Source organism: Nycticebus coucang, chromosome 4 (genome assembly GCF_027406575.1).
Source record: "Nycticebus coucang isolate mNycCou1 chromosome 4, mNycCou1.pri, whole genome shotgun sequence".
NCBI classification, from domain to species: domain Eukaryota; kingdom Metazoa; phylum Chordata; class Mammalia; order Primates; family Lorisidae; genus Nycticebus; species Nycticebus coucang.
The window spans coordinates 91262963-91407141 of record NC_069783.1 but is presented as its reverse complement, the minus strand read 5'-3'; the positions used below and the strand labels follow the sequence as shown (position 1 = coordinate 91407141).

The 144179-nt window shown below is 44.0% G+C and overlaps 2 protein-coding genes and 1 non-coding gene across 5 annotated transcripts; 1 reads left to right on the top strand and 2 right to left on the bottom strand.

The window, feature by feature from the left end:
* Window positions 1–65714: 65714 nt before the first annotated feature.
* On the bottom strand, window positions 65715–116021 carry NCAPH (non-SMC condensin I complex subunit H). Of its 3 annotated transcripts, none has more exons than XM_053587377.1 (18): window positions 115925–116021; window positions 102161–102404; window positions 101908–101998; window positions 101132–101224; window positions 100687–100825; window positions 99482–99606; window positions 90092–90281; window positions 87605–87696; window positions 86615–86820; window positions 82858–83006; window positions 81507–81613; window positions 79416–79538; window positions 74360–74470; window positions 73736–73870; window positions 73146–73268; window positions 70735–70826; window positions 70322–70397; window positions 65715–66248 (listed from the first exon to the last, which is right to left on the bottom strand). In XM_053587377.1, exons 2-18 carry the CDS (start codon window positions 102397–102399, stop codon window positions 66189–66191), a joined length of 2151 nt encoding a protein of 716 aa, XP_053443352.1. In that variant the 5' UTR covers window positions 102400–102404; window positions 115925–116021; the 3' UTR covers window positions 65715–66188. The 3 variants fall into 3 exon arrangements, with proteins under 3 accessions (XP_053443352.1, XP_053443349.1, XP_053443351.1); XM_053587374.1 differs by lacking the exon at window positions 115925–116021 and adding an exon at window positions 108436–109139; XM_053587376.1 differs by lacking the exon at window positions 115925–116021 and adding an exon at window positions 106392–106530.
* Window positions 88150–88251, top strand: LOC128585293 (small nucleolar RNA U13). Its single transcript, XR_008380008.1, has one exon. It is a non-coding gene; the product is annotated as a small nucleolar RNA U13 (small nucleolar RNA).
* ITPRIPL1 (ITPRIP like 1) lies at window positions 112627–118827 on the bottom strand. Its single transcript, XM_053587382.1, has 4 exons — window positions 118611–118827; window positions 118346–118430; window positions 117689–117815; window positions 112627–117537 (listed from the first exon to the last, which is right to left on the bottom strand). The coding sequence occupies exons 3-4, from the start codon at window positions 117774–117776 to the stop codon at window positions 115883–115885; spliced, it is 1743 nt and encodes a 580-aa protein (XP_053443357.1). The 5' UTR covers window positions 117777–117815; window positions 118346–118430; window positions 118611–118827; the 3' UTR covers window positions 112627–115882.
* Between the last annotated feature and the right edge of the window lie 25352 nt (window positions 118828–144179).

The window sequence follows — 144179 nt, the reverse complement described above, 5'->3', positions numbered from 1 at the left end:
TTTGAGATAGAGTCTCAAGCTGTCACCCTGGGTAGAGTGCCATGGCATCACAGCTCACAGCAACCTCCAACTTCTGGGCTCAAGGGATTCTCCTGCCTCCGCCTCCCAAGTAGCTGGGAGCACAGGCACCCACCACAATGCCCGGCTATTTTTTGGTTGCAGCTGTCGTTGTTGTTTGGCGGGTCCAGGCTGGATTCGAACCCACCAGCTCAGGTGTATGTGGCTGGCGCCTTAGCCACTTGAGCCACAGGCGCCAAGCCAAAGATGTGTATTTTTATTTAAAAAGTCTTAAGTTTAATTACATACAAATAAAAAAGCTTCTGTATGACAAAAGGTACTATATAAATAAAACAAAAAAGCAAGATGATAGATGGAAAGTGGAGACTTTTAACATACATAACAGAGGATGGAGTTTTGGTGTTGAAAGGTGTAAAGCACTCATTCCTACCATCAGTGGGAAAAACCCAAATAGCTCCCAATGATAGTGCCTAAGATCATATACAGGGAAATCAGTCCATGTGGCCAAAAAACAAACATGCAAATAGATTATACCAGGGTCTGAAAAATGCAAATTAATACAATAATAAGATACCAATGGAATGGAAATTGATTGGATGGTGAATTTTAGTTAGAAAAAATTTCCACTATGATCCAGGACAAGGCAAGGATGCCCAGTCTTGTACTCCCTTCAACACCGTACTGCAATAGTAGTCAGATAAGAAAAAGAAACAGTTATGATGGCTTGGTGCTTGTGGTTCAAGCGGCTAAGGCACCAGCCACATACACCCTGAGCTGGTGGGTTCAAATCCAGCCCGGGCCTGCCAAACAACAATGACGGCTGCAACCAAAAAATAGCCAGGCATTGTGGCGAGTGCCTGTGGTCCCAGCTACTTGGGAGGCTGAGGCAGGAGAATTGCTTGAGCCCAGGAGTTGAAGGTTGCTGTAAGCTGTGATGCCATGGCACTCTACCCAGGGTGACAGCTTGAGGCTCTGTCTCAAAAAAAAAAAAAAAAAGAAACAGTTATGGTTATGGTGCCAGCCACATACACTGAGGGTGGTGGGCTGGAACCTGGCCCGGGCCAACTAAACAACAATGACAACAGCAACAAAAAATAGCTGGGCGTTGTGGCGGGCGCCTGTAGTCTCAGCTACTTGGGAGGCCGAGGCAAGAGAATCGTTTAAGCCCAGAGTTTGAGGTTACCGTGAGCTGTGATGCCACAATACCCTACTGAGGGCAACACACTGAGACTCTGTCTCAAAAAAAAAAAAGGAAAAAGAAAAAGAAACACAAGGCATTCAAATCAGAAAGAAATAAAATTATCTCTATTTGCTGATGATAGAATCCTATAAACAAGAAACACCATAGATTTCACACACAGAAAAAAACCTCTTAGAACTAATAAACGTGGGCGGCGCCTGTGGCTCAGTCGGTAAGGCGCCGGCCCCATATACCGAGGGTGGCGGGTTCAAACCTGGCCCCGGCCAAACTGCAACCAAAAAATAGCCGGGCGTTGTGGCGGGCGCCTGTAGTCCCAGCTACTCGGGAGGCTGAGGCAAGAGAATCGCTTAAGCCCAGGAGTTGGAGGTTGCTGTGAGCTGTGTGAGGCCACGGCACTCTACCGAGGGCCATAAAGTGAGACTCTGTCTCTACAAAAAAAAAAAAAAAAAAAAAAGAACTAATAAACGAATTCAATGAAGTTGCAGGGTACAGAATCAACATACAAAAATCTGTTAACATTTTTATGTACAAACAGCCACCTAACAGAACGGAAATCAAAAAACCAATTCATTTACAATAGAATTAAAAAAAATACCCAGGAATAAATTTATCCAAGGATAAAAAGATTTATGCACCCCAAACTATAAGTCTCTGATAAAAGAAACTGAGGAAGACACAAATAATTGGAAAGGTATCTGATGCCCACAGATAGGAAGAATTAAGAACATCCATAGTACTCAAAGCAATCTACAGATTCAATGCATTCCCTATCAAAATCACAATGACATTCTTCACATAGATATAGAAAAATAGTCCTAAAGTTTGTATGAAACTTTAAAAGACCCTGAATAGCCAAAGCAATTCTAAGAAAGAAAAACAAAATTCAAGGCACCAAACTTCCTGACTTAAAATTATATTACAAACCTATAGTAATCAAACTGTATGGTACTGGCATAAAAACAGACATAGACCAATGAAACAGAATAGAGTCCAGAAACAAATCCAAACAACTAATTTCTGATAAGGGCACTGAGGGGCCACAGTGGAGAAAGTGTATTTTCTTCAATAGATTGTGCAGGGAAATCTGGATTTCCACATGCAAAAGAACAAAATTAGACCCTAATCTCAGACCATAAAGAAAAATCAATGCAAAATGGATAAAAGACCTAACACCTTGACCAGAAACTTTAAAACTTCTAGAAGAAAACAGAGGAGCAAATTTCCTGGACATCAGTTTTGGCAATTGATTTTCTGGATATCCCATAAAAATCTTAGTCCACAAAAGCTAAAATAAATAAATAGGAAAAGTTTTTAAAAAGTTTTACTCAGAACTAAAAGTTTCTACACAGCAAAGGCAAGAGTCAACAAAAGGAGACAGGAGCCTACAGATTGGGAAAAAAATATTATATTTTAGTTCTGGAGATCTATTGTATAACATGGTGACTATAGTTAATAAAAATACTGCATACTTGAAAATTGCTAAGACAGTAGGTTTTAAATGTTCTCACTAGAAAAAAATAAGTATGTGAGGTGAAGATATGTTAATTCGCTTGATTTAACCATTGCACAATGTGTACAAATACATTAATATGTAAATAAAACACAATAAAAGAAATCAATAAGAGACATGTTAAAAAAACAAAATAAAAATAAAACCACATCCAGTCCTGTTAGATGCAATACCATATTAGGTATACATAACCCCGCCTGCCTAATTTTCCCTATTTTTCTGTAGAGAAAGGGGGTGGGGTTGTGTGTGTGTGTGTGTGTGTATAGCAGTGTCTCACTCTTGCTCAGGCTGGTGTCCAACTCCTGAGTTCAAGAGATCCTCCCACCTAGGCCTTCCAGAGTGCTAGGATTATAGGCGAGGGCCATCACCCTGGCTGGGGCTTTTTTTATTTTTCTACAATGATTATGAATTTACACATTGGTTAAAAAACTAAAAAAGAGTTGCTTTTGGAGAAAGTCTGTGGTGCCCCGGCCCGCGGGGAATTCAACGGGGACCTGGGAAACAAAGGGGTCAGTCGAATGAGGGGACAAGAGACACGAAAGAATGAGAGCAAGTCAAGAGTCTGATCAAGCTCCGTCGAGTTTATTGTTTCAGCTGGGCTTATAAGCACACAAACGAGGAAGTAACTAAGGGCTGTTCCTAGCAGGGCAGGGAGGGGGCTAGTTTCTGGAAAATTACTAGGAGAAGGACCCTAAGGCAGGGGGTGCATTTTTGAGGAGATATGCAAGGGGAAAGTACCGTTGCTGTTTATGGTTGAATTACTGAGAATAGTTTGCTCGTAAAATCAAGATAGCAAGGGGCATTCTTGTGATATGTTTTGGCTCCCGGCATCTCCTCCCTTTTAGTTTTTTAAATTGTTGGGGTCTGTCAGTTGTCGGCGTAGAAGAGAGGGCATTAACCTTTTGGGGGGAAGTATTGACCTGATTCCTCCCGCGGGCATAATGACCGCATGATAAGTTTGAGCGTCTTTTGGGGAGGAGAGGAGAAATTTTTACGACGCTAACCTCTATGCAAATCAGGTTTGCTTCCAAGGGACTCAGAGAGGCTGTTTATGCCTTCCCTCTGCAGTGTCTTTATTGCACCCCGTAAAAAGGTACCCAGGTTGTACTCACATATGATGGTGAGTCAACGTGCATAGCTCTGAGTGCTTACGCGGTTCCCGGAGGAATATCTTCGTTGGCAAGGCCCCGGTCTGCAAGGTCGAGTCTATGATAATGGACTTGAATGGGTTTTGATGCCAGGGAGTCAATCTGTGATTTGATAAAATTCATGATTTTGTTAAGAATAATGGGTCCAAGGGTGATTATTAATAGCAAGAATAAGGGGACCTGCAAGGGGCATGAGTAAGGAGTACATGGAGGATTTCCATCACTCGTTTGCCTCAGAAGAAAATTTTTGTTTTTGTAAATCTAAGCTAAGCTTATGAAGTTTGTCAATCTGTGTTTTCATCAGTCTAGTTTTCAGTTAAATAAAAGCGCCAAGCGAAGGGCTTGGTAACTGCTGGAACAGGTTGGCCCAGTGCCGGGAGGCAGAAGATCAGGAGATAAGGCAGCATCATGGATGGAAGTCCGTGGTTCTGGAAGGGAAAGGAGAAAGATAATCTCAGGGAGGTTTTTCTCCCTGGATTTTAGAATTGTTATCAATTTGTTTTACTAATCTTTCAGGCAGCCATCTGGCTGCATGTTCTTTCATATTTGGACTGCACATAATTAGTCTTACTTGGGCCAGGATGTCTCTGCCCCAGAGATTGACTGGGAGGCCAGGCACAACATAAGGTTGGACAGTACCAGTGTTGCCTTCCTCGTCTGTCCATTTGAGGATTTCAGCACTCTGTTGGGGGTTGGAGGTTTGGCCAATACCCCGGAGATGGGTTAGGGAAGTAGTGAGGGGCCAGGAAGGGGGCCAGTATTTACTGGCGATTACTGTGGCGTCTGCCCCAGTGTCAAGTAATCCTTCAAAAGTTTTGCCGTTTAATTGTAGCTTAAGGAGGGGTTTTTCTTGTGTGATTTGTCTGACCCAATAGACATCAGAGGAACCGAGGTTATGAGTACCCCGGGTTTTTAGAGAATAGGGATGGTTGGAGGGTAGGAGGGGAAGTAATATTAGCTGAGCTATTCTTTGGCCTGGGTGAATGGTTATAGGGCCGAGGGAGGCGGAAGCAAGTATTTTAATTTCTCCGGGGTAATCATTATCAATGATGCCAGGGGGAATAGTGAGGCCTTGCAGGGTGGTACTGGCACGGCCAAGAAGAAGTCCGAAAGTGTTGGGGGGCAAGGGACCATAAACCCCAGTAGGGAGGATTTGGATGCCCATTTCAGGTGTTAGTATTGCGCCGGTGGAGGAACAGAGGTCCAGTCCTGCGCTGCCGGCAGTTGCTCGGGAGAGGGAGAGGAGGGTTGGACTTGAGGGGGCGGGTTTTGGGGGACAAACCTGATAGCCCCAGGGGTTTGTGCCCGTTTGGGGGCCAGGGGCTGGCCCCGTAGGAAGTTTCCCTGCTTCTGAGGTAAGGGATTGCCTTGGGCGTCTGTTTTTGAATGGCATTCGGACGCCCAGTGTTTGCCTCGTGGACAAAGAGTGGGCGGTATGGGTCGTTCGGCCTTAGGGGCCGTGCAGTCTCTAGAAAAGTGTCCTGGTTGTTTACAACTAAAACAAGTTTTTGGGTTGTTTCCCTGAGCGAATTCTTTAAGGGCGGCTTCAATAGCGAGTCCCATGGAGTGAGCGGTGCCGATACCTGCACAAAGTTTAACATAATCAGAAATGGTCTTGCCGCTGCGGTGAGGCCGTATGGCGGCTTGACATGGAGGGTTTGCATTTTCAAATGCGAGATGTTTAATGAACTCGCTTTCATTTTCTTGTTGGCCGACGAGCCTCTCAGCCGCATCGGTAAGGCGGCTGATGAAATTACTATAAGGCTCGTCAGGGCCCTGTCGAATGTTGGCCAAGGAGGTAGTTGCCGATCCCTTGGGAGGGAGCTTTCTCCATGCTTTAAGGGCAGCATTCTGTATTTGGGCCAGGAGGCCGGGGGAAAATTTAGCTTGTATGATGTTACTATCATAGGGACTATGTCCCATGAGTTTATCCCTAGTCCATTTCTTGGAGGTCTTATTTTCGAGATTACGGGCTGCTGTTTCTTTGCAGTTATCAGCATATTCGGTTCTCCAGAGGACATAATCACCTCCAGGCAGGGTGGCACGGGTTATAAAGAACCAGTCATTTGGGGTGAGCCACCGCTCGCTCAGAGATTCAACTATAGATATAGTGAAAGGGGCTGTGGGGCCATAGAGGGACACAGCAGTTTTTAATTCTTTAACATGCTTGAAATTCAAGCGACGATATTGCTGATCGGTAGTTTCAGCTTTTTCAGCATCTGAGTCAGAGGCCTCGTGGTCATTATCTGAGGCTTCATCTGCCGAGGGGTGTTCATCCCCATCAGAGGGGGGTTTTGGTTCTGATTCGGAAGGGGGATTCCCTTTTATCTTAGTTACAGGAAAGGCGTGCAGCGCCTTTAAAGGTTTTTCTTTTGAGCTATGTTTATGGAACGTTGGGGTGGGGGGGGGAATTTTTAGCTCCAATTCTAAAGCACGTAATTCTTGAATGAGTTGTAAATGTTCCTTTTTTGTTTGGAGTAAGTCCTTAAGGGAGGAGACCTCTTGACATAGTTTGCGTTTGACATTTTCAATTGGCGTATCTACGCCTAGAATTGGAGCACAAAATGGAGGGGCAGAAGCATAAGAAGGGGGATGATTTAGGATGGAAGGGAAGGGAGGCCAGTCAGAATGGTGATACTTAGCGGCCTCCTCTTCCCGGGTGGTCGTTTCTTCGGGCGAGAGGGAGTTGGGAGGGGGCTCCTCGAGGGAGGGGTATAGGGAATTAATAGGAGGTTTGAGAGGTTCAGGATTGGGGGGAGTGTCAGACTCAGGCATAGGAACAGAAACAGAAGGGCAGACTGAGGGTGGTCTTGAGTGTTCTTTAAGCACCTTTTCTCCTTCTTTAACAACTTCTTGGATATCAGGCCATTGGTTGTAAGTTTTTAAAATATCATAGATCAAGTTCCAGTAGGAAAATGCCTGAACGGGGATTTTTTCAGGGCCAAATGTTCTATAATAATCTTTTAGACAATCACCGACTCTAGTCCATCTCAGAACATCAATAGTGCCTTCTTGGGGGAACCAAGGACAGATATCACCAATAAAAACAAAAAATTTATAGAGATCTTTTTTCTTTACCCGAATTCCTCGTGTCTTGAGGGACTCCTTGAGTCCCTGAATAAACAAGTCATGTTTACTTAACGTTTGTCCCATAAACTCGTTGCTTTCTCTTACCTTGACGGATCAGACTCGCAGGTGGGCAATTCTGCGGCGATCTCAGTGAGGATCTTCACTCACGTCCTTCTTGTGGCGCGGCGATCACAGTGCGGATTTTCACTCACAACCTTGGTGTTGCGGCAATCCAATGATAAGGGTACCCTTACTGGCAGCAACGTTCGATGACACCCCTGTACCCTTGCCCCTCGTCGGGCGCCAATTGCCCCGGCCCGCGGGGAATTCAACGGGGACCTGGGAAACAAAGGGGTCAGTCGAATGAGGGGACAAGAGACACGAAAGAATGAGAGCAAGTCAAGAGTCTGATCAAGCTCCGTCGAGTTTATTGTTTCAGCTGGGCTTATAAGCACACAAACGAGGAAGTAACTAAGGGCTGTTCCTAGCAGGGCAGGGAGGGGGCTAGTTTCTGGAAAATTACTAGGAGAAGGACCCTAAGGCAGGGGGTGCATTTTTGAGGAGATATGCAAGGGGAAAGTACCGTTGCTGTTTATGGTTGAATTACTGAGAATAGTTTGCTCGTAAAATCAAGATAGCAAGGGGCATTCTTGTGATATGTTTTGGCTCCCGGCACTGTGGTCCCTCAAAAACTTAAAAAACACTGAAGGAACATATGACCCAGCAATTCTGCTGCTGAATATATACCCAAGGTAATTGAAAACATGTCCATACAAAACTTGTACACAAATATTGATAGAAGATTATTCATAATAGCCCAAAGTGGAAATGATGACTCAAATGTGCATCAGCTGATGAATGAATAAACAAAATGTGGTATGTCTCTGCAATGGAATTTTTTTGTTTTAGGATGGGGTCTGGTTGTGTTGCTCAGGCTGGAATACCGTGGCCATTCACAGGCATTACAGTACGCTACAGCCTGGATCCTCCAGGGCTCAGCCTTCCAAGCAGCTGGGATTACAGAGGTGCCATCATGCCTGGCTCATCCTTCAATGGAATCTTATTCAGCCATTAAAAAAAGAACAAAGTGTTGATTCATGCTACATGATAAACCTTGAAAACATTATGCTAAGAGAAGGAAGCTAGTCACAAAACACCATGGACAGTTCATACGATTCCATTCGTAAGAAATGTCCAGAATAGACAAATCTAGAAACAGAAAGTAAATGAATGGGTTCCAGGAGCTGGGAAGAGGTAGAAATGGGGAGTGACAGCTAAGGGGCATGGAGTTTCTTTTACGGATGAGAAAAATATTCTAAAATTGATTATGCTGGTAATAGCACAACTTTGAGAACATAGTGCTAAAACTGTTGAACTGCACATTTAAAAATGGTGACTATTATGATAATGTGAGTTATATCTCAGTTAAAAAGTTATCCAACAAAACAAAACCACTCCACAATAGAAGAATAAAGTGGCAGTGAGAAAAACAAACAACAAAACAACCAAAGAAGGAGGAGGAGGAGGAGGAGAAGGAGAAAGAGAAAGAGAAAGGAAAGGAAAGGAGAAAAAAAGGAAGGCACTATTAGCCCTGGGAGCAGGAACAGCTTGAACAGGAGGCGCTCTTTGAACTGGTCTTACAGGGCGTTTAAATGCCTATCTGGAGAGGCCAAGGGCACCCAGAAGACGGGCGGACACAGCACTGCAGAGATGGAAAAGTGCAGGATGGCTGGGGATCTCTGAGGAGGTCAGATTGGCCCAAGCAGAAGGAGCGGGAAGGGGGGTGGGCCTGAGCCTCTGCACCCCCGTGCCCCAATTAGGATGCCTGCAGGGTGGCGGTGGGTGCCCATGGTCATCTGGCTGCAGGAGGGCTAATACAGCAGGGGGTCACTGTCACCAGATCTGTCCCGTGCCTGTCGCACACTGTGCTTGTTAGAACTCTAGGAAAGAGGCAGGCTGCTGTTAAGTTTCACTTTCCTGGAAATCTGAGATTTACAGTTTCCCTGTTCTGAGGAGAGATCAGTGGATTAAAGCAATTGAAGAGAGCATGTAGTGAATCATTGTCACGAGGATTCTTAAACACAGTGAAAGGAAAACACAACTGTAATCAATGATTGTGTTACTATAAACAGAAAGCCAGGACTGGGTCCAGGAACCCGCTAAGGGGCTTTCCTTGAAGTGAGGGGAAATTCCCCTGTCCACACGACTTTCAGGTCAGGCTTTCAGTTAGATCAGCTGGGGTGAGAGACCTCAGTCTAGAGATAATGAGCCCTCTCCCCAGGGACCAGGTCACTGTGTCACCTGCCCTGTCCCTCCCATTATACGCAGGGCTTCAGTGTGTGGTCCTCTGTGGGGCCCCCATTAAGACATGCACCTTGGTCTCCTAATTGACACCTTCTCTACCCTCTCCCAAACCCCAGCTGCGTGCACAGGCTTGGCACCCGCTGATAAGATGTTTAGGAAATTCCACTTGGCAGAAGTTCACAGGCAAAGCCTTGGGGTTGGAGGAGATGATTCCAGAGCCCAGGACCAAGGGAAAGAGAGCCAAGCACTGTTCCATCCTCCTTGCCAGATCAGTGTCTACTGCCACTGCCCTGTCCCCCAATCAAAGAAAGGGTCAGTAGGGTTCCCGCAGAAGCCTGAAGGTGGTGCCTCTGTGACTTTCTGGGGAAGCCAACCTGTCCCTCTCAGATTTGCATGAAGTGGGGGTGAGGCATAGCAGGTGGGAATGTTCTCATTTTATATCCAGGAACACTGAGGCCCAGAGACTGTCTGACTTGCCCAAAGCCACACAACAGTCCATGGCATTGTCAGGGCTATGTCTTGCTGAATCCCAGCCAAAAGACCCTTCTGCCTCAGGCTAAGCCATCTGGGGCTTGACACGGATGCAGATCACCTGCATGGTCCTCATCTCTCACCAATTGCCCCCCCCCCCCAAAGCTCAACTTGGACACAAAAGTTTGGGATGGAAAGACTGACCACAAGAGGGGAGCCCTTCCTACTCCCCCACTCCCCGCCCTAATCATCTCTCTGGATTTCTCTTCAGGAGCCTTCCTGACTCCCTCTGATTCACTTAGATTCTGCTGACTGTGGAGAGACTCAAGTAAACTTTGGTTCCTCCCCTGTTCACTTAGAGCAGTGTTTTTAAGCTCCCCACCCCCACTCATGGTAACAAAGAGATTTTATTTAGGAAGAAGAAAGGGAAAGTTTAGAGCACTTCCAAAGCAGGTCCCTCTCATGAAGGAAAAAAAGGTGAGAGAGACCGTTTTTTAACCTTTTTTTTATCTCATGGCACACTTGAACCTAAACTTCCTCATGTGGCATACTTAAATTATGTTGATCAAATAAAAGAGTAAAAAAAAGGATATACCTCTTTTGATTTATTTATTAACACAAAATGCACTATCATGGCCAAAAAATAAAACTAAACAATTTATTATAATTTGTAATACAAAGATAACAATTATAATTCTTTTAAAAACGTATTTTATTTACTTTTCTGCTTGTTATTGTTTAACATTTAATGAGATATTTGAGCTTCACACTTTTTAGAACATCTTCTTTGCAAGGTCAAATTTTGGACAGGTATACTCTTTTTTTTTTTTTTTTTTATTGCAGTTTGGCCAGGGAAGGGTTTGAACTTGCCACCTTCGGTATATGGGGCCGGCGCCCTACTCACTGAGCCACAGGCACTGCCCGGGACAGGGATACTCTTCAATCTTCTTCCAAGAATTCTAACTATAATCAATTTTTGTTTTTAATATTATTCATTGCAGAAAAGCTCACTTCACACAAATATGATATTGAGAATAGAAGAAGTATTTCTATCGCTTTTTTGGTAATATTTGGAAATTCACCCTTGAGAGATAACTAAAAAGTTGTAATATCTGTTGTTGAATATTTTAGTTGCAATCCTCTGTCATTTATTTCTGTTAAGTCTTCCTCTTCTGTAATATTTAATTTTAAATTTGGTGATGTGCACATACTTAAAACAAAGGGATTTCTCATCTAATTCAGGAACATTATATCAAGTGTAGGCACAGGAAAATATTTTTCAAAATTTGTGTACAATAAATCTGAAGTTTGTAAAATTTGTTCAATAAGATTTTTATCCAGTTTACACCTTTTCACTAGTTCAAAAATTTCTACCGCATTTTCTCTTTTAATCTTTTCCTTCCAGGGAAGTAATTTTTATCTGAAAGCATTAATTTTATCTGTAGGTATAAGAATATTTTTATGATGTCCCTGCATACTCTTATTAAGAGTATTCAAACACTGAAATGAACCTGCAAGAAATATGACTTTATTACACCAAACCTTGTCACAAACTAAATTGTCTAATTTAGAATTTTGCATTTCTTTTTATTTCATATCTTTATTAAATTAAGTTTTATGTTCCCCCTTTTTTTTTTCATTTTTAAAGTGGATGAGTGCCACACTATATTTTTCCTATTAAAAAGCAAAACTCAACGGAGTGGCTTTGATGGCCCCCTGGTGGTTCTGTCCATTGGTCAGTGGTTCTTTTTTTTTTTTTTCCGCTGAAGGATGAGCTTTTTTTTTTTTTATTGTTGGGGATACATTGAGGGTACAATAAGCCAGGTTACACTGATTGCAATTGGTAGGTAAAGTCCCTCTTGCAATCATAGAATTTTGCATTTTTTAAAAGGTTGATACTTTTTCTTTTAATTCACAAAATCTTGATAGAACTCTTCCTCGAGATAACCATCTCACTTCCATAATGCAACAAGAGCTGTATATGAGAAGCAGCCATTGAAGAACATAATTCTTCAAATAATCTTGATTGCAATGGCCTGCTTTTTATGTATATATAAATAATAATTATAATAGTGTCATCTAGGATCTCTTGTAATTCAGGCGCTAATGATTTTGACATAAGCATTTCTCTGTATAGAAAACAGTGCATAAACATAATTTTTGGATCTTTTTTTGTGTGAGTGTAATAAATTATTTTACACCTCTGGACACAGACAGGGCTCCATCTGTACAAATACTTATGCAGGAATCCCAAGACAAGTTATTAATTATTGATCAAATGGAAAATATCTTGGCTTTTTGTTGTTGTTTGGAGTGGTTGACAAAATAAAGACTGTTCTATGATTTCTTCTTTACAGACAATCTACTGAATGCGAAAAGTTGAAGTTTACCACTGATATCAATAGATTCATCCACATGAATTGCAAACTTGTTTACTTCTTTGAGGTGAGATGTTATTTGAAATTCTATATTTTTAGGCTCGGCGCCTATAGCTCAGTAGCTAGGGCGCCGGCCACATACACCAGAGCTGGCGGGTTCGAATCCAGCCTGGGCCCCCCAAACAACAATGACAACTACACCCAAAAAATAGCTGGGCATTGTGGCGGGTGCCTGTAGTCCCAGCTACTTGGGAGGCTGAGAAAAGAGAATTGTTTAAGCCCAAGAGTTTGAGGTTGCTGTGAGCTGTGACGCCATAGCACTCTACCGAGGGTGACATAATGAGACTCTGTCTCAAAAAAAAAAAAAAAGAAATTCTATATTTTTAGATAAATCTTAAGATGCTAAGAAACTGTATTATCTGAAGGCAGAATTTTTAAAATTTCCTTTTCACATTCTTCTCCATACATTGTTTTTACAATTGCACAGCAGGCTGATAAAATAATGGACCCTGAAATTGTATGAGATTTCATTTTCCTAGCTATGATTTCTGCACCTTCTTGTGATTTATCTGATATCATTGCATATTTGGTCTGTATTTTTGCTTGTTTAGTATTACTGAGTGCAAGTTGTTTGAAATATTCCACAGGCTTTTTGGACAAGTGGGAATATCTGGATTATAAATGCTGCTTTAATGCGCTAGGAGCCATAGCTTCACTTGCTAATGTTTCACTACAAATTATGCATGTGGGCCGGGATGGATTTACTTTACTACATATGAAACTGGTTTTAATTTAGTTGCTGATGATGCACAGGATGAAGCAGTACTCTACGCACTAGTATTGTCTTGCCATTTTTGTTTCTTTACTAAAAACTTGTTCGTTATAATTGAATGCTATGTAATAAATATAAAAAAGTCAAATTGAAAATAATAAAAATAAGTAAATAAGCTCATACTTAAAAAAAAAACAGGTATTAATTAAACACATATGGAAATTTTTCAAAACTAGGAGTTGGAGGTAATTGTGTCCAACTATTTCACTATTTCACATCTAGACAGAACCATAGGACATGTTCAGTACCAGCTACACCGCCTCACTACGTCAGGCACACTGAGGGATTGCTGAGTCACACGGCTTCATTCATTTTGGGTGATTTTGACATATGTCAGTGTTAATCTGCAAATCTCTGCCAAATTGTGCTATCTGTGAATGTGTCTCAAAACCTTAGTTTTCAAGGTTACACTCCATCCACTTAAGAAATAAGCCAGTGTTTATTTATTATAACAATAAAACATTTATTATAACAATGATGTACTTGTATAATTAATTTAAAGAGATTTTAGTTTGTATGTACCTTTACTGTGCTTTGAACGTCTTTGAAAATAATTTAATTAATGATCTTTAAAAATTTTTGTGTACGGTCTCAGGTTTGACAGGGACTTGACTACACATAAGAACCATGAGCTCCCTAAAAGGAGAAACCCAGGTGTCTCAGTATGCTTTCTGCTCTATATAAGAATATCACAAGACCGGTCATTTATAAAGAAAAATAGTTTATTTGGCTCATAGTCCTGGAGGCTGGGAAGTCCAGGAGCATGGTGCTGGCATCTGGCAAAGGTCTTCTTGCTGCACTGTTCCATTCACAAGACAGAAAATAAGAGCCAAACTTATCCTTTTATCGGGAGTCCACTCTCAATGTAAGTAACCCATTCCTGTCACATGGTATTAATCTGCTTATAAGGGCACTCGTGACCTAATCACCTCCTAAAGGTCTCACCTCTTAATATTTTCACAATGGCAATAAATTTCAACATGAGTTTTGGAGGAAGCATCAAAACCCCAGCACCAAATGTTATACTGGAGAAGATACCCTGCCCTGTCCTTCCACAAATGGAGACTGAAAAGGATGTGATTCTTGGTTAAAAGGGGCCAAGCAGCCCCTTGGGTTATCCTCAGCAGAATCCTTTCTTTCTTTCTTTTTTTTTGAGACAGAGTCTCATTTTGTTGCCCTTGGTAGAGAGCCATGGCATCATGGCTCACAGCCTCAAACATTTGGGCTCAAAGTAATTCTCTTGCCTCAGCCTCCCTGGTAGCTGGGACTACAGGTGCCCATCGCAACGTTCGGCTAGTTTTAGAGATGGGGTCTCACTCTTGCTCAGACTAGTGCCCTCATGGTCCAGAGTCCCATAATTGTGTAGCAAATGGATGTTTTCCCTGCCACAAGGAAATGTCAGGACAGTGTCCTCTTAGTGGGATGGACTGGGGCTTCCCCCTGACAGGATAGAGGCTGCCTTTTACACCTCCAGATACCTGATTCTGTCAACATGCAGTGGGTGCAGCTGCCTCACCAGTGCGGGTACATAGTTACCACTACTCTTTGCAGTAAAGCCAGTAGAGATTCACATGAAACAACCAAATGCCTGTGGCTGCCATAGAAAGGCCTGATTCAAACTTCTGCTATGGGAAGAGCTGACAGACAACTCCAGTGTCCCCCTATGGACTTGTGTCCTCAATCTTGCTGAGGCTGTGCTTTCCAGCCTCTGACATGGGGGTCCCAGGTGGCGGTGCCAGGAACATGGTGGGGGTACCAGGGTAGGCCCTTTCCGGTGGGACTCCTATATTGGTGACATGGGCTGGAAGATTCCTCTTGAGCCTGGTCAAACCACTGGCAGTCCAAGAGCATGGTGCTGGCATCTGGCAAGGGTCTTTTTGCTGCACTGTTCCATTCACAAGATAGAACATAAGAGCCAAACTTATCCTTTTATTGGGAGCCCAAAACTGCCAACAGTTTTGTTGGCAAAACTGTCCCACAATCCTAGGCTCTTTTCATCCATCTCTCCTTTCTTGCCCTGTCCTTTCTCAGGGACTACAGGTGCCCACTACAACTCCCGGCTATTTTTAGAGATAGGGTCTCATTCTTGCTCAGGCTAGAAAATAAGAGCCAAACTTATCCTTTTATTGGGAGCCCAAAACTGCCACAGAAGGACTATGTTCCGCGGGGAAAGCCCCAAAGCCAGATGGCCTGGTTTCTAAGCACCAGGCAGGAATCTAAACTTCATTTGGAGGCTTACACCTGTAATTGCAGCACTTTGGAAGGCCAAGAAAGGAGGATTACTTGAGACCAGGAACTCCAGACCAGCCTGGATAACACAGCAAGACCCAAACTCTACAAAAAATAAGGAACACTAGCTGGGCATAATGGCACATTCCCGTAATCACAGCTACTCAGGAGGCTGAGGCAGGAGGATCACTTGAGGCCAGGAGTTTTTGACTTCAGTGAGCGAAGATACCTCACTGCCCTCCAGTCTGAGGGATGGAGCAAGACCCTGTCTCTTAAAAAAAAAGCAAAAATATCCACTTCATTTGGAGCCAGATGGACCTGAGTTCTCCTGTGGCTTCTCAGATCTTCCTGTGACCTCAGTTCTCCTCCAGAAAAGGGATGGTTGTGAGGATGAGATGAGGGCTCACATGGAAAGGACCCAGTGCACACTAGTGCTGTGCTTCCACTCCTTTGCCCAGTGGGCCCCCAGCCTCAGGGGTTGGCTCCCATCCTCAAAGATGAGCCCAGCTGGTCCCCAGCCCACCTCCTGACCCTGGGCACCTCCTGCCTTCCTAACCCAGAAAACACACAAACAAGCTCTCTCTGCTGTGAGGACCTGGTGCCCCTGACACCATTTCAGCTGCAGAATCGTGATCAGGTCATGCCCCCTCCCAGACACTTAGTGTCTTCCATTACCCTTTGCCAGCTTTTGTTGGCATGACGGGCCTTAGAGCTGGAGAAAACCACGAGAGAGATATAGAACCACAGTGATAGCAATTAACATCATCTAAGGGAGGGGTGGCCCTCCAGATGGGAAAACAGAATCAACCAGTAAATACAATAGAACCTCCATAGCTGACCACCTTCCTACACTGACCACCTTCTTAAGTTGACCTAATTTTCATAGACCAGACATGCACCATGTGTACATGTCAGTACGGTAGGCCTAATTCCTTATGTTGACCACCTAGGTATGTTGACCGGTTTGTTACAGCCCCTGGGTGGTCAACTGACAGAGGTTCTACTACAAAAAGTGGTGATGAAAGAAGCCAACTCTGTGGCAGGCCCAATACTCAATGTTTTACACTCATTTACTGCCCAAAGTATCCAATGAAGGAAACTTCATTATCATCCTCATACTACAGGTGAGGAAATTGAGGCAAGATGAGGTGATTTTCTCATCTGCAAAATGGGGATCATGGTGCATGTCGGTGTGAACACAAAATGCAGAATCACACCTAAAGGGCTTGGGATAGCTGGTGAGCTGAGCAGGTCTCAAGCTGAAGCATGCTTCTGCAATATGCCTTTGGTATTAACATGTTTTTGTTTTTGAGGTGGAATCTCACTCTGTTGCCCCAGGCTAGAGTGCTGTGGCATCAGCCTAACTCATAGCAACCTCAAACTCTGGGGTTCAAGTGGTCTTCCTGCCTCAGCCTCCCAAGTAACTGGAACTACAGGTGTCTGCCACAATGCCCAGCTAATTTTTCTATTTTTAGTAGAGATAGGGTCTTGCTCTTGCTCAGTCTAGTCTCGAACTCCTGAGCGCAAGCAATCCTCCCTCCTCAGCCTCCCAAAGTGCTGGGATTACAGGTGTGAGCCACTGTGCTCAGCCTAACATGGTATTTTTGGGCTTTGCCTATATGGCACTCATAGCTCTGGCTTGTTCCCTGTGTGACCTCACTGCAATTCATCCATGCTCCTCTGGATGGATGCTGTAGATTTGAGTTCTGGGAAGCAGATGCCAAGACACAATTAAACACACAAGACATTTGCTGGGGGAGAACACCCATGAAAGATAAAAAGATATGAGCTAAAGAAGGTAGGGAGAGTCTTCAGATGGACCATGTAGTAAGTTGGGGTTTTACCTGCTGCTCCAGTTGGGGCTTTCCCTGCGGAAACTTACTACATGGTCCTTCTTGATCCAATCCACTGTACTGACTGGAAGGACGAACCAGAAGGCAGGAAAAACAGCTGGTCAGGAGCCATTTCCATAAGATTTCCTGGGTCTGCTTGGACACTATGGATTGGCAGAAATTTAGGATGGCTATTTGAGAATAAAAACACCGTTTGCTTCATGTCCTCATCGCTAGGACTCTCCAGATCCAATCTTGACTAAGTTATGATAAAATATAAACAAAGGTGGAAGTTCAGTGGGGAAGCAGGCAAGATACTTTATCTTAAATAACAAAATGCACATCTGTATTGTGTGCAATTTCTGTTTGATTCCCCTCAGGTGACCTAGGTTTTACCCCACACTTACTTTGAAGCAGAATTTGTCACTTTTTGAGATTATTCCAGGAGAAAATCTGCAGCCAAAGAATTGGTGAGAGATATGAACTTGATTGACAATGCCAGAGCCTGTCAAGAAAAGTTCTGCACACCCTTTGCCCCAGCCTCACACCTCTGCCACATCCCCTTCTGCTTGGCTGTGTCGCCATCTAGGGGATCAATTCCCTCTGGCTCCAGGCTTCAACACCTAACCTTCATCTAACCTCCACTTTCCTCCTTCTTTCTTAGGCAGAGTTTTGTTAGCCAAACTTGTGTTACCACCTCCATTTTCCTACCAAACAAACAAGAGCAATACTTTTAAAAGTGATAATGGTCATTTCCATAAATGCAGAAAAATGTTTGACAAATTTCAATATGCAAGAAAAATAAACAAATGGGGCCTGATCAAGTGAAAAATTTCTGCACAGCTAAGGACACAATCAACAAAGCAAAGACACAACCTTCAGAATGGGAGAAGATATTTGCATGCTACAAATCTGACAAAGGGCTAATAACCAGAATCTACAAAGAACTCAAGCAAATCCACAACAACAACAATGAGAGCAGACCATCCCGTTAAAATCTGGCCAAAAGATATGAACAGAATCTTTTCTCATGAGGACAGACGAATGGCCAAAAACTCATGAAAGAATGCTCCTCATCTCTAATTATTAGATAAATGCCACCCAAAACCACGTTGAGATATCACTTAACCCCAGTGAGAAATGCCTATGTCACAAGGTCCAAGGCAACAGATGCTGGTATGGTTGTGGAGAGAAGGGAACATTCCTGCAGTGTTGGTGGGACTGCAAACTAGTACAGCTTTGATGGAAAGAAGTTATGGAGAATCCTCAGAGAACGACAAGTAGGCCTTCCATTTGATCCTGCAATCCCATTTCTAGGTATCTACCCCAAAGGAAAAAAAATCATTTTACCGTTCCGAGGGTGGCGGGTTCAAACCCGGCCCTGGCCAAACTGCAACAAAAAAATAGCCGGGCGTTGTGGCAGGTGCCTGTAGTCCCAGCTGCTTGGGAGGCTGAGGCAGGAGAATCGCCTGGGCCCTGCAGTTGGAGGTTGTTGTGAGCTGTGTGACGCCATGGCACTCTAAGGTGAGACTCTGTCTCTACAAAAAAAAAAAAAAGAAAGTATTTGAAACAGGACATATGCACTCTAATGTTTATAGCAGCCTAATTTACAATTGCAAAGATGTGGAAACAACCCAAGTACCCTTCAGCACATGAATTGTGTATGTTCACCAGGGAATGCTGTTCAGCCCTAAAAAGATGGAGGTTTTGTATCCTTTGTTACAATGTGGATAGACTTGGAGAACACAGCTCCTAAGTGAAGTACCACAAGAATGGAAAAACAAGCATCTCAAGTACTCAATGCTAATTTGAAACTTGTAGATTAACAACATGCTCACATAGGAGAAAAACTCAGTGAAAGCCGGGGGTGTCTGCAGTGTCCTTCCTCAGATAAATTGGGAACAACGTGCTGGTGTATGGCACACTTCCTGGGTGAAGGACACGTATACAACTTAGACTTTACCTTACAAACACAAACAAGGTAAACCTAATTCCACATACCCTCATATCAATCAAAAATTTTACAAAAGAGAAAAGGATGTCAGTTGGTACCATTATAATTTAACATTGTTCTGAGTGCTCTAGCCAAGGTAATGTCATAAGAAAAACAAAATTACATAGCTTTTGGGAAAAAAATTTCAATATGCATTCATAATTTCTTTTTCTTTTCTTTTCTTTTTTTTTTTTAGACAGAGTCTCACTATGTCTTGCCCTCGGTAGAGTGCTGTGGTATCACAGCTCACAGCAACCTCAAACTCTTGGCTTAAGTGATTCTCTTGCCTCAGCCTCCCAAGTAGCTGGGACTACAGGCGCCCGCCACAATGCCCGACTATTTTTGTTGTTGTCCTTGTTGTTTAGTAGGCCCGGGCCAGTTTAAATCCACCAGCCCCAGTGCATGAGGCCGGCGCCCCAATCACTGAGCTATGGGTACCAAGCCAAACATTCATTCATAATTTTAAAAAATCTCAGAAAACTGGGAATAGAAAGAAACTTTAATTTTATAAAGGATATCTTTGAAAAAAAATCTATAGTTCACATAACAGTTAATGGTATGATAACTTCTATTCAACATTGTGCTGGGGACAGGGGTGGGGTAGCTTCCTAACTTTACTCATGGAAGAAGACCACAAAAAAAAAAAAAAAGAAAGAAAGAAGAAAAAGAAAAAGGAAGGAGAGGCATAGATATTGGAAAGAATAGTGAAGCTGTTTTTTTCCTAAAAAAAGTGATTATGTACAAAATTCTCAGGACTCTACAAATATGTAAATTCAGCAAAGTCACAGGATACAAGATCAATACAGAAAATTAATTGCAATAAAATCAATTGTATTTATATATACTAGCAATGAACTACCTGAAATGATTTTAAGAAAACAATTCCAGCCGAGTTTGGTGGCTCATGACTATAATCCTAGCACTCTGGGAAGCCAAGGCAGGAGGATTCCTTGCTTAGATGAGCCTAAGCAAGAGTAAGACCCTATCTTTACTAAAGTAGAAAAATAAGCCAGGCATCATGGCAGGTACCTGCAGTCCCAGCTACTTGAGAAGCTGAGGCAAGAGGATCAGTTGAACCTAGGAGTTTGAGGTTGCTGTGAGCTAAGCTGACACCACTGTACTCTAGCTTGGGAAACAGTGAAACTCTGTTGAGAAAGAGGAAGGAAGGAAGGAAGGAAGGGAAGGAAGGGAAGGAAGGGAAGGAAGGAAGGAAGGAAGGAAGGAAGGAAGGAAGGAAGGAAGGAAGGAAGGAAGGAAGGAAGGAAGGAAGGAAGGAAGGAAGGAAGAAAGAAAGAAAGAAAGAAAGAAAGGAGGAAGGGAGGGAGGGAGGGAGGAAGGAGAGAGAAAACAATTCCATTTACAATAGCAAAAGAATAAAATACTCTGGAATAAATTTAACAAAAACAGTTTAAGATTTGTACACTGAAATCTATAAAACATCATCAAAAGAAATTAAAGACCTAAAAAAGAGGAGAGATGTTCCTAAATTGGAAGACTTAATTTGCTGTGATAGCTATCCTTGCCAAACTGATCTACAGATTCAATAAATTTCTATTCAACAAATTCCTCACTGGTTCTTCTGTAGAAACTGAAAGGTTGATTCTAAAATTTATAGATAAATTTAAGGGTCATAGAATAGCCAAAACCATCTTGAGTAAGAAGAACAAAAAGAACTCACATTTCCTGACAAGGGTGCCTAAACAGTTCAATGGAAGAAAGAACACTCTCTTCAACCAGTGTTGCAGGGGTAGCTGGATAGCCATATACAAAAGAATGAAGTAGGATACCTACATATGCAAAAACATATACAAAATTAGAGCTAAAATTATAAAATTCTTAGAAGAAAGTATAGGGGTAGATAGATTTTCATGACCTTGGAATATGGACTGGTTCTTTTTTTTTTGTTTTGTTTTGTTTTGTTTTTGTAGAGACAGAGTTTCACTTTATGGCCCTAGGTAGAATGCCATGGCATCACACAGCTCACAGCAACCTCCAACTCCTGGGCTTAAGCAATTCTCTTGCCTCAGCCTCCCAAGTAGCTGGGACTACAGGCGCCCACCACAACACCCGGCTATTTGGAATGGTTCTTAAACATCACACCAAAAACACAAGCAACAACAACAGCAGCAAAATTAGAAACATTGTTCTTCTTGAAAATTAAACGTTTTTGTGTATCAAAGGACACTATCAATAAAGTGATGAGAAAATCCAGAAAATGGGAGAAAATATTCATGGGGTAATATATCTGATTAGGGTCTAGCATCAAAAATACATTAAGAGGCCAGGTGTGGTAGCGCATGCCTGTAATCCTAGCACTAGGGAGGCCGAGGTGGGTGGATTGTCTGAGCTCAAGGGTTCGAGACAAGCCTCAGCAAGTACGATACCCTGTCTCTAAAAATAGCCAGGCATTGTGGCAGGCACCTGGAGTCCCAGCTACTTGGGAGGTTGAGACAAGATAATCGCTTGAGCCCAAGTGTTTGAGATAGCTGTGAACTATGACACCATGGCACTCTACTGAGGGCAACAAAGTGAGACACTGTCTCAAAAAAAAAAAAAAAAAGAATATATTAAGACTACCACAACTCAAAAAACAAAAAATAAACAACACAGGCAAAGGATTTGAATAGATATTTTCCCAAAGAAGGTACACAAATGGCCAAAAAGCACATGAAAAGATGCTCAGCATCATTAGTCATTAGGGAAAAGGAAATCAAAACCACAACGAGATGCTATTTTAGGTACGCTAGGTTGGCCATAAAGAAAACAAAACAAAAATGAAACAGCAAATGTTGGCAAGGATGTGGAAAAATTGGAACCTCACGTACTGGTGGTAGAAAAGCAAAATGGTGCAGCTACTGTGGAAAACAGTATGATCATTCCTCAAAAAATTAAAAATTACCTTTTTAAATTACCATCTTAAAAGAAGATCCCAGGCGGTGCCTGTGGCTCAGTCCATAGGGCGCCAGCCCCATATACGGAGGGTGGCGGGTTCAAACCCAGCCCCGGCCAAACTGCAACCAAAAAAAAAAATAGCCGGGCGTTGTGGCAGGCGCCTGTAGTCCCAGCTACTCGGGAGGCTGAGGCAAGAGAATCGCTTAAGCCCAGGAGTTGGAAGTTGCTGTGAGCTGTGTGAGGCCACGGCACTCTACCGAGGGCCATAAAGTGAGACTCTGTCTCTACAAAAAAAAAAAAAAAAAAAGTAGATCCCTTGGGTGGCGCCTGTGGCTCAGTGAGTAGGGTGCCGGCCCCATATACCGAGGGTGGCGGGTTCAAACCCAGTCCCGGCCAAACTGCAACAAAAAAATAGCTGGGTGTTGTGGCGGGCGCCTGTAGTCCCAGCTGCTTGGGAGGCTGAGACAAGAGAATCTCGGAAGCCCAAGAGCTGTGAGTCCTGTGATGTCATGGCACTCTACTCTGTCTCTACAAAAAAAAAAAGAAAAGTAGATCCCAAAATATACTCTTAAGATACATCAAATGGCTTGGCACCTATGGCTCAAGTGGCTAAGGCGCCAGCCACATACACCTGAGCTGGCGGGTTCGAATCCAGCCTGGGCCTGCCAAACAACAATGACGGCTGCAACAACAACAAAAAAATAGCCGGGTGTTGTGGCAGCGCCTGTAGTCCCAGCTACTTGGGAGGTGGAGGCAGGAGAATTGCTTGAGCCTAGGAGTTAGAGGCTGCTGTGAGCTGTGATGCCACAGCACTCTACCCAGGGCGACAGCTTGAGGCTCTGTCTCAAAAAAAAAAAAAATACATCAAGCAACAAGTGGCAGAACCATAGGAAGGAAATAAAATCATTATCTATCATTAGAAATTTCAATACATCCCAAATAACAAATAACAGTATGTTTCTAAATAACCTTTAGGGAAAATTATAAAAGTGAAAAGTATTAGAACTGAATGACAAAGAAAATAATACTTTTCGAAATTTGTGGGACATGGCTAAAGCTGTGCACAGAAGGAAATTGTAACTTTAAAGACCATTGGTTAGGAAACAAGAAAGGTTAAAAACAAATGAGCCAAATGTTCCATTCAAAGAGCTGGAAAAGAACAAAAAAGCACACCAAAAAGAAAAATAATTGAAAATAATAAAAATATGGGCTGAAAGCCATAAGACAGAGAAGGCTAAAAAAAAAACCTTAAAACTGATTCTTTGGGGAAGACTAATGTTGTCTTTGGCAAGACTTATCAAGAAAAACAGAAAATTCAAATAAAATATAGGAAAAAAACAGGGAAATAAGTTATAGAATAGAGATGTGAAAAATAAAAATATAAAAAATAATACATTAATAAACTAGATGAAAATGGATGTATTTTTAGAAAAATATGAAATGGCAAAATGACCAAGAAGAAATGCAGAACTTGAATAGAACAATAAGTCTTTTAAAAATAGAAATAGTAGACAAAAATTTTCCTCTTTAAAAAGAGCCAGTTGATTTTACTGTTTAATGCTTTCAAAATTTCAAGCAACATTAAAATCTTATAAAGTAGCTCCAGAAAATAGAAAAATAGCCAAACCTTCTCAAGTTAATTTTCTGAGGCTAATGTTATCTTGTTTCCAAACTGCGTAAGGACACCGCAATACACGATGTGATAAGGACACCGCAATACACGATGTGATAAGGACACCGCAATACACGATGTGATTATTTCACTTAAAAATGTAAACGCAAAAATACAAAATAACTATTACCTAACTGAATTCACTAGTGCATTTTAACAAGATACATGATTCATGCAGTAGAATTTACACTAGAAATGCAAAGATGATTCAACATCAGAAAATATACCAGTGTAATTCACCATATTAATAAACTAAAGTAGAAAAGTAATATTACCTCAATGTAGAAAAATCATCTAATAAAGTTCAGCATAATTTATGATTAAAATCTCTGAGCAAAACAGGAATAGAAAGGAACTTTCTAAATTTAAAAAAAGTTATAATATTATAACCTACAGTATATAATAGTAAACTTAATGGAGAAATTTTACCTGGGCTTCCTTGAAGATCAGAAACAATTTTGACCTAAAGCATTAAAGAAAAAGGAAAAAGAGGCTGGGCATGGTGGCTCACACCTGTAATCCTAACACTCTGGGAGGCTGAAGGTGGGCAGATTGCCTGAGCTCATGGGTTGAAGACCAGCCTGAGCAAGAGTGAGACTCCGTCTGTAAAAATAGCCAGGCGTCATGATGGGATCCTGTAGTCCCAGCTACTCAGGAGGCTGAGGCAAGAGAATCGCTTGAGCCCAAGAGTTAGAGGTTGCTGTGAGCTGTGACACCATGACACTCTACTAAGAGTGACAAAGTGAGATTCTGCCTCAAAAAAAAAAAAAAAAACTTTAATAAAGAACAGATACAGATGCTTGTCAATTTACAATAGGATTACTTCTCAATAAACCCATTATTGACGGAAAATACTGTAAATTGAAAATGTATTTAATATGCCTAACCTACTGAACATCATAGCTTAGCTTACCCTACCTCAGACATGCTAAGAACACTTACATTAGCCTACATTTGGGCAAAATCATCTGGCAACACAATCCACTGTAGAGTATGAATTATTTACCCTCATGATACTGGGCTGCCAGCTGTGACTCATTACAGCTGCCCAGCACTGACAGAGAGTATTATATCACTAATGGGAAAAGATCAAAATTCAAACTTCGAAGTATAGTTTCTCCTTAATACATATCACCATTATGAAGTTGAAATTGAAAAAAAAATAAAGTTGAAATTGTAAGTCAAACCATTATAAGCTGGGGATTGTCTGTAATGAGGATGATCTGAATAAATGAAGACACATACATACTCTTGAATGGGATGGTCTAAGCTTATAAAATACACGTTCTCACAAATCAATCTGTAAACTCAATACCATTCCAATACAAATTCCAGTTGAATTTTTTAAAAACTTGATACGCTAGGTAAGTAATGTCCCCCTGAAATTTGCATCCTTCTAAAACCTCAGAATGTGAACTTTTTAAGAAGTAGAGTCTTGGCCAGACATGATGGCTCACACCTGTAATCCTAGTACTTTGGGAGGCTAAGGCTGGAGGATCATTTGAGACCAAGAGTTTGAGGCTACAGTGAGCTATGATGACTCCACTGCATTCCAGCCAGGGTAACAGAGCAAGACCCTGTGTCAAAAAAAAAAAAAAAAAAAAAAAAGGTAGGATCTTTGTAGTTGTAACTAGTTGAATTCATAGTGGGTTAGCATAGGCCCCAAATCCAAAAGCTGCTGTCATCCTTCTAAGAAGGCCATGAAGACTGAGGGAGAAATGGGAGCAACAGTTATAGGCTAAGCCAAGATGCTGAGGCTGCAGACAGCCACCAGAAGCTAGGAAGAAGCAAGGAAGGTTTCTTTCTTAGAGCCTTTGGAGGGAGCATGGCTGCTAACACCTGATTTCAGAATTTTGGCCTTTGGAACTCTGAGAGAATAAATGTTTGTTGCTTTAAGCTATTTGTTACAATAACCCCAGGAAACCAATACACTAACTTACTCTGAAGTTAATCTGGGAGACCATAAGTAGTGAAAACATCCCAGAAGATAGACAAGGAAGAACAGTTTAGTGTGAGAACCATCAAATAGAACACAAAACAAAACAGAGATAAAGGAGACAGACCTTCCTAACAGGCCACTGATTGGTACCAGTCTGAGGCCCAGAGCTTGGGGGCCACAGCTATAAGCCACATAATCAAACTGAAACTTTACAGAAGTAAATAGTTTCCCCAACAGACCAGCTTTTCCTGAAAACAAGAGATTCTAGTCTACCCGAATAAGTGTAATAAGGAAATCCCCTCTGCTTTAACCTTTATAAAAAAGTAACCTGGAGCCATCTGATGTTAACCAATTGACTTTTTTCTATTGCTCTGTTTCCTTGTTCCCACCTTATAAAACCCAGTGCTCTGCTATTGGGGGGTCTCATTCTATTTTGTAGAATGAAGGCAGCCCCATTCATGAATCGTGAATAAAAAACAATTAGATCTATAACTAAGCTTGTTGTGATTTTGCTTTTGGACACACTCAACCCAGGATAGTAATTTCAATGTATTTACAATGTTAAGTTTATCATAGAAATGGCAATGGTTAATAGGTTACATGAAATTGCATTTGTATTTTAGAGCTAAACTGTGATTGTTATAGTTCATAATATTTAACCCACTAACTGTGACATCACTGACTTTGGAATAATTAACTCAATCAACATAAACTATGTAGGCTCTCCAGAAGGAGGTTAATTATCTCTTCCTTGCAGAAATTTATGTAAATTTTAAAAGTAATTTGACTCACAATGCAAAAATCTCTTTTATGACACTATGACATGGAAAAGGCAATACAAATGGCTTTTTAAATTGTTAATACTTTTTGATTTAAATGGTCTTTTTATTGTGGCTATATATGTATATATATATATGCCAAAATTTGGCATTTTAACCATTTCTGCGTGTACAGTTCAGTGGCATTACATACTTATATACTGTTGCACAACCATCACCACTATACATTTCCAAAACTTTTTTGTCATCCCAAATTGAAACTCTGTACTCATTTTTAACAGTAATTCCCTACCCTCAACCTGTATCAAAAATGATTTTACATTCTGTCTTAGCGGATTTGTCTACACATGACTAGATATTTCGTATATGTGGAATCATGTAATACTTGTCCTTTTCTGTCTGGCTTATTTTTTTTTATTTTTAATTTCAGTTTGCTTGTTCATTCTTCTTTGTTTGAAGCACTCCTTTTTTGTTGATTTTCTTCTTTCTCCTGAGGTGCTGGCTGTTTTTGATGTTGTTAGTAGAGACGGGGTCTTACTCTGGCTCACTGCTGCTCATACTGGTCTTGAACCTCTGAGCTCAGACAATCCACCGGCCTCAGCCTCCCACAGTGCTGGGACTACAGGCGTGAGCCACCAGGCCCAGCCTGTCTGGCTTATTTTATCTAACATAATGTCTTCAGGGTTCATCCATGTTTATAGCACATGTTAGGATTACTTTCCTTTTTAAGGCTGCATAATACTCCATTGTAGGGCTATACAGAAGTCTCCCCTTATTCTTGGTAATGCTTTCCATAGGTTCAGTTACCCACAGTCAACCACAGCTCAAAAACGTTACATGGAAAATTCCAGAGATTAAACAACACACAAATTTTAAACTCCATGTTCCACTGAGTAAAAATGAAATTTTGCACAGGCTTGTGGTGAATTATCCCTTTGTCAGCAGATCCACACTACTGCCTGTGAGTCACTCAGTGCCTGGCTCTGTTATCAGACTGGCTGTCACAGCTGCTTGTGTTCAAGTAACCCGTATTTTACCTAATTTTTCTATTTTATGACTAGGTGTTGTTAATCTCTTATTGTGCCTAATTTGTAAATTAAACTTTATCATAGGTATGTGTGTACAAGAAAAAACATAATAGTATAGGGTCCAGAACTAGCCATGGTTTCAGGCACCCACCTCCTATAAGGGGGTGACCATACCACATTTTGTTTACCCGTTCATCTGTAGATGGACGCGCGATGGACATGAGGGTACAAACATCAGCCCAAGGCTCAGCGCCTGTGGCTCAAGCGGCTAAGGCGCCAGCCACATACACCTGAGCTGGCGGGTTCGAATCCAGCCCAGGGCCCACCAAACAACAATGACGGCTGCAACCAAAAAATAGCTGGGCATTGTGGCAGGCGCCTGTAGTCCCAGCAACTTGGGAGGCAGAGGCAGGAGACTCGCTTAAGCCCAGGAGTTGGAGGTTGCTGTGAGCTGTGATGCCACAGCACTCTACCCAGGGGGACAGCTTGAGCCACTGTCTTAAAAAAAAAACAAAAAACATCAGCCCAAATACCTGCTTTCAATTGTGGACCACACCGATGCTCCGGAGTGGCCTTGCTGGGTCATAGGTTATTACCAATGGCTGTAACATGTGAAACAGCGCTAGAGCTCTCTCTTGAGAGAAGAGGAATATTATAACTCTAGAAGTAGCTTTCACGTGTAAGACTGACAAAGGTTAGAGAGGTCGTTACTTCTGCGCTGATTGGAGGTGTGCTGGGAAGGGGGCGTGGGCACGCTCACTGTGCACCTTTTTGGGCTTTTGAATCCTGTTGTGTGCGCGCGATTTTGCCTGTCCACGCCCTCCCGGGGGTCTGACTTTCGCTGCCGGCGGGAATAAGCCGCAAGGGCCATTCGTGGAGGCAGTCCTGGGCACCCCACTTCTGCGGGTTCCTGGCCCGCTTCCGCTCACCCGGCCGTGCCCCCCGCGTGCAGGGGGCTGGAGAGAAGGGCGTTCACCGGGCGCCTCCTGGCCGCCAGGCGGGGTCGGCCTCCGGGCCCCAGTACTCGCTGCCTGCGCGCTGCGCCAGCGTGGGAACCGCGGCCCGGGGCTGTGCTGGGGGCTGCGTGGCAGCCTGGCTCCCAGCCCCTGGTCTCCAGGGCCCCAAGGGCATCCTCTGCCTGTCCTCAAAGCCGGTGACCAGGGCTGCCCAGGACTGGGAAGCTGGCACCGGCCCTCCTCGGCACCGCCCCCTGCCGGCGGCACGCGGACCGGCCGACTCTAGCGAAAGCCGGTCTGCCCAGGATCCTGTGTCCCCGGCTCGGTCCCATTCACCGTCCCCCGGTTTCCTCTGCCCCTTCCCCTCCCACCTGCAGGCTCCTGGTTTTGCAGAGATGAGCGGAGGTCCTGGTACTGTAGACACTGCAGCTTTGGGTTCCGTCTGCCTATTTGTGTTCAACAAACATTTGTTGGATTGATTTAAGGAGAGAAGTGGTACACAAGGACGTCTGTTTGAAAGGTGGTACCCTAGGAAGAAAATTATAAAACCAGTCCTACGACGTGAAGGAACGTCTGAGCAGACAGAAGGCATATCACATTCTCTCACAGGAATATATTCTTGCGAGTGAATAAGTGACCAAGATCTGTAAAATAAGCATGAAACGAGAGCAGCCAGGTGGAACCTGCCTTGTGGAATAATTTTCCTTTAAGAGCATTTTGCAACCAACCAACATAATGTCTGTGTAGGAAGAGACAACTAGACTTGTGGGACAGAGGAGATAATTCAGAAATAGATGCCAGCGTATGTGAAGTTAATAAACTAAAAAGGAAGTGTTCCAAGTCAGAGGGAAAGGCTAATGTGTCCCTTTAAATGGCCCTGGCCAATGTGCTTCTCCATCAAAAGGAAATAAACAGGGCCTTCTCATGCCCGACAACCCTAAACTGAATTCTGGATGAAGTTATAAATCTTAAAACCCCAAAACAAAACTGAAGAAAACCTGGGAGACTGGTTCCTAGCCAAAGGAGGAAATTCAGAAACTGTAAGAGAGAAAGCAGAAGTGTTTGATTATTTAATAATTTAAAACTTTTCTATGGTAAAAAATACAATAAGCAAAGTGAATAAAGAGACAGATTAGGAAAATGCTACTATCTCTAGAAGACTGTTCTATAGAAAGAACTCTTAAAATTTTGCAAGAAAAGAAAACCCAAGTTTTTTAAATGAATGAAAACTCACAGAAAACCAATCCAAATGGTCACTTAAGTATATGAAAACATGCTCCAACATTTTGGTGGTTGGATAAATGCAAATTGGTCACCACACTGTATTTACCTAGATCTTAGGGGGCAGCAGGGACAGCTGTCCCTGGAGGGGTTCTCATCCCATTACACAGCACTGCTTCAGGTTTTTGTAAACAACCACTTGGCAACCTGCACTACAATAAAAAATACACTTACTCTTCAATGCTGCAATTCCAGAAATAAAAACCCAGCACGTTAGTGTACATGAAAAAGCCATTTGCTACAGCACAACGAGTAGAGGCTGGAACAGAGGGAATGGTTGTGATGGATGGAGAGCTGACTGTGGATGGGGCGGGGCGCAACAGTGAGAGGAAGGGATGGGTGCTCCGTACTTGACTTGTATGCTTTCCACGAGACGTGTGCAAAGATGTCTGTTTAGGCCAAGTGCAGTGGCTCACGCCTATAATCCTAGCACTCTGGGAAGCCGAGGCAAGTGGATCACATGAACTCAGGAGTTTGAGACCAGCCTGAGCAAAGTAAGACCTTGTCTCTACAAAAATAGAAAAACTACCTGGGCATCATGGCAGGTGCCAGTAGTCCCACCTACTGGGGAGGCTGAGGCAACAGGATCTCCTGAGCCTAAGACACTGAGGTTACTGTGAGCTATGATGCTACAGCACTCTACCCAGGGCAATGGAATTAGATTCTATTTCAAAAAATAAAAATAAAAATAACATAATTCCATTTTTGTAAAACAAATAACAGCCAGAATTTTTATATACATACATATGTTCACACATACACAAACACATGTAGACTTGGATATAAGGATCTGATATGCTTATTTCAGCAGTGAGAAAGCTCTAGAAGAAACATACAAGGTTGTGTGTGCGAGGGGGGCGCCTGTGGCTCAGTGAGTAGGGCGCTGGCCCATATACCGAGGGTAGCGGGTTCAAATCTGACCCTGGCCAAACTGCAACAACAACAACAAAAAAGCAAGGTTGTGCATGTGTATTTGTGTGGGCAGGGTGGGGTGGTGAAGGGGAGAAGAGAGAGGAAGGACACAGAAGAGAAGGTGGGAGAAGGCAGGGAAATGGCGGGGCGAGGGGACGGTAAAGGAAAAACAACTTCACAGCAAAACAAACAAAGCATATATTATATGTTTTCTTTCTTTACTTTTCTTTTTTTTCTTTGTAGAGACAGAGTCTCACTTTGTCACCCTCAGTCGAGTGCCCTGGCGTCACACAGCTCACAGCAACCTCCAACTCCTGGGCTTAGGCCAGGTGCCCTCAAACTGCGGCCCGCGGGCCACATGAAGCGGTGCAAATTGTATTTGTTCCTGTTTTGTTTTTTACTTCAAAATAAGATATGTGCAGTGTGCATAGGAATTTGTTTATAGTTTTTTTTTTTTTAAACTATAGTCTGGCCCTCCAACAGTCTGAGGGACAGTGAATTGGCCCCCTGTTTAAAAAGTTTGAGGACGCCTGGCTTAGGTGATTCTCTTGCTCAGCCTCCCGAGTAGCTGAGACTGCAGGTGCCTGCCACAACACCGGCTATTTTTGTTGCAGTTTGGCCGGGGCCAAGGTTGAACCGGCCACCCTCGGTATATGGGGCCGGCGCCCTACCCACTGAGTCACAGGTGCCGCCCCACACTTTTTCTTAAAGACAATCTTAACTCTATTGCCCAGGCTAGAATGCCATGGGTTCAGCCCAGCTCACAGCAACCTCAAAATCCTGGGTTCAAATGGTCCTCCTGCCTCAGCCTCCCAAGTAGCTGGGATGACAGGTGCTCACCACAATGTCCAGCTAATTTTTCATTTGTATAAAATTGTTTATGGAATAAATACATGCTGAAAGAAATTTTAAATAAAGTATAGTTCTATCTGTATCTTCTAATGGTAGAGAGGCCCATGGTATCATCAAGATGCAGGGAAAACATTCTATACACACACTCACATGCATACACACAATCTTGGTTAAACAGCCATTCCCTCAGCCCACAAACATCTAGCATCCTCTGCATGTAGGTGCAGGTGAGGAGAAAAGCCTTGGTTGCTAATGTCGTCTGCCTCCAGGTACAGGGGAGGGGGAAGGGAGGTAAGCTGGCTCTATACATTTTGAGATAGCATCCCTGGTTACTAAGATGTTTTCTTTTTTGGAATTTAAAAAGCACCAATAAAGAACATTTAAAAAAAATAATAAGAGAAGTGCTTAGAAATGCCACTAGAGGATAGCTCCCTCTCACTAGGTGGCTGGGGACAGGACAAGGAGCAGCTCAACTGAGAAATGGCCAAAGCCCTGGCCCTACACTCTTAAGGATGGCCCAGAGATGCCCAAGGCCAAGTGGAGGGCACAGAGAGGCTCTGCCACAGCCCTTGGCCACAGACCCTTTACAGAGCAGAGCTGTGGCTTGACCCCAAACCTACTTCTCTATCCAAAAGGGGGTTCTACTCCACATCATAAGAAAAACTCCCCCGGGTGGCGCCTGTGGCTCAGTGAGTAGGGTGCCGGCTCCATATGCCGAGGGTGGCGGGTTCAAACCCAGCCCCGGCCAAACTGCAACAACAACAAAAAAATAGCTGGGTGCTGTGGCGGGTGCCTGTAGTCCCCGCTGCTCGGGAGGCTGAGGCAGGAGAATCGCGTAAGCCCAAGAGTTAGAGGTTGCTGTGAGCCGTGTGACGCCACGGCACTCTACCCGAGGGCGGTACAGTGAGACTCTGTCTCTACAAAAAAAAAAAAAAAGAAAAAGAAAAACTCCCATTTAACACTTCTCTCGTTGAATGGAGTACTTTGACATAAATATTAGGAAAGTTCTGACTCAAATCTCAATGGACATTTTCAGTACTTTTTTTCAATAAAAACACTTTATTATGTTTAAGCTATAAAAGTGATACATAATCACTATGAAAAAATAATCAAACAGAATAGTGTAGTACCCAGCAAAAGGACCCCTAATGGCCCCTAACTGTCTCAGCCTGAGTCCCCGCACATCTCAAACCCTCCTTGGGTTAATTCCTCAAACAGGTTTCAGAATAGAACAAGGAAGTTCCCTGAGTTCCCAAAGACTCCTAGCCATAGGTAAAACAATAGTAGAACTCACGCCAACCCCCTAGCAATGGCTAAACAATGGTGGAAAGCTTACTCAAGCAAAATTTCCCAAGCCAAGTTTGTCCCCATGCCAGCTGCCACGATGTAACCCCCTGAGCCAACCAGCCCCCCAACTGTAACCCCGCCCCAAGCTACCCCCGAGCTAACCAACCACGTTCTGCTTCTGTGCTTACCAGCTTGCTTGCTTGCATAGCAACAAAAATGGTATAAAAGTCAACCTGCTCCTCACTTCGGGGCAGTGACCCGCCTGCACAGGTGTATAAATCACCATCTGATTTATATCTGAATTGGAGTCCGAGTCTTTCTTACAGGTGGCACATGAGTACAACAATAGAAGGACATATAGTGAAAAGTTACATTGCCCCGCCTGACCTCTTCTTTCACCTATGAAGATGTGAAAGTGACCAAGCTTGGGCCCCCTCTTCATTGTTGCATCTCCAGGAGGACCCAGATGTGTGGGGCCACATGTGACCCAGATGTGTCAACTGTACCCTCTGTTACTCTGTGATTCCTAGGTACTGGGAGATCTGTAGGAAGGATGCTGGGACACCCCAGATGCTGGGAAATGAGGGAGCATTTAGGAACTTCAGTATGTAAACATGACAAGGCATACAGAAGAACTTGGGCCATGGATACTGAGGGTCTGTTGACATTCAAGGACTTATCTACAGAATTCTCTGTGGATGAGTTGGCCTGCCTGGACCCTGCTCAGCAGAATTTGTATCAGGCTGTCCTGTTGGAGAACTACAGAAACTTGGTCTTCCTAGGTCTTGCTGTCTCTAAGCCAGACCTCATCACCTGTCTGGAGCAAAGCAAAGAACCCTGGAAGGTGAAGACACACAGGACAGTAGTCAAACACACAGGTTATTGCGAGGGTAGAAACAACCAGTTCACAATTTTTGAATTTGTTAGGTAGAGTCCCACCTGTAGTTGTGTTCCACTCCCAGAAACTATATCTTCTTATTCCACCCAAGACCATTTGCAAGAGCAGGGCATAAATGTTTTCTTCCTAGACATAATACTGAGAAGACATGGGAGTGGTGGCTTTGAGAATTTAAACTTGACAAAAGACAGGGAAAGTGGGCGGCGCCTGTGGCTCAGTCGGTAAGGCACCGGCCCCATATACCGAGGGTGGCGGGTTCAAACCCGGCCCCGGCCAAACTGCAACCAAAAAATAGCCGGGCGTTGTGGCGGGCGCCTGTGGTCCCAGCTACTCGGGAGGCTGAGGCAAGAGAATCGCTTAAGCCCAGGAGTTGGAAGTTGCTGTGAGCTGTGTGAGGCCACCGCACTCTACTGAGGGCCATAAAGTGAGACTCTGTCTCTACAAAAAAAAAAAAAAAAAAGACAGGGAAAGTGTGTTCAAGTGTAAGCAGCAGAAATAATGTTATGATGGGCTGGATCAGCATTCAAACAGCTACCATAGCAAAATCTTCCAATGTAATAAATGTTTCAAAGTCTTCAGAAAATCGTCCAATCTAAATAAACATAAGATGATACATACAGTAGAGAAAACGTTTCAATGTAAAGAATGTGGGAAAGTCCTTAATTTCTTATTACTAAACATATGATAATCTGTAATGGAGAGAAATCTTACAAATGTAAACAATGTAGCAAAGTCTTTAAGCCCTGTTCAAACCTTTCTAATCATAAGAAAATTCATACTGGGGCAGTGCCTGTGGTTCAAAGGAGTAGGGTGCCGGCCCCATATGCCAGAGGTGGCGGGTTCAAACCCAGCCCTGGCCAAAAACTGCAAAAAAAAAAAAAAAAAAAAAAAGAAAAAGAAAATTCATACTGGAGAAAAAATCTACAAGTGTGAAAATTACGACAAATGTTTTAACCATAGCTCAAAAGTTTTTAAACATTGAAAATGTATAATGGAGGGAAACTCTACAAATGTGAAGAGTATGGCAAAGCACTTAATTGATACTCATGACTTTCTGTACATCAAAGAATTCATACTAAAGAGAAACCTTACAAATGTGAAGAATGTGGTAAAGCCTTTAAATCACACTCATGGCTGACTCGGTGCCTGTAGAACAGTGGTTATGGTGTCAGCCACATACACCAAAGTTGGCGGGTTCGAACCCAACCAGGGCCAGCTAAACATCAATGACAACTGCAACAACAACAACAAAAAGCTGGGCATCATGGTGGGCGCCTGTAGTCCCAGCTACTTGAGAGGCTGAGGCAAGAGAATCACTTAAGTCCAAGAGTTTGAGGGTACTATGAGCTGTGACGCCACAGCACTCTACAGAGGGCGACATAGTGGGACTCTGTCTCAAAAAAAAAACAAAAAAACCCACACTAATGGCTGAGTGTCCATAAAGGAATTTATATAGGGGAAAAGCCCTACAGATGTAAAGAATGTGACAAAGGTATTCACCCTTTCTGTACATAAAAGAATTCATACTAGAGAGAAACCCTTCAAATGTGAAGCATGTTGCAAAGCCTTTCATTCACACTCATACCTAAGTGTATAAAAGAATTCATACTGGAGAGAAACCCCACTAATGGGAAACATGTGGTAAAGCCTTTACCAAGAACTCACACCTATTTCTACATCAAAGAATTCATACAGGACAGAAACCCTACAAATGTGAAGAATGTGGCAAAGCCTTTACCAAGAACTCTTCTTACCTTTCCATACATAAAAGAATTTATACTGGAGAGAAACTCTACAAGTGAAGAATGTGGCCGAGCTTTTAACTGGACCTCAAACCTTGCTAAACATAAGAGAAATCATACCAGAGAAAAATCCTAGGAATGTAAAGAATGTGTCACAATTTTCTGTGTAAAAAAGAATTCATCCTAAAGGAAAACTCTATAAATGTGAAGAATGTGACAAAGCTTTTAACTTGTGCTCACACCTTTCTAAACATAAAAAATTTATTTTATTTTATTTTATTTTTTGAGACAGAGACTCAAGCTGTCGGCCTGGGTAGAGTACCATGGTGTCACAGCTCACAGCAACCTCCAACTCCTGGGCTTAAGCGATTCTCTTGCCTCAGCCCCCCAAGTAGCTGGGACTACGGGTGCCCGCCACAATGCCTGGCTATTTTTTGGTTGTAGTTGTCATTGTTGTTTGGCAGGCCTGGGCTGGATTCGAACCCGCCAGCTCTGATGTATGTGGCTGGCGCCTTAGCCACTTGCGCTACAGGCACTGAGCCTAAATATAACAATTTTAAAACAGAGAAAACCCCTACAAATGTGAAGTGTCAAATCCTTTAATCAGTACTCACACCATTCAGTACATTAAAGAATTCATAGTGAAATTCTATAAATGTGAATAGTGTAACAAATTCTTTAAATATTTCTCAAGCTTTTCTTTTCTTTTTTTCTTTCTTTTTCTTCTTTTTTTGAGAGACAGAGTCTCAGTTTATCGCCCTCGGTAGAGTGCTGTGGCGTCACAACTCACAGCAACCTCTAACTCCTGGGCTTAAGCAATTTTCTTGCCTCAGCCTTCTGAGTAGCTGAGACTATAGGCACCCTCCACAACATCCGGTTATTTTTTTGTTGCAGTTTGGCCAGGACGGGGTTTGAACCTGCCACCCTCAGTATATGGGGCTGGCGCCCTACCCACTGAACCACAGGTGCTGCCCCTGCCCAGCTATTTTTAATAGCCACTCTGGCTCAGGATGGTCTTGAACTCGTGAGCTCAGGCAATCCACCTGCCTTGGCCTCCCAGAATTCTCAAGCTTTTCTAATCAAAATTCATACAGAAGAAATACTCTAGGAACATGAATTATGTCACAAAGCCTTTAACTTGTGTTCTTGCTGTTAGGTAGTGATAAGAGAAAGGATCCAACTGCATTGGGAGTTCTTTGTCCATAATAACAGGAACAAATAGACCAGAGGGGCTTCCAAGAAGGAAAACATAACATGTCAAGAAGGCTTCCAAAGACTGGGCAGATGTTAGTTCTTAAAAAAAAAAAATGGGTCTTGGGCGGGGCCTGTGGCTCAGTCGGTAGGGCACCGGCCCCATATGAGGAGGGTGGCGGGTTCAAACCTGGCCCCGGCCAAACTGCAACCAAAAAAAAAAAAAAAATGGGTCTTGATTTGATGCCTGTAGCTCAGTGGCTAGGATGTCAGCCATATACACCAGACCTGGCAGGTTCTAACCCAGCCCAGGCCTGCCAAACAACAATGACAACTGCAACCAAAAAAATAGTTGGGCATTGTGGCGGGCGCCTGTAGTCTCAGCTACTTTGGGGGCTGAGGCAAGAGAATTGCCTAAGCCCAGGATTTGGAGGTTGCTGTGAGCTGTGATGTCACAGCACTCTACCCAGGGTGACAGCTTGAGATTCTGTCTCAAAAAAAAAAAAAATAAGTCTTCTGGCAGAGAGGCTACAAAGTAGACATATGGCCAAGGCCACAAAATGGGGTCTTTGGAGCATGAATACAAGTAAGGGGACAGAATTTGCAAGTGACTTGTCATTAACATAGTAGAAATTACACACACCTGTTCCATAACGGTTTACAAATACCATGGCTACCCCCAGAAATTGCCTTACAAAGAGAAAAAGGGAGGACTCACCTCCTTTCCAAGAAAAATTATGAATATTTTATCCTCCCACTTCACATAGAACTAGAAAATCAGGACCACTCCCCAACCTCAGGCTATGCTAAGTCAACTGCTCTGGCTGCAGAGGAAGTGTCCAAGAAGGGGCTTTGGAGGTAGGGGGTTTGGAGTGCATGGGGGTTGAACAGACAGGGGCGGGAGGGGGACTTGACTTATCAGTGCATATATACCAACTGACTATTCAATAAAGCTGCTGTTAAGGCCACCACTGCATGCCAGGGGCAAAGATGCCCAAGACCAGAGCTCTGTCGTGTGGGAGGCTAGGGAGGGTGGAGATGCAGGGAAGTAGAGACCCTGGAAAGAAGCTATTCTGGAAGGTGAGGCCAAGAATATCAGGCCCAGGAGCAATGGATTGAGATGAGGGGGAGCAGTGTGGGGTGAGTTCAGGGCTCAGGAGCAAGCAGACTGTAAGGGAGTAGAGAGGTGCAAACAGAAGTTGATTCTTATGTGCCAGTGCAAGGTCTCCAGGAGAATAGTGACCTACCCAGGCTGCAGGGCTCCCTGAGAGAACCCAACAGCCCCTGTTCCAACAGTCCAGCTAATGGGCTTAATCCTGCAGCCACATGCACTAAAGTACCTACTATGAGTCAGATACTGAATTAGCCTTGTCCTCACAGCTGTATGACATACATACTATTATTATTTGTTTGTTTGTTTGTGTGTTTGTTTGTTTGTTTGTAGAGACAGAGTCTCACTGTACCGCCCTCGGGTAGAGTGCCGTGGCGTCACACGGCTCACAGCAACCTCTAACTCTTGGGCTTACGCGATTCTCTTGCCTCAGCCTCCCAAGTAGCTGGGACTACAGGCGCCCGCCACAACGCCCGGCTATTTTTTTTGTTGCAGTTTGGCCGGGGTGGGGCCGGCACCCTACTCACTGAGCCACAGGCGCCGCCCCATACTATTATTATTATCCTCCTGTTGCAACAGAGGGCACTGAGGTCAGTGAGGAATGTGTCTAAGGTTGTACAGCTAGGAAGGAGCAGATCCAGCATAGCTAGCCATGTATCCCATCATGTTACTTAGCCTCCCTGAGGGTCAGTGTTCTCGACTGAAAATAGAGGTAATAGCAGTATTTACATCCTGGGGATACTGGGAGGGTAAATGAGTTAATATATGTGAAAATTATGGAATTAATCCAAATTAGTGGTAGCTTTTTTTAGCTACTCTATAGGTTCATTCCTGAATCTGGAGCATCAAGATCGCTGAGACCTTGAAATTGAACTCCAAGGAGGCAGTGACTGGCGATAGAGCAGAAGGAAAGTCTCTTGGAAACACTGATTTCCATCTAGCACAGGGGTCCTCCAAGACTGGCAGGACTAGTCATTTGCACTTGGAATTATTTCCTAGCGAATCTAGTTGGCTTGGTTAAAATCAACCAATGGAGACTTATGCTTCCCAGATGAGTAATAAAGACTAGATTACCCTCCCTCCTGGAACAACTGAAAAAGGAGACAAAATATATAAAACAATGGTATTCAAAATGTTGGACAGCAGACAACAAAAGACAATAATCCCCAAGAGATGAAAAAGTTGTGAGCCCTGTGACTGACCAGCTTACTTCCTCGAGCTTCCAGGGCGGTGTGCAGGAAGGAGGGGCCCAGACAGAATCCAGAAGCTTCCTGGAATTAAGAAGACTGAAGTAGTAGTTTGGGCAGGCTAGAATTCCTAGAGCAAAGCAGGAAAGGAGAATGCTATACTTAGAGCTCTAGAGATCTGAGCACTGATCAGTGAATGCATGTAAGAAAATTTCATGTTTGGGGTGGCACCTGTGGCTCAAAGGGGTAGGACGCTGGCCCCACATGCTGGAGGTGGCCAGTTCAAACCCAGCCCCGGCCAAAAACTGCAAAAAAAAAAAAAAAAGAAAAGAAAAGAAGAAAATTTCGTGTTTAATTGTAATTCTATGTGTAGCTTTCTACCTTCCCAAGGTCAGAGGAAACAATTCTGGAGATAACACAGAGCTGTAAAGAGCTCCAGGTTCCACCAGCAAGAGTGGAAAACTTCACAATTCATGGAACGTTGGGTAAATTACTCAATAGGTGTTTTGATTCAGTAGAGGGCAAAATTAGACCTTGACTGAAAGATGCTCGAGCTCCACCTAACAAAGCTTAAAGGAAAAAAATCAAAAAGATCAACTATTTCCATGTGACTTATGTGCATCCCAGAATACAGTGGAAGAATATTTAAAGGAATATGAGTATATCTAGCCTCACGCACCACAAAATTTAAAATCTCTATCATCCAATCAACCCAGGTATTGAAGCAGTAAAAATATGACTCCTCACAAGGAAAGAAATTAATCAGTCACAAATGACCTAGAAATAACACAGATAATAGATCTACTAGACAACAACATTAAAACATGTTATTATGGGTGGTGCCTGTAGCTCGGTGGGTAGGGCACCGGCCACATATACCGAGGCTGGCAGGTTCAAACCCGACCCGGACCAGCTAAACAACAATGACAGCTGCAATAACAACAACAACAAAATAGCCGGGCATTGTGGCAGGTGCTTGTAGTCCCAGCTACTCGGGAGGCTGAGGCAAGAGAATAGCTTAAGCCCAAGAGTTTGAGGTTGCTGTGAGCTGTGACACCATGGCACTCTACCCAGGGCCACACAGAGACTCTGTCTCAAAAAAACCCCTAACAAACAAAAAAACCCATGTTATTATAACTGTATTCTATAGGTTCAAAAAGGTAGAGCTTTTTAGGTATAAGGCAGAAAAGGAAGGTCAAGAGAGCCCAAGTACAGCCATTTTGAACAAGGAAGCCACCAACAGGTCACCAGCCCATAATCCCCTGAAGATAGATCAATGACTAAATTGGATGCCTTACAAATTATATGTGCTGACATTTCTGCGACAGCAGTTTATGATTAACTTTTATGGCCTGACCACAAGACAATACTGATCATATACAGCTGTTTCCCTATGGTGTTTCTGAAAATATAAAAATATTACCATTGCCCTGTAAGAAGTCCCCCTCCTGCTCAGGAGTGGACCCCTGTTCTATCTGTGCAGTGGGATCTGTTGTCTATCTCTGTTTCAATAAATTTGCCATTGCTTGTTGGCTCATACTTGAATTTTTTCCTGCATAAAGCCATAAACCCACTTGGCAAGTTCAGGGGGCTTTCTTCCCTTCATTGGAACATGCTTTGCATTAAAGGGAAGACTGCTTATGTTAAGTAGACATATGGAAAACAAGCTAGGCACAATGGCACATGCCTATAATCCCAGCTATTCAGGAGGCTGAGGTGGAAGAATCCTTTGAGCCCAGGAATTCAAAACTAGCCTGGGGAACATAGTGAAGCCCTGTTTAAAAAAAAAACTATTTTGGCCTGGTGCAGTGGCTCACTCTGGGAGGCCGAGGCGGGTGGAGTGCCTGAGCTCACAGGTTCGAGACCAACCTGAACCAAAGTGAGACCTCATCTCTAAAATAGCTGGGCCTTGTGGTGGGTGCCTATAGTCCCAGCTACTTGGGAGGCTGAGGCAAGAGAATTGCTTGAGCCCAAGAGTTGGAGGTTGCTGCACTTAACCAAGGATGACAAAGTGAGACTCTGTTTTTAAAAAACCAACAAAACTATTTAAAGAAGGAAAAAAAATAAATATAGAAAACATACAAAAAAAGATCCAAATTATACTGTGAAAAATATACTGTGTAGGATTAAAAGCAGCATAGATACTGCAAGTGAAAAGTTTAATGAACTTGGAGACATAGCAACAGAAACTATCCAAAATGAAAACATACAGTGAAAAAAAGTCTGGAAAAAAAAGTGAGCAGAGCAGCAGGGAGGTGTTAAACAATGTCCAATGGCCTAATGTACATGTAATTGGAGTTCTGAAAGGGGAGGACCAAAAAAACTTGAATAAATAATAGCGACAATTTTTCCAGACCTGATGAAAACTGCAGGTCCAAAAAACAAAAGAGATATCAAGCACAAGAAGAAAACTGCACGAAGGTACATCATAAATAAATTGCTTAAAACTGGTGATAAATAGGGTGGTGCCCATAGCTCAGTGGGTAGGGCACCAGCCACATACAATGAGGCTGGTGGGTTCAAACCCAGCCCAAGCCAGCTAAAACAACAATGACAACTGCAACAACCGCCACAACAAAAAATAGCCAGATGTTGTGGTGGGCACCTGTAGTCCCAGCTACTTGGGAGGCTGAGGCAGGAGAATCACTTAAGCCCAGGTACAACTAATCGCCTACCTCTATCTGCTAAGTTAGGGTCTTACCCTCTCACAGAGGCTTTGTCTCCCTCCATGTTTACATTTCAAAAAGATGGCCCTGGCTCCTTGAGAAAAACTCCTGCCTTGTGAGACTGGCCAGAGACTTATTTAGTCATTGTAAAAATTTACATAAATTTAAAAAGGACAAATTAAGGCATTTGGAAATGAAAGGGAGAGAGGTCTGTTCCCTTATTTTCAACTGGGAAAATTAAACCTTTAATTCTTATTTGTATTTGTCTTTATAGGAGCCTGACTGAGCAACCCAAATTCCTTGGGCTCGTTCTGAATTGACCAAGATTATTTCTGCTACATAAAAGAAATGAGAACTTAAGCCAGGGACTCAATCCAATTATAAATTTTTTCTTAAATTAGACACTTTACACAGTTGAGTTGCTATTGTTGCACACCATTTAAAGTGTTCGAAGTGAGAAATAAAAATAAAATTCAAAGTTCCCCAGTTGGCTGAATGGACCCCTCTTGGTCAAGGAGACCCCAGAGAAACTTTAAAACTGAGTTCCCGTCATGACTGAAGAGGAGGTCAGATGATATACCTTTTTATTCCTCCTCTTTTGCTAATCACCATTGTGAAACCATCTATATTAAAATAATGTAGAGCCATAAGGTATAACTAGCAATCAAAGTCTGATTTTTATAAAAGTATAGATATAGCCAGAAGTGATAGGATGGCCTTGATAATAAACTAACAGGGGAAAACTAATTATCTAACCCACAGTCTTTAAGTAATGTCATGAACCTTTGAGGGGAGAAACTAAGAAGAACCTTTGGGACAGAATTCCTGTCTTTAAGATTAATCACATGAGGTCTCTTGCTAATTGATCACTTGTGGAGATGTTTTTACAAAAATTAAAAGGAGCTGAGCAGACAAAAAGAAAAGTGTAATTCTCCTTTACATTTTAGAGACATTGATAAGCAAGTCTCTGGGAAAAGAAAAAGAAATGGAGTGGGCATGACGGCTCATGCCTGTAATCCTAGCACTCTGAGAGGCTGAGGTGGGTGGATTGCCTGAGCTCAGGAATTTGAGACCAGCCTGAGCAAGAGCAAGACCCCATCTCTACAGAAAAAAAAAAAAAAAGAAAGAAAGAAAGAAAGAAAAAACTAGCTGGATTTCATGGTTGGTGCTTGTAGTCTCAACTACTGGGGAGGCTGAGGCAAGAGGATTGTTTGTGCTCAAGAGTCTGAGATTTCTATGAGCTATGGTGATGCTATGGCACTCTACCCAGGACAATCACTCTGTCTCAAAAAAAGAAAAATAAATAGAGAAATAGCTGACCTCCTGTTATCAGTCTGTAGCAAAGGAGGAAAAATCCATTTTTTAGTATTTAAAGCCAGAGTCACTTTTCCTCAGCTGCTGGCATTTCCATTTTCTTTCAGTGCCATTTTCCTTCTTCTTTCTTTCTCTCCCTCCATCCCTTCCTTCCTTGGGAAAGCAAATACACTTTTTACTTCCTTCTCTCCTAATCTTTGTGTTGAGTATTCTTTATACAGGCTGTGAGCACCTAGTGAGTTTCCTACCCTAACCAGCCACTTTCCTTAGCCTGCTTACTGCTATAACTGGTTACTGCTTAATGGCACTCTCCTTCCTGATAGGTACAAGATATGTGACTTCTCCCACTGCTTCTATAGGTAACAATGCCACTGTAAAACCCATTGTGCCATTGTGCTTCTATAGATAAGTCATTCTCACAAAGCCCAAGACTTGTTACGTTACCGTTACAAAGTCTAAGACTGGTCTTTAAAGATTCTGCATTCCAGGGACCCACTGATGACAACTGGGAGGTCAGTTGTACCTTTATTGTGGAAGGTGGATAGGTGTGGATAGGTGTGGAAATAGATCCAACTGCCTTGAGACCACCCCCTACCCAGGAAACTGCCAACTGAGAGAAAATAATCTCTGCTTCCTAACACCAAGTTCATTCTCCACCAATCAGCAGACCCAATTTCCTAGACCTTTGCCTATAAAACTATCCTTAAAAACCCTTTCTCCCAAATTCCTGGGGAGATGGATTTGAGAACTTTCTCCCATCTCCTTGCATGGCGCCTGTGATACTAAACTCTTTCCCTGCTGTCTTAGTATATTGGCTTCCTTCTGAGTAGCAGGCAATAAACTAGGTTGAGCTGTAACAATTAGGCTCTCTTTCCTGAGGGCTAAACAGAAACCAGCCCCTTGGCTTCATAACAGATTTCTACCAACCTTGCAACTGTTTCTCCCTTTTTGTGGTACAGAGAAAATAAGCAACAGATTTCCTTCCTTGTAAGAGACCACCAACAGCAGAGCGGTTCCAAACAGTCTAAGAGGCATACAGAGAGGGCCTTCGTGTCCTCTGCTTCACCTTTTGATGTATGGGGCCTAACTGTAACATAGGTAAATGTTAAATCTCTACCCCAACGTGACTGTGGGACACATGTTGCATACATCCTGGGGAGGATGGTTCCCCCTCTTCTGTCAGCATCTGATCCCCAGGGTGGGCCTCCAGGGCTTCTTCTGGGGACACACCTGTGTTCCTTCAGGCATTGGTCCCTTGGCCTACCATCCCTGCATGCAGCCCCTTACTTGTCCTCCCCCAACCTGCCAGAGGTTGTTGCCCAGCACTGGTGACAGCATGTCAGGACTGGATATGCCAATCCTGAGGGCTCAGAGGTACTGGTCTGGCCCAACAGACTGAAAATCCTGGGCTCTGACTTTTAAGTCCTGTGGGGAGGGTGAGAGCTGGCTGCTGTGCTTTCTGTCTCCTGGAGCACTTTCTCACAGGTGCTTCTCCTGTAACACTGTGAGGGCCATGCTGGGGGTAGGGAGGACCTTCTGGCAGTGAGAGTAGTAGGTGTGCCTTCTTACCATGGGGCAGCAGCAGCCCCCTCCAAGGGGCCACGTGTCTACTTTTGTGGGAACAAGTGCAAGTGGGTAAGGTGGGGACTCCTTGGGTCAGGTGAGGGGCATCTGACTTAAAATCTCCTGCTATGTCACCCCAGAGGACAAGTGGCTGAGGAACAAGGATAACCTGCCCAGCAAGTCTGGCCAGTCCTGGGGCAGGAACCAGGAAGCTCTGCTTCTGACCCTCCTCCCCTTCGTGGTTGATGGACATTGACCCCCGAACTGGGTGGGAAAACGGGTCCCCCATAGAAAGGCTCATGCCTCCTCCAAATGTCAGAGGACCCCTTTAAGTGCATCCTCATGGCCCTCAAAAGGCCCAGAACATAGGGCACACAAAGCTTCATCTATACTAGGAAGTCAGAGGCCGGGCAGCCCATGGCAGAGGGCCTCTGGACCAGCCTCCTAAGTGATAACCACCTAGCTTGGGGCTCTGGGGGTCAGGTGAGGGGATGCCAGGGCTGCCCTCCATGCTGCCTCAAAAGATCAATCAAGGCTTGGCGCCTGTAGCTCAAGAGGCTAAGGCGCCAGCCACATACATCAGAGCTGGCGGGTTCGAATCCAGCCCGGGCCTGCCAAACAACAATGACAATAACCAAAAAATAGCCAGGCATTGTGGCAGGCACCTGTAATCCCAGCTACTTGGGAAACTGAGGCAAGAGAATTGCTTAAGCCCAAGAATTGGAGGTTGCTGTGAGCTGTGATGCCATAGCACTCTACCCAGGGTGACAGCTTGAGACTATCTCAAAAAAAAAATAGGTCCATCAACTCACTCTTTTCTGGGCTCTCCTTCCCACCTAAGAGATGGGCCAGGCATCCAGTTGCCTCCATCAGGTGATTAAAGGCCCTCTGCTGGTGTCTTCTCCAGAGAGTGTCCTGACATTCAAGGCGTTCTGTTCCTGCTGCAGGTCTATTTGTGGTGGACAGGGATACTCCAGTTTCCTTGCCTGGCTGGAAGGCAAAAGGAAAGTCAGGAGCTGCTTCTCTTATCGAGGAGGTGTTGGTACCTGGTGGGGTTCATTCAGACTTTCCCTCTATTATCCTTCGTTATTCCTTCCCATATCCTCCCCAGCGACATACACATGGGGAGGAAGTTTGTTCCAATTTTAAGCTGGGGGCATTAAATTCAAATGCAGAGAACAGCTAATGCATCAGTGGATGGCACAGCCTGACGTAATAAACCTGGGCCTCTCCTTTTGATAGACACAGAATGTGTTGGTCTGTTGGCCCTGGGCTCTCCTTCATGCTGTGCAAGGAGAATGAGCAGGCCTCCTGCCCACTGGCTAGCTCCTGGTAAGATAATTCATAGAAACCCAGCCCCAGCCAAAAACCAAAAAAAAAGATAATTCATAGTAGGCTCAGTGCCTGTAGCTCAGTGAGTAGGGCGCCAGCCACATACACTGAGGCTGGTGGGTTCGAGCCCGGCCCAGGCCTGCTAAAACAACAATGACAACTGCAACCAAAAAATAGCCGGGTGACATAGTGAGACTTCATTTAAAAAAAAAAAAAAAAAAGATGACTCAAAGTGTCTGCACAGAGGTTGCAAACTGGCGATCCCAGGCTAGTTCTGCCCCATGGACATGTTTTAATAGGCCTGCACTAGCCTAAGCAGTAAATAAGTTTGCCACTAAAAAACTGGACAATTTCGGCAGCGCCTGTGGCTCAGTGAGTAGGGCGCCGGCCCCATATGCCGAGGGTGGCGGGTTCGGACCCAGCCCCAGCCAAACTGCAACAGAAAAATAGCCGGGCGTTGTGGCGGGCGCCTGTAGTCCCAGCTGCTCGGGAGGCTGAGGCAAGAGAATCGTGTAAGCCCAAGAGTTAGAGTTGCTGTGAGCCGTGTGACGCCACGGCACTCTACCCGAGGGCGGTACAGTGAGACTCTGTCTCTACAAAAAAAAAAAAAAAAGTAAAAAACTGGACAATTTCTCATGTAAACCTAGATTTCCAAATCTTTCTAAAAAACAAAGACTTGACACCATTGGGCCCTAATTCTGGCAACAGGTGTGTGGAACTGAGCAGTGGCTGCTGTGTCCCCCAACACTCCCCACCTTGCCCCCAGCTACCTATTGACATCCTGCTGTCCTCACTCAGACACATAACTCACCTTGCCCTGGTGGCAACTGAGATTGTTGCCACTGTGGGGACCAGGTTAGCCTCTAAGCATCTCTTAGAAGACTCACCCTTGAGCAGAGGTTTCAGAGCCCCTCAGCTGCCCTTCCAGACTTCCCTACCTGCTGGACACTAAGAAGTCTTGCCCTGGCCAGAGGGCGGCACTGTGATGTAGGGAATGGGGTTCTGGGCTGGGGCATGAAAGGCTGAATTCTTCTCTGTCTCCTGCTCTGGCTGGGCATGGCCCTGGGCAGGCTCATTCCTGCCCAGACTGCCCCTTTCCCTCAGGTAAGGAATATACAATGACTAATTTTTAAAAACAGCTTTGAGGTATAACTGCACATATTTAAATTGTACAGTTTGACAAATTTTGATATGTATATGTACCTGTAAAATTATCACCGCAATTAAATCATGAGCATAGCAATTACGCCCCAAAGTTTCCTCCTGCCCTGTTCGACTTCCACCTCCTATTCCCATACAGTTACTGGTCTGCTCTTTATGACTATAGATTTGCTCACATTTTCTAGAATTGTTCATCTTTCACTCACTTTTTTTCTTTTTTAATTCATCCATGGTGGTGTGCTTTTCTTTTCTTTCTTTTTTTTTTTTTTAAGGGGAAATCTGTCAACATTTGCCATGTCAAGGGCCATTCCTACAGACACTATGAGGGTCAGCACAAACAGGTAGTGTTTTTCAACCATTCATTCCTTTGTATTGCCTAGTACTACTCCAATGGATGCAATTTGTTTAACTGTTCACCTGTTGATGAATATTTGAGTTGTTTCTAGTTTGGGCACTTTGCTCCAATTTGCAATGCAAAATTCATTTTCCTTCTGGATAAAGCCAACACCAGCATCTCCCCAATTATCATGGCAAAGTTAGGACAAACTATGTATGACAAAGTTGCTTTTAAGTCTCTTACTTGTAACTTAAAAATAAAATCCTAAATTTCCCTGCTGACTAGACTGCTTCTCTTGGCCAAGGGGACCCCAGAAAAAGCTTAAAACTGAGTTCCTGGCCAGGAAGAAAAGGTCTGACAGGCCTCAATATACCACCTTGGAAGTGAAATAATGGACCATAGCACACAGTCTGACTCAAAACTTTTTTTTTTTTTTTTTTTGAGACAGAGTCTTACTTTGTTGCCCCCTGTAGAGTGTAGTGTCACAGCTCATGGCAAACTCTAGGCTTAAGTGATTCTCTTATCTCAGCTTCCCAAGTAGGTGGGACTACCGTGGCCCGCCACAATGCCCAGCTGTTTTTAGAGATGGGGGTCTGGCTCCAGCTCAGGCTGGTCTCAAACTCGTAAACTCAGGCGATCGGCCTGCCTTGGCCTCCCATAGTGCTAGGATTACAGGCGTGAGCCACTGCACCTGGCCCCATCTCAAAACTTTTGTAGTGACCTGTGTAACAAAATTATGACTGATAGTATTATGCTGGACATATCATGGACAGCAAGAACACTAGCAAAATTCTATAAACTTCATATAATTTCTGGAAGACTTATATTAGTAACATTTACCCTAACATATACCCATAAATATAACATAGTAAAAGTTAAGTATCCTTGGGCGGCGCCTGTGGCTCAAGGAGTAGGGCGCCGGCCCCATATACTGGGGGTGGAGGGTTCAAGCCTGGCCCCGGCCCAAACTGCAAAAAATAAATAAATAAAAAATGAAAATAAAATAAACATTATCTCTAAAAAAAAAAAGTTAAGCATCCTTTATATGAAAATATATTTTCACGTAATTAACATATCAAGTAAACCCATTTATGTCTATCTTTTCTCTTTTAATAAAGTGGAAGAACCAATCCCTTGATATTTTTCATAAGCCCTCTGGGAAATCTCAAGGTCAGTTTGAGAACAGAAGATTTCATTTAGGATTTGCTTTCGGAAAGGCAAAATTATCAAAAATACCAACAAAACAAAACAATAACAAAAAACCTTAGTTTTTTTAAAAGAAGTCTTGTTTTCTTTTTTAAATAATCAAGGATATGACAAAAGTTAACAAAAAAACACAGGAAATTCTGATGAGACATAAAATCTACGTTTCCTAGACAGATTATTTATATGTAAAGAAAAACTTTATAAGTAAACCTCATTAAAGCAGATCATTACAGGTGCTGTGACTCAGGCCTGTAATCCTAGCATTATGGGAGGCCAAGGTGGGAGAATTGCTTAAGGCCAGAAGTTTGAGACAGCCTGGGCAACATAGCAGGACCTCATCTCTACCAAAAAATTAACCATGGTGGCACATGCCTCTAGTGCCAGCTACTATGGAGGTTCAGGAAGAAGGATTGCTGGAGAATGCGAGTTTGAAGTGCAGTAAGCTATGATGATGCCACTGCTCTCTAGCCTGGGCATAGAGGGAGACCTTGTCTCAAAAAAAAAAAAAAAAAAAAAAGCAGACAAATAACCCCCCAAAACATAGTTGTTCTTTTTTTTTTTCTTTGAGACAGCGCCTCAAGCTGTCACCCTGGTGCTGTGGCATCACAGCTCACAGCAACCTCCAACTCCTGGGCTCACGCGATTCTCCTTTCTCCACCTCCCAAGTAGCTGGGACTACAAGCGCCTGCCACAACACCCGGCTATTTTTTGGTTGCAGCTGTCATTGTTTGGCGGGCCCAGGCTGGATTCGAACCTGCCAGCTCAGGTGTATGTGGCTGGCACCTTAGTCGCTTGAGCCACAGGCGCAGAGCCAGAAAACTTGGTTGTTTTAACAGAGAAACTAAATTCTAGTTTTAATATTAATTCTAATATTAGGGATCATTTAAAAAAAACTTATAAATCATTTAATTCTTCCTCAGCTTGACTATACATAATCCTTTTCCACAAATCTCCTGTAATTTTTTTTATATCCATTCAGGTTTTTTTTTTTTCCTCCCTAGATTTACCTCTTTCTCATTCTGGAATAACTAGGCATTCTACTTTAGAATAAAATTACTTTTTTTCTTTCTTTCTTTTTTTTTCCCAGGGACTGGGATTCCTTCTGTCACCTGTGCTAGAATGCAGTTGCATAAGCATAACTTACTGCAACTTCAAATGTGTGGGACCAAGCAATCCTCCCCTCCTCAGCCTCCTGAGTAGCTAGGACCACACCCATGTGCCACCACACCTTCCTAATTTTTAGATTTTTGTGGAGACAGGGTCCAGGCTGGGCTTCGGCTGTTGGCCTCAAACAATCCTCCCACCTTGGCCTCCCAAAGTGCTGGAATTACAGGCATGAACCACAACACCTGGTCTTTCTTTTCATTTAAAAAAACCACATCCTTTAAACCTCATACTTTCCTAGTAAAAAACATAAACTGCTTTCCTTGCATACTTTTTACACACAGTTGTTTCCCTTCACCCTTACTGTTTTTCTTTTTTTTTTCTTTTCTGCAGTTTTGCCAGGGCTGGGCTTGAACCCGCCATCCCTGGTTTATGGGGCCTGCCCCCTACTTCTTAAGCCACAGGTGCTGCCACGCCCTTACTATTTCTTTCTTTTTAATTGTTTTTATTTTTAGAGACAGAGTCTCACTTTGTCACCCTTGGTAGAATGCTGTTGCGTCACAGCTCACAGCAACCTCCAGCCCTTGGGCTTAAGCAATTCTCTTGCCTCAGCCTCCCGAGTAGCTGGGACTACAGGCACTCACCACAACCGTCTATTTTCTTGTTGCAGTTTGGCTGGGGCCGGGTTTGAACCCACCACCCTCAGTATATGGGGCTGGCGCCCTGCTCACTGAACCACAGGCGCCACCCACCCTTACTATTAATAATAGGTTTTTTTTTTTTTTTTTTTTGTAGAGACAGAGTCTCACTTTATGGCCCTCGGTAGAGTGCCGTGGCATCACACAGCTCACAGCAACCTCCAGCTCCTGGGCTTAAGCGATTCTCTTGCCTCAGCCTCCAGAGTAGCTTGGACTACAGGCGCCCGCCAGGTTTTTGTTTTTTTTGAGACAGGGTTGCACTTTGTCACCCTGGGTAGAGTGCTGTGCTGTCACAGCTCATAGCAACCTCAAACTCTTGGGCTTAAGCGATTCTCTTGCCTCAGCCTCCCGAGTAGCTGGGACTACAGCGCACAGCTATTTTTAGAGTGGGGGGACTAGCTCTGGCTCAGGCTGTCTCAAACATGTGAGCTCAGGTGATCCGCCTGCCTTGGCCTCCCCTAGTGTAAGGATTACAGGCATGAGCCACCTCGTCTGGCCTATTTCTAATGGTTTTAATTGCATACATTGATTATAAATTTTAACTATTAGTAATCTTTCTATAGTATTACTAATAATTCTATAGAAATTTGCAAGGTACTATAAAAACTAGATGGTATTTTATGACTATAGCATCTCACAATTTCTAGAGACATGCTATTTCTTTATAGTATGATTTTTCTTTTTTTTTTTTTTGTAGAGACGGAGTCTCACTTTACTGCCCTCGGTAGAGTGCCGTGGCATCACACAGCTCACAGCAACCTCCAGCTCTTGGGCTTATGTGATTCTCTTGCCTCAGCCTCCGAGTAGCTGGGACTACAGGCGCCTCCCACAACGCCCGGCTATATTTTTGTTGTTGCAGTTTGGCCGGGGCTGGGTTTGAACCCACCACCCTTGGCATATGGGGCCGGTGCCCTACTCACTGAGCCACAGGCACCGCCCTATAGTATGATTTTTCAATGTGAGGAAAAGACTATGTTTATTAGTGGACTCAGATATACTTTATTCTTCTATACCATTTAAAATGCATGTTTTAGCTGTTAATCTTAACTACTACTATAACATAATTTAACATATCTCTAAGGTTACAGATTACCAAAAAGATTTCTTTATAGTATGATTTTTCTTTTTTTTTTGGTAGAGACAGAGTCTCACTTTATGGCCCTTGGTAGAGTGCCGTGGCCTCACACAGCACACAGCAACCTCCAACTCCTGGGCTTAAGCGATTCTCTTGCCTCAGCCTCCCCAGTAGCTGGGACTACAGGCGCCCGCCACAACGCCCGGCTATTTTTTTTTTTTGGTTGCAGTTCAGCCGGGGTCGGGTTTGAACCCGCCACCCTCGGTATATGGGGCCGGCGCCCTACCGACTGAGCCACAGGCGCCACCCTATAGTATGATTTTTCTTTTTCTTTTTTTTTTTTTTTTGGCCGGGGCTGGGTTTGAACCCGCCACCTCTGGCATATGGGACCGGCGCCCTACCCGCTGAGCCACAGGCGCCGCCCTATAGTATGATTTTTCAATGTGAGGAAAAGACTATGTTTATTAGTGGACTCAAATATACTTTATTCTGGGCGGCGCCTGTGGCTCAGTCCATAGGGCACCGGCCCCATATACCGAGGGTGACAGGTTCAAGCCTAGCCCCGGCCAGACTGCAACCAAAAAATGGCCGGGCGTTGTGGCGGGCACCTGTAGTCCCAGCTACTCAGGAGGCTGAGGCAAGAGAATCGCTTAAGCCCAGGAGTTGGAGGTTGCTGTGAGCTGTGTGAGGCCACAGCACTCTACCGAGGGCCATAGGATGAAACTCTGTCTCTACAAAAAAAAAAAAAATATATATATATATATACTTTATTCTTCTATACTGATTTCAAGTAGACATAGGATAGCATTAGGCAAAGTTAGCCATCATCTCGAGTTATTTTCCTCTTAATTTTTTTCTTTTTTGTTTTTTTGAGACAGAGTCTCACTATATTGCCCTCGTTAGAGTGCTATGGTGTCACAGCTCACAGCAACCTACAACTCCTGGGCCCAAGTGATTCTCTTGCCTCTGCCTCCCAAGTAGCTGGGACTAAGGGCACCCACCACAATGCCCAGCTATTTTTTTTGTTGCAGTTGTCATTGTTTTAGCTGGCCTGGGCTGGGTTCGAACCTGCCAGCCTTGGTGTATGTGGCTGGCGCTGTAACCACTGTGCTATGGCTCTGAGACTCTATTTTAAAATTGTAATAGATTCTGGTCTTTGGTATTTTTATGCAGATTTTCTGTTGTTGGCTTTTTTTTGGCAAATGGAACAAGCTGAGGTTATCTTCTCAATGTGAGGGCTAAAGCTTTCACCAATGTTTGTAGAAAAGATTTTTTTTTTTTTTTTTTTTTGGTTGCAGTTTGGCCGGGGCTGGGTCTGAACCCGCCACCCTCAGTATATGGGGCCGGCGCCTTACCGACTGAGCCACAGGCGCCGCCGGTAGAAAAGATTTTTGTAAACTAAAAATAAAATCCTAAACTTCCCCAGCAACTGATGAATCCCTCTTCGCCAAGGAGACCACAGAAAAAACTTTAAAATTGAGTTCCCGGCCATGAAGGAAAGGGAGGTCATACATGCCTCATTGTACTTCCTCCCTTTTGGACACAAAAATTGACCAGCAGGAATGTTAAAGCAGAAATCATAAGCCTGAAAAAACAGACTCTTCATGACAATAAGGCCATTCAAGACAAAAGTAAAATCACACCTGAAAGCCATCAATTTGCTTAACAGATCACTTGAGTATAACGTGGTTTAGCTCTGATTAATAGAATTCTTTTTTTTTTTTTTGTAGAGACAGAGTCTCACTTTACCACCCTCGGTAGAGTGCTGTGGCGTCACACGGCTCACAGCAACCTCCAGCTCTTGGGCTTATGTGATTCTCTTGCCTCAGCCTCCCGAGCAGCTGGGACTACAGGCGCCCGCCACAACGCCCGGCTATTTTTTTGTTGCAGTTTGGCCGGGGCCGGGTTTGAACCCACCACCCTTGGCATATGGGGCTGGCGCCCTACTCACTGAGCCACAGGCGCCGCCCAAAAGAGTTCTTTATCTTAAAACATTCGAAGCCTTCAAACAAAGCTTTATTTCTTTAACCAATTACAAATCAAAGAATTTCTGAACCTGCAATCTGTAATGCCCCACTTTGAGATGTTCCACATTTTCAAGTCTAACCAATGTATGTTTTCTTTCTTTCTTTTTTTTTTGAGAGAGTTTCAAGCTGTCGCCCTGGGTAGAGTGCCGTGGTGTCATAGGTCATAGCAACCTCCAACACGGGCTCAAGTGATCCTCTTGCCTCAGTTTTTCTATTTTTAGTAGAGATGGGGTTTCACTTTTGCTCAGACTGGTCTTGAAGAGTGAGCTCAAGCAATCCACCCGCCTCAACCTCCCAGAGTGCTAGGATTACAGGTGTGAGCCACTGCACCCGGCCCATTTTCTGTGTATTGATTTGTGATTTCCCTATAGTTTCTGTCTCTCTATAAGGTATAAATCTAAATTGTAACCCAACTGCCTTGGGACCATTTACTCAAAGTGTTATGGGGCGAGAAAAGACCATAATTTTCAAAATGCCAATAAGGAGCCTTTATTTAGACCAGCCGGCCGGCTGTCTCTGAGAGATCAGGGGAGAGCAGCCCCGATCAGGGTTAATGCACAGCTTTTATAGGTTGGAAGAGGCAGCAAGCAAGCCGCAGGACTCCACGGTTGGCACGTACGGCACTTGAGGTTACTTGGTTAAGCAAAATAATAGCTAGATACAAAAACATTTTTAATATCAATGGGGTCAGCATGACCTTATTCTGCCTGTGTGTGTACCATGAAATCAGCAAGGCCTCATCCCATGTTCAAGGTTTCAAGGCCTGCCCTGCTCAGCCTCCCCTCCCATCCTTGTTTCCTGGGAAAGGGGAATGGGGGTGCTGGGCCCCTAGCCCACCAGGCCACCATCTCAATGGCTTCTAGGGTGTAGTTCTCCAGGCCACAGTCCGACATATATGGGTCAGAATAAACCGCTTTATTTTACAGAGTTTGGGTTTGTTTGGTTTTTTTCCCCAATTAGCACTTTTCAGATTTCCTTCAGCCCTGATACACAATTTCAGATTCTGTGGACCACATTTTCGGCAAGTGACTGAAGAGACACTAGGGACTGTCTAGATGTCTTTCAAGCCCGTGTGAGTGAAAAAAATATTCAATTTCTTTCCAATTAGCTTTTTCCTTTTCAGCCTCTAGAATTTGCTTTTGGGGGACCTTGAGGTCCTTCAGTGGGGGCAGTAGTACTAAAGTGACTGTAAAGAGCCGAGGGGCTAAATAGGAAGGAAAGGGTCCAGCCAGGGTGGACCGAGGGCTGGAGGAGGTGTAGTTTCCTCTTTTATTTATTTTTTCCGGCTATTTTTTTGTTGCAGTTTGGCTGGGGCTGGGTTTAGAACCCGCCACTCTCGGTATATGGGGCCGGCGCCCTACTCACTGAGCCACAGGTGCCGCCCGAGGAGGAGGTGTAGTTTGAAAGAGCCTAAGAAAGGATTCAGGGAGTGAAGGAAGATCAAAGGTGGTAAGAGAAGAAAAGAGGGGCAGACAAAATGGGAAGGGAGGGGTCTTGGAGGAGCCAGTTAAGGAAGGTTTTAAGTTTCCTACTTAAGCCACTGAAGTTCTAAATCACCTCAGCCAAATCATGCCAATCAGAAGCAAGTGGACAGAGCTGGTGGACTATCTAGTCAGCAGGGGTTCAAGAAGGGAGTTTCAGGCCAATTGAGGTGGCTCACACCTATAATCCTAGCACTCTGGGAGGCTGAGGCAGGAGAATTACTTGAGCTCAGGAGTTGAAGACCAACCTGAGTGAGACCCCATCTCTACTAAAAGTAGAGAAACTAGCCAGGCCTTGTGGTAGGCGCCTGAAGTCCCGGCTACTGGGGAGGCTGAGACAAGAGGATCGCTTGAGCCTAAGAGTTTGAGGTTGCTAACAGAGTGAGACTGTTAAAAAAAAAAAGAAAAAAAAAAAACTGGGAGTTTCAGCTCACTGAGAGATCCCACGGGAGGAGCAGGATCAGCTAAAACAAAGAGGCTTAAGAGTTGGGAAATAATCTTCCAGGATTTGGGGAGCAGATCCACGCTTAAAATGCAGAGCTAGGAACAATCTTCCAGCCCAGAACCGGGCTCACTAGTCAGAGAATGACTCATCCCTACTCCAAACAAAAAGCTCAGAAAAAAAACTTATAGTCATGGGCGGCACCTGTGGCTCAGTGAGTAGGGCACCAGACCCATATACCAAGGGTGGTGGGTTTGAACCTGGCCCTGGCCAAACTGCAACAAAAAAATAGCTGAGCGTTGGGGCAGACGCCTATAGTCCCAGCTACTCGGGAGGCTGAGGCAAGAGAGTTGCCTAAGCCCAAGAGCTGGAGGTTGCTGTGAGCACTCTATCAAGGGCAACAAAGTGAGACCCTGTCTCTGACAAAAAAATAAAAACACCCCACTTTTTTCTTTCCTTCTTTCTTCCTTCCTTTCTTCCTTCCTTCCTTCCTTCCTTCCTTCCTTCCTTCCTTCCTTCCTTCCTTCCTTCCTTCCTTCCTTCCTTCCTTCCTTCCTTCCTTCCTTCCTTCCTTCCTTCCTTCCCTCTCTCTTTCTCTCTCCTTCCTTCCTTTCCTTTCTTCTTTCATTTTTAGACAAGAGTCTCACTTGGCTACCCTCGGCAGGTGCCATGGCATCTTAACTCATAGCAACCTCAAATTCCTGGGCTCACTCTTGCTCAGGCTGGTCTCAAACTTGTGAGCTCAGGCAATCCACCTGCCTCAGCCTATGAAGTTCTGGGATTACAGGCATTAGCCACCACACCCAGCCTCCCAGCTTCTTTCTTACAGAGAAACCTGAGACTCTAACCCAGGCTCCAGAATACTTAAAATCTGTCCTATCTATCATGATCAGGTATTTGTCAGGAGTAGTTGTTCAAGAGTCTGACTCACCCATGTATCCCAAATCAATCAGTCAGGAGTGAAGACCAAAGGCTTCAAAGCATGTACCTAAGGTCTTGGGTGAGAGGCCCAGGGGTCCAATGATGAAGCTGATCCTGAGTCATGGTACCATAACTTTTTTCATTTTGAGACAGTCTTACTTTGGCACCCTCAGTAGAGTACCGTAGCATCACAGCTCACAGCAACCTCAAACTCTTGGGCTCAAGCAGTCGTCTTGCCTCAGCCTCTCAAGTAGCTGGGACTACAGGCACCTGCCACAACACCGCTATTTTTAGAGACAGGGTCTTGCTCTTACTCAGACTGACCTTGAACTCCTAGGAGATCTACCTGCCTTGGCCTCCCAGAATGCTAGGATTATAGACCTAGCCTGGCAGCACCATGATTGTTAAGGTGTGTGAATTCATATGTGGTAAAGAAAGAACTGTCACACAAAAATTAGGATAGAAAGAAATGAAATACTTAATTTCTTTCCTAAGAAAAGAAAGAAAGAAAGAAGAAAGAGAGACAGAGAGAGAGAGAAAGAGAAAGAAAGAGAAAGGAAGGGAAATGGCACGGAAAGTAGGGGGAAGTGCCAGCAGCTGAGGAAAAGTGGCTTGGACTTTTAAGGGGAAAAATGGCTTTTCTTTTTCTTTGCTGCAGACAGAACAGGAGGAGGATATCTGCTTTTTCTCCTTTTTTTCCTCTGTCCTGGAGACTTGCTTATCTTTGGAATGTGGTTGGGCAGGTCTGGGCAGCATCAAGGAGAGAGATTTACAAGCCCCTTCTGTCTGCTCTGCTCCTTTCAACTGCTGTAAAAACATCTCCCCAGGTGATCAATTAGCAAGAGAGCTACAGGAGTTACTTGAGACTAACAGGTTAGATAATTTATTTTTCTCTGTTAGTTCATCAGCAAAGCCATCCTTTCACTTGTTATAGGTGGCAAGGCAAACTTTATTCAGGAGATAGGTGTAGGGACTACTACAATGGACCTCTGCAGTAGGAGAGAGAGAATGGGCTCAATTGCAAATACAAAAAGGAAAAGAGGAGTGTACCACCAAGGAACAGGGTGGAGATCAGTGAATAGAAGACTACTAAAAGGAGATAGGGGCAGTGAGGCGGGATTAGGGGGATTCTAGCTAAATCTGCTTGACAGGATTTTTGCTAAAGATAAGCCAGTGTGATCAGACATCACCTGGGGGGTGGGTGGAGGATGAGGAACCCGATCCAATATCGAGGGTGATATGGGGGGAATATGAGGAATAAGGGGAATCAATTTAGGATTCTTGGTGAAACTGCACAATGCAGAGATGAACACAGAAATCCAAAGTCAAGGCCTAGTTGAGAAGATGGTTCTGGAGAAAATGAATTTCTATTATTCAAGCCACTCAATCGGTGGTTTTCATTATAGCAGCCCAAGAAGATTAATATATTCCCCTAGTCTTAGGTACTAGCTTGTTTCTAATTTTTCCCTTCGTTCCTTCCTTCTTTCCTTAGAGACTGTCTCAAGCTATTGCCCTGGGTAGAGTGGCATCATAGCCAACTCCGGCTCAAGTGATCCTCTTGTCTTGTTTTTTCTATTTTTTAGTAGAGATGGGGTCTCGTTTTTGCTCAGGCTGGTCTCAAACTTGTGAGCTCAAGCAATCCACCCTCCTCGGCCTCCCAGAGTGCTAGGATTACAGGCATGAGCCACTGCGCCTGGCCCTAATTTTTCTTTCCTTTTTTTTTTTTTTTTTGTAGAGACAGAGTCTCACTTTATGGCCCTTGGTAGAGTGCCGTGGCCTCACACAGCTCACAGCAACCTCCAACTCCTGGGCTTAGGCGATTCTCCTGCCTCAGCCTCCCGAGTAGCTGGGACTACAGGCGCCCGCCACAATGCCCGGCTATTTTTTCGTTGCAGTTTGGCCGGGGCTGGGCATATGGGGCCGGCGCCCTGCTCACTGAGCCACAGGCGCCGCCCGGCCCTAATTTTTCTTTATGAAGAGTATCTTTATAAAAGAATTCTTTCTCCTCTTGAATTTAAATAAGGTGCTGACATTTTCTGTGCCTCTAGAATTGTAACTATCAGAAGAGAACTTTCTACCCTCGAAGGTTTGATATTTGAGTCTATGAAATGAACTGACAGTAGAAAGATTAACCCAAGAAAGGGCACACAAATTTATTACATGCCTATGGCTCTGCACTGTAGCTCAAGAGGCTAAGGCACCAGCCACATACACCAGAGCTGGCGGCTTCAAATCCAGCCTGGGCCCACGAAAGAACAATACTACAACCAAAAAATAGCTGGGCGTTGTGGCGGGTGCCTGTAGTCCCAGCTACTTGGGAGGCTGAGGCAAGAGAATCACTTAAACCCAAGAGTTGAGGTTGCTGTGAGCTGTGACACCATGGCACTCTACCCAGGGCAACAGCTTCAGGCTCTGTCTCAAAAAAAAATTACATGCCTATGGATGGGAGATTCACAAAATATAAGACTGAAAGAAAGGCCAGATGATTGACATTTAATAGCACTGAGGCTTGAGACTTTGGGGGGAGGTAGCCACAAGCTGTGTGAGGGTGAGGGTGAGGGGAGAAGCACACAGTGTATAAAATGTGTTCTTATGCAGATAGAGCTCCAGGTAATATCAGAAAAGGTGAGGCCTATGGCAGTCTCTGGATGGGGCATCAACCCCTAGTCTTCCTGTGGTATGACCTTTCCTAGATCTGTCACTAGGCAGGTAAGGGGATCTCAGAGAAAGTCCTCCTTGCATCTGCTATTTACCGATGTAAATTTGTTTTATGAAAGGACAGCTTTTCAGAGTTCTTCTTGTGTCTGTAATTTCTCTAAATATGCAAAGAAGTATACTTGGGATGGCATACTTTAGTCATGTGTTATAACAGCTACAGCAGTCCTTCTGGGAAGAGAATGTCAAGGTTGGTCTGCCATGTCAAATCCAGGGTTAAGAGTTAACAGAACAATTTGAATAGTGGAAGTACTTGCTATCCCCAAGCACCCAATGATACAGGGTTTCCCCCATTCAGGGCTAACAGGGACCCCAATTTCCCAGGCCTGAGCAATTTCATGTAAGTTTCCTAGGCCTGGGCAATTTCATTTAAGCCAGGCCTGTTCTGAAGTAGATGCCTTGCCCTGAGTTGGAGGGACTGCAGTCATTACATTCAACATTGAAAAGGTGTCTTCCATTTACCAATTCTTGGCCAAGTGTAATTCTCAAGACCTTATATCCTTAGACAAAAGACCCACGTGGAGACTTCCCACTTGAGTCTTTCTGCCAGAAGCTCTGGTGATTTTTATTCCTTCTGTATTCCTTTCTGTCTAATAAATCCTATCTTACCAGCGATCTATGGTGCGTGGGGTTCATTCTTTGAATCTCTGAAACCAAGGACCTTCTGAGTGGCATTGTTAAAGCAGAAATGCAAAGGTAAACAAAAGCAGCTTATTTTTGCCCCATGAGCTAAGAAGCCCCCTTGACCATAAAGGAGAAACACTTTCTCTGATCTGGGAGAGAAAAGGAGGGACATAGAAAGGTTAGAATTTGGGGGGCTGGGTGGCTCCTGTGGCTCAGTGGGTAGGGCGCCGGCCCCATATACCGAGGGTGGCGGGTTCAAACCCAGCCCTGGCCAAACTGCAACAAAAAAATAGCCGGGCATTGTAGCAGGCGCCTGTAGTCCCAGCTACTCCAGAGGCTGAGGCAAGAGAATCGCCTAAGCCCAGGAGTTGGAGGTTCCTGTGAGCTGTGTGATGCCATGGCACTCTACTGAGGGCGATAAAGTGAGACTCTGTCTCTACCAAAAAAAAAAAAAAAAAATTGGGGGGTCCTGAAGGAGGGACCCATCATTGTCATCCTAGGCTAAAACCCCCAGAAGGGGTCACGGGGACCCTGGTAGTTTGGGGATTAGAGAGCAGTTCTGGAGGCTGTAAATGCGGGTTCTGTGACAACTCACCTCCTGGCCTGCAGATGGCCTTTTCTCAGCACATGTTTGTGATGAGAGTGTGAGAGCAAGAGAGCTCTCTGATATCTCTTCTGTAAGGACACCAGGGGGTCAACAGGGGGCCAGTTCACTGTCCCTCAGACCATTGGAGGGCCAGACTATAGTTTTAAAACAAAACAAAACTATGAACCAATTCCTATGCACACTGCACATATCTTATTTTGAAGTAAAAAAACAAAACGGGAACAAATACAATCGCACCGCCTCATGTGGCCTGTGGACCGTAGTTTGAGGACCCCTGGACCGTGACCTCTCTAACTTTAATGACTTCTTCACACACTTAATCCATAACAAGGACAGTCCTCGTAAACATTGTACATTAACAATTAGGAGCAGGGGCTGGCTGGGCACAGTGTCTCACACCTGTAATACCAGCACTCTGGGAGACTGAAGGGGGTGGATTGCTTGAGCTCAGGATTTGAGACCAGCCTAAGTAAGAGTGAGACTCCATCTCTATTAAAAATAGAAAAACTAAAATAGCTGGGCGTTGTGGCAGGTGCCTGTAGTTTCAGCTACTCGGGAGGCTGAGGCAAGAGAATCGCTTAAGCCCAGGAGTTGGAGGTTGCTGTGAGCTGTGGGAGGCCACAGCACTCTACCGAGGGCCATAAAGTGAGACTCTGTCTCTACAAAAAAAAAAAAAAAATAATAATAATAGAAAAACTAGTTGGGCATAGTGGCTTGGTGCCGGCAATCTCAGCTGTTTGAGAGGCTGATCCCTATGAGCTATGATGCCGTGGCACACAACCCCAGGGTGACAGAGTAAGACTCTGTTTCAAAATAAATAAATAAATCAAGAGCAGGTCAGGCAGCCAAAAGCAAGCCAGGGTGGAGCAGTAGATGGGGGAATCTGGGCTCAGGTCGGGCTAGGTCATCCTTGAGAGTAGGAGGGGGATTGTTCTAGGAGGCTGAGTCCCAGACCAGTGCTAGCCTGGCTGGAAGCCCCACGGACTCTCTCCAGGACAGAGTCTCTAAGTAGATGCTGTGCAAGCAATTAGAGAAAGGACTCTCACTCGAGCCTCATGTGTCCTTTCAGATGGCCATTTAGTGTTACAGCTTGAGAGAGATTGGAAGGCCTGGGTTCTTTCAGCCAGCATGTGGATGTTGATGTCATAGGGCTATCAGTGTCCCCAGGTCACACTGGGGGAGGCAGAATGAGTCTGAATGAGTGTGGGGTGCAAACAGCTTGCTCTTGCCTGGGGTGTGAAAAGCTTGCTCTTGCCTGGCCAGCACAGTGGGGCCGTTGTTTTCAGTGGGACGGATAAAACCACACCAGCTGGAAGAGGCCTGTGTTTATTCGTGAGGAGCTGAGGGCCAGTGGGACAGAAGTGACTTGCCAGGGATTGCCAGGGGCTCAGCATTTCCACCATGGCTGCTTCATTCCTGTCGTTGACTTACAGTCTGGAACTATGCAATGACGTCCCTCATTGTGAGAAGGGCAAAATCCAAATGTATGCCCTCTGCCCTCCTCTCAGTGGAAGCATTCGTGTTTAGTAAGAACTGGGATAAGAGGTGCCAAGACTCTTTTCAGCCAAGATTTCCAGTAATTGGCTGAGAAAGCTCAACAAACGCCCCTGCAAGAGCAAAGTGTGGCCAAGGGAACATGGCAATGCACTATATTTATTTATTTATTAGCAATCTCTTTCTGATCAATACACTGATAATTGAGAAGAAAATTAAGAGATTTTCTGATTTGAATTTAGTAGCTGGGGATGGACTCCTCTTATGTCTGTTAGGGTATTCTCAGCCACGAGCAACAGGGAACTATCCAAATAGTCTGAAGAGGGAGGTTGTATCATCCCACATCATGGCAGTCCTGGGGCAGGGCAACTCCAGGACTGGCTACTTCAGCAGCTCAATTTGGTGCCATCAAGTATCATAAATTGGCTGGGTGCAGTGGCTCACCCCTGTAATCCCTGTACTTTGGAAGGCTGAAGTGAAACACAGAGCGATCCTGTCTCTATAAAAAATTAGCCAGATGTGGTACCTCCTCCCTATAATCCCAGCACTTCAGGAAGCCAAGACAGAAGGATTGTTTGAGGCCAGGAGTTTGAAACCACCCTGAGCAATATAGCAAGACCCTATCTCTATAAAAAATAGAAAACTTAGTTGGGCGTGGTGGTGTATACCCATAGTCTCAGCTACTTGGGAGGTTGAGGAGGAAGGACTGCTTGAGCCCAGGAGTTTGAGGTTGCAGTGAGCTATGACGATTCCACTGTACTTTAGCCTGGACAACAAAGTAGGACCTTATGTTAAAAAAAAAAAAGTGGACATACCCCATGGCAGGATCCAGGATCTAATCAAAGCCTTGGCATCACCATGGCAGCATTCAGTCTGCCAGAGCATGCCTCCTGGCATCACCGCATTGCACCTCTATTGATGGATTTTCTGTTGCTTATCCCAAACTAGACAATCTATATGGAAATGGAATTTATTTCTTACAATTATGGAGGCTGAGTAGTCTCAAGTTGAGGAGCTGCATCTGGGAAGGCCCTTCTCTGCTGGTGGAGACTCTGCAGTGTCCTAAGGCAGCACAAGGCATCACAAGGGGAGAGGGCTAAGTGAGCTAGCATGCTTGCTCAGGTCTCTGCCTCTTGTAAACCCACCAGTTCCATTCCCATGGTAACCCATTAATCTATGAATCCTGATTCATCACTTCTCAGTACTGCCACATTGGGGTTTATGTTTCCAACACATGAAATTTGGGAGACACATTCAGATCACAGCACCAGCTATGGACTATATTATAGCCAGATATGACAATGTGATTGTTCTAATTAGATGTAAGAATGTTGGCTGGGCACAGTGACTCACGCCTGCTTGAGCTCCTGAATTGGAGACTAGCCTGAGCAAGAGCGAGACCCCCATCTCTACTAAAAATAAAAAAAACTAGCAAACTAGCTGGGTGTCATGCTGGTAGGTGCCTGAGGCAAGTGGATCTCGTGAGCCCAAGAGACTGAGGTTACTGTGAGCTATAATCATGCCACAACACTCTATCCAGGGCGACAGAGTGAGACTCCATCTCAAAAAAAAAAAAAAAAAATTTCATGTTGTGCCCCCCACCCCAGCCAATTTAACAGGCAGGAGCAGTTCCTTTCTTCCCCAATCCCTCATCTTGCTGCTTAGACCATAGATGTGATGGCTGAATTCAGTAGCCATACTGAAACACAAGATTAAGTGTTACACACTGGGGATGGCAGAGAGGAGAGCTAGCAGGATCTTTGGTTTCATGATTTTATAGAACTGTCCTTCCAACCCTAAACTACCTACCTCCTAACGTATTTTATAAACTTTTCATGGGGTGCAGAGGCTCATGCCTGTAATCCTAGCATTCTGGAAGGTTGAGGCAGGTGGATTGCTTGAGCTCAGGACCAGTCTGAGCAAGAGGGAGATCCTGTCTCTAAAAATAGCCAGGCATTGTGGTGGGTACCTATAGTACCAGCTACTTGGGAGGCTGAGGCAAGTGCATCACTTGAGCCCAAGTGTTTGAGGTTGCTGTGAGCTAAGACGCCATGACACTCTATCAAGGACAACAAAGTAATAATAAAATAAACTTTTCTTGCACACCTGTTGTCTTAATTTGAGCTGCTATAACAAAATAAACAAAACCTTAGACTGGGTAATTCATAAGTAACACTTTTTTTTTTGAGACAGAGTCTCACTATGTTGCCCTCAGTAGAGTGCTGTGACATCATAGCTCACAGCAACCTCAAACCCTGGGGCTTAAGTGATTCTCTTGCCTCAGCCTCCGAAGTGGCTGGGACTACGGTCGCCAGCCACAATGCCCAGATACTTTTTTGTTGTTGTTGTTGTCATCGTTGTGTAGCAGGCCCAGGCCAGTTGGAACCCACCAGTTTCGGTGTTATGTGGCCGGCGCCCTAACCACTGAGCTACGGGCGCCGAACCATAAGTAACATATTTATTGCTCCTAGCTTAGAGGCTGGGAAGTCCAAGATCAAATCACCAGCAGATTTGCTGTCTGGTGAGAGCTCATCCCTCATAGATGGCAGCTTCTCATTGCATGGTCACTTGGTGGAAGGGCAAAAGAAGCAAATAAACTCCCGTGAGCCTATTTATAAGGGCACTAATCCCTGATGGGCTCTGCCCTCATGATCTAAACAGAATATCCCAAACTAGACAATCTATAAGGAAATGGAATTTACCAAGGGCCTCACCTCTTGATACTATCACATTGGGGATTAGATTCCAAAAAGATTTTAGGACACAAACATTCAGACAATAGCACATATAGCCCACAGCTATCATAGAATTAAGGGGAAGAACCTTGGAAGAAGCAGGGCGGTGGAGAGACAGGATTTTATTAAAGAAGCTGGTACCAACCCCATTATTGTTACTAATTGAGGGAATGAGGTTGGCCAGTTGTACTTTCAAGAATAAAAAGAGAGCAAGAGGCCTGCCCAGTACTTACATGGCCTGGAAAGGAATGTTGGAGACTTCAGCACCAGCAAGACAGGGTATGGATTCCCACCCTGTGGCTCCACTGTTTTTCCTACCAAATCATGTTCTCAAGTCTAACTCTCTCATTAGAGTACAAAAGGTAATGTTTTGGACACCATTGGAAAGCACATTGCTGGGAAAAGGGAATTGTTTTTGTTTTGTGTGGGTTTTGGCATAAGAGCAAGTTATTACCAGAACTAATTGCCAATTATATCCTTCACTGCTTCTGGAATATCATCCAACAACTCTAGTTAGCCAATTAATGGTGACAGGTGCTCTGGCAGAGACCTAGGACCAATCAATAATAAGTACTTGGATCAGCATCTACAATATTGTTCCAAATTGCAAGCTAATTTCCCTATTTCCTTGAGGTTATGAGAAGAAATTTTACATTTGTGAGTGTGCTGATTTCTGTGGAACTGGATGAACTCCACTTAGCATAGCTCTCCATCTGCTGCTGAACCTGGATGACTAGAGCAGCCTATGGTGGAGTGGCTAAGAACAAAGACTCTGGAGGCAGATGACCTGGTCCCCTCAGACAACTGGCTGCCCTTAGGCAAGTAACTTCACTTCTGTATACCTGTTCCCTCCTCTGTGACATGGGAGTAATAATAGTACATTCCTTAGAGAGATTCTGAGAAGGCTAAATGAAGTAATTCACAGAAGAGAACTAGTAAACACTTAGTAATTGTTATTACCATTGCCCTCCAGCAGAATTTATAGGCATTTAGACATGGACCCAGGCCAGGCATGGCTCATGCCTGTAATCCTAGCACTCTGGGAGGCCAAAACAGGAGGATCCCTTGAACTCAAAAGTTCGTGACCACCCTGAGCAAAAGTAAGACCCTGCCTCTACTGAAAATAGAAAAATTAGCTGGGCATTGTCATGAGTGCCTATACTCCCAGCTACTGAGGAGGCTGAGGCAGGAGGATCTCTTGCACCCAGGAGTTTGAGGTTGCTCTGAACTAGGTTAACACCATTGTACACTAGTCTCTAGTGAGACTCTGTCAAAAAACAAAACAAAACAAAACCATGGACCCAATATTGAGATCTTAATCTCCAGCCAGTGATTTCTCTCTCCTCCATTCCCCTCTAAGGCAAATCATCTTAGGCCTTAAGCACAGCCTGCCTTATACAAACATGTGCACATTCCGGATTGCTAACAGGACTTCATCCCTTTAGGATGAAGACTAGATCTAACAGTTATCTAATGGATGCTGAAATATTTTGCCAGGCATATTATTCAGAATGATTTTATTTTTAAGCATTATATATACATTTATAAGTGTACAAATGTTTTATTTTTTGTACGTGGATTAGGTAGCTCTTTAAGGACAACATTAAGTGCCTACTGAAAATTGTTTTTTTACAACAGTAAAGTTTAAAAAGTACCACACATCAATTTAGGAGACTAAAATTATACACTGATATAGGTTTTCATAACCCAGAATAGAACCCTTACCCTCTCTACCCTCCCCACTCCTAGGTGGCCACCATAGGACAGAAAGCTGTCATCAGTCAAGGACAGAGCTTCGGAGTGCAGGCACCCAGACGGCAATGGAGACAAGGGAAGAGCATCAGACATAAAGGCACTTTGATAGTTGACAACAGCCTTGTCATAAACCCACTGCACCTTCCTTCACCCAGAGTGGGGATGTCCTGGCCACTGAAAAAGTGAAGGGCCTCCTGCTGCTGACTTCTTGGCAGGAATTCAGACTCCTTGCCTCACAAGAACATCCGAAAGGTCCTCTGTTCCTTCCAGCTTTAGATTCTGAGGAAAAACCAAAGCACATGGACTTTGATATACTGAGAATGAATCCTAAACCAAATTCAATTGAAGCGACCAGGCAGTGACTACAAAAAAATGAGGTATGTCCCATGATCATACATGTAAGGAAAATTATATCACAGCAAATATAATTTGCATCAAACTGCTTCCCAAACCTTAACATTCACAGGAAGCAAGTCTTCTCTGGCTCTGGTTCCTGTAATACTCTACCTGTAAAAGGCCTAAGATGAGCTATTTGTCCTGAAATAACTAAGGGAAGCAGATGGAGAGGCCACGAGGAGCCACAAAACATAGGTACCATAATCCTTCCTTATACTTGGAGGATGTTCCAAGACCTCCAGTGGGTGCCTGAAACCAGTGATAATACCAAACTCCATGTATACTGTTTATCCTATACATACGTACCTTTGATAAAGTTTAGAAATTAAGCACAGCAAGAAATTAACAAAGATAACTAATATAATGGAACAATTAAGTAAAATAAGGATGACTTGAACACAAGCACTGCAATACTGTGACAGTTGATCTGATAACCAAGAAGTTACTAAGTGACTAAGGGGTAGGAGTGTTGACAGTATGGACAGGCTGGACAAAGGAACGATTCATGTGCTGGACAAGATGGCAAGATTTCATCATGTTACTCAGAATAGCATGTGACTTAAAACATGAATTGTTATTTGCTGAATTGTTCATTTAATATTTTCAGACCACAGTTGACTATAGGGAACTGAAACTGTAGATAGTGGTGGTGGTGGGGGGGACTACATATTAACCCATCCACATCTGCCTCCTCCAGGCATCCACTCTCCCCCTGCTACCCTGGGGACCCATCCATCATCATGTCCCTGCAGCTGCCTCCTCTCCCCAGTCTCTGCATAGGCCTTTCCCCCACACTCCCAACTCTTTCTCCCACTCAGGAAATCCCGGGCAGTTTCCCTCAGGACTAAGCAGCAGGCTTCTGACTAACTTCACCACCAAACCCCTCTCCTTACTCTACATGGGAAGCAGATGGGCTGGGTCGGTGCACAATATCCACTTGCCCTCTTCCTGGAGCACCTTCCTGTGCTGCTCAAGGTGGACAGCTCAGATCCCACCTTGCACATTTTCTGCAGCTCAGGTTCCAGAAGTTGCTTAGATTTGGCTACTGAGTCACACACTGCTGGCACGCACAACCCTGGAGGCCGAGGGCCCCACGTCCATCACTGGACTCGAAGCACTATCACACTGCATATCTGAGGGTGAGATTATTACCAGAGTGGTGGAGTAAAAGTCCAGGTAAGAGCGAAAGACTAAGGGAAGGAAGACCAAGAAAAGGTCAAGTTCTCATATGAGGTGCTGAGAATAGTTCTCTTGATGGCTCTAAGCTTCGAGTTATCACAGATCCCTGTAGATTATCATGGTAAATCTTCTCAAATAGCTCAAAGCCAGGCCTCAGTAATGGTCTCAGCACTCAGCCCAACAAGTTATGGGCTTTAGCTCCCCCATTCTCCAAATGCTGAGTTCTGGGGCCCTCAAAAAGAGACTTTTGATCACAGCAAAATGAACAAGCCCACACTGCTACTGAGGGCAGGAGAGCAGAGGTGGAATCAGAGCAGCATGAACTTTAGGGAAGCCACAGAATCACTAATGTTTCTTAGCAGCACTGACCTAGCCAAACTAATTAAGAACTAAGTGAGGGGGCATGAAGTTGCTCTCTCATAAGAAAAAGGCAGGTTTCTGTGGAGACACACAGGCCAGGGCAGAGTTTCTGAGCTTTGGAAGCACGCTATGCTTTAGAAGCCTGATATGCTAGAACACCACAAAGATGGTGTAAGAATGAGATTCCAGGGCTCACCCCAACCACTTCACAGCAACACTTCTGAAGTCAGACAGACAGATGGCCTGTGTGCTATCTACCTCAGATGGAGAATGTCAGCAGAGCCACTTGTGGATTTGTCAGGATAATGATAACAATATACATTTTTATTTTTTTCCACAGTCATACTTTTTTTTCATTTTTTCCCTTTTACTAAGTCATATACACATAGATCATGAATACATTTATGCATTTGTGGGGTACAATGTATTGTTTTTTTATACAATTTGGAGTGCTTACATAAAACTAATATAGCTTTCACCTCATTTACTTATTGTGTTAAGACATTTATGTTCTAATAGTCATTCTTTCTTCATGTAGTTTGTATCTGACATCAGACATATCAGGATGTGTCAGGTATGGGACTACCATCTCCATAACCATGGACAGGTGTTAAATGCCCGCCACCCTTGCCTTCACGGGCTTCTGAACAAAGCAGGTCATGTCTTTAGTGTCAGCCACTGCCTTTCTGCTTCCGATCAGCTGCCATATGAGTTCAGCATTCATTCCTGGGTTGACAACTATCTGCAGTGGCTCTGAGGCATAAGCACTCCCTCTTGGGAGCTAAGTTGGACTCTTTTGTTCAGGCCTTAGTTTTGAATACCCATATGATGGTTAGAGGCCCTATGGTTAGCTCAGCAGTCAGAGTCACACAGCATTTGGTCCTGGCTCTGTGCTCTTCTGTACCTATTTCCAACACAAATCAAACTGAGCTTCTGCCAACTGGACAGTATCTTCTTCTTCTTTAGTGAAGTCATGAGCTAAAGAATGGTCAAGAGAAAAACTGGTCCTTGACTCCCACTGTTAGGTCACTTGGATTGGCTAGTGGCTCTGCTGCACAGGCCATTCCAGTCCTATAGGGAAACCTCTTTTCCTAAGCAGAGGCAGACCTGGGAAATGGAGCAAATTCTCACTGCTCCTGACTTCATTATGAGGCCAGAGGTCACCTGTTGTCATGTGCAAAATCCTGAGCATTTCTACCAACAGCCCACTCTGGCTACTATTCCTTTGAAATCCTAGCTAATGAACCTTTCCAACAGCAATTCAGCATTCAGACAGGCACCGCACTCCAGGGCCTGCCCCTGCTTCCAGGGCAGGTTGCTTGTCCCAGAGCAGGCTTAGATTCTACTGCAGTGGTGCATGCAGCAGCCATGACGCCCTAACCCACTGCTTTCCTTCCATTGCAAGTACCAAGGTCTGCACTGTGGGCCAGCTGTCTGGAGACCCTAAAGGGCACTAAGTGTCCAGTAGTGCCCAAATGTATAGACTTGTACTGGCTGCCCTCACTGTGGTGACCTATGTAGTGCTACTTAAGTCAAGCTCCTGAGAAGGTGGGTCCCCCTCTCCTCTCTCAATAACCATCACACAGCTGCACAGCTGTCAGCCGGTGTGGCACAGGAGGAGCCTGCCGCACTGATGTACCTGGTACCTTTGGACTCTCCTTCCTTCTGACAAATAGCTATATTTCTAATACTTTCTTCTTGGCAGCTCCGCTTTCCTGGCCATTGCTCCCACATTTTAATACTCTCTCTTCCTTTCATCCTCATCTCTCTTATCTTTTTTCCTCTCATGTTTCCCGTGTATCTTGACTTTGGCACTGGCAAGCTTTAGCCCTTAAAGTCTTTTTTTTTTTTTTTTTTTGTAGAGACAGAGTCTCACTTTATGGCCCTCGGTAGAGTGCCGTGGCCTCACACAGCTCACAGCAACCTCCAACTCCTGGGCTTAAGCGATTCTCTTGCCTCAGCCTCCCAAGTAGCTGGGACTACAGGCGCCCGCCACAACGCCCGGCTATTTTTTGGTTGCAGTTTGGCCGGGGCCGGGTCTGAACCCGCCACCCTCGGTATATGGGGCCGGCGCCTTACCGACTGAGCCATAGGCGCCGCCCGCCCTTAAAGTCTTTGACACCCAACGAAGTAAGAGCACTTTATGTTCTCAGGTTGTGGATCTAACTAGTCACAATTACATCATTTAGTATTTCTTATTTGGGTCCTCTTTACTATTTTCATTGCTAATCAAACCTAGTGGCCTTTTTCTAAGTTATTTTTAGGTGCCTGGTTAATCCTTTGGGTTGAAGGTATTGCATAAGTCACTTTATTTAAGATATCCTAAGGTAGCCCATGAAAGATATAATAAAAAGTTCAAATGAGTTGATACAAATAGGGAACACTCAAATACTCTTATGCTTACCATAATTACCTACCTTTTCATTGGCTAAATGCAGAAGACAGGCAAAAGCCAGAGGTATAGAAAGGTTCTGAGCCATGACAGTGGGCAGGCTGGAAACAAAGGGGCAAGTATTTAGCTAGGTCACTGCAAATCTAAGAACAAAAGTTCATTCATCAAGTATGACTAATACATATACAATGACTACATGAGAGAAAAAAATATTTCAGATACATTTTATAAGCAGGTTTTTCTAGTTTCTTATTTGGAAATAAAAAAACTCATGTTGCACTCCAGCCATCAAGCACAGAAAAGTGCATTATCAATGCAGAGAGGAAAAAGAAAAGCTGCAACAAGTGTTACATAAAACAAGATTGCGCACAAGCTCAGCTGGGATGCAGAGCAGAGGCGGTGAACACCTTCCCTGCCCCAACGTCTGCCAGCATGTACCTTTTCTGCAGGTCCTTTGCGAGCTCGCTGAGCATCTTCTTGTCAGCCACCTCCATTGGAGCCCCTTCTTTTCCAGTTTCACTGTGGTTTGCCTAACAGAATCACACCTATAGGTCAGGCATTTAGAGCTAGTTTACTTTTTCTTTCTTTTTTTTTTTTTTGTTGAGGCAGAGTATCACTATGTGGTCCTCGGTAGAGTGCTGTGGCGTCACAGCTCATAGAGCCTCTAACTCTTGGGCTTAAGCGATTCTCTTGTCTCAGCCTCCTGAGTAGCTGGGACTACAGGCGCCCGCCACAACGCCCGGCTATTTTTTGTTGTGGTTGTTGTTGTTTAGCAGGCCTGGGCCAGGTTCAAACCCACCAGCCCCGGGGTATGTGGATGGTGCTGTAACTACTGAGTTACAGGTGCTGAGCCTAGAGTTAGTTTACTTTTTTTTTTTTTTTTTTTGTAGAGACAGTCTCACTGTACCACCCTCGGGTACAGTGCTGTGGCGTCACACGGCTCACAGCAACCTCTAACTCTTGGGCTCACGTGATTCTCTTGCCTCAGTCTCCCAAGCAGCTGGGACTACAGGCGCCCGCCACAACGCCCGGCTATTTTTTTGTTGCAGTTTGGCCGGGGCTGGGTTTGAACCCACCACCCTCAGCATTTGGGGGCCAGCGCCCTACTCATTGAGCCACAGGCGCCGCCCGAGTTAGTTTACTTTTGAAAGCATGACAAGAACTTACAAAGTTGTACTACCATAAAAGAAAAGTCTATGCCCAAATGAAATGAAAACAATTTCTTAGTTACTTTTTTTAAGGAAAAGGATCTATAAAGGGACCTAATGCCTCAGCACTGGATTATGACATTGACATTTACTGAGTTAAGGTTAATATGCATGTCAATGGCCAGTAGAATCCTGATAAAAGGGATATTACAAAGAGGCTTCTAGGTCCTCCTGGAAAAAAATAACAATAAAAAGCCAGTAACAAAAAGCCATGACAATTTATAGCTTCAACTAGACTATACAGTTAAGGGCAGCACAAAGTTCATATGTAAAAGTAAACTGAAGAAGCGACGCTTGTGGCTCAGTGAGTAGGGCGCTGGCTCCATATACCGAGGGTGGTGGGTTCAAACCCAGCTCCGGCCAAACTGCAACACAAAATAGCCGGGCATCGTAGCGGGCGCCTGTAGTCCCAGCTACTTAGGAGGCTGAGGCAAGAGAATCGCCTAAGCCCAAGAGCTGGAAGTTGCTGTGAGCTGTGATGCCACAGCACTCTACCCAGGGCGACAAAGTAAGACTCTTATCTCTAAAAAAAATAAAATAAATAAAAAAGTAAACTGAAGCTTTCCACTTAAACACTTTCACTTGTATCCCATTGTGTTTAGTTAATGAAACCATACAAATGGGACTGAAGCTTTCTCTAATATTCAAGACTACACAGCTTAACTAAGGTCCTCCATAATGTCAAGAGTTTTCACTTTTCAGCCAACAGAAATATAAGAGAATAGGTTGAGTTTGCAAAGTTCAGAACATTCCCTAAGCAAAAGGAGACAGAGATGAGGGAAGGATTCTAGTTGAGACTTCACTGAGTTGGATCTAATTAATCAAGGTCTTACTTTGTTCTAAAGGAGAAAGGCAATCTTACAGTGTAATAATTATTTTTCCACTACTTTCCTACTGTGAATACAGTCCCCAAATCAGAATTATTAGATGAAAGAACTAAAACATTTCCTGGTACCTAAGATGTTGCTATAATTTACTTTCCAAAAGGGACATAGGGTTATATATCAGCTTTAATTTCTACCAGCAGTGAATAAGTACTCTACATTTTCTTCAACTCAATACTGAAAAACACTACTTAATTGCTAAAACTGCTATTGTTTTAAAGCAGCATGAAGAAGTATTCCTTTGTATTTTTTTTTTTTTTTTTTTTTTGTAGAGACAGAGTCTCACTTTCTGGCCCTTGGTAGAGTGCCGTGGCCTCACACAGCTCACAGCAACCTCCAACTCCTGGGCTTAAGCGATTCTCTTGCCTCAGCCTCCCGAGTAGCTGGGACTACAGGCGCCCGCCACAACGCCCAGCTATTTTTTGGTTGCAGTTTGGCCGGGGCCGGGTTTGAACCCGCCACCCTCAGTATATGGGGCCGGCGCCCTACCGACTGAGCCACAGGCACCGCCCTCCTTTGTATTTTTTGATTACCAGCAAGACTGAATCACATCTTATGCCCTAGCTTGCCATTTGAATCACATTTTATGTTATTTATGTACTTGGTTTGTTTCACTCTTAGAGACATGATGTTGTCCTTATATTTTTGAACAAATTTCTATGTATTAGAGCCACTGCCCAAATCAAAGCATCTTCCAGTTGAAGACATCAGCCACCCCACTCTCACATCCTGGGCACCTGAAGAACCAGCAAGATACCTTTCCCTCTGTATCTGCTTCCTTTCTAGAGATTGCTGTCAGCAAACTCCACATGCTCTGCTTCAACTTCTTCATATCCATCTTTTTGGCAGTCTTGGCATAATGAATTTCAATTTTATTCACCTGAAATAGGTATATGACAAATTAAAACTAAGCAGAAGAAAAAGAACATTTGCCATCAATTCACTATAAAAGTAAAAGTCTGGAGTTTGAATAAAAAAGAAATTCAGTTTCAACCACAGAGTTAAAGCTCTTTGAACACACTAAAATAGAGTCTCTCATGTCAAATCTAACTTCTTTTTGATCAAGTACAATCTACACTAAGGCTAACCTGGAATTCCAGTGTAAAAGAGACAAGTGAATCAAATATTAATGAAGGCACCAAGTCTGCCACCTAGTATGAAACAGATGAATGTTCAATGCATGATAATTTAATACAAACTAAATCTGGCTAAGACTTTTCAGAGTCACACAGCTACTTAGCCTCACTGAATTAACACATAAACCTGTTACTGATGTGACTCTCATATAGGAGGCAAATTAAATAGGTTTCAGGCAAACAAAATTATTCTCAGGTGTTTCATCCTTACCTTCTGAGGCTCAGCTACCAGATTTGACTCCCCATATGTTGTGATGTCTAATCCTTGGACCTCAGGATTGTCATCATTCTCTTGTGTTGGTCCCACAAATAAGTCATCCGACTCTTCATAGTCACTGCCAGCAGCCTGGGCAAAGAGAATAGCTCTTTAATTTTGATGAAGCTGTCAGAGGTGTTTAAAAACATCCTTGAAATGACTCCATATTTACAAAGCAAGAACAGACCATCTGACAGTTCATTAAGTGAGTCATGCCAGGATGAATTTCTGGATGCCTCTAGTTATCTTCCTGATTGACATAGACCCTACTGGGGAGGTATCTATTAATCTAAGACCCTTTCAGCAGGAATTAAAAGCAATTTAGTAATAATAATTGCTAGTGTCCCCTTTGGCTATTTGCTTCCTGTGTGCAGAGTTTGAGGTAAGGCAGGCCAAGGTTGGGGCTATTTCCTCAGCTCTGTTCAGTTTCTTGTACTGAAGTCAGACCATGCATCCAGAAAACCTCCAGCAGACTTGGAATTTCCTATAGTCTTTTGCCATATAAAAGGGGGAGATGGGAAGCAGGGAACAAAGTCTCCTCAGCTTAAAAGAGAGGACCAAGCTCTTCTCCCTCTTTACCTGTAGTCCAGGGCAAAAGTTGGAGGTATCATTAGGGTTGTTGTAATCATAGTCTTCAATTTCTTCATAATGCTCAGTCTCTACCTTCTGGCTCTGGGCCATCTTAAGTAACTAGAATAAAGAAAAAAATAAATGCAGAAAGCAATTTGTAGAAAAGCAGCTATGGGGCTGGATACAGTGGCTCCTAGCCAGTCTGGGAGGCAAGAGGATCACCTGAGGTCAGGAGTTCAAGACCAGCCTGAGCAAGAGTGAGACCTTGTCTCTACAAAAAAAATACAATAAATTAGCTGGGTGTGGCAGGCAACTATAGTCCCAGCTACTCAGGATGCTGAGGCAGGAGGATAACCTGAGCCTAGGGATGAGGCTGCAGTGAGAACTGATGATATCACTGTACTCTAACCCCGGCAACAGAACAAGATTCTGCCTATTAAAAAAAAAAAAAGGAAAGAAAAGCAGCTACTGAACTAGGTTGGAAAAAAGAAATCTTAGTTCCTATGCCAAATATTCTCTTAGAATTACACAATTTTAGAGTTAGAAGGGCCCTAACAACTATTCCCTACACAGCAATAGGTGAAATGTCTAGCTGTTTCCCTCTAATTACATTCATAGGTCGTTGTAATGCTTCCAGAACCTAACAAAACAACTCTGCCTCCTCTTTTGGGAATGCCTGTTGAACACTGCCCTTCAAATATTTGCAGGACCTCAGATCAGTGATTTACCTGACATGAGTGTCTTTAAAGTGGAAGAAATGGAGTGGAGTACAATTTCCAAGAGTACACTAAATATTTTAATGAAATTCTGTATTTCAAAAACCGATATAAACTCACCATGTGTTTGTAATACAAACTCAAAATTAACATTTAACAACAAATATTTACTGAGTTAAGAAAAGCTCCATTTTCTTTTATTATTTCCTCACATGACACAATTCTAAATCCCTCTCCAGGGCAGCGCCTGTGGCTCAGTGAGTAGGGCGCCAGCCCATATACCAAGGGGGGTGGGTTCGAGCCCAGCCCTGGCCAAACTGCAACAACAACAACAACAACAAATGAATAAAATAAAATAAATCCCTCTCCATTTAGAATACAACAACAACAACAACAACAACAAATGAATAAAATAAAATAAATCCCTCTCCATTTAGAATACTCTCCTCTGGGAACACTTTCAATAGTCCCTAGCCAAATATCCAATGTTTCATACAGGCATACCTCAGAGACACTGAGAATATGGCGTCGGACCACCAGAATAAAGCAAATATTGCAATAAAGTGCATCGCAGGTATTTTTTGGCTTACACTATGCTGTTGTCTATTAAGCGCACAATAGCAGTAGATCTAAAAAACAATGTACAAATTAAAACCACTTCATTGCTAAAAAATACCAGCAATCGCTGTGACAATTTCTTGAGATAAGACAACAAGTAAGTTTACACATTCATTGACTTTTCCTTTCATAAAAGATTTTTTGGTAGCCTTTAACATTGTTTGATAGCATTTTACCCACAGAACTTTTTTTTGCGACAGAGCCTCAAGCTGTCACCTTCGGTAGAGGGCTGTGGCATCACAGCTCACAGCAACCTCCAACTCTTGGGCTCAAGCGATTCTCCTGCTTCTGCCTCCCAAGTAGGTGGGACTATAGGCACCCGCCACAACACCCAGCTATTTTTTAGTTGCCGCCATTATTGTTGTTTGGTGGCCCGGGCTGGATTTGAACCCGCCAGCTCAGGTGCATGTGGCTGGCGCCTTAGCCACTTGAACCACAGGCGCTGAGACTACCCACAGAACTTTTCAAAATTGAAGTCAATCCTCTCAAACCTTGATACTGCTTTATCAACTAAGTTTATGTAATACTTTAAATCCTTTCTTTGTTATTTTAATAATGTTCACAGCATCTTTACCAGAAGTAGATTCCATCTCAAGAAAACACTTTCTTGGGGCGGCGCCTGTGGCTCAAGGAGTAGGGCGCCGGTCCCATATGCCGGAGGTGGCGGGTTCAAACCTAGCCCCGGCAAAAAAAAAAAGTTTTAGAAAACACTTTCTTTGCACATGCAGAAAAAGCAACTCCTTGTCTGTTCAAATTTCATCATGACATTGTAGTAATTCTGTCTCCCTGAAGATGGCTTTACTTCTCATTCTAGTCCTCTTGCTATTTCTACTACATCTGCGGTCACTTCTTTCACTGAAATTTTGATTCCTCAAAGTCACCCATGAGGACTGGAATCAACTTCTTCTAAACTCCTGTTACTGTTGGCATTTTGACCTCCTCCCATGAATCAGGAATATTCTTTTTTTTTTTTTTTAGACAAGAGCTTCAAGCTGTCGCCCTGCTGTGTGCCGTGGCATCACAGCTCACAGCAACCTCCAACTCCTGGGCTTAAGCAATTTTCCTGCCTCAGCCTCCCAAGTAGCTGGGACTACAGGTGCCCGCCACAATGCCCAGCTATTTTTTGGTTGTAGTTGTCCTTGTTGTTTGGCAGGCCCGGGCTGGATTTGAACCTGTGAGCTCTCGTGTATATGGCTGGTGCCTTAGCCGCTTGAGCTATGGCGCTGAGCCTGAATCAGGAATATTCTTAACAGCCTCTAGAATGGTGAATTCTTTCCACAATGTTTTCAATAGACTTTGCCCACAGCCACTTAGAGGCCAATGTAGGATCATTAATTGGCCTAATTTTAACACTGTATCTCAAGAGGGAAAAGGCCAGTTGGTGGAAGAGTCAGAGTGCAAAATATGAAGTTCATACCCTTGTATCAGCACAGGCTGTGGCACTTCATAACATAATACCAAATGTCACTGATCACCATAACAGATACAGTATCAATGAAAATGTCTGAAATATTCTGAGAATTATCAAAATGTGACACACACGAAGTGACTTAGAAAAATGGCACATCAATAGACTTGTTCAACAAAGACTTGTCACAAACATTCAATTTGTAAAAAAACACGGGATCGTGGCTTGGCACCTGTAGCTCAGTGGCTAGAGCGCCAGCCACATACACCGGAGCTAGCAGGTTGGAATCCAGCCTGGGCCTGCCAAACAACGATAACTACAACCAAAAAACAGCCAGGTATTGTAGCTGGCACCTGTAGTCCCGGCAACTTGGGAGGCTGAGGCAAGAGAACTGCTTAAGCCCAAGAGTTGGAGGTTGCTGTAAGCTGTGACACCATGGTACTCTACCGAGGGCAACAGTTTGAGACTCTGTCTCAAAAAACAAACAAACAAAAAACATGGTATCTGTGAAGTATGATAAATGAAGCACAATAAAACAAGGTATGTCTATAGTCATGTTCCTCATGTAGCTCTGCTGGAAGAATAAGGGCTCTCTAACTTCTGGTGTCTGGCTGCCCTACTACACACAGGAAAATTTATTTTTTGTGGATAAGAACAAGCACAAGTTCTTTCCTTGATAAGAAACAATTACGAAAGAAAAAAACAAAAATAAGCAGGCCCTAGAAGGCAATGATCTATGAGTTTCTTCTAGCACCTTCACATGTGAATATGCAAATTACCACATAGGCCACATAACTGAAAGGTTCATAAGGGCTGGAGGGAAGAGAGAGTGCCTTGTGGCCACAGACAGCAGTTCTCGCACAAGTTCCTATCAAGTGGCTTCATCCTGGGGCTGAGCAAGAGTTGACAGAAGTGTTCTACCATTTGCCTTCATTTGGTCTTCTGCTATTCCACCTCAGGGCCCTATCTGTACTCTGACTACCTAAACTATGATGATTGCTATTAGAACCTAACCAATATTGACTATAGCCATAGTTTCCACAACTGTTGCAACTTTACTTCTCGGTGTTTGTAAGGGTATTCTTTTTTTTTTTTTTTTTTTGTAGAGACAGAGTCTCACTTTATGGCCCTCGGTAGAGTGCCGTGGCCTCACACGGCTCACAGCAACCTCCAACTCCTGGGCTTAAGCTATTCTCTTGCCTCAGCCTCCCGAGTAGCTGGGACTACAGGCGCCCGCCACAACGCCCGGCTATTTTTTGGTTGCAGTTTGGCCGGGGCCGGGTTTGAAGCTGCCACCCTCGGTATATGGGGCTGGCGCCCTTCCGACTGAGCCACAGGCGCCGCCCTGTAAGGGTATTCTTATCATTTATTTTTTTTTTATAAGGGTATTTCTATTAAGTGGACAATATTGACCAGAAAGAAAAATGTATCTAGGTTGGTTTATAAAAATAGAATATCAGGTATCAGTGAATTCAGGGAAATACGTAGATTTCATTAATTTTTTGTGGAACAATGGGCAAAATAAAGAGCAGGAAACTAGAAACTGTTCATGTGCTTGACACCACAAGAATACGACAACCAAGAATGTAAATGAGCAGAAGATCCACAAGAAACGGAACTTAGCATGAAACAATGTCTGGTTACCATAGCAACATGCACTTGCTACTAGCACTACAAAAGCCCCAAATGAAGTAGATGGTAATCAGGACGCAACATAAGGAGCTCTAGAGCTCTCTACATAACCATCTTCGAAGGACCCTTGGAAGATTGTGTAGCAAACAGGGACTTCCTGAAAACGTGACCGCACATGTTGCTTGGATCATGAGCAAGAAATTTGTGGACTACATAAACTACCTGATGAGTAAACCCACAACTTCAGTGAGAAAGTGAGATAATTAAGAAATAACTAAAAAATTTTTACACTTTATCAAAGGACTTTACATTTACCCTCAATGCATTCCAACATGGTGTCTTTGGTGTCTAGCACTTTAGCCAGGTAAGGTATTTCTGACTCTTTAGTTCACATCTATCCTATAAGCTGGCACCTGTTGAGACTATCCCTTTAGCTTCCTCTGCCTTACCCATCTGATCTTCTGTGTTGCCAGATATGTTAGCTGACAAATTCACATGTATGCCAGATATGTTAGCTGACAAATTCACATGTATGCCACATATATTAGCTAACATATATCCCTCCTCTCATGTTCTTCTTTCCTATAGCATACAATACCTAACAGTCACCCTACCAGCTATGCAGTACTTGGTATGCTGTCAGCAGGGCTGGGAACAAGAGCTGCTTAAAGGAACTAAAAAACAGCCTTACCCTGGTGCCTGGTTTGAGATGAAACTGGACGAGAGTATCGACAACATAGTGGAAATCTGTAGGAAGAGTGGTGGCTTTCCAATTCTGGTTCTCCAAAGTGGACTTGGCCAGAACAGTAGCAGCCTATTAATTTAAGGGGAAAAACACAAAACAAAAAAAAAAACAAAATATATATGTATTTTTTAGATATACACACATAAATTTATATAGGTTTTACATGTGTATGTGTGTGTTTTAGGCATCTTTAATATCGATGGTCAAAACTTTTTTTTTTTTTGAGACAGAGTCTCACTTTCTTGCCCTTGGTAGAGTGCTGTAGTATCATAGCTCACAGCAACCTCAACTTCCTGGGCTCAAGAGATTCTCTTGCCTTAGTCTCCTGAGTAGCTGGGACTACAGGCATCCGCCACAATGCCCAGCTATCTTCAGAGACAGGGTCTCGGTCTTGCTCAGGCTGGTCTCGAACTCATGAGGTCAAGAAATCCACCCACCTTGGTCTCTCAGAGTGCTAGGATTATAAGTGTGAACCATAGCGCCCAGCACAAAACTTTTTTTTTTTTTTTTTTAAAGGAGTTTGGGTTTGGCTTGGTGCCTGTAGCTCAGTTGGCTAAGGCACCAGCCACATAGACTGAAGCTGGCAGGTTCAAACTCAGCCTGGGTCTGCCAAACAACAGTGACAACTGCAACCAAAAAATGGCCGGGTGCTGTGGCAGGTGCCTGTGGTCCCAGCTACTTGGGAGGCTGAGGCAAGAGAATCACTTAAGACCAAGAGTTGGAGGTTGCTGTGAACTGTGACACCACGGCACTCTACCGAGGGTGACATAGTGAGACTCTGTCTCAAAAAACAAAAAAATCAAATAATATAAGGGAGTCTAGATTTGGATCAGAGTTCCACAGTTCTGTGTAAAAACGTGATTTTGTTAAAAATTATTCTTCTCATTCTAAATTTGATTCTTTCTGCCACTGAGTTTTGGTATTGTTTTTCTATTTTTTTTGCATTTTTTGGCCAGGGCTGGGTTTGAACCCGCCACCTCAGGCATATGGGACCGGCGCCCTACTTTTGAGCCATAGGCACCACCCTGGTACTGTTTTTCAATGGTGTCTTTGGGATATGAGGAAGAATGAAACTATTCATTTGCTCTAAGAGTTAAATTTATAATACATTTTTTTAAAGTCAGACAGGTACAGTGGCTCAAGCTAATAATCCTAACACTTAGGGAAGCCAAAGCGGGAGGATCATTTGAGCCCAGAAGTTTGAGATCAGCCTGAGTACAAAGTGAGACCACATCTCTACAAAATGTAGAAAAATTAACCAGTTGTGGTGATGCACACACTTGTAATCCCTGAGCAGGAGGATCATCTGTGCATAGGCATTTGAGGCTGCAGTGAGCTATGATGACACCACTGCACTCAAGTCTGAGTGACAGAGTTAGGCACTGTGTCTTAAAAAAAAAAAAAAGAAAGTAACAGAAAAGAAAATCACGGGTGAAAGGAAAAAAGAAGTACAAAGATTAATATAAAAAAGCACAAATATCTGCTAAAAGGCAGCGCCTGTGGCTCAAAGGAGTAGGGCACCGGCCACATATGCCGGAGGTGGTGGGTTCAAACCCAGCCCCAGCCAAAAACTGCAAAAGCAAAACAAAAATACTGCTAAAAGTAGTAAAATATAAAGCTTTCCCCCTTTTCTTCCGCAGCTTCTCTCTTTACTTGTTACGGTGTAGTTTTTTTTTTTTTTGTAGAGACAGAGTCTCACTTTACCGCCCTCGGTAGAGTGCCATGACGTCACACGGCTCACAGCAACCTCCAGCTTTTGGGCTTACGCGATTCTCTTGCTTCAGCCTCCCGAGCAGCTGGGACTACAGGCGCCCGCCACAACGCCCGGCTATTTTTTGGTTGCAGTTTGGCCGAGGACGGGTTTGAACCCGCTACCCTCGGCATATGGGGCCGGCGCCCTACTCACTGAGCCACAGGTGCCACCCTTGTTACGGTGTTTTAAGTTTGTGATGTAATGTCCCCCTAAGTAAAGAAATATTTAAATTTAAATTAAAAAAAAAAAAAAAAAGCACAAATACTAATAAATCCAGCACAAACCTTTGTTTTTCGAAAACATACATCAAAGTCAATATCATCTTCAAAATCAATTTCAAAATCTTTCTTTGTACTCTTCTTTTTGTTCTCTGACTGGGAAGAAGCATCTTCTGCAGAAATGAACATAGACTGTCAACACTGTTCACCTTTGTGGTCGAAATTATTTACTTATCTCACAAGATCTACAGATAGTCCTATCAACAAGGTAGCATTTGTGTCCGAGCATCACAACAGGAGTAGGAACACTAAATCATATACCTCATTTTTGTTCTAAACTTATGATTTTTTTTTTTTTTTGTAGAGACAGTCTCACTTTACCACCTTCAGTAGAGTGCCATGTCACAGGACTCACAGCAACCTCTAGCTCTTGGGCTTCAGCAATTCTCCTGCCTCAGCCTCCCGAGCAGCTGGGACTACAGGCGCCCACCACAATGCCCGGCTATTTTTTGGTTGCAGTTCAGCCGGGGCTGGGGTTGAACCCACCACCCTCAGTATATGGGGCCGGCGCCTTACTCACTGAGCAACAGGCGCCGCCCAACTTATGATTTTTTATAACGTTTTTCAAAAACATGCTAATTCTTTCCTTTCAAAGACAGAATGCAAAGCATGAAATGCTGGCACAGCCCTTCTGGGTTCTGCCGAGTGCTGGCTTGTGCCCTAACTACTACATGTCCTCTAAAGCCCGTTGGTCATTCCCACCTAGAGCCCTTGTTCAAAGTCATGCTGATACTAGGGAACAATAGGAGGCTGTAAGGCCAGTTCTCCTGATTCTAAGTACTTACTCTTCCCATCCAGAGGCCTTGATTTTAACTGACTCTTCATCCCAGGTCAGGCCAACTAACTGTCCAACCAGGAGGCTAGCTCATCTGTATACTTTTTTTTTTTGGCCGGGGCTGGGTTTGAACCCGCCACCTCCGGCATATGGGACCGGCACCCTACCCCTTGAGCCACAGGCGCCGCCCTGTATACTTTTTTTTTTTTGAAACAGAGTTTAACTTTCTTGCCCCCAGTAGAGTGCCATGATATCATAGCTCACAGCAACCTCAAACTCTTTGGGTTCAAGCGATTCTCTTGCCTCAGCCTCCCAAGTAGCTGGGACTACAGATGCCCACCATAACACCCAGCTATTTTTTAGAGACGGGGTCTCATTCTTGCTCAGGCTGGTCTCAAACTCCTTAGCTCAAAGGATCCACCTGCCTTGGCCTCCCAGAGTGTTAGGATTACAGGCATGAGCCACCAGGCGCTTCTTCAGCTTATCAAGAGCAGCAACTGGCACTTGCCTTCCTTAGCTAACTGCTGACTAGCTAATCATCCACACTATTCTTTCCTTAAAGTTCCATCTAGAAATACATACGTTTGTGTCGAGGCCTAAAGCGCCAGTGATTTGGGCCAGCCCACATCGACATAGTCCGGGGACTGAAATAGGAATATTCTCCAGGTTTCATGGAGAGAAGAGGGCACATGGTCCTAATATCTCTGTCTCCAAGAGAAATTATTTCCTCCCTGTAACACACATGAAATTATGTTTGTAAGTGTACTCTCTCATGATTCCAATCATGTTATTTACATGTAAAGGAGCATATGATGTCACTGAAGACTCTACCTACCCTCTTCTCCACAAAGGAACAGCATTATGAAGTGGAAGTCCAATATAAATACTTCACTTTTTTTTTTTTAAAAAAGACCATGTCAAAGAAACTTTTTTTTTCTTTTGAGATATAGTCTCACTTTGTCACCCTCAGTAGAGTGCCATGACGTCACAGCTCACAGCAACCTCAAACTCTTGGGCTTAAGTGATTCTCCTGCCTCAGTCTCCCAAGTAGCTGGGACTACAGGCACCTGCCACAATGCCCGGCTTTCTTTCTTTTTTTTTTTGAGATGAGGTCTCACTCTGGCTTAGGCTGGTCTTGAACTTGTGAGCTCAGGCAATCCACCTGCCTCAGCCTCCCAAGTGCCGAGATTATAGGCATGAACCACTGCACCCGGCCAAAAATACTTCATAATTAACAATCTTATAGTTTTTCTCAAGGGCTTTTGCTTCTCTTAATTTTATAATATGATTATATTTACACAAGTGCTTTGGAAGTTTCAAATAGCTTCAAAAATCCTAGTTTACCCATTTGAGAGCTAAGACACAGAGGTACAGAGAAATTAAGTTTTTATGTAAGACTACAGAGCCAGAAAACTGCCAGAGCTAGGAATTAGACTTGACTCTTTGAATCCCAGCCTCAGTGTGTTTCCATACACAAGACTTCTAAAGGGCTCCAATGTGAGAAAGCTTGTTAGAGCTGCTGCACTGCCCTCTAAAGGAAAAGGTAACAAGGAAACTTCAGAGTGGCTTTCTATTAATATTGAGCCATATATATAAGTTCTCTTGGCTCAGCACCTGTAGCTCAAGTGGCTAAGGCACCAGCCACATATACCACAGCTGGCGGGTTCGAATACAGCCCGGGCCTGCCAAACAATGACAACTACAAACCAAAAAATAGCCAAGTGTTGTGGTGAGCATCTGTAGTCCCAGTTAACCGGGAGGCTAAGACAAGAGACTCGCTTGAGCCCAGGAGTTGGAGGTTGCTGTGAGCTGTGACGCCACAGTACAACAGGGCAACAGCTTGAGGCTCTGTCGCAAAAAAAAAAAAAAATAAATAAAAATAAATAAATAAATAAATTCTCTTTTAGAATGAGCAAAAAACCTTTAAAACGAGGACTTTGGCTTTATCTTTGGCTTTATCTGCAGGACAAAAGCAGCAAATGGTATTTGTATATTTATTGCTATTAAAACTTAAGGCTTGGTGCCTGTAGTGAATAGAGAGCCACATATGCCGAGGCTGGCAGGTTCGAGTCTGGCCTGGACCTGCTAAACAACAATGACAACTGCAACTAAAAACAGCCAGGTGTTGTAGCAGGCGTCTGTAGTCCTAGCTACTCGGGAGGCTGAGGCAAGAGGATCACTTAAGCTCAAGAGTCTGAGGATGCTGTGAGCTGTGATGCCTCGGCACTCTACCAAGGGTGACATAGTGACACTCTGTCTCCAAAAAAAAAAAACAAACTTAACTTAAAAAAATTAAAATATACTTTACAAAAATATCACATTTCTAGTCTGTAAGTCCTAGTGTTATAACAGAACTTGATATCTGGCGTATGTCACTAACAAATGTACTACATTATGAACTTCATAAAATGGTTTCAACAGCAGTCCCACTCAATTTCCATGGCTATTCTTTTGTTATAATTTTGACAGTTAGGCTGGAACTTTATGGGCAAAGCTTTGTATGAAGAGCTTGGCTCTCATTTCCAAGAGTCTGTCAACAAAGGCTGAACAGAAGGTCTGCAGGGTTTTTTTTTTTTTGAGACAGAGCCTCAAGCTTTCGCCCTGGGTACAGTGCTGTGGCATCACAGGTCACAGGAACCTCCTGGACTCAAGCGATTCTCCTGCCTCAGTCTCCCAAGTAGCTGGGACTACAGGCGCCCGGCACAACGCCCGGCTATTTTTTGGTTGCAGCTCTCATTGTTGTTTGGCTGGATTTGAACCCGCCAGCTCAGGTGTATGTGGCTGGCACCTTAGCTGCTTGAGCCACAGGCGTCAAGCCAAAGGTCTGTAGGTTTTTTGAATGCCATTCATTCAATAATTATTTCAATACACAATGCTGTGTGGCAGGCACCCTATCACCTCTATCCTGGCTGCTCAATGGCTAGACTAACCCACAGTTTATCCATTTCTCAAGTCCTGCTCCCTCCATCAAACTTCTCCCATCCTCTCCAGGGACACTCTTTATTCTTTTTGTCCCCACCCCCTTAATATCACAGAGCTTTTCCTTCATTTTAGCCCTGCTTCAGTCTAGCAAGTTAAAGGTCTCCTCTAGCTGGGCTCCTAGCATGTCAGCCAGCAGGCAGAATGCTTCGTTCTCACATAACAAAATAGGCTGTGCTCTGGGCCCTCACCTCTGACTAGGTCTTTAAACATAGTGAGCACACTATAAAAGCACCTATATCACAGAAGGGTCAGCTAAAGAACACTTGGCCCCTTTGGCAGATGAGTCTTTCTTAGTGTATGTGCACAGAGAGCTCCACTTTTACTTTATTTTTTTTGAGAGACAGAGTCTCACCTTGTGGCCCTCAGTAGAGTGCTGTGGCATCATAGCTCACAGCAACCTCCAGCTCTTGGGCTTAGGCGATTCTCTTGCCTCAGCCTCCCGAGTAGCTGGGACTACAGGCACCCGCCACGACTCCTGGCTGTTTTTTTTGTTGTGCTGGGGCAGGGTTCGAACCGGCCACCCTTGGTATATGGGGCTGGCACCCTACTCACTGAGCCACAGGGGCTGCCCAAGCTCCACTTTTACATTGCACACAGTTGTCAAAGTGCTGCCATTCAGGAACCAATAACATGGGGCATCCTACATAACACTGGTATCTATCATTCAGTATTGTTCTCACTCTACCTTGAACTAGAGGTCCTTGAAGACCTTTCAGTAAAGAACAGTGGTTTTCAAACATGGACACACGATGAAATCACCTGGCCTCTTCTACCCCCAATATTCTCAGTTAGGTGGCCTGAACTAAGGCCTGCCATCCAAAGCTCACTGCAGGCAGTCCCCAGGTTACAAATGAGATAAGTTAGTTTACCTTGCTTTGATATTCTCCAGTCTGCCTATCTAGTAACCCAACACTGCCTAGTCCTCCTCTTTGCTTACGCTTCAGGCCACTTTTTTCTATAAGCAAAACATAAGCCTGTTTCTGTCTATACAGATATCACCAAAAGTCAGACTACACACAGTATGTATAAAGGGAGCATGCTCTGCTACCAAAATGCATGTGGTAACAACAGCCCCACTGAAGTAGCCACTAGATCCCAGGTACTTTGGTCCAGCACTTTACAGTTCTTTCATCCTTATAAACTCCTGCAGTGTTGGTTTTATAACCAAAGTGACAAGCCAACATTCAATGCCAGGTATGATTCCTGTGATTCAGAAGGGCTCTGCTGATGTGTACAATAAAGCACACCAACCCAGCCAATCAGACATGAAACTAGATCACCCACAGCAGGAAAACTGTTAAGAATGGATTAAAAAAAACTCCTATGGAAACATTTTCTGTGACCCTGAGAGCCTTACTGGGAGCTTTGGACCTGGCAAGGCTCCTTCCAGCTCCTGAACTCCTCGTGATCTCCAGCTTCAGGGTGGTCAGCTTCATCGTTGGCATCAAAGTCATCCTCCAGGGGGCCCTCGGGCAAGTCCTCACAGTCCCTCTCCTCAATCTCCGCATTGATGTCAAATACCTGGTCATTCTTCTTAAACTTGTCCAACAGGGCTGACACAGACTAGAGGGACAAAAGAGGGTTCTTTAGTTCTGTTTCCTATAACCATCCCAGTTCACCATTGGAGGGACAGCCTTCTCACACTTAAATTCCAGTTTCCAGCACTCTCCTTTCTCCATACCACCCTTACCCTCCCCCTGCCTGCTGGGGCCAGAGTTCTCATGATAGTGCTGAGGAAGTTTATATTGTGCAGCACAGGATAAAGCTGTATTGTTGTCAGGTACATTTTGTAAAACATGAAACAGGAATCTTCATCCATTAACTACATGTTTAAAGAAAACAGTTTTCCATGGAGACCATTTATTTTGGAAGTTGTAGTAAGCAGGCTAAAGGGGCCCATGCTAAAAATACACAGAGGAAAGCTCTACACGTGACAATTCTCAGGAAACTCAGTGCCAAGGGACTCAACTCCAAAGAGCAGGAAATTCCTCAAGCTTGACAGCAGCCTAAGAAACCAGAAGCTACTGAGATAATCACATTCAAGAGTAAATCTGACAAGAAAAGTTCACCCATTAGTGGCAGGGCCATCTCACCCTAGGGAAGCAGAAGAGAGAACTCATTTAGCTGTGTAACAATCCTGCTGGGGGTCACAATCCCTCCCACTCTCCACCCCAGGTTTTTTTAATCCCTACAGAAGTGCCAAAGGAAATATTTTCTGTACTCCTGGCTAAATAAAAATGATGCCACAGTTTTGGTTCCCACTGGGCAGAACTAATCTTGGGCTATCTTAACTGAAACCACAAGCCACTGGAGAAGTGCCCAGAGCCCTTTTAAAAGTTGACCACACCTCATTATGTGTTTCACTGTCCCACTTAGTAAACTGGAATCCAGCCAGGGAAGGGCAGATCTGGCGATCTTCCGCACACTGCTGCAAGGGCTCTGGAGAGGACAGCAAGAATACAAAGAGAGATTAGAGATGGGTCAAGTATGTTCCTCGTTCCCTGTAAAACAACACCAATGGGCACAACAGAGAAGAGAGGCACACAGTCACCTCACTGTTCTCCAGTAGAGGCTCTGGTATCAACAGTGGCTGGCAGCCAACATCTGTGTGTTGGAGTCTCCAGGGAGATGCACAGGCAACACCCACACTGGGGTTAGACTAACGCAGTCAATCCACAAATGAGTAAAATAATAGGGGGAGAAACCTGAACACAGACAGTCGATTGTGAAATGAACTCTGCTATAACTGGGAAATCAAAATCCCTTCCTCTTAAAAGTACACTAAATAGATCTTTTTTTTTTTTTGAGACAAGAGTCCCACTCTTGGTCACCCTTGGTAGAGGGCCACAGCGTCACAGCAGGGGTGAGCCACTGCCTTTGACCTTTAAGTAGATCTTTTTGAAGTTCATAAGCCTGATAATTGGTTTCCATGCATTTTTGTGAGTTGTGCTTCCCTTAAATCTTGTTACAATGTTGGCACATTACCATCTGATGTGAAAAAAAAATACACTAAGTATATAAACATATAATGGTACTTAATTTTTAGTTCCAAAATAAACTAATAGAGATTACTTTTCAGAGGACTAGAGCCCCAGCTGAGTATAAACTTGGAAAATAAAATGTAAGCACAAAACAGTTGTACTAAGCAAAATTTAGGCAAGAATGTAATGGATAAGAATGGGTCCCTTCACACCTATATAGCCCTTGAGGGGGAGAATCAATTTCATTCAACACATAAAAATGATTACACTGGCGGCGCCTGTGGCTCAAGGAGTAGGGCGCCAGTCCCATATGCCGGAGGTGGCAGGTTCAAACCCAGCCCTGGCCAAAAACCACAAAAAAAAAAAAAAAAAAAAAAAATGATTACACATAAGTATAACTATTGCACTCCATGTACCCAGCCTTCACCTGCCTGTACCTTGTCACAACATCCTGAGATCATCCTCCAACAGAGGGTGGAGAGGTAGGATGGGAAGGATGTTAAAATGTTTGCCAAGCCAGTATAGGGGGACTGATAATAGGCCAAATCAGTTCTCAGATTGCCAGAGAGGAGTCTCAAAACAATTCACAAAGCCCTCTTCTTTTTATAACCACTAGATTGGGTAACAAAGAAGAATAAGACCTCTGCGGCTAGATAAAGGTCCCCTTCCCAAGTCCAAACTCTGACTCTCCAGGATGAGCCCTAACAGTGAGAGTTGACTGCAAAACAGCAAGCACCTAAAGTATGTGGCACGTATAGACCAAGAGGCAATGGTTTATAGGTACTTTTTTTTTTTTTTTTGTAGAGACAGAGTCTCACTTTATCACCCTCAGTAGAGTGCCATGGCGTCACACAGCTCACAGCAACCTCCAACTCCTGGGCTTAGGTTATTCTCTTACCTCAGCCTCCTGAGTAGTTGGAACCACAGGCACCCGCCACAACACCCGGCTATTTTTTTGTTGCAGTTCGGCCGGGGCCAGGTTTGAACCTGCCACCCATGGTATATGGGGCCGGCACCCTACCCACTGAGCCACAGGTGCCACCCAACAATTTTTTTTTTTTAAGACAGAGTCTCACGTTTGTCACCCTTGGTGAGTGTCATGGTATCATAGTTCACAGCAACTTTAAATTCTTGGGCTCAAGCAATTCTCTTGCCTCAGCCTCCTGAATAGCTGGGACCATAGGCACCAGCCAAAACGCCTGGTTATTTTTAGAGACAGGGTCTCGGTCTTGCTCAGTCTGGTTTCAAACTCATGAGCTCAAACAATCCACATGCCTCAGCCTCCCAGAGGCTAGGATTACAGGTATGAGCCACCAGGACTGGCATTTGGTTTACTGTTTTAAACTCCACGCTATAGAGAGGACAAAAGTTAATGGATTGCTAGACACTCCTAAAAGGATACCCAATCTGGTATTCCAGAGGAAACTTCTGAGTAATTTAAGCAACATTTAGGAGTATGATGGTTTTATTACATGCCATGGTTTTATACAGAAACTTCTCCAATGCCTAAATGCTCTGGTGAAAGGCATTATTTGGGTACTTACTTTTTATTTATTTGGATTTTTTTGGAGAAAGAGTCTTGCTCTGTTGCCAGGGCTAGAGTGCAGTATCATCATCATAGCTTACTACCAACTCAAACTCCTGAGCTCAAGCACCCCTCCTGCCTCATTCTCCTAAGGACATGGGACTATAGGTGTACAGTGGCCGTAGGCTAATTTTTTTTTTTGGTAGAGATAGAGTCTCACTAATGCCAAAGCCAGCCTCAAATTCCTGGGGTCAAGCAATCCCCTCACCTTGGCCTCCCAAAGTGCTAGGATCGTGGTCGTGAGCCACCAACCCCAGCCTTTACTTACCTTTTAAATCTGTCATTTCTACCCAGCCTAAATCTGGCAACTCAAGAGGTTCTCCAGTGGGGAGAGTCTTGACATCAGAAGGAAAAAGCAGCTCACTTTTATAGTCATGGCAGTGGATGGTAGACAGAAATACCCCAGCTGTGCTACATTCATCAAATGAAGCTGCAGTCTTCTGAAACATGGGATCAATCTGAATACAAAGAGAGAAGGAACCAAGGAATTATGGTATATAGCCAAAGGAAATATAAACTCTCATGTGTTGGACCCTGCTCATTCTTTTTTTTTTTTTGTAGGGACAGAGTCTCACTGTACCGCCCTCGGGTAGAGTGCCGTGGCGTCACACGGCTCACAGCAACCTCCAACTCTTGGGCTTACGTGATTCTCTTGCCTCAGCCTCCCGAGCAGCTGGGACTACAGGCGCCCGCCACAACGCCCAGCTATTTTTCTGTTGCAGTTTGGCCGGGGCTGGGTCCGAACCTGCCACCCTCGGCATATGGGGCCGGCGCCCTACTCACTCAGCCACAGGTGCCACTGGACCCTGCTCATTCTCTGATATATATACTGGACTGAAGTGTCTCTGCACATAAGCAAAAGGGGGGCGGGGCTTTCTAATTGATCTGAAAAAAAAAATCCCAATTAAAAAAAAAAAAACTATATGTGGTCAGATGCATAAATGTATACTGTTCAAGAAGACAGTATGTGGTAACAAGCACACACTGTGTCAATCTCTTTGTCTATAGTACATCTAGCCATGAATTTTTCTGCTGGTCTCCATTCACAAGTCACTGGGTTTTTTTTTTTTTTTTTGTAGAGACAGAGTCTTACTTTACTGCCCTCGGTAGAGTGCCGTGGCGTCACACAGCTCACAGCAACCTCCAAATCCCTGGGCTTAGGCGATTCTCTTGACTCAGCCTCCCAAGTAGCTGGGACCACAGGCGCCCGCCACAATGCCCGGCTATTTTTTTTGTTGTTGCAGTTTGACCGGGGCTGGGTTTGAACCCGCCACCCTCGGAATATGGGGCCGGCGCCCTACCCGCTGAGCCACAGGCACCGCCCCACTGGGGGTTTTTGTTGTTGTTGTTTGCTTTGTTTTGTTTTGTTTGAGACAGAGTCTCAAGCTGTCACACTGGGTAGAGTGCCGTGGTGTCATAGCTCATAGTAACCTCCAACTTTTGGGCTCAAGCAATCCTCTTGCCTCAGTTTTTTCTATTTTTAGTAGAGACGGGGTCTCGCTTTTGCTCAGGCTGGTCTTAAACCTGTGAGGTCAGGCAATCCACCTGCCTCGATCTTCCAGAGTCCTAGGATTACAGGCGTGAGCTACAGCGACAAGTCACTGTTTTTAAATGGCTATCTCTAAAATGCCAGTGACAAAAAATGTTATCACAACAAATTCTTTTGGCTTAAAAAGGCTGCGTGATGGAGCTAGTAACAAGGTTCTATTGTTCCTCTGAATAAAAATATTTCCTAGGATTTAGAAGAACATACCCAAGCCATCCAGGTAAAGGACAAGCATTGACAATAGGGTTAGGTTATTGGGTAAAACCTAACAGAGGTTGTAACAAAATCCCTAAGACTGGGTCAGGAGCAGGGGTGGCATAGCCATATGACACCATGCCCAAAGGCAGAACAGAGAGGGCAAGGCCTATGCATATGTGGCAAGAGGGCAAAAGCCATAGATGATCTTGAGACAGGAGATATAGCTGGATACGGGGTTCATAGGTTTTCTTGATGTCACAGAATGTGGCTACTATATGGAGAGAGAGGAGCTTGAATATGACAACAGCACAGATGTCTCTCTGGCTCTTCACTGGCCCCCTTAGGTCTGAGCCTAACCTCATCAGTACTGAGATTTGGCTCCTGCCTTCCCCGTAAGTCCATCTTAGCATTCTTAGTCCAGAGTAGCACATTTATCACCCTCAAGTTCTCTGAGCTCCTTAGCCTCCCACACAGGTAGCTACACAGCCTGGTGGGTTTTCCTCCCAGTGCATCTCTCATCCGGTGTCACCAATACAACCCTTATCTCTGGTCTCTCCTAATCCCTATTCTAATAATGCCAGTGTTACTCCCATTGCCTTTATTATTTTTTTTTAATTTTATTTATTTATTTATTTATTTTTTGTAGTTTTTGGCCAGGGCCGGGTTTGAACCCACCACCTCTGATATATGGGGCTGGGCGCCCAACTCCTTAAGCCACAGGTGCCGCCCCCATTCCCTTTTTCAAATGGTAACCAGAGTTAATGATTTCCCACCTAGAGTCCCATACCCCCAGAGGTCTTGTCTAGGTAGTTAGTGAAACTATACTCAATATTTCAGAGTCAATATAAAAATTGTACAATGACCCACACAAAATCTAAAAATACAAACATAACTTTCCTTGCTTGTGCCTGGAATTATATCATGCCAGTGAAGAAGGGTGGTTCTTTCATGTAAATTAGTAAATGAGTAATTTAGTGGGGAAAGGAGTTATTGATGGCTGCACAATTTGGGTAAATGAAACCTTTTGAAACAAGAGTCTCCAGCAAATCACAGTAAAGGAGGGCCTTAGCTGATAACAAGTAGATGACAGACTGTATGCTAAAGCCCAGGTCATTTTAGGTGATTACTTAGAAGTAAATCTTCAGTTTACTTCTAAGTAAATCTAAAGTAAATCTTCAGTTCTGGTCAAACTTGTATATTCCCCTGTTCTCTAAAGAACCAAAATGTTCCATGGCCTTTGATATTGCTTCTTAGAATCACCTCCCTGACAATGACTACCTAGCCTTCCTTCAAGGCCCAGTTCAAATCTTGCCCTCTTCCACAAAGTCTGACCCCTACCCATTCTGGTCTCCTACAGTATATGCCTTGACCTTCCTTACATTGTATCAATTTGTGTTCTCCTGGTGTAAGGAACTGGAGCATAATAAAGTTCCCATCTCTCATAACAGCAAGCATTTTGTACATAGTACACAATTGTGTCCAAAAGAGATCATCTCATATGCATATAAACAAGTGCTTTTAATTGGTTGAGACACACCCACACAACATTTGCTTTCTGATCTCCAAGAAAACAGGGTTTAATAAACAGAGCTTCAAATTCTAAGTTTGTGACAATCTCTCCCTCCTTTTTATCTTTCATAGTCTTGACTGTTACAAGTTTACAAGCAGATTATAGAGCAAAGAAAGCTTTTCTTTTCTTTTTTTTGTACGAAAGGTTTTTATTGATGAGGGAGGGATGCTGCGGAGCAGCACCAAGGAGGAGAGAAAAGGAGAGAGAGGGGGGAGAAAAGAGAGAGAGAGGAAAGGGAAATGGGGAGAGAGGAGAGCCAAAGAAAGCTTTTCAAGACTGAGGTATTTAGCATTTCTTCATGACGTTACTGACTTCACTTTGCGTAAAGAAACCACAGCCCAACAACTGCAGGCTTAGAGGAAGCAGCACTGCATGCTTGCTCCTGTTTTCTCTTTATGACCATGGGAAAAGCTAGCAAAGGATTCCTCAGTCCCAGAACTGGCTCTACCTGGTAAGAAAGATGATGACTGGAAAACAGAATTCCCAACGTCCTATATTGAATAATCCCTGATTTTGCTATGGACCAAAAGCAAAAGCAAGAATGACAGTGAAAAATAGGCTGAAAGGCACTAATTGAGTTGCAGTGCTCTCCTGAAGACATGCTTCCCCCGCAGGCCTCTAAGGTGGCTGCAAAGCCTTCAAACCACTACTGGTGATATAATTCAGGTATCTGTCACCTCCATGCTAAAATATGATCTCTAATGTTGAGGAGGTGGCATAAGGGGAGACATTTGTATCATAGGGAGCAGATCCCTCCAAAATGTCTCTCCGGAGAACTGGTTATTAAACAGAGCTTGGCGCCCCCTTCCCTTTCTCGTTCCCTCTCTTACTTCTTACCATGTGATTTCTACACACCAGCTTGTCTCTGCCTTTAGTCATGACTGGAAGCTTCCTGAAGCCTTCACCAGAATCAGATGCTAACACTATGCTTCTGGTACAGGCTACAGAACCATGAGCCAAATAAACCTCCTTTTTCTATAAATTACCCAGCCTCAGGTACTCCTTTATAACAAGCAAATGGACTAAGACATCCAACTAGGTGAGGTGAAACTTGAGCTAGGTGATCTCCTCACTGCAGCTTCCAACTACCTACCCTCCCTCCCAATCCTAGCCCTACCCCAGCCTTTGCCATCCATGTCCACATATGCTTCAGTCATCTTCCAGTCCCAGGCCAGTCCACAACCCGAGCCCTTCTTGGAAGATCTTAATATCAGCTCCTGGCTCATTATTGTTCTCTAGCTTCACTCCCAGTCTGGTTCTTAGTGATTTCTGGCCTCTCAGTTACTTGCTATCCTCTCCTTCAGTGGTCTTGTCCTTCATCCTAAGAAGCCCAGGATTCTGAGAGGTTCTATTAAGACCCCCCCACCCCTTCATCCTTTATTCCCTTGCCTGTTCTCTGAGTTGAATCATTAACCATGACTGCAACCTCTCCATATGCCCAATTTCAAATGCTCTTCTCTGACAATCCCCTCCTATCTTTCTAGCTTCCACCATCTTGTCCTCAACACCAAGTCTTTGACCCCAACAGGCCCTATAATATACTGATCATATTACTTTCAACCAATCCTCATTCCCCTCTCTTCCATCTAAAATTTCATAAGCAATGACTGTAACCACTTCCTCACACATGTTCTTAACTACAGTGACTCTTTTATCTCTGTCCATTCACCCAGCTCAACACAATTTTGTTAAATCCAACTTTTTGCCTATTATGTACTCACACCCACACAGTTAACCATGGCTGGAGAAGTACCAAAGACATGCGGACTGATCTCACTTTAAATCCATCTCCACCACCTCAAGTAGACCCTGAGTTGTCTGGCAATCAAACCATTATCTCTCTAGTTCTTCACTTGCCCACCCTCCTACATGACTCTTTCCCAGCTTTTTCCTTTCCTCACATTTCCAACACTTTCCTCTTCCATACCGTCAGCCAATGACATGGCTTCCTATTTCACTGGGTGGTGTGAGAGGAAGACACCAGCAGAAGACAATATCCAGAAGGGTCCCTCATGCACGTACCCAACGTACCCAAATCCCACTCCCAACAGACAACTCCCACCTATGCTCTCCCTTCCTTTCCCTTTTCACCTACTGAAGGCATTCACTTCATCCTAGCAATTTTTCTTTGCTTCATCATCAGTAATTACTTTTCCACTAGACTATTGCCATTAACAAAATATTCTGTTAATTCTCTCATTTAAAAAATTTCAAACCTTGGTCAGGCATGGTGGCTCACGCCTGTAATCCTAGCACTCTGCGAAGCTGAAGCAGGTGGATTGCCTGAGCTCATGGGTTTGAGACCAACCTGAGCAAGAGCGAGACCCCATCTGAAAATAGCTGGGTGTTGTGGCAGGCACCTGTAGTCCCAGCTACTTGGGAGGCAAGAGAATCACTTGAGCCCAAGAGTTTGAGGTTGCTGTGAGCTATGATGCCACAGCATTCTACAGAAGGTGACAAAATGAGACTCTGTCTCAAAAATTAATAAATAAATAAAAATTAAAAATTTCAAACCTCCTGGGCGGCGCCTGTGGCTCAAGGAGTAGGGCACAGGTCCCATATGCCAGAGGTGGTGGGTTCAAACCTAGCCCTGGCCAAAATCCAAAAAAAAAAAAAATTTCAAACCTCCAAGAATGTTAAGAGTAATATGAATCTCTGTACAACTTCCCCATAGATCTCCCAATGGGTAACATTTTGCACATTTGCACGCGCTCACTCTCTCTCCACACCTGTATCTCTCTACTCCAGAGACTTTGAGAGTAGATCTCATGACACTTTACCTGTGTGCCTCTCAACTCCAAACCTACATTCTCTCCTTTTCTGTGATGACATTTGGCTTTGCTAGCTGCTCCCTGTTAGGCTTACCAATCAGAGGCACTAGAGGGAGACAGCAGGGCTTGAGGAGTGTTGTCCAGCAGTGCTTTACTCCAGCTACAACAGGGCCTGCCTATAGCAGCAGCTGAATCCCATTTGCAGTTTTCTCGCACTCACAGAACCAGACTTGCGGCATCCCTCAGAGACACCAGTACCAGCCAGTATACCCATGAGCCTCTCCTTAAACTCATGGACATCAGCATCAGCCAAGCAACACACTTGGGGAGTTCTGAGTTTTGGCTCCAAAAGACCCCTTCTCCAAGCTCACTAGTGGACTCAGGTTGCCACATTTAACCCTTTTCAATCCTATGTTGGACCTTGTCTGGCATAATGATTTCCTGTTTTTTTTCATGCCTCTGATGTTTTTTTCATGCCTCTCATCCCATGACAAGAAGTTAGTGACAATGCTGAGAACATTCTTTGGCCCTCAAATACAATTGATCCCTGGTTATAAGAAGAAACAGCCCATTCAATTTGAAAAACCAACAGTTGTTTTAGAATACACAAAGTTTATGGGAAGAGTGAACAGAGCTGATCAGTACCATGGATGTTATAAATTTACAAGGAAGCCTTACAAATGGTTGAAAAAAATTATACTTCTGTTGCAGAAGTATAATTATAAACTTCTACATCCTTTACTCATCAGATAAGGAGAATAGAGAAAAAGTGCAGACACATCTTTCTTACAAGAGAAATCACACCACTCATTTTGTGAGCAATGTGAGGAACAGAAATTTAATTACAGGCGTGTGATGGCTTACTGCTGTAAACCAAGCACCCTGGGAGGCCAAGGTTGGTGGATCACCTGAACTCAGAATTTGAGACTAACATAACCAAGAGAGAGATACCATCTCTACTGGAAAAGCTAGTCAGGTATCTTGGCAGGTGCCTATAGGCCTGCTACTTTGGAGGCTGAGGCAAAATGATCACTTGAGCCAAAGAGTTTGAGGTTGCTCTGAGCTATGATGCCACAGCACTTTACCCAGGGTGACAGAGTGAGATTCTGTCTCAAAAAAAAAAAAAAAAAAAAAATTCAAGAAAGAGGGAAGACCATCATCTTCTGACACTGAGGAAAGGGTAAATGGGAAGATGTGCTTTATAATGAAAAATGAAAAAAAAAATCAACAAAGGATTGCATGGTTTTGCAGCAGAAGAAATGACAAAGATGAAGGAGAGAAACCATTTTCTACTATGAGACATGCAAGAAGGCTGGACTTTATCCTAGAGATTGCTTCAAGAAGTATCACACTCAAATTTATAAATAGGGACTGTAGCAAGAGAATCACTTAAGCCCAAGAGCTAGAGGTTGCTGTGAACTGTGATGCCACAGCACTCTACCAATGGTGACAAAGTGAGACTGTCTCTAAAAAACAAACAAACAAAAAAAATAGGGACTGCAAACTAATACAACCACTCTGAAAGGAGGTATGGAGAATCCTCAAAGAACTCAAATTAAACCTCCTATTTAATCCTGCAATCCCATTACTAGGCATCTACTCAGAAGAAAAAAAATCATTTTAATCATAAGGACATTTGCACTAGATGATTATTGTCACAGCTCAATTTACAACCGCCAAAATGTGGAAACAACCTAAATGCCCATCAACCCAGGAATATGTATACCATGGAATACTATTCAGCCACTAAAAAAGATAGAGACCGGGTGGCGCCTGTGGCTCAGTTGGTAAGGCGCCGGCCCCATATACCGAGGGTGCAGGTTCAAACCCGGCCGCGGCTGAACTGCAACCAAAAAATAGCTGGGCGTTGTGGCGGGTGCCTGTAGTCCCAGCTACTCGGGAGGCTGAGGCAAGAAAATCGCTTAAGCCCAGGAGTTGGAGGTTGCTGTGAGCTGTGTGATGCCACGGCACTCTACCAAGGGCCATAAAGTGAGACTCTGTCTCTACAAAAAAAAAAAAAAAAAAAAAAAAAAAGATAGAGACCTTACATCTTTTGTATTAACCTGGATGAAGCTGAAACACATTCTTCTTAGTAAAGTATCACAAGAATGGAGGAGCAAGAATCCAATGTACTCAATACTTATATGAAGCCAGTAGATGATCTAATACATGCTGACATATAAGAAAAACTCAAATCAATTGAAGGTGGGGGCAGGGAATGGGGGGGAAGGGTGTGTACCCACTTAAATGGGCAGAATGTTAGGGGGTATGGCATACCTTTTGGGGGTGGGACATAATTATAAGTGGAACTCTACCTAAAAAATGCAAACATTGTACCTAATTCTTTGTATCCTCAAATTAACTTGAGACAATAAAAAATAAGGGGGAAAAAAAAAGCAAAAAAAATTTATAAACAAAAACCCTTTATTTTATGTAACCTAAAATAGACAATAAAATCATCAGGGAAGTTCATATTTATGTTTTTCTCTTTTAAAACTGTAGGATAATTACAAATAATCCACCAACCTCTTTCCCACCCAAGATAAACAGTTGCTGAGGAGTATGTGGTGGCAGAAAAATTGGACTGGATTGGTTAACACGGTTGATCATTCTCCATCCCTGAAACACTTTCTCATTTGGATACCACACTACTGTTTTGTTTTTCCTCCCATCTACTTGATGTTTCTTCAGTTCTCTGACCTCCTAAGATCAAGGCAGCCCAGAACTCAGTCCTTTTTCCACATGTACTTATTCCCTTGGTCATCAATTCCAATCTTTTGACATTTATGAATGTTGTGGAGGTAAGAGAAAGCAGTAATCCAGTCTATTGTTAAAGGGAGAGTAAACTGGTATAATCTTTTTTGAGGGCAACTAAAATCCCATTTCTCTAAATTCTCTTACAGATATACTTCCAGAAAAGTACAAATATAACAATGTTCATGGAAACAATTTTTTAATAGCAAAATTAAAAAAAAAATTGCAGCAACACCTGTTTAAGTTAGCTGTGCTAATTGTAAATAAGGCCTACATCATCATTTCTTTTAAGCAGATTCCTTAGGATTTGCTACACAGTAAAGTCATTGAAAGCCAGGATTCTGGAGCCAGCCCTCTTAAGATTCAAATACTAGCTCACTCCTAAATATACCATCCTAGGTGTTATTGTGCCTTAATTTTTCTCTATATGAGGATTATATGAGTTAACACAGGTAACAGGACTCAGGAATCATCGCATCCAGCATTTGTACAACAAATACTAGCTAATATCACTACTGCTACATTTACTAGGAAATAAGTTTCTTTCTTTTTTAAGGAAATACGTTTCTTTATTAGTCAAATTTCTCAGTAATTTGTCATCTCTTTCTACTCAATCACTGTACAATATTGAGGAACTTAATTTCAGTCTTCACTATAAAGCTAAGGAGGGACAAGGCAGAGACACCAGTGGGACATTTTACTTCCTTAAAGTTTAAACAAGCACATACCAACAAATAAGCACATCCTTAGGCCCTGCCAAGTTTTAGCTCCTGAGCTTCTTAATTAGTCAGAGACCACGCTGTACACCTAGTTCCTCACCTCACACTTTCGATCTGCTTCAGAGACATTGAGGTTGTTTATATTCTGCTCAATGGTTTTGTATAAATGCTTCTTCTTTGGCTTTGGAGCCTTTTTGGTTGTTCCTGTTTCAGTAACACTTCCATCTAAAAGGAGAAATAAGATTGCATACCATTAGGGCTGCTTTGAAGCATGTGACTGAACTTACTAATTCAAATGCTTCAAAGAGTGGTCATAATTTAAATGCGTGCAATTCTCTCAAAGCAATAGGCACAGTTTGATGAGAATATTTCAGATTGTATATGAAACCAGCACTTGTGTACCCCTTGATTGCACTAATGTACACAGCTATGATTTAACAATAAAAAAAAAAAAAAGCAATAGGCATTAAGTAATCTGCAGCTTATGGAGAAATCAAATTAGATTTGGCTTGTAAAATAATTTCATTTCCAAAAACCCCCAAATCAGAAGCTTCCTTCATGGTGACATTTACTCAAACTTGCCTAAATAAAATCTAAAAGTATTTATGAGGCCCTTTCTTTGTTGAAAATAACTCGAGTGTTTGAGTATCTTCTTATATAAGAAATGATTCTAAGTTGGAGGTTGCTGTGAGCTGTGTGAGGCCACGGCACTCTACCGAGGGCCATAAAGTGAGACTCTGTCTCTAAAAAAAAAAAAAAAGAAGTGATTCTAATAACACCATGTCTTCAATAAAATGAGACACCATATTTTGCCATGTATAATGTGGTAGTACTAATTCCATATCTATACAAATGTTCTAAATTATTTTATTTATGCTTATGCATTAAAAATGTAACTCTAGAAAGCAATAACCACATCAATATGTAAAATAATACCCCGGAATACAGTAATTGGTTTTATTGAACTTACAACAAACTTGGAATGAAAGCATTTTCAGCCAAAAAAAAAAAAGAGCAATGTATTTCTTTTTATACACTTTAGGAAGTAGCAATCTAGCTGATATTTTTACAAAATTCCTTTATAATACAAAAACAAGTGCCTCAATATAAACAAATAAACATTTAAATTAAAAATTAAAACAAATTATTTTTTTTCTGAAAGTTTGGGCCAAAAATGTGGGTGTATATTATATATGGCAAAATATGATAACTGATATTTTGCGACCTCATTCCAATGTATCACTGAAATAACTACCTGGTATATCCTAAAAGAAGCCCCTTAAATCCATGTCCTAATCCACATACCTGAACCACAGCCCTCTACTTCTTCTGAAGGTGGTGCATCTTTGCCTAGCCCTCCAAGGACTCTGTATACATCAGCATGGACAGCATCCACGCGCACTGCATAGATCTTGGTGCTAGCATCCAGAGTACCAGCAGCTACCTAATCAAACAAGCAGAGGTGTACTCAGGAAGATACACAGAAAGGAACTTCTGAACAGGCAAAACACAGAAAACTTTAGAAACTATATGCTTGCCCCAAGGGAACAATGACAAAGATCCCCCTCAGACTGCTAGGAAATAAACAGAACATATATTTTCTCTGTACTTCACCAGTTTAGGAAAGATAAAGTAGCTAATATAATATCTACATGAGGAAAGCTCTTATATATTTTCAGAATTGTGTTACGGTAAGAGAAATAATCATCATTCAATTCATATACAAGAGAAAAGCAGATATCCTTCTTACTTTAAAGTTGGTTGGTTCTGTGTCTTTCTGTTTAAGAATCTCTGACATAAAATCAATCAAGTGCAAACCAAAAGCATTCTTGGTAGTGATTTTCTAAAAACAGAAAATTACAGAAAAGTTATTTATAGTCTAGGCTCATGTAAATAACGCTACTCTGAACAGAGAAAGCTGAGTCTTTATATAGGAATACCCACATCTCCCCACTGATCTTGCTTTCCACAAACACTTGACAAGAGCCAGATCCATATATGCATGTTTTCATTGTCAAGGTCTCAAAATGGACAGCATGGAAGTCCTGACTGTTTGCTGTGTGCAGGCCCTGCTCTAAGCACTGTACATTAAGGGACTTGGTGACTCTCAGAAGTACTCTCTCAGGCAGACGCTACTCATTCTCCAGAGAAGAATTCTGCAGCACCATGGTCAGGCAACTGGCACACAGCTTGTAAATACGTAGCCTCCAACTCTGGCTAACTCCCGCATTCACTATTAGCTCCAGAACTCTACTATCTATCTATTGTCTAGCTCCAGAACTCACACCATTGACCCCTACTCCATGCTGCCCCTCTAGATATGCTGCAGGTAGTAGGAAACCTCTTAGGAGGAGCACCAAAGGTCCTTAAGAAAAAGTAAAACCACAGTGAAACACAGCATTAAGACAACTCACTGGAAAATACAATAATCATCATTGATCATGCATTCTCTACTAAATCAAGATAGCTAGATTTCCCCTATAATCAAGTTGCAAAATCTTCAATGAGAAACCAGCAGATACTCACATTTTCAGTGGAGAGTTTGATACAGGTGGAATAATGTTCCGTAATCTGCTTGTTTGTAAACTTAGGGATGGTAGATGAAACGTCAATACTCCTATATGGAAAACAAAACAAACAACTCTTGCAAGGATCCATGATATTATAACTTTTCAAAACCCAGGCCCCAAATCCATGAGGTTTTGCGGTGATACCTAGACTCACGCAACCCATGTCAAGGTGACTGCCTTGAGCAGAGCCAGCCCAGAAATACACTCACCTACTGGAGGGGGAGGCTAACAAATGAGGTGAGTTCGTGCTGAACTGCAGGTCAAAGACCCTGGAGCGCCTCCGCTGCAATCGCTCCTTTTCATCATCATTCTGAGGAAAGTCTTCAAGGACTGGAGTGCCAGGAGTATTGAGAGGAGCCTTCTTAGGCAAAGGCACTGAGAACACCTGCTCTGAAGGTGAGGAAACACCATGGGGGTGTCCCTGGGTCTCTGAAGAAGAGCTATTCATTATGGCTGGAAGTGGTAGAACAAAACATACGCTCAAGAAATCTTCAATAGAACATTTCCTATATCTAAAGGGCCTGTCACAAGGGTGGTGGTTCACCATACATTCCCCATTAAGATCTTCTCTAACTCTAATACATAATGGCTAGAACCTATAGCTTGAGTTTCTTGGAGGTAAGTGAAAGGTGATAGGTATTAATGTTTCCTTGCTAATCTGGGACAAATACCTGCTTTGCAGCTACTGTGAATCTAAACATTCAATGGATATAAAAATAGATAACGTTGCTGCCTCTAATAAGCTTACTAATAGATCAAAAGACAAATACACATATATGCCAGGCAAGGGAAAGACAGATGCTGAGACAAAGGTGAGGTATTGGCTTCAGAGTCAAATAGGATGGGTTCTAATCCCAGCTCCTCTATACCTTGGGAAGGAGATAGAATAAACAGCATAAACATGTAAGATATATAAAATGTTCCACAGAATCATCCACCAGATTACTTGGTAACTGGAAAAAGAAAAACGTCTTTGTCTACCAGTCACCACCAGTCAAACATAGACTCACAAAAAATAAGACAATTTGGGGTGGCTACTGTGGCTCAGTGGGTAGGGCCGCCAGCCCCATATACTGAGGGTGGCGGGTTCAAACCCAGCCTCGGCCAGCTGCAACAACAACAAAAAAAAGTGGGACGTTATGGTGGGTGCCTAGAGTCCCAGCTACTTGGGAGGCTGAGGCAGAAGAATCACTTAAGCCCAAGAGTTGGAGGTTGCTGTGAGCTGTGACACTACGGCACTCTACCGAGGGCAACATAGTGAAACTCTGTCTCAAAAAAAAAAAAAAGACAACTTAAAATTTACTCACTTCCTGATATGACACAATATGAAATTCATAACATCACCCAGGAAATATTTTAACCAAAAATGTTTAACCTAAATTTAAGTAAAGACTTTAGATCTTTAACTTCTAGTCTGTAAGAAACACAAGGGGTCAAGGAACAAGTTAAATGATATCACAAAGAAACATTCAGACAAATCTAGAATGTAGGACAGTTTACAAAATGAATGGCTTAATCTCTTAATTTTAAAGTTAATAACATCACCTTAGGTAACACAGCAAGACCCATTTTTTTTTTTTGCAGTTTTTGGCCGGGGCTGGGTTTGAACCCACCACCTCCGGCATATGGGGCCGGCGCCCTACTCCTTTGAGCCATAGGTGCCGCCCAGCAAGACCCATTTCTATAAAAATTAAGAAAAAAAAAAGCCAGACTTGATGGTGCATGCCTGTAGTCCTAGCTATTGGGAGATGGAGGTAGGAGGATCATTTGAACTCAAGAGTTTGAGGCTGCAATGAGCTATGATGCCACTGCACTCCAGCCTGGGTGACAGAGGGAGACTCCCATCTCCAAAAAACATTAATGACAAGATAAAAGCGGTGGGGAACGCTTCTGGACTAAGAGAAACCAAAGAGTGTGGATGTGGTGGCTCACACCAGTAACCCTACACTCCGGGAGGCCAAGCCAGGAGGATACCTTGAGCTTAGGAGTTGGAGATATGCCTAAGCAAGAGTGAGACTTTCTCTAGTAAAAATAGAAATAATTAGCTGAGTGTGGGCCGGAAGGGGTGGGGGACCCTTGGGAGGCCAGAGAGGGAAGATCCCTTGAGCCCAGAAGTTTGAGGTTGCTGTGAGCTAGGCTAACACCATGGCACTCTAGCCTGGGCAACTGAGTAAGACTCTATCTGAAAAAAATAAAAATAAAAGAGAAAGAGAAACAGACAGAAGAAGACAGAGAGAAACCAGAGTCATACAAACCAAAAACAATATATGAGCTTTGGCCAATCCTTAGTCAAAAAACAAACAAAAGCACACAAAAACAAACAAACAAAAAATCCAAGCTCTAAGCAACATTTAGGGCTAATTAGGGAAATCTGGAATATAGCGTAGATATCAGATAACACCAGGGAATTAATTTTTATTGTGTTAAGTGTGACTGTGATATTATGCCACATTATGTAGGAGATGCATGAGAAACAATTTAGGGGTGAAATGACATGATCTGTACAACTTAATTCCAAATAGATCAATCAAAAATAAATAAAAAGCAGGAATGGCAAAATATTAGCAATTGTTGGATCTACGTGGTAGATACAAAGCTGTTTATTGTCTTAGTCTTTCAATTTTCCTGCATGTTTGAATACTTTCCTAAGAAGTTAGAAAATATACGACATGTGAGCTAGAGATAAATGCTATGGAGAAAAGTAAAGTTTAGAATAGAAATAAGGAGAATTGGGGAACAGAGGTGGGAGGTCGTTTTAAATATAGTGGTCAAGAAAGGCTTCACCAGAAAGGTAACATGAGAATCAAGACCATGCAGATTTGGGGGAAACTACATCCAAGCAGAGGGAACAGCAAGTACAAAGGTGTGAACATGCTGGTATGTTTGAGGGGACCATTGTGGCTGAAGTAAAGTAAGCCAGCCACAACCATCTAAAGGGGTGTCAGATTCCTGAGGGCCCAGTAGAGCAGGAATGCCGATTAGTCAGAACAAGTAGAGGACAACTGGTAAAGGTACATGAACCACTTATGGGCCACTGTAAATACTTGGCTTTATATGAAGTCAAAGGGAAAATGACTGGATAATTTTCAGAAGAGAAATAAACTGACCTAACTTATGCTTCAAAAGGATCTCTCTGGCTATGAAGCAGAGAAGGTTGCAAAGGGAGCAAGAAGAGACAAGCAGGAAGACGAGTTAGAAGGCAACTGTCGATAGGGAGGATAAGAGAGATGGCAGTAGAGGAAGTGGTGAGACACTGGATCATCTCAAGATAGAGCCAACATGATTTCCTGATGGATCAAATGTGGGGCATGGTATAAGGAATGAAACAAAGAAACTGTATTTGTTTCCTATCACTGCTGTAACAAATTACCACAAACTCAGTGGTTTAAAACAACACACATATATGTATTCTCTTGCAGTTCTGGAGGTCAAAATTCTTGAGCCACAGGAGCTGCCCCTTTGGAGGTCAAAATTCTAACCTACATTCCTTCTGGAGGCTTAGGAAAAAATCTGTTTGCTTGCCTTTTTCAGCTTCTATAGAGGCTGCCTACATTCTTTGGTTCACGGATCCCTTCTCTCATCACTCTAACCTCTTGCTTCTGTTTTTACATCTCCTTTGACTCTGACACTCCCACCTTCCTCTAGTAAGTACCACTGTGATTATTGCTTCTGTTTTCACAACTCTTTTTTTGAGACAGAGTCTCACTATGTCGCCCTCTGTAGAGAGTTTTAGCATCAAAGCTCACAGCAACCTCACTGTTGGGCCCAAGTGATTCTCTTGCCTCAGCCTCCCAAGTAGCTGGGACCACAGGTGCCCGCCACAACGCCAGGCTGGTATTGGTTGTAGCTGTCATTGTTGTTTGGCAGGTCAGAGCTGGGTTGGAACCGGCCAGTTCTGGTGTATGTGGCTGGCGCTCTAGCCTCTGAGCCATAGGCACTGAGCCCACAACTCTTTCTTTGACTCTTGACACTCTCACCTCCCCTCTTGTAAGGACCACTGTGATTACCACCCAGATGATTCAGGATGATCTCCTCATCTCAAGATGGATCCTTCACTTAATCACATCTGCAAAGTCCCTTTTACCATGCAAGATAAAACATATTCACAAATTCTGGACATATTTAGTGAGGGCATTTTTCAGACAATCACAGAGATCATGCAGAAAGGGTAAAAGTTGCTGAACAATGTACTCAAGCAGGTAAAAGGACGCCTTGGTCAAGAGCCACAGCAATAGTAGAAAAGGCAAAGTATAGGGCACAGATGGAAGTAGGGGAGCAGGTGCAATGGTGGACTGTGGATATTCTCTTTTGATTGCCTTTATTAGTAAAATAGGAAGTAAAAATTAAAAAAATCTCAGCACCTAAGGAGAGGGTGAAGGGAGAAGGTACTAGAGATTTAAGAAGAAAGGGACAGTATGAAACAGTCATTTAGGGCAGTACCTGTGGTTCAGTGATTAGGGCGCTGGCCCCATATACCAAGCGTGGCGGGTTCCAGCCAAACTGCAACAAAAAATAGCTGGGCGTTGTGGTGGGCACCTGTAGTCTCAGCTACTCGGGAGGCTGAGGCAAGAGAATCGCCTGAGCCCCAAGAGCTAGAGGTTGCTGTGAGTCCTGTGGCGTCATGGCACTCTACCAGGGGCAGTAAAGTAAGACTCTGTCTCTACAAAAAAAAAAAAAAAAAGAGAGACAGAGTGTCACTTTGTCACCCTCAGTAGAGTGAATGGCATCACAGCTTACAGCAGCCTCCAGCTCTTGGGCTTAGGCAATTCTCTTGCCTCAGGCTACCAAGTAGCTGGGACTACAGGTGCCCACCACAACGCCCAGCTATTTTTTGTTGCAGTTTGGCTGGGGCCAGGTTTGAACCCGCCAGCCTCGGTATATGGGGCTGGCACACTACTCACTGAGCCACAGGCACCACCCCTGTATCCAGTTTTTATTTATTTATTTATTTTTATTTTATTTAAGACAAAGTCTCACTCTGTGACCCTGGGTACAGTACCATGGCATCATAGCTCACAGCAACCTCTAAGTCTTGGGCTTGAGAAATCTTCTTGCCCCAGCTTGCCAAGTAGCTGGGACTACAGGCATGAGCCACAAAGCTAGGGATGGGGTTTTACTCTTGCTCAGGCTGGTCTCCAACTCATAAGCTCAAGCAATCCACTTGCCTCAGCCTCTCAGAGTGCTAGGACTACAAGCATGAACCAACACGGCCAGTCATCTATCCAACTTTTTTTTTTTTTTGTAGAGACAGAGTCTCACTTTATCGTCCTCGGTAGAGTGCCATGGCATCACACAGCTCACAGCAACCTCCAACTCCTGGGCTGAAGCGATTCTCTTGCCTCAGCCTCCCGAGCAGCTGGGACTACAGGCGCCCGCCACAACGCCCAGCTATTTTTTGGTTTGCAGTTCAGCCAGGGCCGGGTTTGAACCCGCCACCCTGGGTATATGGGGCCAGCACCTTACCGACTGAGCAACAGGCGCCGCCCCTATCTATCCAACTTTTAATGTTGGTCCTAGGAGTACTCTCTACAAGGTCTTCCTGGTGTTCTCACCCATTTCCAGTTTTATAATGTAAATGATAAATAATGTCCAAAATTATTTCTCAGTTTATAGGTCACTTCCTTTGAGGGGCCCATATCACTCACCTGAGGGCCAAACTCTTATGCAAGTGCTACTACTACTAATAATAAAGTCTCACTGTCCACGTCCAAATATAACTCAATTGCTAGACCTCTTACCAAGGAATACGACGCCCTGCCCTACCTGTCAGAGCTCACTCACTACACTTAGTCACAATGTTGTGGTCAGGTCCTAGCTCAGGCCAGAATCTTTCTTTGCGTCACATTTGCACTTGTTCCTTGTACCTGGAAACACGTTCCACAGTCTGTGATTAAAGATCTTCCCTGAATCCCCAAAGGATTCTGCTATTTTCAATCACAACACTCCACTTCAACTGTTATTTCGTTTGTTTATTGTCTGCCTCAACTCCAAGAATACAGAGATCGTAACTATTTTGTGCTTTATTATTATCTCTGCACCTGATAGTCTGGCCCATAGGCGTAATACTTTTGAATGTGAAAACAAATGTGGGCATACCAAGCATACAGCGGTAACCACAAAGCTTCCACTAACGTCTATTCCAAGAAAACCACCTTTTTTAATGAAGAGACACCAAAGCATGCTCTATGAGTGTTGGGTAGCAGCCGCCCCCCTACACCGCCCAGGGACTGGGGAGACGCTCCAGCCCCGGCAGGGCACCGGACGCCAGCAGAAGCCAGGTCCTGATTGGCGGAGCGAACCCTCTGCCCGCCCCACTTATCCTCCCCTCCCCCCACCCCCCACCCCCGACAACAGGCCTCGGCTCTCAGCTGGCGGGTCAAGAACCGAAGTGAACATATCCGCTCTCCCCGCTCAGGCCGGCCCGTCCGAAACACTGCTTTGTTCTGGACCTTTCCCGCCGCGCCTCCCACACCCCCCGCCTCACCTGGACTGGGAGGTCTCATCTCGCCTTCGGCCGCTCCAGAGCTGGTTTTAAATCGCGCGCGCCGAGACGCCTGGGAGTCGTAACGGCTGTGTGACGTCGTCGGAGGGGGTGGGGCTAGTGCGCGCCTGCGCAGACCACCTCGGTTCTCCGCGGGAAAGGGCAGTCCCGGACAACGCAGAAGTGAGAAGTCTTGGATAGAGGGCCTCTGGCCCAGCCCATAGTATGGAAACCCCCTCATTCCTAGGCGCGGAATTGGGCCCTGGGGACCCAGAGTCGAGGAGGGCGAACAGGGGGTTCTTCTATCTTGGAAATTTACTTTCTGATGGGGAGGTAGATTACGAAGAAAACGATGTTCATTTCTCCTAGAGACCTCTTCTGTGAGGGGTGTGGGAGCTAGGTGAGAGGGAGCCGACCTGGAATGAAAAGCGTTCCAGGTGGGGACCGACGGGTGCAAAATGTTGTATGTGCCTTTTTAAAATGAAGACCATCATTTTTATTCAGACTTTTGTGAAAAGTTTTATGGAAACTACACCTCCCCTTCCAAAAAAAGTGGGAAAAGGTAGAAGTGTAAAAAATGCTGCCTGTCCATCCAGCTTCATCTAACCTCAAGACTGAATTATGGGGGCGGCGCCTGTGGCTCAAAGGTGTAGGGCGCGGGCCCCATATGCCGGAGGTAGCGGGTTCAAACCCAGCTCCGGCCAAAAAAAAAAAATAAACCTCAAAAAAAAAAAAAAAAAGGACTGAATTATGGCAGGAAGGCCAAGGCAACTCTCAATATTCCCTAGAACATCTTATAATTCATACATCTGACATCTTTTTTTTGCAGTTTCTGGCCAGGGCTGGGTTTGAACCCGCCACCTCTGGCATACGGGGCTGGCGCCCTACTCCTTTGAGCCACAGGCGCCAGCCAACATCTGACATCTTTTATAGTGTTTTTCCTCGATAGCGCTATTGTCATCCAGGTGAGACCATCTTGACATGGAGGACTTTTGATCTCTTTGTAGGACCTTTTAACAGCCCTGACACCATTTGCCCACTAAATGCCATCAGTACCACTCAAGTCATTTTGGCAATCAAAAAGTACGGCCCTTCGTTGAAACGACTTTTTAAACCTATTAAAAAATCCAGGAGGGCTCGCTGCCCATAGATCAGTGACTAAGGCACCTGCCACATACACCAAGGCAGACCGGTTGGAGCCCACCCGGGTCTGCCAAACAACGACAACTGCAACAACAAAATAGCTGGGCATTGTGGTGGGCACCTGTAGTCCCAGCTACTTGGGAGGCTGAGGCAAGAGAATGGCTTCAGCCCAAGAGTTTGAGGTTGCTGTGAGCTGTGATGCCACCACAGCACCACAGGGCGACTCTGTCTCAAAATAAAAAATAAAATACAGGTTTATACTTCAGAAAAAGGAAAGCTTTCTCATGTAGGTTCTCAGCTCACAGCAGCCATTCTGACAAGTTGGGAAACACTTGTTCTAGCCACAAGCCAGGAACACTGTTTCAAAGGAGAGATAAAAGGGAACAGGATTTTATACTAAGCAGGTGGCTAAATATACATATTTAACAAGCTGTGGTAGGTACGGTCATGAATATTTATGAAGAGAAAACAAGCATGTGTAATTGTGTTTTACACCTCCCATTCTGTCCTGGCTGGGCAACTCAGTTTTAAGGTTTTTTTTCTGGAGTCCCCTTTGCTGAGAGGGGTCCATTACGTTGGCAGGGGCAGGGCGTATTAAGATTTCATTTTTAGGTCACAAACCTATTTGTTGTTCATGTGAACTTACTCCTCCAGTGACCACCTTTAAATCTTTAGTGTAAGGCAGTGGGGGATAGAGGAAAGAAAAGGAGTTCACGGTGTTCTTCACCTCAGGGAATGATACCACCAACCACCCAAAAACTCAAATCAGGAATCATCCTAGATAATTCTCTCCCTTTTCTCCACACACAATCCAGCATTCAACTCTTTTTTTTTTCCTTAAGAGATAGAGTCTCACTTTATCGCCCACGGTAGAGTGCCATGGCGTCACACAGCTCACAGCAACCTCCAGCTTTTGGGCCCAGGCGACTGTCCTGCCCCAGCTTCCCGAGTAGCTGGGACCACAGGTGCCCATCATAATGCCCGGCCATTTTTTGTTGCAGTTTGGCCGGGGCGATACATGGGGCCCTCACCCCACCCACTGAGCCACAGGCGCCGCCCCAGCATTCAACTCTTTTTACCTCCTAAACTCAATCCTGTCTCCTTTTCTTCCACTGGCCTGCTCTGACCCTATCTTATTGGATCTGGAGTGGTATTTGGTACAAATCTGAGCTGTCACTCCCACTTGTCCCCTACCACTTCCACAAGTCTAAAACTCTTCAAAGGTTCATTGCTCTGGGAAGTTCTCAAGGTCCTATCAGGGCCTGCAGGATCTGCCTTCTCCCTGGTCCCCTGCAGCCTTTCAGGCCTTATCTTTAACCTTGCCTCTTCTTGCTTCCCACTCTTGAGCCACTTGGGCCTTCTTCAGACCCCTCCCTAGGCCCTCTCCCACCACAGGACCACTGCACATGAGCACTCCTCCACCAAGGATCCTCTTTATCCCCACCATCACTCTCTTAGTGCCATTTAGGTTTTAGCTTCCCTTATCCTCAGGGATTCCTTCCCTGATACGTGTACAAGTCTCCTTAATGGAGGCTTCGGTTGCAATTTTTCATGTACCAGGGTGACTATTTCATGTCTATCTCCTCCATAGACTATCATCTCCATGAGAATGAAGTTGTGTATGCTCACCATTGTTTTCCCAGTACCAGATGCAGGCCCTGGACGCAGCCAATAAGCACTTAAATATGTACTGAAAGTACAGTTGGAAGGCATGTTTAATCCTGGGTTGGGCATGTTACTTACTGTTCTGGGTCTCATTTTCTTCTCCATTTATCTCATATAAGGGGGATGACAATAACCACTTCACTGTTATGAATTAGGTAATAGATTAAACTCCCTGCAACCTTTTGGGCTCTGTGTATGTTAGGGTCCTGTCATCTCCCTCACTTGTTCTCTGCTGAGCGCATCTGAAGGAGGAGAATGGGAACAAATGTGAGCCTCGGGATTCCTTGAGTGTGCGAAGTGCAGCAAGGGTTGGGAGGGTGGTAGGTGGCATTTAATTGGGAACCTCTGAAAAACTAGCTTGGAACCCTTGGGAGAGGAAGGTTACTAGACCCACTGGGTGAGGCCTAAGGCTGTTCAGTGGGGATAATGGAGCAGCCTAAGCCTAAACTGACTGCTTCACCTAAGCTGACTGCTTTGAGCTTCCTGTGCAGGAAAGCAGAGCTATCTTTGTTCAGCGCTATAGAGGGTGCCCAAAGAGTGAATGACTCATCAGTGGTATCAGTGGTTTGCAAAGCTCAATCCTTTTGTTGTACAAAAGTAAACTAGTGGGGCTCCTCCCTACTACTTGGGAGTTACTGGAGTCAGCCTCACAGGGATTTTAATGCCCCAAATAAGTGGAAAACAGCTTTTGTTTATGTGAGAAACAGGTAACTCCATTGGCTACCTGAACAAGCAATCCATGGACTATAAATTTGCCCTGATCTTCTAACCTCCAGCTGGCTTATGTCATAATGTAGTTCCTGATATAAACCATTAAGTCACTGGGATTCAATGGGCATGTACTTGACAGCTTTGCATTCAATTTGGCCCCTAAACAAATGCCTTTAATTTTTTTTTTTTTTGTAGAGACAGTCTTACTTTGTCATCCTCGGTATAGTACCATGGTGTCCCACTGCTCACAGCAACCTCCAATTCCTGGGCTTAGGCGATTCTCTTGCCTCAGCCTCCCGAGTAGCTGGGAGTACAGGCGCCTGCCACAACACCTGGCTATTTTTTTGTTACAGTTTGGCCAGGGCAGGGTTTGAACCCACCACCCTCGGTATATGGGGCCGGCGCCCTACTGACTGAGCCACAGGCGCCACCCAAATGCCTTTAATTTTTGTATGTCATAGGAAATTCCCAACCTCTTAAAGACTGGGCTAAGAACCAACAATTTCTGTCTTCTAGAATTTCCAAACAATAACATCCTATCCTTAAAAATTAATATAGTGCTTTTTGCTTTTCAAAGCACTTTAACACATCTTTTTTTTTTTTTGAGACAGCCTCATTATGTCACCCTCGGTAGAGTGCTGTGGCATCACAGCTCACAGCAACTTAAGCCCAACTCTTGGGCTTAAGTGATTCTCTTGCATCAGCCTCCCAAGTAGCTGGGACTATAGGCACCCACCACAACATCTGGCTATTTTTTGGTTGTAGTTGTCATTGTTGCTTGGCAGGCCTGGGCCGGGTTGAATCCACCAGCTCTGGTGTATGTGGCTGGCACCCTAGCTGCTGAGCTACAGGTGCCGAGTTTGGCAGCTAGGGTGCCAGCCACATACACTGGAGCTGGCAGGTTCGAACCCAGCCCTGGCCTGCCAAACACTTGCATCTTGTTTTATTCCAAAGATCACTCTGAAAGTTCGGTAGGGCAGGTACTTTCCTCCAGGCTCTGTCACTTACTAGCTATGTAATTTTGGAGAAGTTATTATACATATCCTTTTTTTGCCTCAGTATCCTTATATGCAGGGGTTATAGTGTGAAAATTGAGTTACCAGATGTAAAGCAGAAGTGCCCAGACCCCTGGCAATGCTTAGCAAACACTAAGTATTCCCATTACTATAACCGCTGCTGTATCCTGGGGGCTAGCCAGGTTTTGTTTTAGAATAAAGCTTAGCTTCCTCTCTGGAGAGGTTTCCCCTTTAATTGTAAGAGTATTCCCAGAGCAGTACAGGTCTGTTCCTTCCATTACTACTTGTTTTTTTCTATGTTCTTTTTTGTACCCTCTGCCCCACCCAAGCTTTGCTGACTATTCCCTTTGTAATCTGCTGCCCACTCATAACTTTACATTTTCTTTCTTGTCTCCTGTTAGACTAGAAACACTCACGTAGTACTAGAAATCATATCACCTTTCTACTTGAGCAGACCTCTAGAGTTTATGCATGCTGTTTGTAGTCACTGAGATCTTTTAATTTGGCTATTTTGAAAATTAATAACATCGAGGGACTTTACCTAACAATTGCAATCAGTGTAACTGGCTTATTGTACCCTCAATGAATCCCCAACAATAAAAAAAAAAAAAAAGAAAGAAAATTAATAACATCGATGTTCCTTAACATTTTGAATTACTCTTTCCTGGCTGCTGGCCATGCCACTGGGAAACCACAAAGCAGACTGGTTCAAGGTAAATTAAGAAATACAAGGATGTACTAGATGGAGATATCCTCAGGGTAACATGAACTTCTTGGGAACAGGCATGTGAGAATGTTGATCTGCTGAGTGTGTTATTGCATAGATTCCAATGCATACAGAAAATAGCCTCCTTTATTGAATTGTAACTGAAATACCATTAAATGATTTTCTGAACAAAAAAATATATGGATGTTTTTAAAACCCAAAATCCTACTAGCACAGAGCCAACCATCATTGCATCTTATCTTGAAAGTAGTACCTAACGAATTCCCCAGACGACAGGAGAACACAGGACCTATTGTGCAGTAGGAACCCTGAACATTGACTGGCATCAGCTTCTGGGGCACTTTTAATTTATTTTTGCTGTGTATGTGTGTTGGGGGATGTGGGTTGTGTATTCTACAACTGAAGCCCAACTGATCCCCCTTGGGGTCAAGTTGTATGGGGACAGGCTTTCTTCCCCAGTAATCTTCCTGGCAATGCTAGGTAGAACAACATTGGTATTTCCAAAACAACCACACCCATAACTATAGTTGCATTTCTTAACACTCCTCCTCAGCATGCCCGAGGTTTTGAAAGAAGGGAAAAATACACCATCCATATCTCTAGAATCACAATTTTGTTAGAGTTGGACTGCTTCATAATCCCTTCCTGCCCAGCCCTGGCAATGGGCTTGGATTGTGATGACCTCTCTTTTCAAAACCACAATCTTTAAAAAGAAAGTACAAAGGCATGACCAGACTGGGAAAAAGTATAGGTACACATGGTAGCTAAACCTTCTTTCCATTTAACAAATGGCTCCTCCTCAGAAACAAATTGTTCATCTCAGAGCCCTCAAAAAGAATGTCCTTTTTTAATAATGTTATTTCCAGACATTAAAAAGGTCATTAAATGTTGGATATTTCATTAATTATAGTAAACACATTATCTCAATTATGAGACAGGTCGCTATTGACTTACTATTTGTGAATCAATGCTAATAAATCATTTAGGTAATACTGGCGTTTTTCCAGATGCATAAAAACAGCTATATTGGCATTTTTAAATGGCCTAATCAAGAAAATAGAAAATAAACACCTTGATTATATTTTCAAAATAGGGATGGTCTGAAAAATTAGAACCTAAAATAAGAGAAGTTGCCAGTGACAGTACATGGTATTTGGAATAAAATGGAGTGCCCTCTGCTTGAATGGGAATTAAGCTAACAGTTCAAGTAAACCAATTCACAAGGAACATGTTGGGAGTCATTCACAAAAAGAAATAGCATGGAATGGAGATGTTATCCAGTTCTCCTTTGCTTCCGGTGTTAATACAAAGACACAACTTTACAGGCCCCTTCTGGATTTCAACTCCTTAGCAGCAAAATTCTACTATAACATCCATTTCCCTGGACCTTTTTTGTGTTGTGATGAAAGTTAAGTCAAAAGAAGAAAGCCTCAGAAGACTCACCCTCGATTAGGCCTTGTATCCATCCTCATGACTATTTCACATACTCCTTCAAGTGTCTTTTTTTTTTTTGAGACAGTCTCACTATGTCACCTTGGTAGAGTGCTGTGGCATCACAGCTCACGGCAACCTCAAACTCTTGGGCTTAAGCAATTCTCTTACCTTACCCTCCCAAGTAGCTGGGACTACAGGCACCTGCCAGAACGCCCAGCTATTTTTTTTTGTTGTTGTTGTTGTTGTAATTGTCATTGTTGTTTGGCAGGCCCAGGCCAGGTTCGAACCCTTAAGCTCCAGTGTATGTGGCCGGCGCCCTAGCCTCTGAGCTACAGGCACTGAAATTCCTTCAGGTATCTTAATCTATCATAACTCCCACTGGCGAGGTGAAGGTCACATATACTGCTAATACATCTGAAAAATAAACTCTTTTGCAGCCTGAAGAACCAGAAATACTTTCTCCCATTTTTTTTTTTTTTTGTAGAGACAGAGTCTCACTTTATGGCCCTCGGTAGAGTGCCATGGCATCACACAGCTCACAGCAACCTCCAACTCCTGGGCTTAAGCGATTCTCTTGCCTCAGCCTCCCGAGTAGCTGGGACTACAGGCGCCCGCCACAACGCCCGGCTATTTTTTGGTTGCAGTTTGGCCAGGGCCAGGTTTGAACCCGCCACCCTCGGTATATGGGGCCGGCGCCTTACGGACTGAGCCACAGGCGCCGCCCTTCTCCCATTTTTTTTTAATGGCCTTTACATTAAGGTGCCGCAACCAGTGGGGCACGGGGCAGAGTTTTTACCTGGGTAAGAAGGTTGTGAAACTCTTCCAGGGCCTGTGAATGTGCCATGGGGTTTAGCACCAGGTGTTGGAAGAGATTGACAGGCTCAGCATTCCGAAATGTCTTAGGGATCGGGATGGTCAGGGGCAAGAAAGCATTACCAATGAGGAAATGATGGAGGGACCTTTGCTGGAGGCCACGACCCAAGAACCAGAGAATGTCCTGGAGACGCTGAGAGAGCATGTTGTGCTGCCAGTCCGTTAGGGGCAGCCGAAGCAACAGATGCATGAGGGCTGTTTTGAAGTGGTAAGAGGTGAGGATGGGTTGGGATGCTCCGTCAGGTAAGCTCTGATGTTCATGGAGACTTAAAATGATCTGGAGGCACTTGAGGTGACAAGTGTTGTCAGGTGCAAAACGCCCTATCATCTTCAGGAACAAGTGCTCACAGGCTGCAAAGGATTCAGGCCAGTCTACACTGGTGAGCTGTTCCAGGTCAGGAGCCTGACTCAACAGGTAGACCAAAGTATCTTCCCGTTGCACCCCCAGGATCAAGTGGATTGAAAGAAAGCGGCCTGAGGGATAGTCCAGCCTGAGCTTGCAGGAGGTGGTAGACTGTGGGAGACTGAGTTTGAAGTCATACTTGTGGGCCACAAGGGCCCAGGCATTGCCCACCAAGCTCCGGAACCACTGTATGGTCTTGTACACATCCAGGTGGAGGCCAGTGCAGAGAGCTCCTTTGACAGAGGTGCTGCACTTCCCTAAGCCCACTGAGTGGTCCCTGTTGTGGTGCACCAGGCATAGCACATCCCCTAGGAGTTTCTCACGCTTGCACATGCATTCTGTCTCCACCAGCACACGGCCACAGCGGCGGCCCAGGGCGGGATCCCTCATCTCTAGGACAAACATAGTGCCATGAGGCGGTCCAATGGGCACCAAGATATCAAATTTCTGAGTCTCGTGGAGGGTTCCCCATTTCTCAAAGGCAGCCCCGATGCCCAGGCAGTCCTCCAACTGTGGGTGAGAGTCCCGGCGACTGAGTGCCCGACAGGCCTCAATAAGATCATCCACAAAGCTCTCCACAAACTCACAGGTGGAGGGCAGGTCACGGATGGCACTGTGGACAAAATGTTTGTGAAAGGTGTCCAGGGCCTCCTGGGTGGGGAAGTCAGAGAGCCAGTTGTAAGAGGTCAAGGGCACAACACGGACTTCCTCCTCCTCCTCACTGCTGGAGTCAAAGGCCGGCTCATCCTGCATGTTCTGTCGCAGGAGTTCAAAGATGAGAAAAAGGCAAACGAGGCCAGCGTTCCATATGTTTCCCAGCATCCAGCTTACAGGCCCCTCCTGGCTGTTGGCCTGGAATGGCCACCCCATGTCTTTCTTTCCCAGCACTAACTGGTCATTGGATGTATCTCCTCTCCAGAAGTTCTCAATCTTCTGCTTCTGCTCAGCTGCTCGCTTTCTCTCTTCAAACTCTATCTCTAACTGGCGCATCTCCTCGCTCATTCGCTTCTCCAGCTGTCGACTTCTGGCTAGTGTGTCCAGGTCCATCCGGTCACTGACCATCAAGGGATGGTGAACAACATACATTACTGCCAAGAACAGCAGGCTTACCACCGCCATGGAGGCCTCTGCATCTGGAGAAGTAGGAGGGTGGGAGTCAGTGGTGATCTTCCAGACTCATCTGCTCTCCAGTGCATATTCCCCAGAACCCTGGTACCCCAAATCCTGGAAGTCAACTACTCAAAGCTCACAGAGCTTGGCTTGGACAGAGCAAGAGTAGTCTACCTGAGAGGAGGTTTGGGAGAAAGGGGGGACAGCAGGATGTGCCACTCAGTCTCTCTCCTGCTTTCCTTCCACATGGTGTGGGTGGCATTTAGGCTTCCAGAGGGTGGACATGGGGTTCTTTTCATTCCTGTGTAGGATGGGGAGGGGGACCTTTGTGGTAGGGTGGCCTCACCCGACTCATCAGTCCACCATGGGCACCAGATATGCCCTGCTGATCCCAGAGGCTCCCTTCCACAGGCAGAGAGCACTGAGTCTGCCTGGGCAGCACTTCTCTCCAGGCAGCCAGACCCAGACTTCAACTGAAGCACCCCACTTCCTCTGTGACTTCACAATCTTCAATCTGTTCGCCAAGAGTCATCAGAACTCTCAGCCTTTCCCCCTCTGTTCGGTGGGTGCTAGAGAGGCACAGTGCCACCAACTGCCTACTACTGTGCCTTTTGAGGTCCTAAGGGAGCTGCTGGGTGCTCCATAGGTGGGTGAGCTAGCTCCACTTCTCAGCCCAGGAAACTGCCATCAGAACCAGGTGCCTGAGGCCTACTTAGCAGTGGAGTGCAGTTCCTCTACTTTCCCACTCACCACTGAAGCATAAAGCTTCTGGGATTCACCCCAATAATTGCCAAGCTACTGCGTTTAACCAAGATTCACGAAGGACTGTACCTGCTGTGTGAATGCTGAAGCCAGGTGAGGGACTCTCCTCCCTTAGGAACTTGGTCTTGCTTAGTCTCAGGGCTCTCTCCAGCAACTGTTAAAATTTACAAGGTACCTGATGGCTTTGGCTCAAGGCAGAGTCTCCCCCTCCCCATTTATAACTTCCCTAGATTCCACACCCAGAGATTTGTACTCTCACCCACCTATACATATCAAACCAGGCACCCGTCATTACCCCTCAGGGTTTTTCCCGGACCAGGGCCAGGTTTCTTACCGTCGGTGTTAGCAGACACACGGTCTTAAAGAGACAGCGCGGCCTGACCCTCCCTGCCTTCTTCCCCGCGGGGTGGGGGCTCCCGGTTCATCGCTGGGGCCACACACGGAGGTGGCCCCGCTCCCCTTTCTGGGGATATACACCATGTTGGTCCCAGCGTCTGAACGTCGGTGCGCGGTGGGCCCCCGCGACACCAGCCATGCAGCGGGTTGCTCTGAGTGTGCCAGCCGGCAGAGGCAGCTCCCGCTGTCCGGTCTCTGCCCCGCCCCGCCCCGCCCCTCCAGCACAAGCTCCTCTCCGCCCACTTCCTGGCGGCCCCGCGTGCTAGGGGAGCGCTCGGCGTGGAGACCTTTCCAGAGCTTGGGTCCTCTATCCGCAACCCGGGCTCTAGGGAGTTTGCTGGGAGAGTGGCGAGGCGGCGGGCACACACTCGCAGCTGCTCGCCTCCCTGTCATGGCAAAAGGGGGCACTACGGTGCCTGCTATTAGCTTCGCTCAGCTCAGTTCAGAGGAGAATATACTTACAGGGCAAAACTAGGAATTGACCAGAGGAAAAGCAGTTATCACTTTGGGCTGGCCCTGAGCAAAATGATACAGGAGGTGAGGTGCGTTTTCAGCGTCTTGAATGTGCCCACGCACAGGTTCAGATGTCGTTCCCCCAACACCTTTCTCCTATCAAAGTGACTCTTAGGAAAGACCAAAGACCTGGCTTGGGGCTTTGGCTTGCTATTCGCTAGCCATGCGGGAGTAAGAATCAACAAGCTTACAGGGCACCTCTGCTGATATAGGTGTATTAAGGAGAACTTTATAAAAATGTGGTTGCTGCACGAGCCTTATCACACATTAAGAAATACCAACCTAATGCAGCTTCTGAAATGGATCTTCAGGGTATCAGAAGCCGTCTTTCTGTCTTGTGTTAGTTATCCAAGGAGAAAAAGGAAGTAATGACCACTTGATATCAACTGAAATTCTGCTGCTGAAAGACAAAACAAGTTTCAGGTCGTCTTCTCTAGTAGCAATGCAGAGCGAGCCCCCAAACAACTTGGACAGCACTTCCAAAAATACTGATTTCTTCAATTGTGGAGCAGGAAAAAGACTTTCCACTGGCCAACAATAACAAGTTCCAAAATTATTTTTGTAAACTTGGATTATGAAAAATAGATTACAGGTTACTACTGAACATTTGTGTATTTTGCCCACTTATAAGAAATTCTCTGTTGGGTGGCGCCTGTAGCTCAGTGAGTAGGGCGCCGGCCCCATATGCCGAGGGTGGTGGGTTCAAACCCAGCCCCGGCCAAACTGCAACAAAAAAATAGCCGGGCAGGGCGGCGCCTGTGGCTCAAGGACTAGGGCGCCAGTCCCATATGCCGGAGGTGGCGGGTTCAAACCCAGCCCCGGCCAAAAAAAAAAAAATAGCCGGGCGTTGTGGCGGGCACCTGTAGTCCCAGCTGCTCAGGAGGCTGAGGCAGGAGAATCGCGTAAGCCCAAGAGTTAGAGGTTGCTGTGAGCTGTGTGACGTCATGGCACTCTACCCGAGGGCGGTACAGTGAGACTCTGTCTCTACAAAAAAAAAAAACAGAAAGAAAGAAATTCTCTGTTATCTTTTCATTTATGACACAATGTTAGGATTAAAAAAAATACATATTAGAGCATGCAAAAACAATGGTATTTAAATATCACGTTTTCAGAGATGTGTGTTCATGGTTAAGGGTTTGTTTTAAAAGTGACTGATCCGGTAGAAGATGTCTACTAACTTGTGGTTACCACAGAAATGAAGTTGGTTGCTTGACAATATTTCTTAATGAATTCTACCTAAAATTACAAGGCGATTATATGTGAAATTTATATTGTGATAAAGTCATTTCAACAACTAACTTTGACTTACAACATGAAGCTTCTTTTTTTCCTTTTTTTAAGACTCAAAGAGGCCCAATTATGAAGCTTTTTAATGCATTTCCTGTGTTGTCAAAACAAAAGCAAAATCTCCATTTCCACATAAATTTGCAATAGAGATAATATTTGAGCTCAAACTACAGTTCTAGCAGTTTGTCAAACATCAATGCAAACAGAAAAGACAGTTCCATATTTCAAAATTCATTTAACTTTACAAATGAAGAGCTTCCCGCTAACCTTCAACTAGAAGTGATTAATCAGACCTGTAGTTCAAGCAGCTAACAGGTTCGAATCCAGCCTGGTCCCGCCAAACAATGATGACAACTACAACCAAAAGATAGAGGGGCATTGTGGTGAGCGCCTGAATTTCCAGCTACTTGGGAGGATGAGGCAAGAAAATTGCTCAAGCCCAGGAGTTGGAGGTTGCTGTGATGCCACAGCACCCTACCTGGGATGACAACTTGAGACTCTGTCTCAAAAAAAAAAAAAAAAAAAGAAATGATTAATCTGCAATGTAATGACACACTAAAAGGTAAATATAAAGAGAAGAATCTAAGTATATGAATGCCTTCCAAGCCTGGGGGATGTGGCTCATACCTGTAATCCTAGCATTCTGGGAGGCAAAGGTGGGAAGATCCCTTGAGCTCAGGAGTTCAAGACCAGCAAGAGTGCCTGAGCAAGAGTGAGACCTTCCCCCATCTCTACTAAAATTTTTAAAATTACCCATGCTTTCTGGTAGGCACATGTAGTCCCAGCTACTCGGGAGGCTGAGGCAGGAGGATTGTTTGAATCTAGAAGTCCAAGATTGCCATGAGCTAGACTAATGCTGTAGCACACTATCTTGGGGCAACAGAGTAAGACTCTGTCTCAAAAAAAAGAAAAAATGCCTCCCAGGCTCAATTAAAATCATACGCTTATGGATTAATGTCAGTGTTTGGCAGCACCTATCTGTATGAAAAGACATTTTCAACAACAGTATATAAAATCTCATTACATAATAGCATTAACAGATGACCATTTGCAGTCCTATTTGGTTGATAGTAAACATTAACACTGAACTCCAATTAAGTGACATATTATTTCCAAAAAAGGAATTCCATTATTCTCACTAGTAGAGCCATCTAAAAATATTGCACTCAATTTATTTTATATAAATAAATATATATATGGGTTTTTTTGGGTAGAGACAGAGTCTTACTTTATTGCCCTCGGTAGAGTGCCATGGCGTCACACAGCTCACAGCAACCAACCTCCAACTCCTGGGCTTAGGCAATTGTTTTGCCTCAGCCTCCCAAGTAGCTGGGACTACAGGTGCCCACAACACCTGGCTATTTTTTGTTGTTACAGTTTGGCCTGTTGCTCAAAGGAGTAGGGCGCCTGCCCCATATGCTGGAGCTGGTGGGTTCAAACCCAGCCCCAGCCAAAAACTGGAAAAAAAAAAAAAAAGAAAGAAAGTCTCTCTTCTCTTCCCTTCCTTTCCCTCTGTGGCCCTGGGTGGAGTGCTGTAGCATCATCATGGCTCACAGCAACCTCAATCTCTTGGGCTCAAGTGATCCCCTTGCCTCAACCTCCCAAGTAGCTGGGACAACAGGTGCCTGTCAAGTCGCCTGGCTGATTTTTCTATTTTTAATAGAGACAGGGTCTCAAACTCCTGAGCTCAAGAATTCACCTGCCTAGGCCTCCCAGAGTGCTAGGATTACAGGCATGAACCATGCACCCAGCAAGCTTGGGTAATTTTTAGAATTTTTTTTTTTTTTTTTTTTTTAGAGAGAGTCTTTGTTGCCCTTGGTAGAGTGCTGTGACGTCACAGCTCACAGCAACCTCCAGCTCTTGGGCTTAGGCAATTCTGTTGCCTAAGCCTCCCGAATAGCTGGGACCACAGGCGCCCACCACAACACCCGGCTATTTTTTTTGTTGCAGTTTGGCTGGGGCCGGGTTTGAACCTGCCACCCTCGGTATATGGGGCTGGCACCCTACTTGCTGACCTATAGGAGCCGCCCCCCCTTTTTTTTTAGAGACAGGAGTCTTACTTTGTTGCCCTCAGTAGAGTGCTGTGGCATCACAGCTCACAGCAACCTCCAGCTCTTGGGCTTAGGTGATTCTCTTGTCTCAGCCTCCTGAGTAGCTGGGTCTACAAGTGCCTGCCACAACAAATTTTTATATTTTTTTTGTAATGACGTGGGTCTCACTATGTTGCCTAGTCTGGTCCTGAACTCTTAGCCTCAAGATCCTCGTGCCTTGGCCTCGCAGAGTGCTGGTATTACAGGTATGAGCCACCATGCCCAGCCCAGAATTTTATTCTTTTTTTTTTTTTTTGTTTGTTTGTTTGACAGAGTCTTACTTTGTTGCCCTCAATAGAGTGCTATAGTGTAATAGCTCACAGCAACCTCAAAACCTAGGGCTCAAGAGACCCTCTTGCCTCAGCTTCTGGAGTAGCTGGGACTACAGGTGCATGCCATCACACCTGGCTAGTTTTTTCTATTTTTAGTAGAGATGAGGACTCACTCTTGCTCAGGCTGGTCTCCAACTCCTGAGCTCAATGGATCTGCCCACCTTGGCCTATCAGAGTGCTAGGATTACAGTCACAGCGCCCATCCTCTTTTTTTTTTAATATGCCTTTCCCTACTAGTAACTTGAGGGCAGAATTTTATTCTTAAAGTTTTTCTTTTTTGTAAAAATAATACTCACATTATAACAATGCATACTATATAGGAAGAGTAGAAGAAAGAAGCTCCCCTCACACTACTCAGAGATATGGTACAAATTTGAGGAGCACCTTCTAGATGTGATGTGCCATATTTCCTAAAACATGTCCCTTACAACACTAGTTGCTCAGATGACTTTCAACAAAAGGATCTGCATAATGTTTCTTGATGACATTTTAAAAATTCAAAACCCAAAAACATCATCCGTGTGAAAAATTTAGAAAAAACGAAAACAAATTTGGGAAAAAGTATAAAAAGTTGTTTTCTTTTCTTTTTTTTTTTTTGAGACAGAGCCTCAAGCTGTCGCCCTGGGTAGAGTGTCGTGATGTCACAGCTCACAGCAATTCCTGGGCTTAAGTGATTCTCTTGCCTCAGCCTCCCAAGTAGCTAGGACTATAGATGTCCGGCTATTTTTTTGGTTGTAGTTGTTGTTTGGCAGGTCCAGGCTGGATTCAAACCTGCCAGCTCTGGTGTATGTGGCTGGCCGCCTTAGCCGCTTGAGCTGCAGGCACCGAGCCAGAATTGTTTTCTTTTAAAAATCACCCTTATTCCTGTGGTATCAGGACCACTGACAGAATGTGATGGCATAGTGAAGCGGGATAACTGAAGAGAATTTAATTAGGGACAGAAGTTTCAAGGTTTAGGGAAAACCACAATGGGTGGATGGATGTTCCCAGAGTCAGTACAACTATAAGCCCACCTCTGCTTGAGTGTAAGGGGGAGGAAAGTTTGTCTAATAAGACAAATAAGACACCTTATTAGACAAAAAGTTTAAAACTTTAAAAAGTTTGTCTAATAAGAAAAGGTGATATTAGCCAGGTGTAATGGCTTATGTCTGTAATCCTAGCACTCTGAGAGGCCAAGGTGGATGATACCTTGAACTTACGAGAACACAACCAGTCTGAGAAAAAGTGAGATCCCATTGCTATTAACCATAGAAAAATTAGCTGGGCATCTTGGCAGAGACCTATAGTCCCAGCTACTGGGGAGGTTGAAACAGGATCATCACTTGAGCTTAGGAGTTTGAGGTGCTGTGAGCTAGGCTGATACCACAGGCTAGAGTGCCCGGGCAACAGAGTAAGACTGTCTCAAAAAAAAAAAAAAGAAAAAGCAAGAAAGAAAAGAAAAAGAAAGGTGACTTCAACTGAGAGAACACAGAAACAACTGGTACTTCACAAGATGAGAGTTGGGTTCTCCCTCTCACCGTCTAACCATGCCTCCAGCTGGGCAAAACCAACAGGAAGCCAGAGCACTAGGGAGCCCCTGGACGCAGGCCTTGCGTTTCAGCACTTCTGGGCACAGAGCAGGAAAGAGAAGAGGGAGAGAGGATCTGAAGAGGCAAACACAAGCGATGCAGCACAGTCACTGCCAGAGGTCACCAATCTGGCTCAAATGCCACTCTGTAGGTTTACATTCTTGAGGCAGGGCTGCTTCAGTTACATGCAACCTATTCAGATCAGCACCCTTAATAGCATTTTTGGCCAGTGCGATAATCACAGCTGTAATCCCAGCACTCAGGGAGGCTGAGGCAGGAGGATCGCTTGAGCTCATGAGTTCGAGACCAGCCTAAGCAAGAGTGAGACCCTGTTTCCACTAATAATAGAACAATTAGCCAGGCTTGGTAGCAGGTACCTGTAGTCCCAGTTACCTGGGAGGCTGAGGTGGAGGATTGCTTGAGTCAGGAGTTTGAGATTGCTTGGAGCTGTGCTTCACTCTAGCTAGAGCAACAGAATGAAATTGTCTCAAAACAAACAACTAAATACACATTTATTATTTACCAAAAGTAAATCACTGTATATATCTCACACTCATGTTTTGGTCATTACACAATATCCCCATAAAAATATAGAAATATACTGTATATGGCTCATGCCAGAGCTCAATGAGTAGGGCACCAGCCACATACCCTGAGACTAGTGGGTTAGAGTCCAGCCCAGACCGGGTAAACAACAATGACAACTGCAACCAAAAAAAATTAGCGGGCATTGTGGCATGCACCTGTAGTCCCGGCTACTCAGGAGGCTGAGGCAAGAGAATCGCTTGGGCCCAAGAGATGTAGCTGTGAGGGCAACATAGTGAGACTCTGTTGAAAGAGAGAGAGAGAGAGAGAAATATACTGTATATATCAAAGTAGATTATGTAAATCTGCGTTTGTTAACATGGAAAATAGGCCATAGCATATTAAGTGAAAAAAGCAGGTTACAAAGAGCACACTGTAGCTTAATCCTTGCATGTGCGTGTGTATGTGTGTGTGTGTGTTACGTGCCTAGGAAAAAAGTTTCAAAGGGTAGATCCCAAAAATGCTGAAGGTGAGAACAATCCAAGATGGTGGCCGAGTAACAGCTTCCCTGCAACAGGGCATGGTGAGTCTGGGGAGATAAGACTCCAGGCATCTCTGGCTGGTGGAATCTACCTATAATCATCCCTTTGAGGATACAGGGAGTCAGCAAGGGACTTCTGGACCCCAAGAGGAGGACAAAAACAGTGGAAAATAGGCAAGTGGTTGCGTGTGTTCTATCAACCTAATCCCAAAGGCAGCCATAAGTAGAAGCAGCAGTGAGACTGCAAACTGGAAAGGCCTTACCTGTGAACTGTTCTGGTGTTTTTGGACTTGGCACTCAGTTGAACTGCCTTGGGGAAAGCTTGAGCAGGAGTGTGGAGAACTTTGAGCATTGTCTAGGGCCCCAGACTGAGCTGCTGAGCTGGACGGAGCTAATAGTGTTCGGCTATGGGCCACAGGGAGCCATTGTGAGAGAACTGCCCCTGCAAGCTCTGTCCTCAGGGTTGCAGAGCAAGGATCGCCCAGGAGCTAGTAACCTAGTGACTGAGTAGCCTAAAGGAGGGGACTGAGCTGCCTTACAGCCTTAACCCTCGGGGGAAGAGTGAGACCGGTTTTGGCACCCTGGAGCCTTGAGCTGTTGCCCTGGGTAGAATGCCATGGTGTCACAGCGCATAGCAACCCCCAACTCCTGGGCTTGGCGCTGCCCGGACCCCCATAAGAGCTGCACCATGACCCCTGACCTGCACCCACGCCCGCCAAGCTTCCGCATGCCCTGACCAGGAACTGTGGGAGCCGTGCAACCCTGTGTTCTGCCTCCTGTACCCTCCCTGCCTCCACACCGGCCCACTCATCTGACAAGGGACTCTGGTAGCTGTGTGCCCTCCAGAGCCCTCCCTGCCTCTGCGCAGAGCCCTTCTGCTGGCTAGAGACTGCTAGAACCTTGGGATCTCTGTGCCAAAGTCACTGGGTACCAGGCACTCCCAGAACCGTCCTTTTGCTGGATCTGGGTGTGTCACATGCCAGAGCTGCTTCCACAACCAGAACTCCCTGGCTGGGGCAGCCCCAGAGGGACTACACAGGGTCACTCCCTACAAAGATCAAGCAACAATAGAGTGATCCTGCTGAGGTCTAATCTTGGAGAGACACCTCCCCAACTCTGAGGACGGCCAGAGGCAACAGTAAAAAACAATCATGAGGCGAAATCAACAGAAAAACTCTGGCAATATAAATAATCGGAGTAGATCAACTCCCCCAAGGATCAATGGGGCAGACACAGCACAAGATCCCATGCACAAACAAATAGCTGAGATGTCAGAAATCAAATTCAGAATCTGGATAACAAATAAGATCGAATTAGAATTCCAAGCAGTAACCCAAAAGATATCTCAAGAATTCAACAAATTCAAAGACCAAATGACCAAAGATTTTGACACATTGAGACAAGAAGTTGCAGCCCTCAAAGATCTGAGAAACACAGTAGAATCCCTCAGTAACAGAATGGAGCAAGCAGAAGAAAGGATTTCTGACATTGAAGACAAAGCTTTCGAATGCTCCCAAACTCCCAAAGAGGAAGAGAAATGGAGAGCAAAAACAGATCACTCTCTCAGAGAGCTCTGGGATAATTCAAAGAAAATCAATATTCATCTTATAGGGATCCCCGAAAGTGATGAAGTGGCTTCACAAGGCACAGAGTCTCTTCTCCATGAGATTATGAAGGAGAATGTCTGGAAAGTTCCAGATGTGCCAAGAGATTTTGAAATTCAGATAGCAGACAGTTTCAGAACGCCAGCATGACTCAACCCAAATAAGACATCCCCCAGACACATCATAATCAATTTCACTAAAGTTAATCTGAAGGAGAAAATTTTGAAAGCAGCCAGATGAAAGAAAACCATCACCTACAAGGGGAAGAATACTAGAATAACTGCAGATCTCTCTGCTGAAACCTTTCAAGCAGAAGAGGATGGTCATCGACTTTTAATCTCCTAAAACAAAACAACTTTCAACCCAGGATCCTGTACCCAGCTAAACTGAGTTTCATTTATGATGGAGAAATTAAATACTTCAATGACATTCACATGTTGAAGAAATTTGCCATAACTAAACCAGCTCTCCAGGATATTCTCAGACCTATCCTCCATAAAGACCAGAGTAATTCTCCACAAAAGTAAACCCAACCAGAAAATTTTGATCAAATTCCAACTTCCACAGTTGTAAAAGGATTAAAAATGTCCACTGGACTCTCGAAAGGTTTATCAATATTCTCAATTAATATGGATGGTTTAAATTGTCCTCTAAAGAGGCACAGGTTGGCTGACTGGATACAAAAACTCAAGCCAGATATCTGCTGCATACAAGAATCGCATTTTACATTAAAAGACAAGTATAGACTCAAGGTGAAGGGATGGTCATCTATACTCCTGGCAAATGGAAAGCAGAAAAAAGAAGGTGTTGCAATCCTATTCGCAGATGCAATAGGCTTTAACCCAACCAAAATAAGGAAGGATAAGGATGGACACTTCATATTTGTTAAAGGTAATACTCAATATGATGAGATTTCAATATGAATATTTATGCACCCAACCAGAATGCACCTCAATTTATAAGAGAAACTCTAACAGACATGAGCAACTTGATTTCCTCCAGTTCCATAGTAGTTGGAGATTTTAACATCCCTCTAGCAGTGCTGGATAGATCCTCCAAAGGAAGCTAAGCAAAGAAATTTTAGATTTAAACTTAGCCATTCAACATCTGGACTTAACAGACATTTACATAACATTTCATCCCAACAAAACTGAATACACATTCTTCTCATCAGCCCATGGAACATACTCCAAAATCAACCACATCCTAGGCCACAAATCTAACCTGAGCAAATAAAAAAAATAGAAATTATTCCTTAAATCTTCTCAGACCATCATGGAATAAAAGTTGAACTCAATAACAGCAGGAACCTGCATACCTATACAAAAACATGGAAGCTAAACAATCTTATGTTGAAGGGTGGATGGATTATAGACAAGATTAAGAAGGAAATCACCAAAGTTTTGGAAAAAACAACAATCAAGATACAAATTACCAGAACTTCTGGGATACTGCAAAGGCAGTCTTTAGAGGGAAATTTATAGCACTGCAAGCCTTCCTCAAGAAAACGGAAAGAGAGGAAGTTAATAACTTAATGGGACATCTCAAGCAACTGGAGAAGGAAGAACACTCCAACCCCAAACCCAGCAGAAGAAAAGAAATAACCAAAATCAGACCAGAATTAAATGAAATTGAAAACAAAAGAATTATACAACAGATCAGTAAATCCAAAAGTTGGTTTTTTGAAAAGATCAATAAAATAGATAAACCTTTGGCCAACCTAACCAGGAAAAAAAGAGTAAAATCTCTAATTTCATCAATCAGAAATGGAAACGATGAAATAACAGACCCCTCAGAAATTCAAAAAATCCTTAACGAATACTACAAGAAACTCCACTCTCAGAAATATGAAAATCTGGGGTAGTGCCTGTGGCTCAGTGAGTGGGGTGCTGGCCCCATATACTGAGGGTAGTGAGTTCAAACCCAACCCTGGCCAAACTGCAAGAATAAAAAAAAAAAAATTAAAAAAAAAAGAAATATGAAAATCTGAAAGGAATCAACCAATACCTGGAAGTATGCCACCTACCAAGACTTAGCCAGAATGGAGTGGGAATGTTGAACAGACCTATATCAAGTTCTGAAATAGCATCAACTATACAAAATCTCCCTAAAAAGAAGAGCCCAGGACCAGATGGCTTTACCTCAGAATTCTACCACCTTTAAAGAAGAACTTGTACCTATATTACTAAACCTCTTCCAAAATATAGAAAAAGAAGGAATATTACCCAACACATTCTATGAAGCAAACATCACCTTGATCCCCAAACCAGGGAAAGACACAACAAGAAAAGAAAATTATAGACCGATATCACTAATGAATATTGATGCTAAAATACTCAATAAGATCCTAACAAATAGAATCCAACAAGACATCAAAAAAATTATACACCATGACCAAGTGGGATTTATCCCAGGGTCTCAAGGCTGGTTCAACATACGTAAATCTATAAATGTAATTCAGCACATAAACAAACTAAAAAATAAGGACCATGTGATTCTTTCAATTGATGCACAAAAAGCTTTTGATAATATCCAGCATCTCTTCATGATCAGAACACTTAAAAAAATTGGTATAGAAGGGACATTTCTTACATTAATAGAGGCCATCTACAGCAAACCCACAGCCAATATCACACTGAATGGACTTAAATTGAAATAATTTCCACTTAGATCAGGAACCAGGCAAGGTTGCCCATTGTCTCCATTGCTCTTTAACATTGTAATGGAAGTTTGAGCCATTGCAATTAGGGAAGAAAAGGCGATCAAGGGTTTGCACACAGGGTCAGAAGAGAGATCAAACTTTCAGTCTTTGCAGATGATATGATCGTATATCTGGAAAACACTAAGGATTCTACTACAAAACTTTTAGAAGTGATCAAGGAATACAGCAATGTCTCAGGCTACAAAATCAACACCCATAAATCTGTAGCCTTTATATATACCAACAATAACCAAGCTGAAAAAACAGTCAAGGACTCTATTCCTTTCACAGTAATGCCGAAGAAGATGAAATATTTGGGAGTATACCTAACAAAGGATGTGAAAGATCTCTACAAAGAGAACTATGAAACTTTAAGAAAAGAAATAGTTGAAGATGTTAACAAATGGAAAAACATAACCTGCTCATGTCTGGGAAGAATCAACATTGTTAAAATGTCTATACCACCCAAAGCAATATATAATTTTAATGCAATTACTATTAAAGCTCCATTGTCATATTTTAAAGATCTTGAAAAAATAATACTTTGTTTTATATGGAATCAGAAAAAAAACCTCAAATAGCCAAAACATTACTCAGCAATAAAAACGCAGCAGGAGGAATCACACTACCAGACCTGAGACTATACTATAAATCGATAGTGATCAAAACAGCATGGTATTGGCACAAAAAACAGAGAAGTAGATGTCTGGAACAGAATAGAGAACTAAAAGATGAATCCAGCTACTTACCATTATTTGATCTTTAACAAGCCAATTAAAAACATTCAGTGGGGAAAAGAGTCCCTATTTAACAAATGGTGCTGGGTGAACTGGCTGGCAACCTGTAGAAGATTGAAACTGGACCCACACCTTTCACCATTAACTAAGATAGACTCTCACTGGATAAAAGGTTTAAACTTAAGACATAAAACAATAAAAATACTTGAAGAAAGTGCAGGGAAAACTCTTGAAGGAATCGGCCTGGGTGAATATTTTATGAGGAGGATTCTCCAGGCAATTGAAGCAGTTTCAAAAATACACTACTGGAACCTGATCAAACTAAAAAGCTTCTGCACGGCCAAGAACATAGTAAGTAAAGCAAGCAGACAGCCCTCAGAATGGGAGAAAATATCTACAGGTTATACCTCCGATAAAGGTCTAATAACCAGAATCCACAGAGAACTCAAACGTATTGGCAAGAATAGAACATGTGATCCCATCTCAGGGTGGGCAAGGGACTTGAAGAGAAACTTCTCTAAAGAAGACAGATGCATGATCTACAAACACATGAAAAAAAGCTCATCATCCTTAATCATCAGAGAAATGCAAATCAAAACTACTTTGAGATATCACCTACCCCAGTAAGAGTAGCCCACATAACAAAATCCCCAAACCAGAGATGTTGGCGTGGATGTGGAGAAAAGGGCACACTTCTACACTGCTGGTGGGAATGCACACTAATACCTTCCTTCTGGAAGTATGTTTGGAGAATACTTAGGGACCTAAAAATAGACCTGCCATTCAATCCTATAATTCCTTTACTAGGTTTATACCCAGAAGACCAAAAATCACAATATAACAAAAACATCTGTACCAGAATGTTTATTGCAGCCCAATTCATAATTGCTAAGTCATGGAAGAAGCCCAAGTGCCCAGTGACCCACAAATGGACTAGCAAATTGTGGTACATGTATACCATGGAATATTATGCAGCCTTAAAGAAAGATGGAGACTTTACCTCTTTCATGTTTACATGGATGGAGCTGGAATATATTCTTAACAAAGTATCTCAGGAATGGAAGAAAAAGTATCCAATGTACTCAGCTCTACTATGAAGCTAAATTATAGCTTTCACATGAAGGCTATAACCCAACTATAGCACAAGACTATGAGGAAAGGACCAAGGAAGGGGAAGGGAGGGGGGAGGTTAGGGTGGAGGGAGGGTAATGGGGGGGCCACACCTATGGTGCATCTTAGAATGGGTACAAGTGAAACTTACTAAATGCAGAATACAAATGTCTACATACAATAACTAAGAAAATGCCATGAAGGCTACATTGAACAGTTTGATGATAATATTTCAGATTGTATATGAAACCAGCACATTGTACCCCTTGATTGCACTAATGTACACAGCTATGATTTAACAATTAAAAAAAAAAAACTCAAAAAAAAAATGCTGAAGGTGATCTTTTGCCAGTGGAGGGACTGATTGCAGATGTCTATGTAAAAATGGACTAGTATATGAATGGGGTGTGTACTAAGATTTCAGAGCCTTAGTTGACCAAGACAGAAAACGCGAAACGTACCCTTGGCGGCGCCTGTGGCTGAGTGAGTAGGGCGCCGCCCCATATGCCGAAGGCAGCGGGTTCAACCCAGCCCCGGCCAAACTGCAACAAAAAAATAGCCGGACGTTGTGGCGGGCGCCTGTAGTCCCAGCTGCTCGGGAGGCTGAGGCAAGAGAATCGCGTAAGCCCAAGAGTTAGAGGTTGCTGTGAGCCGTGTGACGCCACGGCACTCTACCGGAGGGCGGTACAGTGAGACTCTGTCTCTACAAAAAAAAAAAGAAACGTGCCCTTGATGGCGGGTTTAACTCAGGACGGCAGGGCGCTGTCCTCTCGGTTCTGAAGACGATGTTGGGGTGCGGAAGAGCTTCCTCCTCTCTCCGGGTTTCTGGCCCAACGACTCCGAGCCGCTTGCTTTGGCGCAGGTCTGGGCTCTGTCCCTCCCGCCGGGGGAACGCCCCCGGGACGCCTTGGTCATCTAGGGAGAGTTGGGGGCGGGGGGTCGCAGTGACCCGGGCGCATGCTTGCGACATGCTCGCCACCCTGCGGAAACGGGCGAGGTGGTGCTTGCGGATAGGAGGCAGCGGCGACCTGCTGCACATCTAAGCAGAATTCTTTTGCCCCGTGGGCACATTTGCGGACTTCCCGGGGATGCAATCCTGCAGTCCGCCCTGATCCGGGGCACGTGGAAGCTCTCATGGTGTTATAAATTACTCCTTTCCTTCCCACTGGATAACAGCGCATCAGCTTTCTTGTAAATCATGCCAGTGAAGACCGTTTTTAATACAAATTTCATTAAAGAATGAAAAAGGAGACGTGGTTTCCGACGGGGCAACCGTAGCCACCTTCCTCTGGGCGGCCTGCCCAGAAGAGGGAGACCTTCGTGTGGCGGGATCTGGAAATGAGTCTCCAGCCGCAAACCCAGGGCTGCGGAAGCCTGTGGGCAGAGCGGAGGAAGGGCCGGCGGGGAATTGGGAGCCCTCGCCTGGGTCTGGTCCCGCTGCCCAGACACCGGCCCTGGCGATGTGCTGGGATCTCACAGTGCAGAACCTTTGCCCAGAGCAGCATATCCCCGCCCTTCTCTGAAGGGACGGAAAAAACAAAAAACTTCCCATGCCATCCATCTAAGGCCAGCGCGATCCTTCCTTCCCACGGGGACGGGGACGCAGTTTGGTATGGGGAAGAAAGAGCTACAGAAACTGGGCCTCAGACCTGGCTCACCACCTGCTGATTGGGGCCTGGCAAAGTCCCAGTTTCCTTGAGCCTCAGCTTCCTCCTCTGATAAACACAATAATGAAAGTCCTCCCCTTTTAAGTTTGGTAGAGTAGATTAAATGGTCCTAAAGTGTATATGTAGAGGCCTGGCCCTTGGATTAGTCACCCGCCCCTCCTGGGCTCATCTGTGTTCACATTACTAAGTATGGCCCTTACTGCATCACACTGCATCCAGGTAATTGGTTACCTGATGGTTTCTCTACCGAAATTCTGAGATCCTAAAGGGCAAAGCCCAAAATGAGACCACCTAGCTCAATCCTGATGTGCAGCTGCTAAGTGTTTTTGAGTGATATTCCACCCATGAGAAATAGTGTGTTTGGGTTGGGGTAGGGAGTGTAACTTCCTTTTTTGTATAGGATGTTTGGAAGGTGGGGGAAATAGATCCACTGAGAATCCTGACCAAGGATGTAGAAATTGGGTCTGTGGCCAAGAAGGGGATAAGTAAATCAATAGACCTTAAATAAAATATTTGATTTTGAAGTTATGGGTGGGAGATGAGGATAAACAGACAAAAATAACTGATAAAATAACAACGTAATAAGCCATTTCTCTCAACAAATTACAAAAAAAATTATTTTACAACTACAAAATTTTCACCAAATGAATTTATCACAAGCTCTAAACTTATCCTGCTTTGGTTATGATCTTAACTATTTTGTGATGACTGCTGTGTAACAAAGACCTGTGTGGACACCAACTTGAATATTGCTGATACTTCTGAACATAAAGGTAAATTAGAAAATTGCCATCTGTTTTTAATGATTTTGGAGGAGAATGATAAATAAATTAACTGCTTAATAAATCTGAATAGCATATTAATACATATTATTTATTTAGAAAAACAATTAACAGTCTTTCTGTTTCCGAGGTCCTAGCGTGGTAAGTACATTGGTGTTTTATTTCTTTTCTTATTTGTTTGGCACATTGGTATTGCTTCCTATTTCCTAGGCTTTCCCATAGGATGTTGCCTGACTGAGGATGAGCTGGGCTGGGGATGGTCTGGGATGGAAGGAGGAGTGGGTAGAAATGGTTTGTTCAATCAGGGCCACTGTGGAAAATACATCAGATCACACTCTGAAGAATAGTAATAAGCAAGAAACAATAATTGCCATTATGGGTATATTATGTGTATTAAGTAATTTAGTGTTTTCAGCATCACCTTACAAAGAACTGGAAGCCCCAGAGAGTACTAAATAACTCAATTCAGTGTTTTCATTTTCTTTCTCTCTCTCTCTCTTTTTTTTATTTTTATTTTTTGAGATAGAGTCTCACTCTGTCCCCCTGCGTAGAGTATGGTGGCATCATAGCTATAGCTTATACCAACTTCAAACTGTTTGGCTTAAACAATCCTCTTGCCTCAGTCTACCAAATAGCTGAAACTACAGGTGCACATGATAATGCCTGGCTAGTTTTTCTACTTTTGGTAGAGACAGGGTCTCACTTTTGCTCAGGCTGGTTTTACAGTCCTGAGCTCAAGCAATCCACCCAGTTAAGACTCCCTGCCTGCTAGGATTGCAGGCATGAGCAGGCCTCCAATTCAATGTTTTCTTAAGGAAGACATATGAAGTGTTCAATTCTTTTTTTTTTTTTTCATTTACACTCACCAGCCTTGTTTATTTATTTATTTATTTGAGATAGAGTTTCACTTTGTCACCCTCAGTAGAGTGCTGTGGCGTAATAGCTCACAGCAACCTCAAATTCTTGGGCTCTCGCGATCCTCTTCCCTCAGCCTCCCAAGAAGCTGGGACTACAGGCTCCCACCACAACACCCCAGCTATTTTTAGAGATGAGGTCTCACTCTGGCTCAGGTTGGTCTCCAACCCGTGAGCTCAGGCACTCCACCTACCTCGGCCTCCCAGAGTGCTAGGATTACAGGCATGAGTCACCACGCCTAGCCTGAAGTGTTCAATTCATTGGCATTGTCAAAACAAGTTTATAGATCCAAAGTATTTACATAGGAAAAAAAGTTTAGAAATCAAAACTTTACTCAATCAATAACCCTGTAACTATTAACAGTATAAATTTTAGTTCCACATTGAGGTAGAATATTAGGATGAAGAAGAGACAAAGGAACTAAGTAGGGATGGGAAAGATAAATAAAAGGAAGGGCAGTTCCTTCTGGTGCCTACCAAGTTTTCACCTTATCCCAGTGCTCCAGAAGCCAGTTGTCCAAGGGCTAAAGTTGGTTACATCAGGGCTTGCTTCCTGGGAAGCCATATACAGTTTGGGGCCCTGAGTTCTTGAGGGGATACAAAAATGTCGAAGGGGTGGGGTCTGTTGTGTTCATCTTCAGGGGTTCTAGTTCCTTCCTTCCTTCTTTTCTTTTCTTTCGTCTCAAGCTGTCACCCTGAGTAGAGTGCTGTGAGCTATGACGCCAACTCTTGGGCTCAATTTGTCCTCTTGCCTCAGTTTTTCTCTATCAAGCTGTCACCCTGAGTAGAGTGCTGTGATGTCACAGCTCACAGCAACCTCAAACTCTCAGGCTTAAGTGATTCTCTTGCCTCAGCCTCCCAAGTAGCTGGGACTACAGGCACTCACCACAATGCCCGGCTATTGTTTTTGGTTGTAGTTGTCATTGTTGTTTGGCGGGCCCAGGCTAGAATTCGAACCCACCAGCTCTGGTGTATGTGGCTGGCGCCCTAGCCACTTGAGCTACAGGCACTGAGCCAGTTTTTGACATGGTCTCCCTTTTGCTGAGGCTGGTCTTAAACTCCTGAGCTCAAGCATTACACTGTGGCCTCTAGTCTCTAGTTTCTAGTAAAGTGGCAATCCCTTTGTGTTACTAGCATCAGATTTCCTATTTATTTACCCTACTAGCTGCTGGTTGTGGTCCGCCAACCTGCCTACCCTTTGTCCTTAGATCATCCTGTATCTAGGACTCTTTTGGCCACAGCCTTCTTGGACCCTGGCCCTGAGGGACTGAGTGTGTTTTATTTTGGGCTGCTCAGAGCTTGTTCAGGTTGTATCCAGCACCGGACCACAGTCCAGTACTGCCACAGGACCAGGGAGACTAGTGACTTGGGATCTTATAAAAGAGCCCCTTCCCTGAAGTTCCCCAACATACTAAACTTTTTTCCTTGAAGCAGTTGATGTTGTGGAGAGGGGAAGAATGGGTTACACAGAGGAGAGAGCGGCTTTGTTCCAATAGACAAAGCTTTCTACATGTTATTGCTTTTAGTCCACTTGAAGCTCTTAATCATTGCTGACACCATTTATCCCAGTTTTAGGGATCCACTGCCTCAGCTGCAACAATCATATTGCCTTTTGGCTGTGGCTGCAGAGCTTGGTGCCACATAGTCATGACAACATTAAATCCTTTCCATCTGGGTGGCGCCTGTGGCTCAATGGGTGGGCTCAGGCCCCAAATACCAAGGGTGGCAGGTTCTAGCCCAGCCCCAGCCAGCTAAAAAAACAGCATTGATATTGGCTCAGCGCCTGTGGCTCAAGCGGCTAAGACACCAGCCACATACACCTGAGCTGGTGGGTTCGAATCCAGCCCAGGCCTGCCAAACAACAATGACAACTACAACCAAAAAATAGCCAGGCGTTGTGGCGGGCACCTGTAGTCTCAGCTACTTGAGAGGCAGAGGCAAGAGAATTGCTTGAGCCCGGGAGTTTGAGGCTGCTGTGAGCTGTGATGCCACAGCACTCTACCCAGGACAACAGCTTGAGGCTCTGTCTCAAAAAAAAACCCCAAAAAACTCAGCAATGATAACTACAAGGAAAAAAAAATAAGCCGGGCATTGTGGTGAGCGCCTGCCTGCACCTTGGGAGGCTGAGGCATTTGGCTGAGGCATTCTGCTGAGGGCAACAAAGTGAGACTCTGTCTCAAAAAATAAAATAAAATAAAATAAAATAAAAAATAAATCCTTTCCATTCAAAGTGTCAAAGTTTGGAATTTTACTCTGCTTAACAAGTGAGTTACTGTTACCATGTAAAGGATGCTGGCAGAAGACATAAAACTTCTTCTTGTCAGAGACAAAAGATTTTTTTTTTGAGACAGAATCTCACTATGTTGTCCTAGGTAGAGTGCTGTGGCATCACAGCTCATAGCAACCTCAAACTCTTGGGCTCAGGCGATTCTCTTGCCTCAGCTTCCCAAGTAGCTGGGACTACAGGCACCCACCACAGTGCCTGGCTGTTTTCTTGTTGCAGTTATTGTTGTTTGGCAGGCCCAGGCTGGTTTCAAACCCATCAGCTCCTGTGTATGTGGCTGGCACCTTAGCCACTGAGCTACAGACACTGAGCTGAGACAAAAGATTTTATTACTCATGACATAGTAAGCATCATGAACATCCATGTTCATTCATTTATTTTTAAACAAGCATATGGCAACTTGTACACCAAAATGAGTTCTTAGCCTCTGCAAATCAGTCATCTGGTGAGGCAACTAATAATGCAGCCACAGCTGATCGCATTCTGGGAAAAGCTACTCAACCTACAATAGACTTAGTGCTGGCAACATGTTATCTTCTGAGTGAGGCTTGGAGTTTGAGGAAAGGGCTACAGACATTCAGAACCAAGTTTGCTGAGTGGGAGGGCAGGTGTAAGATTGGATAAGACCATTTGGGATAAGAAAGATGGATGGGAAAATTGAGGCAGTTTTCCTGTGTGAGTCAAAAACTGTCTCCAAATACAGAAATGCTTTTAAGAAATGCAGGACTGGCCAGGTGCAGTGGCTCATGCTTGTAATCCTGGAACTCTGGGAGACTGAAGCAGACGGATCACTAGAGCTCAGGAGTTCAAGACTAGCCTTGAGACCAGCCAGTGAAACCCTGTCTCTATGAAAAATAGAAAAACTTGCTGGATGTGGTGGCTATAGGCAGACACCTGTAGTCCCAGCTACTTGTGAGGCCGAAGCTTGAGCCCTGGAGTTTGAGGTTGCTATGAGCTATGATGCCATGGCACTCTAGTCTGGGGCAACAGAGTGAGACTCTGTCTCAAAAAAAAAAAAAAAACAAAAAGTACAGCACTGCTGGACAATACCTTACACCTACTATTTCCTGGCATAGTTCTAGGAGCCAGGGAACCCTGTGGGTTAGATAAAACTGTTCCCATTAGAGTAGCTAAGAACTGACCTAAGATTACATAGGTAAAAAGGGACGAATCTGGGCTTTGAATCTAGGCAGACTGGCATTAGAGTCCACGCTTTTAATCATTACATCAAATTGCCTTTTCATTGAAACTGCACCATTGCCTCCTAAGGTGAAGACCTAGAAGAGAATAAGCCTGTTTAGAAACATATACCAGATGGACTTAGCGCCTGTAGCTCAGCAGTGAGGGTGCCAGCCACATGCACTGGAGCTGGTGGGTTCGAATCCAGTCCGGGCCTGCCAAACAACCACAACTCCAACCAAAACAAACAAGCAAAAAAAGCAGCGGGGGTGGGGTGGGGGGTGGGAGGGTAGGAGGGTTGGGGGGGGACGGTGGGGGTGGGGGTCCCTTCTTGGGCCTTTGAGTTCTTCATTGGTAAAATGGGAGATATCAATATATTTCACAGGGCTTAATAGGGATTCAATGAGATAATGTATTCTAAAGTGGAACTTTGCAAATGCTTGTCACATGACAAATACTCTTAAGGTTTTGCTTAATCTAAACTGTCCCTCTAATCAAATACCTGCTAAGAAGCTGTAAAAACAAATAAACCCCCCAAACAAGAGACCTGCTATGGCTTCTTATTGTCTGCTGAATAAAGTAAAAACTCTTTACAATGGCATTTTTAAAAAATAGATTATAGACTATCTATCATGGCATTGTTCCATTCTTTACATTTGCCCTGCACTCAGCTGAGTTGAACTCTTAACAGTTTCCTAGACATGCCTCTGTCTTCTCCCCTCATGCTTTTGCTTTTTTTGTATTCCTGGAAACTCCCCACCTCTGCCTCTGCTGAAATCCTAGCCAACCCTTTAATGTCACAACTGCAAAGCCTCACCCAGGCTCCTAAGTCAAAAGTTATTTCTTGGATCTCCCACAATGCCCCCTTGTGGCACTGACTGTATTACTGTTTCCTACCTTTTTTTTTTTTTCTTCCTTCTGCTCTTTCTAGAGACAGTCTCTCTTATGTTGCCCAGGCTGGAGGGCAGTGTTTAATTCACAAGTGAAATCATCAAGCACTACAGCCTTGAACTCCTGGGTTAAAACGGTCCTCTACCTTAGCTTCCTGAGTAACTGGGACTGTAGATATTCGCCACTGTACCAGCTTGCATTCTATGTTTTGTTTTGTTTTTTAAAGACAGAGTCTCAAGTTGTTGCCCTGGGTAGAGTGCCGTGGCATCACAGGTCATAGCAACCTCCAACTTGGGCTCAAGCGATCCTCTGCCCTCAGTTTTTTGTTTTTTTATTTTTTTTATTTTTAGTAGAGATGGGGGGGTCTCACTTTTTTGCTCAGGCTTGTCTTGAACTTGTAAGCTTAAGCAATCCACCCACCTCTACCTCCCAGAGTGCTAGGATTATAGGCATGAGCCACTGAGCCTGGCCTTATTTTACTTTTTAATTGCTGTTGTTTTTACTTCTGCAGAACTGTACCTTCTCAAGGGTTCTAATTGTGTCTCGTTTTTCTGAGACCCTAAAAGTGCTCCATTACTTTCATACATGTTGGGGGCCTAACATAGCCCCATGAGAATCCTCCTCTTCCTTCTCTCTCAGAACAAAAGACAACAAAATGTTAGCCCTGTCCCAAAACTTCTGTGAAAAGACCCTAGCCCACCAGAATCCTACCACAAGTAGTAGAATCTATCCGCCCCTTACATCCCCATATGAAAGAGGTCTCCAACAGCCCTCTGCATGGACGCCATCTTTGGTGCTGCCCAAGTGGGTCTCTATCCCTTTCATTAAGCCTGGCCTGAACCTATCCCATTCTCTGGTCTCATAGCTGGGTGTGCGCTAACCTTTCACACATATAAATATTTGAGAGGTAACTGCAGTGACAGGCAGAAATTCAGGGCCCAGGCAGAAACCTGGGTAGTTTGTTAAAGTCTATGGCTGGGGAGTAGTTGTTACTGAGCAAGCAATGGCTTGCTGCCCAGTGTGCATAGAAGTCAATGCTATGGTACCAACTTTTAAGAAAAAAAAGGCTTTCTTGCAAGTTTATGGGCAAGGAGATAGGAGAAAAAGCTCTGTATTTCCAAGCTGAGGGTGGGGCAGAGGGTAATGACACATGATCTGATTGGCTCTTGTGATGACCTGATGCTAGGAAACATTCTACTAAAATGCATTCTCCTAGACCATATCCTGGGGTGACACCAGAACTCAATCTGATTGGATCCTAGATCCTGCCATGCAGTGTCCACTTTTTTTTTTAATTTCAGATTAATATGAGAGTACAAACCATTAGGTTACAATGTTTGTGTTTGTTAGGTAAGGTCCCTATTGTAGTTGTGCCCCTCACCCAGACTTAGGTTTCAACCATGGTGCCTACCTGGTTGATCTGGGTTTGTTTGGGTTAGGTGGCCTTCAATCTGAGGTTGAAGCAACTGGGGTTCATGGTGACTGATAAACAACTTACAACTATGTTTCATAAAAGTTGAACCAGATTAATCTGATGTGGTTACATGGTGAATTTGGTACAATGGTTTACACATGGGCCAATGAAGTAAAGGCCCTTGCTCTGAGCCTACCTTGGTAACTAATCTTACCCTAGGGAGTCCGTGCCTGTCCAGGTGCCTCCAATCCTTTAGCTTCCTGAAGATAATTCTCTTTAAAAAAATTTTTAAGACAACTTTAATGAGGCATAAGTTATATACCATAAATTCTTTATTTAAAAATGTACAGTTCGGGCTCGGTGCCTATAACATAGTGGTTACAGGGCCAGCCACATACACTGAAATTGGCGGGTCTGTCTCAAAAAAAAAATGTACAGTTGGATGTTTTAAAATATATATTCCAAGTTGTCCACCAATCACCATCATCTAAATTTTAGAACATTTTATTTTCCCAGTAAGAAAACTTCCCATTAGTAGTCACTCCCTCTCTTTCCTCCCCCGCCTCCCACCCTAGACAACCACTAATATACTTTCTGTCTCTACAGATTTGCCTACCTTGAGCATCTCATATACATGGAATCATACAATCATAATGGCTTCTTTTTTTTTTTTTGAGACAGGGTCTCACCATGTTGCCCTCGATAGAGTGCCGTGGCGCCACAGCTTACAGCAACCTCCATCTCTTGGGCTTAAGCAATTCCCTTGCCTCAGCCTCCCAGGTAGCTGGGACTACAGGTGCTTGCCACAATGCCCAGCTATTTTTTTGTTGTAGTTGTCATTGTTGTTTGGCAGGCTGGGCTGGGTTCGAACCCACCAGCCCCATGTATGTGGCCGATGCCCTAACCGCTGAGCTATGGTCGCCAAGCCCCATACTGGCTTCTTTCATTTAATATGTTTTTGAGATTTCCCATGTTGTAGCATGCCTCAGTACTTCACTGCTTTTTGAGGCTGAACAATAGCATTGTATGGCTTTACCATGTTTTGTTTGTCTGTTCATCAGCTGACAAACTTTTTTGTTTTTAGTTTTTGTGAACAGTGCTGCTTTGGATATTTATGTATAATTTTTGTATAGATGTATATCTTCAATTCTCTTGAATGGATTCCTAGGAGTAGAATTGCTGGGCCATATGGGTAAGCTTAGGTTTAACTTTTAAGGAACTGCCAAACTGTTTTCCAAAGTGGCTGCACCATTTTATATTCCTACAAGCAGTATCTGAGGGTTTCTGTTTCTGCACATCTCTGCCAGCACTTGTTATTGATCATCTTTTAATTTATTTTTAATTTATTTATTATTTTTGAGACAGAATCTCACTATGTTGCCCTCGGTAGAGTGCTGTGGTGTCACAGCTCACAGCAACCTCAAACTCTTGGGCTTAAGTGATTCTCTTGTATCAGCCTCCCAAGTAGCTGGGACTACAGGTGCCTGCCACAACACCTGGCTATTTTTTTGTTGTAGTTGTCATTGTTTTTTTTTTTTTGTAGAGACAGAGTCTCACTTTATGGCCCTCGGTAGAGTGCCATGGCATCACACAGCTCACAGCAACCCCCAACTCCTGGGCTTAGGCGATTCTCTTGCCTCAGCCTCCCAAGTAGCTGGGACTACAGGCGCCCGCCACAATGCCCAGCTATTTTTTGGTTGCAGTTCAGCCGGGGCTGGGTTTGAACCCACCACCCTCGGTATGTGGGGCCGGCGCCTGACCAACTGAGCCACAGGCGCAGCCCTGTCATTGTTGTTTAGCAGGCCCTGGCTAGATTCGAACGCACCAGCCCTTGTGTGGCCAGCACCCTAACCACTGAGCTACGGGTGCAAAGCCATATTTTTTATTTTTTTAAGACAAAAGTGAAACAACATTTAGTGAGGAACAGAAAGATAGACTTACAGAATAAAAAAGTTACAAAGCAATATATATTTGCCATAGACAGCGACTGGGCTTCCATTACCAGGGCATGTAAGCAAAAAGGTTTAAGCATCTTTTTAATTCTAGCTATCTAACTGGTGTGAAGTTGTATGTTATAGTTTTGATTTGTATTTCCCTGATGATGTTGAACATCATTTCATATGGTTATTGGCCAGGTGTATGCTTTCTTTGGAGAAATATCTATTGCCAATTTTATGAGTGGGTTATTTACCTTCCCATTTAGTTGTAAGAGTTCTTTTTTTTTTTTTTTTTTTTTTGTAGAGACAGAGTCTCACTGTACCACCCTCTGGTAGAGTGCCATGGCGTCACACGGCTCACAGCAACCTCTAACTCCTGGGCTTAGGCGATTCTCTTGCCTCAGCCTCCCGAGTAGCTGGGACTACAGGCGCCCGCCACAACGCCCGGCTATTTTTTTGTTGCAGTTTGGCCGGGGTTGGTTTGAACCCGCCACCCTCGGCATATGGGGCCGGCGCCCTACTCACTGAGCCACAGGTGCCGCCAAGAGTTCTTTATATATTCTGATACTAGTCCTTTATAATATATAGGATTTTCAAATATTGTCTTGCATTCTATGGGTTACCTTTTCACTTTCCTAATGATGTCCTTTAGATAAAAATATTTTTAATTTTGAAGAACTCTAATTAACCTATTTTTTCTCTTGGTTAGGCAAGAAACCATTGCCTAATCCAAGGTTATGAAGTTTTATTTCTATGTCTTCTTGTAAGACTTTTATAGTCTTAGCCCTAACATTTAGGGTTATGACCCTAACAGTATGATCCTATTGAGTTAGTTTTTGTGTATGGTATGAGGTAGGGGGGCAAATTCATCGCTTTGCATGTAGACATGCAATTGTCCTAGCCCTGTCTGGGGAAAGATTCTTTTTTCCTCATTGAATTCTCTTGGTACCCTTGTCAAAAGTCAACTGCTCATAAATTTATGGGTTTATTTTCAGACTCTGAATTCTAGTCTATTGATCTATGTATATTTCTCTTTTAATCTTAAGATAAATTGGCTCATTGGACAACAGCATTTGTCCACTGCCAGAAGACTCAGAATTCTCAGGGATACATTTTCTTCCCAGATACATCTTATACAAATTCCTTGGTTTTACTGAATTTTATTTCCTAACTCTGGATCTTATCCTTTTTTAAAAAATTTATTTATTTATTTATTTATTTTTTATTATTAAATCATAGCTGTGTACATTAATGCGATCATGGGGCACCATACACTGGTTTTATAGACCGTTTGACACATTTTCATCACACTGGTTAACATAGCCTTCCTGGCATTTTATTAGTTATTGTGTTAAGACATTTATATTCTACATTTACTAAGTTTCACATGTACCCTTATAAGATGCATCACAGGTATAATCCCTGGATCTT

Excerpts from the sequence above, each read along its gene's own strand:
- NCAPH (XM_053587374.1), bottom strand. The coding sequence starts at position 108,673 with ATGAGGGGGTTTCCATACTATGGGCTGGGCCAGAGGCCCTCTATCCAA. Across the intron at positions 99,607-100,686 it reads AGTAGAGGGCTGTGGTTCAG|ATGGAAGTGTTACTGAAACA; the intron begins GTATGTGGATTA and ends TTCTCCTTTTAG. Across the intron at positions 90,282-99,481 it reads AAGCAGATCGAAAGTGTGAG|ATTGATCCCATGTTTCAGAA; the intron begins GTGAGGAACTAG and ends CTTTGTATTCAG.
- ITPRIPL1 (XM_053587382.1), bottom strand. The coding sequence starts at position 117,776 with ATGCCACCCACACCATGTGGAAGGAAAGCAGGAGAGAGACTGAGTGGC. Across the intron at positions 117,538-117,688 it reads TCTCCCAAACCTCCTCTCAG|ATGCAGAGGCCTCCATGGCG; the intron begins GTAGACTACTCT and ends CTACTTCTCCAG.